Genomic DNA, 144179 nt, shown 5'->3' on the forward strand with positions numbered 1-144179 from the left:
TATATGTGAAATACTGCATATCTCTCTCTCTCTCTCTCTCTCTCTCTCTCTCTCTCTCTCTCTCTCTCTCTGTGTGTGCGTGCGCGCGCGCGTGTGTGTGTGTGTGTGTGCGTGTGTGTGTGCGCGTGTGTTGTATGTGTGTCTCTCTATATGTGAATGTGCGTCTATATGTGAAAGACTGCATCTCTCTCTCTCTCTCTCTCTCTCTCTCTCTCTCTCTCTCTCTCTCTCTCTCTCTCTCGCTCTCTCGCTCTGTGTGTATGTGTGTCTTTACAATGTATATGTAACAGGACAGCGTATTCATGGTTACATTCCCTGCGCATGCTGTAACCTCACCGTGGTGCAGTGGTGTAACGTTCTGTTTGAGAATGGCCAATATCTGTGATATTTGTATTGTTGCAGTTCTTTACACTGTTTTTAGTTAAATCTTGAATTTTTATATTCATGTTGATCATCACCTTATTTGTTTGCATTACCATAGTTTGACACCCAATAGCCAATGTATTTTTCGTGCTGCGATGTCGTTAAACAGCGATTCATTTATTCCTCAAGTGTCCACCTCTATCACCACTCAACCCCGGTTTATACAGCCATAACTGTTTTCAGGTTGAGGAAAGAATATGTTGTCTAGCTTATTTGTATCTATACTTTAATTAATTATATTAATTACATTGATACATGTGTGTGTGTAATTGAATGAATGTTTGTTTAACGGCACCCCAGCACAAAAATATATATCGGCTATTGGTATGTGTGTGTGTGTGTGTGTGTGTGTGTGTGTGTGTGTGTGTGTGAAAGAAAGAAATGCTTTATTTAACGACGCACTCAACACATTTTATTTACGGTTATATGGCGTCAGACATATGGTTACGGACCACACATATTTTGAGAGGAAACCCGCTGTCGCCACTTCATGGGCTACTCTTTCCGATTAGCAGCAAGGGATCTTTTATTTGCGCTTCCCACAGGCAGGATAGCACAAACCATGGCCTTTGTTGAACCAGTTATGGATCGCTGGTCAGTGCAAGTGGTTTACACCTACCCATTGAGCCTTGTGAGCACTCACTCAGGGTTTGGAGTCTGTATCTGGATTAAAAATACCATGCCTCGACTGGGATCCGAACCCAGTACCTACCAGCCTGTTGACTGATGGCCTAACCATGACGCCACCGAGGCCGGTTTGTGTGTGTGTGTGTGTGTGTGTGTGTGTGTGTGTGTGTGTGTGTGTGTGTCGTTCACATCCGATGTGCCTGATTGCGCTTCCGAGCCCAAACTGTCATTAGGTGTAACTCGGAGGTGTCTTTTGATAGTCCACATAAAAATATGACAACAGGGCGACACTCACTGGTTATTTCAAAATAATTGCTTTAACCACAGCTGATCCAAATATCTGAATATCATTATATCGATTCATCGATTGTTTAATGCATGCCAAGTACTCAACATTCTATTTTAATATTAAATCGTGTGTAATTATAAATCGACAAACAACTGAATGAATGTAAGATAAAAAAGGGACTATGTAGACAATACACTACGGGACGTACCTTTTATAGAAATACAAGGAATGTTAAATGTTGTAAGGGACTTTATAAATAAATATGTTTTCAATAAATATAATTGTAATATAATTGTAATATACAAAGACCACCGACACACATTATATTAAAAGACAAGAAACGTTGTCAGAGATTTTATAAAAAACAAAAAACAAACAACAAAAACAAACAAAAAACAAACAAACAAAAAACAACAACAAACAATTGCAAACCAATCACACAAAAGAAATGGGTTAATGAGTTTTCTTACAAGGATTTAAGTGATTACAATATAGACTACAACACCAAGTACTGTCTAAACACATTTCTATGTAAAATAAATATTGAACAAGAAAACAAATGTTAATTATGTAAATCGTTTCCAGAAACGCATATTCATTTATTTTGGTTCTGTCCATTAATAGAAACGTGTTGGCAAAACCTATAGGAATTGCTGAAAAGGACTGAACTCATATTAGGCATCTTAATTTTACGGTTACATATATATTTCAAATACATGATAACCATAGGGCACATGGTATAATAAATGTTATTATATGTACAATCGTTTAAAAATAATATTTAATTACAATACTGAAAAGGTGCTTGCATTTCCTAATTGTTACCTGACCAAATCTGATCAACGTTTGTCGATCTACATACATTTGATTAAATAGTTGTTGTTTTGTGTTAAAAGGACGAGACTGTGTTTATGTGTTTTAATATATCAAACAAGAATCAACTTGTATTAATACAGAGAAAAGATTTTCATTATTTACAAATGTATTTTTCTTACACCCCCGTCTCTTTCCCTTCGTCCCCTGCGTGTGCTGTAACCTCACCGTGGTGCAGGGGTATAACATTCTCTTTGAGAATGGCCAATACAGCACAAAATTGAAGTTTTGAGTAGAATTCAGTATCTGTAAAATTCTGTGATATTTGTGTTTTGGCACGGTTCTTTACACTGTTTTTGTTTGAGTCTTGAATTTTTGTGTTGATGTTGGTCATCACTTTATTTATTTGCATTACCATAGTTTGACACCCAATAGCTGATGTATTTTTCGTGCTGGGGTGTCGTTAAATATTCATTCATTCATTCATTCTTTCCCTTCGTATAATTCTTATGCAAGTATATATTTACTAAAATTAAGCTTAGCATCTAATGACGTAATCGTACAATAGTGTGAGTATTTTTACAGTAACAAATACTGTTCTCAAATTATTGTACAGAATATTGTGTTTTGGACATGCATCTCTTAGTTAAATGTACTATTGGTATAGCGTTTCAGCACTTATTTTGTAAGGTAATGAATTAGAAGTTTCCAATTCTAGTATTGTCAATGTATTTTGTGGCAATACATGATTTAAAAAAACAAAAACATAATAAATACATATCTAAGTGTGTGAAATAGAAAATGAGAGCTTGAGATGCAAGTTACTTACTTGACACGTCTGTATGTGTGGGTTCTTTTATAAAACTACATCGAATTTCTCATGAATATCTGGTGTTTTATTTTAAGTTTGTTGATGTCGAGGTTGTGATCACCGGAATCGTGGATGTGTTTCCGAGATTTCTTCGATACAAATCATTTATTACGGGGATTTATTGTGCATTCGGCTTCCTTGTGGGTCTCCCGTACTGCACTAATGTAAGTATGCAAGGCAATAAGGACAGACTCGCTTGTGTGAACTAACCCCAATCAAGATATACCCTATACGTTTGTTTGTTTGTTTGTATTGTTTATGGTTGTTTGGTTGTTGGTTTGTTGGGTTTTTGTTTTGTTTGGGGTTTTTTGGGGTCTTTTGTTTTGTTTTGTTTGTGTGCTTCACAGTGTCGGTGTTGAGGTACCCAGAGCTCACTGACTTACAATTATGCATACATACATACATATATACATACATACATGCTGGGGCGTCGTTAAATATTCATTCATTCATTCAAATAAAAACATTTCAATAGCAATTTTACACTGAAAGCTGTGCAGCGTTCAGAAACAAAAAAACGTTACACACTAGTTTATTTTGATGTAAGGATATCGCAAACGAGGTCAGTCGAGTTTGACGTCATTTTCATTCAAAAAGATACCGCACCACGTATTCTTACGTCATTTGAATATCAAGTAATGACGGACAAGAATTAAAGTTGCGTGTACAGTTTACAAAAAAAACAACAACAAACAAACAAACAAAAAAACCCCAAAAACAACAACAACAGCAAACAAACAAACAAACAAAAAACAACGCTGTATTTAGCTTGAGATTATATGATAACGAAATTATTACACTAGTGTGTTTTAGTATCGTCAATATCATACATTAATATACTCGCTAGAGGCTGGCATAATACAATTTATTTTCCTAATATATGATATTGACGATGGCGAAATACACTCTGGTAATCACCTCTGTATATACATACAGTAGCATGTACATCAATAGCAAAATGTTTTACATGCATATAATTATATATCATTTCATACGTGTAAACAACCAGTCGTACGCGCGCGCGCGCGTGCGCGCACACACACACACACACACACACACACACACACACACACACAGACATATACGATATGCTTATATGAATATATTTAGATGCATACATTTTAAAGAGTGTAATCAAGTATGCAATTAGGAATTATGTTTTCTGGTTGCAAGAAGTGGAAAGAGTTGAAACACTGCCACTTTATCCCATGATGGTAAGGATTCTGTGGGGTAAAAAACAAAACCCACCAACACTTGCTTAAAACAATATTAAAAGTTTAACTAGCAATCAAACTACAATCGACAACTGTCGTTACCACTGGACATTGGAGCTTGCACCTCAGAATTAAGATTAGTCTCAACAACCGACAGTAATAGCGTGGTATGTTCTAAGATTAAATACCTATTTTGTCATGTCATATCATAAATCTGAAGTAACAGAACATCTTGTCGTCTTATGCATTTATTATATCCAGGGTGGAATCTACATATTCCAACTGGCTGACTGGTACGTAGCGGCTCTCGTGCTCGCCATAGGAATCATGGAATGCATGATCGTGACCTGGATATATGGTGAGACATTAAAATTCACTTTCAATAGTTCAACGTCTTTCGCTGTCCACCTTCACATCACACTCCGTGTCTCTCCAACCGCAACAAACGTGTATTACAATATTTACGTGATACTGACTTTTATTCTAAATTTTAATTGTATCTATCTGAGATATTTGAAAATTTTGCACAGTTCTTTACACTGTGTTTTTTATTCAAACGTTAAATTTGTAACTTGATGTTCATCATCCCATTATTTTTGCATTTACCTTAGTTTGACACCCAATAGCCGATATCGCTGGGGTGTCGTTAAACATTCATTCATTCATTCATTCATTGACTCGTTCATTCATTTACCCTAACCGAAACAAGTATTTGTCTCCAGTGGTTAGTTTTGCATTGAGTGCATTGTCGTATTACTTCTGGTATTCTTAACAGGCAAGTGTAAAACTTTGTTGTCTGTCTGTCTCTCGCTCTCTCCCTCTCTCTCTTTCTCTCTCTCTCTCTCTCTCTCTCTCTCTCTCTCTCTCTCTCTCTCTCTCTCTCTCTCTCTCTCTCTCTCTCTCTCTCTCTCAAGTCTCAAATTTACAATATGTTGGACATGCACTAGTCCTTTTAAAATATACTGAGTTGCTGTTAAACAAATATAGATATTATTCCGTTCACAGTTGGTGGAAATATGAAGCATCCAGTGTAATTTTACTACATTCTAGAAATAAGTTCAGATGCGCCAGATATTCTGGTGATCTACTGTGTTTTTCTCTTTCAGGATTCAAGTGTCTAGATGAAGATCTGGAACTCATGATAGGAAGGAATGTTCCCGTCGTTTTCAAAATCTTTCTAACTTACGTCACTCCACTGGTATTGTTGGTACGTTGATTGCACATTACGTGACACATTTAGATTCACGAGTTAACACACCAAAGTATACTTAATATTGCAGTAACATTAGTCCGAAACATAAACTGCTTATATCTACAATAACTGGTCTTCCCATATTGTAGTGTCTTTATGTTTAAATGTTGCATTAGTTAAATATTAAAGACAGTTTCAGTCGACTTGTGTGTGTTAACTACGGCAACGGCAGTTTCAATTTTTCTGCATAATTTATTTTTCCGGGGACCTGTCATTGTTTATCTGTTTTGGGGGTTTTGTCTTAATTAACTGCGAAACTGCTGTCGAACATAGTGTTGATACAATTTTTATCCATGACATTTAAACAATTTATTTTTGCCGTGACATTTTCTGAATTCTTATGGTTGAGTTACCAGCAGAGTGATAGTTTTTGTTTTGGAGTGGATGGGAGAGTATATTTATCCAAGATGACAAAAGGTTATCTTCTTGCAGGTTACTGTGGTGTTTACGCTTGCGCAGTACACACTTCCAACATACGGGAAATACGAGTACCCGAACTACAGTGCGGTCATTGGTTGGATCTACGCTGCGATCCCGATCACGCCGATTCCCTTGTTCTTCATCTGGGAATTTGCTAAAGCCGAGGGGCCAATGAGGGCGGTAAGACGGTTGATCGCTTTTAGTTACGTTTTCATATGTTCCAGAGGATAATCCTGGAAATATTTTACGAGGGGACTTTCAGAAAAAATTGGCACTATACGAACTCGTATCCCTATAAAAAAACATATAGAAAAGAGGGGACAATGGCATTGTTTATTACTGTAAATAATTATGTAAAAGTATTGAGTAAGTAGACTTTCCCATGTAAAATTACAGAATTGACCAATTATGTAATCCCAAAGAAAAGACAAAAATGACATGGGTATTGTGCATAGTCGTTTTTGCTGTAACATAGGCTACAGGCCCGTATTTAGGAGGAGGTCGGGGGGTTCGTCCGAACTCTCCCCCAAAACCTGAGGTCCACTTTTTCCTCTTTTTTTTTTCTTTTTTTTAATATTTTCACAAATACTTGATTGAACTTTTGCAACTCTCCCATGAAACAATATTTGCTTGTCTTCGTCGTTTAGCACTCTCCTTGCCAACGCTGCAGTGTGCATGATTCAGAATGTCTAACTAATCTGACAAAAAAAAAAAAAAACACGATCCTACATGTAGCAAAACTGTTTAATTATACCTTCTGCTATATTGATGACATCGTAGTATTCGATAATTACATGGAAATGACAGCAGTTCACCTTCAATTGATTTATGAACAAAATAAATATGAGGTTTACAATGTCCAGAAAGTAATCCTGTTAGGTCAGGTCAGGTCAGATTATAGGTTTTAACGTGCACATTTAGAACAAACTGGCTGTTGTAGCACACGCCTATCATGGGCGCAGGTGTCGACTATCGCCGGCTCCACCGTCCAGAACAGGAAAAGGTTTGGGGTGGGTGGGAGGGGAGGTCGCCCGCGTTGGCGTGTGCAAAGGAGCACAAGCAGCCCGATCAGGGTCGGTAGCTGGCGAGGGTTGGTTTTGGTGCTCTTGAGTTTGCAAATGTCCCGTACGATTAAAGCCAATTAGAAAATAGAGTGTAATTTTGTAATGTAATCTTGACACATCAAAATTGAAAATGGTGCTAATTGGTTGATTTCACGTAGTTGATTGAAAGGTAGCTTCTGCCGAAAACCCCTTATCTTTATATAGAGATTCAAATCGACACTGGCTTCCATATGCATCAAGCAATATTCTTCTGTAAATTTTGCGTAGAAGTTGCTTTATCATGCCGGACTAATTCCACGTATTTCAAAATGTGTTATGGCCAACATGTATATTCCACTTTGATGATATGACACATCAGTGACACAAACAAAATGAGATGCAATACCTTTTGCTGAAAACGTTTGAGGACTACACCTGTACTGTTAACAAGGGCTGCATATGTTGGCGGTGATTCGTGATGATACATTTTTAAAAACGTAATGTGTTTCGTTTTTTACAGATATGTTCATTATTAAAGGAACTGATCATAGTTCTGGGGTGCACGTACCTTTTCTGTTACTAAGCTTATAATAAGCAATTGCCGAAAATATTTAAAATATACCTCGGGTCAATACCACGAACTCCTGTTGTGTCGTAGAATTTCATTATATTCAGACATAAAAGGAAAGCAAAAACAAAAAGCCTTAATAACAAAAATGCAATCTACAAAATAGTCAAAAATCGTGGTTTTAAAATATAATTTCTTAAGTTCTAGATGCCAGCAAAAAGAGTTTTAGGCTTTCAGATATTTCAAAATTTCCAGGGAACATTCTCCAGCAAATACCTTGTCGAACCTTCCCACTCGAAATTCTGGCTACGGGCCTGGGCTACCAGTAGGCCTAATAGTATGCATTTTTCTTTGGATTGTTTTAGAGAGTAAAATAGTGTATCCTCATTTCGTTCTGTTAATGCAAATTGAAATATATTTAGTTAAATAGTTTATTATATTACCAAGTCGTTTATGTTGTTTTTCTAGTTAGATTTATCAAAGCGTTTTGTAAATTACTGCGTTTCTTTACATTGTGTATGTATACATGCACATTAGTTGGTAGGAGCTGATGTCACTTCCTTCCAAGCTAGAGTATCGGTCGCTACGAAAAAGAAACAAAATTGTTACCCCCAGTTAGCAGGAATAATCACGTTCAAACATTATGCGTTTTTCATTTCTGAAAGTAGCAGTATGTGTTGGTGGTCCGGGTATGCATCTTTCGAACACATAAGGCTCATATTTGACTTGTCCTCCCCTTTACATTTGCATACGATTTTTAATATTACACGGGTAAATACACAGCATTATTACATGAATGTATGACTCGGATATCATGGGTAAGTTATAGAAGTAATGAAAGGTAACACACGCTTCTCCACTAAAGGTTTGGCTACGTAGATGTGTGCATGACTAGTAATACGTTTTGTTCTCGTTTCCTTTCAGCGATTAGCCAAGACGATTTCTCCATCAGACAACTGGGTTCCAAACACGTGTTCGTCTCGAACAAAGTACAGACAGAAACAACAGAACTCGTTCAGAGAAAACATATGTCACGTGTGCTCTCAATAAACAAGATGTTTTGAGCCTTGGTATTGCCACCTCGTTATTTAATGTGACAAACCTTAGTTTTAAAGCGACAGACCTAGCTTTTTAAACACTACATGCATATTGTTCACTATTAGAGCTGTTTATGATATCTGAAACCAAACATGACTTATGCTTTCTTGTTTAGATTATCCCTTTCCGTACAGCCGAAGTGTTTCTGGTTATCCTGGTGTTTCTAATACCACAAAATGCATTGTTTATATTTTTAAAAGCGTGCGTGTGTCTGAGAAGTAACTGTTATGTAGTCGCAGATATTACCTTGTTTCAACGTCACATAATCTTGTTTCACTCGGTTGTAACTTTATCCAAATGTGTTATAGATTTGTAGATTAACTAAACTTAGTGCCCATTTTTACAGGTTGATACTAGTATCTGCGACTTTAAGCACTACAATAAGCTTGTTTTTGTTTAACGACACCACTAGAGCACATTGATTTATTAATCATCGGCTATTAGATGTCAAATATATTGTCAGTTTGACACAATCATAGAGATGAAACCAGCTACATTTTTTTATTAGTAGCAAGGGATCTTTTAAATGCACTATCCCACAGAAATGATAGCACATACCACGGTCTTTGATATATCAGTCGTGGTGCACTGGCTAAAGCGAGAACTAGGGTACCGAGCCTAGACCGACCGCTCATCAAGAGAGAGTTTTTCCAGTGGGCTACGTCCCGCCCTCGTTAAAGACTACCACGTATTTTTCACTGTTCGAGACATTGTTGATGGTTGAAAGCAGACACTTATTAGACTGTATTGTTTCGATTATCCATTTTCGTACAATTGGAACATTTCTGGCCATCCTGGTGTTTCTAATACGACAATTGTTTTCTTCTGATTTTTTAAATCTGTACGTACCTCTGAGAAATAACGGTTATGGAGATGATTTTTTAATGGATATTTGTTCATTGAAACAAAAACAAAGTCTCATTTCGCTCTATTGCACAGCTTTATGCAACTGTGTTACAATTTTGGAGATTAAACAAATGTAGTGTCCAATTTCAAGGATTAAAACTAGGATTTGTGACTTTAAGATATATTAACAACACACAACACAAATAGAACTGTGGATGAATGCGTGTGTTTGCACTAAAGACTGATTTTGTCAACTGCTTTAAAGCAACAAGATCGCACCCTGCTTTTTCGTTTAAAAATATCCATTTTTTTGTTGATTATGTTAAATTGCAAAAATGTCTTATTATAGCTATTATCTATGCGTTATGGATAAGGCCTACTAAGTTGCAAAAACATGTGCCTGATCCAACGGTTTTGTTTTTGTAAGTAATAAAACACGTTTAAATCCAACAATACCGTTTACTAGTAAAACGTAAAAACACACTGACAGTTCTAATACATGTGTTATCGCAATCAACACATATTGCCATCATTTGCCTTCCTACAACCATAAAACGTACACGTCTGTCACTATATTTCGTTTTGTTTTTATTTTTGTTATGTTTTGATTAAAAACATATTTTATTACATAAACAACAAAAGCGTTCGGCCTAGTAAGTTTGCAAACTTACTAGGCCTTCTCCTATATGCATACAATATAATGGAGTCAATTACTTTATTACAATATAAGAGTAATATATACATATACAATGTTTATATAAATGTATTTTTATAACAATCAATTTGAGGGAAAGAATGCATTATATACAACAGTATTTTGAAAGAAAGTACAAAAGAAACAAAGAAGTGCATGTGCCTTCATACCGTTAGACACATGTAATCAAAACGATGTGTTCTTAATAAAGTTTTGAGCACAAGTAAATATATATTTTTATTATAGAGATCACTTAAAGTATTTCGACCATATTTGTTGTATCCTTGTTCCTCTTTTTTTTTTTCTTATTTATTTATTTATTTATTTATATATTTATTTCTATATCTTATTATAGTGTATGTTCGGTGCCAGCATTATATGTGCGTAGCCAGAGTACTCAGACTGTAAGAGAGCAAAACAATTACATAGGTTGGTCTATGACTGCAACGAGAGCGTATTTATGTCCAAATGTCTGTCTAGCTCTCTTACAGTCAGAGTACACGGGCTATATATGTGCGTTGCCTTGTCTTTTATTAATGAGTTCCCTTTACTACCTGTTATTACTACACATCTTTAAAGTTTAAGTTTGTTTTGATTAACGACACCACTAGAGTAAAATGGATCTATTAATCATCGGCTACTGGATGTAAAAAAACCCAACAACATTGACGTATAGAGAGAAAACTAGCTACTTTTTACATTAGTAGCAAAGGATCTTTTGTACGCAACATCCCACAAACAGGATAGCACATATCACGTCATTTGCTATACCAGTTGTGGTGCACTGGCTGGAAAGAGAAATAGCCCAATGGGGCCACTGACGGGGATCGATCCCAAACCGACCGCGCATCAAGCGAGCGCTTTACCACTGGGCTACGTCTCGCCCATAAACTGGATACACGTCATGAACTACAAGAAATTGCCGGATCCGTTTGTCTGTTAATAATTGATGTCGCCATAATACTGAGAGCTGTCAAAATCATTAACCACTGTGAAAGTAGCGTATAACTGACGTATGCATTTATAATAAAATAAAAACATTTCAATAGCAATTTTACACTGAAAGCTGCCCAGCGTTCAGAAAAAAACCCAACGTTATGTACTAGTTTATTTTGATGTAAGGACATCCAAAATGACGTCATTCGAGTGTGACGTCATTTCCATTCAAAAAGACACCCCACCACATATTCTTACGTCATTTGAATATCTAGTAATGTCGAACTGGAATTAAAGTTGCGTGTACAGTTTACTAAAATACGTTGTATTAAGCTTGAGATTATATGATAAAGAGATGATTACCTCGTCTGTTTTCGTATTGTCAATATCATATATACTAAAATGCAAAAGTTATTGTGACACACAAGAGAAAAAGATAATTGATGATATGTTTTTACTGCCGCGTATGAAACGTTATAACATGGAAAGTGAAATGTTCGAAGGTATGGAAACGAGCAAGTCTATGAAAAGGGCGCACCTGTCATATGCAAATGAGCCACATCACTAGAGGGGGTCCAGAGCGAAGTTCAGACAGTCGGTAGCGAGTGTGTCCAACTTGAGCATTGATACAGGCCTGGCACCATCGTCTCATTAAGGCTACTAAACGCTGGAGAAAGTGATGGTACGGGCTGTGAGGGTTGCTGGCTGGAACCTGTTTCGCTGATGCGTGGTTCGGATCCATGTATCTTGACGAGGGGTTGTCACGCGTGGTCGGCCGCTACGGGGACAGTCCCTGACCTGGTTGTTTTGTTGATATCGTTGCCATAAGTGTCATGTGGTGTTGCTGTGGACGTGCGAAGGCTGCACAGAGTGGCAATGATTTGCGACTGAATGTCTGGCCTTTTATGGTGAACGCTGGACAGCATTTCTCCCGAATATTCCATGTTTCTTGCAAAAAAACATGCAATCGCTGCAACAACTGTTTGGTTGCATTTGTTTGAGCTGTTTCATGCACATTTTCTTCATTAATTCATTGACACATTTATTACTCCAAACAATCCATGTCACAATAATTTGTGGGTATATTAGGGGAAAAAATAATGCATTATGCACGCCAGAGGCTCGCATAATACAATGTTTATTCCTAATATATGATATTGACGATGCCGAAAAACACTCTGGTAATAACCTCTGTGTATTATATATTTCACCCATGATATCCATGCCATAAACCCGAGTGATAATATGGTGTATTAATCCGTTTAACAATAGTATGCAAAATTGCAAGGTATCTAGGCAATAGCTCCGTCATTTGTTTACACGCCAACAAGACCTGTATAGCTTAGAGTAAAACTTTCGTCAGATTTAATCAAACCAATTTGTGTCAATCGTGATGACGTCAAGTTATCGATGGAGTCGACTTTTGTACTGTAATTTACTAAATATCAACAAAAATGTATTTTAGAAGTGTTATAGGATAAACAGAATTCGCTAATTTTTAATATGCAAAATATCAAACTCATCTAGTTAATCAGTATTTGTCTTGGCAGAACCTCGAGAACTACCGATTAACGTAGACTTGGTTGATATGTTCCATATTAAAAAACACTCGTCATGACACCTCTCTCTCTCTCTCTCTCTCTCTCTCTCTCTCTCTCTCTCTCTCTCTCTCTCTCTCTCTCTCTCTCTCTCTCTCTCTCTCTCTCTCTCTCTCTCTCTCTCTCAGCTTGGAAGTTTCCCCTACCAGGTCTAAAAACAGCCAACACCATATCAGAGCCAGGTCTGGCATGGCTTGTGTTTATTATAAGTTAGACGCTTTGCTATTCAAACTCGCTCTGGGTGCGAGCCGGTACCAGGTTGCGAACCATGTACCTACCAGCCTTAAGTCCGATGGCTTAACCACGACACCACCGATCATAGTCAGGTCCCTCTTAATGGACCCAACTAAAGACGACACTGTTCTGAGTCATGGTAATTTTGTGTTCAACCAATAAAACTATATATTTGTCAGCAGCTCAGCACATTCAGAATCGATGTTTATAGGTAGTACTAAACCAAATAACTTCCGGCTGGGTCAAAGTTCGAGGTGCACCGAAATTTTGATAGAGAAGTGAACACCACAAGTCCTGTGATTGGTTATAAATGTGAGTGTGTTGGTTGTAAAAAATAATAGTTTCATCTGGGTAAAACAAAATTGCAATTTTATTTCATCTAGTACCAATGTGTCAATTAGCCTTGTGCTTGAAACATGTATGGGGTACCTGTAAAAAAAAGTACTCGAATTTTGTGCGAAACTAGGGTAGTCATAGACGCTACCCGTTATCTCAGAAACGAGCAGCTTGACCCCCATTTTTTTCTGATTCACTTTACGTGTAAGGGGTGGTAGTATTTATATCCGTGGCGTTTATGTCGGCTGATACGTTGCAGGTAGGAGTTTTAGCCACATATGTTACTATTGTCGTCTATGGGATTTGATTTGGTAGTATACACCCTATAACCTGTGGTCATTTCCTACTGGAAGATCCGATTCGAAACATATTGACCACTATATAGTTCTGTATTTGTTCTATCTTCGACAGAAAGTTAGCATTGCTGAAATTTGTACTCAGAAAACTTCATTCAAAATCGGACATTAACTGTTGTTTAAGCTGTCGTTCGAACTATTGTTAAATATGAGTTAATTTTCAATATATCGAATATATTTTATTATTAAATCGCCAAATTCGAAAATAAAATAAAATTGTGGACTATTTGTAGGTGTGGGAGGAGGTGAGGGTAAGTTGAAACAAAATTAATGAGTTTTGATAATATTCGTTTTTAAAATAATGCAAATAGGGTCTAATAATTTAAAATATAACATATTTGCAGGTCACTGCCCAATAGAAGATGGGTACATACTACTTGAAAATGTATGCATCAATGTGATGAGTGTTAAGATACAAGTTGATGATGCTCGTGCGGAATGCAATAAGCCAGGTGACAGATTGGTGGTCTTAGACACGGGGGAGAAAAACGAAGTTGTCAGTGTCTATGTCAACAGAACTATCGGTAATGTATTCTAGTCCAATCTATAAAACGTCCTGAAATAAAATACCAATTTTACGATATAGTTCCTTCGTTATCGCACTGTAATGTATCTAGTTAAGTAACAAGCGTATAATTCTAACATAAATTATTATTTAGTCATGAACTAAACATTCCAAAATTACTAAATCAAAAATAGCATAGGACATAGCTCATTGGAATCAAGCCATCTATGATGATATGCACCCTTGACTAACTGTTAAAGGGACATTCCTGAATTTGTTGCAATTGTTAAGACGATTGTAATTATATATCAAATATATGTCTGTGCATAAAATATTAGTGGCTGTATATTAAAAGTGTTTCTGATCGTTGTAATATTAATACTAGGTAAGATTTCATTTTATTTCCGAAAATATGTTTTGTTCGTACGTACAAAATTATTTGAAGACAAAATCCAGTTTGGGCTTCTTACAAATATTAAGACGACCAGAAACAAATTAAAAATACAGACAATGGTATTCTAAACAAACACATATATATATTTAATATGTAAGTTTAATCGTAGAAATATTTTATTAGTCGGGAACATCTTACAACGTAGCAAACTCAGGAATGTCCCTTTAAAACAGTAATAATAGCAGCTATTTGTCAAAAATAAACATATGCTGTCTCACCGGTTGATCCCGTCACGAGTACTGCCACCACAGCTGCCAAATTCGTCACATCATCTAAACCGATAATAAATGTTTAAGAATTGCACCAAAGTGATGAAAAAGTATGCACAAGTTCAGAATATGTTATAGCCTCAGCTGTCGTTCTGGTCAGTGATGCATCGTATTTAGTAGATAGTTTCTGCACATCATAACTCTAATGGAATTATGTGTGTGTCAGAATGATATGGCGTTTAAAATATGCATACAGTTAACATGCCTTAGAAGTTGGGATATGTAGACACCCAAACCTGGAACCGAAGGTATACTGATAGACATTAAAGGGACATACCCTAGTTTCAACCAGTGAAAATTAACACTAAGTTTATTTAATCTACAAACCTGTAACACACTTAGATAACGTTACAACTGAGTAAAACATGAGTCTGTGACTTTGAAATGGTGAAATATCCACTAAAAATAGACTACAACTCGACTCCATAACTGTTACTTCTCAGACGCACGTGCATTTTTGAAAATATGAGAAATGCATTTTGTGGTATTAAAAACACCAGGATGACCAAAAAAACTTCGAATGTACGGAAATTGATAATCTAAACAATAAAATCTAAGTAAAGTATGACTTAAGTTATTAAAAATGGTTATAATAGTAAAAAATATCGGTTAGTGTTTAAAAACTAGGGTATGTCCCTTTAAGGAAAATTGAGTATTGAAAAGTTTGTAGGCCATTGTCACTTAGAGTGTGTGCATATATCGAGGTATGAAACTGGTTTAATACCGTCAGATGTTTCTTTTATTTCTAATTTTTGTGGGTAAATAAATGGAAGGTAATATGCTATCCTGTTATTAATCTATGGTATTATATCATCAGTGTAGTGCAAAGCAAAGTTAAACGTTTTAGCGAGATTCATTTTGTTTTGGTTTATCCTGATTAGCCCACGCCTCCGCACTGAGATTTTGGTTTGTTTGATGACACCATTAGATTATCGGCTATTGGATGTCAAACATTTGGTAATTTTAACATAGTCTAAGAGGGGAAACTCCATATATTTTCCTACTAATAGCAAACGATTTTTATAGGCAATTTCCCTCAGACAGCACATAACACGGCCTTTAACCAGTTGTGGCTGGAACGAGAAAATGCCAATCCGTTGAATGAATCTGCCGAGGTGGTTCGATCCTGCGACGCATGCACTTCAGGTAAGCACTCAATCAACTGATCTAAATCTCCCACCCGCACTGACAAACCTCCCAAACCCAGGCTTTAAACATACCTTTCTTCTTTTAGCCATGGTTTTTGCTATCCTGCCTGTGGGAAGCGCAAATAAAAGATCCCTTGCTGCCTGCCGTAAAAGAGTAGCCTGTGTGGCGACAGCGGGTTTCCTCTAAAAACAGTGTCAGAATGACCATATGTTTGACGTCCAATAGCCGATGGTAAGATAAAAAATCAATGTGCTCTAGTGGCGTCGTTAAATAAAACAAAATTTACTTTACTTTTTAGTTCATATGAGACAAAGGGAAACAAAGTGACGTGACAGTGTCAAAGTCACATCAGCCTGAGTTATCGTGCAAGGCTGTAAATAGCCCAATAGATTGAGAGAAAGAGTAAATCGTAGAATCTGAGAGCCGTCAACTATTGAGCGTCTACTCAATATTCATGAGCAAACGGTTGATCGACATACAGATTTTACGACATCGAGTAATGTTCTGGTGTATATATATAAATTATTCCAAATGTAGATATTGTAACAAGTATTTAGACTCTTTTGTGACATGGGGGCGTGGCTTACGAAAAAGGGCGTAGCTTAAAATCGCATTTCGCGAGATGTTACATCCTGCTGGCTACGATTAAGTATTTCCGCAATAGATTACAAAGGTCATGGTTAAAAAAGCACTGGGTAGCAAAAAATACAGGCGCAACAGAGCAGAGATACATGCCCCACCCACCCCCCCCCCCCCAGTAATTGTCAATCAAATATATTATTGTAGTAAATCTTATTATTGGTAGTACCCCCCCCCCCCCCCAGAAACCCGGGGGCACTGTGCCCTTAATCACAGTCATCCCCTGCCCCCAAATGGCTACTGCTTCCGCTGTGCCTGAAAGATGAATTTATTACCACCAGCGGGCACTTAATAACCGGGGAAGAGAGACTGGAACACGCACCACGGCCTTTGTTACATCACTTGTGGAGCACAGGCTGGAACAAGAAATAGCCCAATGGGGCCAACGACTAGGATAAATCCTAAACCGACCGCGCATCAAGAGAGAGAGAGAGAGAGAGAGAGAGAGAGAGAGAGAGAGAGAGAGAGAGAACTTGACCACTGGGCTACGTCCCGCCCCCCCCCCCCCCCCCCATTCAGGTGTTAAGTTCATTTATCATAGTTAAGGTTGCATTTGTTTTCTTTAACGACACCACTAGAGCGCATTGTCTAATTAATTATCGGCTTTTGGATGTCAAACATTTGGTAATTCTGACTCATAGTCATCAGAGGAAACCCGCTACATTGTTTCTAATTCAGCAAGGGATCCTTTATATGCACTTTCCCACAGACAGGAACGCACATACCATGACCTTTGACCCATTACAGTGCACCGGTTGGGATGAGAGAAAAAATTCCAATCAGTTGAATGAATCCACCGATGTTGTTCGATCCTGCTACGCATGCACCTCAAGCGAGCACTCAACCGATTGAGCTAAATCCCGCCCCCAGGGTTGTATTTAGTTTGTCATAGCTTACATGTCGTACATGATAATTTTAGGTTAAGCAGAAAGGGCCAAATACATTTATTACATGTTAAGATTGTAAATTAATTAACTCTTTTCTCTGATTATCATATTTACATACAAAGAAACCACCTTTCATGTGGTATACGTTTCGTGTAATAATTGTGGACTAGTGCCGTCAACGAATTTAAAAACACAAAAAAACGTGTAATTTGAATTTATTATACATGTAGTACTTTGTCTTCACGAATGTAAGAACCCAACAGAATGCGTATTTTAGCAAAACCACAAAAACCTAAATCCGCAAAAAAGAAAAAAAGACTTAACAATCAGCACATTTGTTAAATGTATAAATGAAACAGCAATACTCGCCCATAGGAACGAACGTATTATCATTGTAATGATGATATTAATTTATGTATATTTCCTCTTTTCTTTATTATTGTTATTATTTTATATTGTTTGTGGGTCAAATCCCTTATTTTACTAAATTACGGAATCTCCCTATTGTACGTAAATTTTGCCTATAGCATTGAGTACTGCTTTGTTATTCTTTAGGTCCAAAGTAGTACACTATTGGCCTGTCTGACGTGCAAACTGAAGGGACGTTTGTCTGGGAGGACGGAAATGTCGGAGAACCAAACGACGATGGAGGAAACGAAGACTGTGTCGTGTTAGAGTCTAAGATCAAGTCATGGGTTGAAATCCCATGCACATACTCAGAACTATACATTTGTGAAAAACTACTCTGAGCATGGTGACAATATGTCTGGATCACCCTTTTCTCGTTGTTTGTTGTTGTTGTTTATTGTTGTTATTGTTGTTGTTGTCTTCGATTGTTGTTGTTGTTGACTTCCCATGCACACACAGAATTACATTTGTGAAAACCTACTCTGGGCATGGTGGCCGTATGTCTGGCTCGCTCTTTTCCCGTGTGTTTGTTGGAGAAAACAAATCTGAGCATGGTAGCCATATCCCTGGCTCGCTCGTTTCTCGTGTGTTTCTTGGAGAAAACAAATCTGAGTATGGTAGCCATATCCCTGGCTCGCTCTTTTCTCGTGTGTTTGTTGGAGAAAACAAATCTAAGCATGGTAGCCATATCCCTGGCTCGCTCTTTTCTCGTGTGTTTGTTGTGGAAAACAAATCAGAGAAGGATGGCCATATCCCTGGCTCGCTCTTTGCTCGTGTGTGTGTTGGGTTAAATACATCAGAACATGGTGACCGTATGTCTGGCTCGCTCTTTTCTCGTGTCTTTGTTGGAGAAAACAAATCTGAGCATGGTAGCCATATCCCTGGCTCGCTCGTTTCTCGTGTGTTTGTTGGAGAAAACAAATCTGAGCATGGTATCCATATTCCTGGCTCGCTCGTTTCTCGTGTGTTTGTTGGAGAAAACAAATCTGAGCATGGTAGCCATGTCCCTGGCTCGCTCGTTTCTCGTGTGTTTGTTGGAGAAAACAAATCTGAGCATGGTATCTATATTCCTGGCTCGCTCTTTTTTCGTGTGTTTGTTGTGGAAAACAAATCAGAGAAGGATGGCCATATCCCTGGCTCGCTCTTTGCTCGTGTGTTTGTTGGGTTAAATACATCAGAACATGGTGGACATATGCCTGGCTGGCTGTTTTCTCGTGTGTTTGTTGGGGAAAACAAATATGAGCATGGTGTCCATATGCCGGGTTCAATCTTTTCTCGTCATTTGTTGTTATTGTTTTCTTTATTATTGTATTGCTTCATATTATTAGTATTTAACTGAGACGGCGATACCCAGTGAACTACATGTAAATATATATGTATGTATATATGTATGTATATGTGTATGTGTATGTATATATGTATGTATATGTGTATGTGTATGTGTGTGTGTGTGTGTGTGTGTGTGTGTGTGTGTGTGTGTGTGTGTGTGTGTATGTGTGTGTGTGTGTGTGCGTGTGTATCAAGGATGCATAATTACTACATTATTCACATTATTAATTGATTATTGTTTTAAAATGTGACAAATATATCACGAATAGCATAGACATACAATTTCAAAGAAAGTACTAGTATTCCATTTACTATTGAAATAAAAATGTTGGGAAAGCTTAAAAGATTAAGAGCGTGAAGTTAGCTTTATTGCGTACATGTTTTCAACAAACAGTTTTGTTACAGATGCGACCTATAATTTGTGTATATTATTAGCATTTATAGAGGAAACATTGGCTACTTTTTACACCCACTAATAGAAATATTACAATTGGCATAGTTTCGCGTTAATTAAGTAAGTATTGTTGTGCGATTTAAACAAAAACTATGTTACACGAATAAATGAAACGCATAGGGAAATATAGCACTTTGCATCTACGAGTTCATACTGATCAATTAACCATCGGCTGCTGTATCTCAAATACTTGGTAATTCTGGCACATAGTCTTCAGAGAAAACCCTGAACATTGTTCCATTACTACATTTTATATGCACTTGCCAAAGACAGGAAAGTGCACAGCACAGCTTTTGAAAGGGTAGAGAAATTGCATTGTGTTTCGCGAGTACGTTTCGATCCTACGACATAAACATCTCAGTTGAGCGTTTTTATTCTCAGCACCTTTACTGGTTATTTAGATTCGTGACCTATCATTACCTCTAAACGTCCTACGATGGGGCTGTACTGCATCGACTGGGAATTATATTAACGTGCCCCTATCCACAGAGGTTCAGGCACGCCCACTACGGATTTAGCCTCTGACTTCGCCAGTGACTAACTCCGGAGCAGGGGGGGGGGGGGGGGGGGGGGGGGGGGAGGTGAGTTTGAAGTGGGCAGAATTTGGAAAAAAGCCATTTAGTGAAGTCAACGCGAGCGCGGACCGAATAGCAGACACTTCGCAAACTTGAAGTAACACCGAGTGGGAGCCGTGCTCTGATTGGCTGAATTTCGATTCCTCGGTGAAGCCTGTAATTTACCTAAGTCTACAAAGAGTAACTGCATCCAAAAACATGTCTGGACTCTAAATTAAAACCAAAAGGTTTATGACTGCTCGGCCGAAAAGGTTTTAAGGTGATTTTGAGCAATTTAGACTGACTGCCGAAAATAAAAGTTTAACGACTGTTTACAAAAAAATAAACAAAGTTTTTGAGTGACGGCCTAAAAAATTAAAGTCAGTAAAGTCCATACTCACGGAGGTAAAGGAGGTTGGCAAAGGGGAGGAGTTCACGGCGAGCCGATGAAGTTAGTTACGTTGAAATGCGGGATGGCTGGCCGGTATGTGGATCCTGCTATCGACTTGGCTAGTGCTCGATACTCTTTCCCGGCTATGATTTTGATGGCTCGATGGAGGGTCGGGTTATCCATTTCTGGGAGTAGCAGTGCTTGGTTGTAGATCCCTTTCCGGCGTACGGTGAAACAGAGTCCACGGCATTGTGACGCTGTGGACACAGAAGTCTCCCTCTGACGGGCTTGCTGGTAACGGTCTAAAAGCCTCGTGCTTAGGTTGCGTGAATAGCTTCCGGACGTCCTCGATGTTGGTCTTGATTAACTGGGAGTAGCGCGTTGATAGTTTGCCGGCCTTGAGTGACCACTGCTCCTCAGTTTCCGTAGCAGGATTCGGCGGTTGTGTCGGCGGACCTGGCTTGGCTGGTTGGTCGCCTGGAGACGCAATTGCCTTACGCTTGGCAACGACCACAGATCGGGCCTGGGACTCGACTGCGGCACTCTTCCGAGGCGGAGGTGGCATCGCAGGAGTCCCGGGGGCTGAAGTCTCTGGAGTTGATGGGGGCGATTCCATCACCGCTTGGTTGAGGTCCGCCCCTGGCGAGTCGACGGCTGGGTCCGGCTGAGCTGGATCCGCTGGTCTCGTTGATGTTGATCGGTGCTGGGGGTGCACAACGGAAGAGGCCGCTGCCGGCAGTTGACCTGTCGGTTTTATCCTTCCCCGGTCCGCCCCTGGCGCGTCCGACTTCCTCCTTCTTCTCCTCCTGGTTGATTTCCTTACCGGGTCGCCGTACACCAAGGTCACGGTTGCCCGTGGCCCGGTGTACGTGACGCGGTATTCAAGAAGCACACCATAACTGGCAATGAGTCCCCCCAGGTGGGGGGGGGAGGGGGGTAACTCGAGAGAGCAGGCGCATACGTCTTGCTTCATCTTTGCAAAATTTACGAGTGCGCAAGAATCGACTGCAAGAATCGACTGTGTACTGCATCGAGCTTAAAGTTAACGTTTGTTTTGTTTAACGGCACTAATAGAGCACATTTATTTATTAGTAATTGATAATTGGATGTCAAACGTTTGCTAATTTTGATATGTATATCATTAGAGAGAAAAACCCGCTATATGTGTTTTCATAACTAGCAAGGGATCTTCTATATAGACCATACCACAGACAGGATAGATCGTACCATGGCATTTGACACACCAACATTTTGTGCACTGGTTGCAATGAGAAATATCTCAATGGTCCCACCGACGGGGATCGATCCCAGATTAGCCGCCCATGCGTGATGCTTAAATAGACTCTGCTGAGTGTGCTGTTTTTGGTAAAATGTTTCCGCCTGATACGAGTATATCACCTTTATCCACTATAATTACATAGTACATACACTTTCTTGTTTAAAAGAGCAGTATATCTATATATAATGTGTTTTTCGTATTCTGAATATTTGTAGTAGCTAAAGCTTAATCCTATTTCCGAAAATATAGTTTTTATTTCTTCCTACGTACGAAATTATTGCGAGTTAAAATCCAGTTCTAGCTGCTATTAATATATTACAAAGACGAAACAATAAAAAATATATACAGACACTGGTATTCTAAACACGAATAATGTATTTAATATGTCAGTTTAGTTGTTATGAACTTCTGTTAGTAGAGAACAATATTATTACAATGACAGAAACCAAAGAATCCCAGTAAGGTATGATCATGTGAAAAAGCCACTAAGATAGTAAATTCACTATACACAATAGGACTCCATATAAACGGCATTAATCCAATCACAAGTGCAAATATATTGAAAAGGGTTATACTTCCATCAGCATTTTACGGGTGTGAACTACTTTACGATCTATCTCCACACAATATTACTAAGATAGAAAGGTCTCAAAGACAGTTTGCTAGAAGAACGCAAGGACTTGACCAACGTTCTCCTACCGCGACAACAACAGCAACGCTTGGTCTCTGGTCCCTGGAATCCTATATTAATAAATGTAAATTGTTATTTCTTGGACGTCTATGTCGACAAGACAAAAAAACAACATGTGTTTCTAAACTAGGACAGTATCTAGTAGGTGTAAGAAATGGAACAAAAAACTTTATATCAGACATCTTTAATGTAGCATACAAATACAATATTACTGATGTTATATATTGCTATGTCCAAAAGGGTACATTTGTAGACAAGGAGCGATGGAGAGCCAGGGTATACGGAACCCTTCTTGAATGGGGAAATTAAAGCCACCGGTCTCACCTGAGGGATACAAATGAACTTCTTCGATTTTACAACATACACCCAGACATAACGATTCACACTTTTGGAAAATAGCTTACGTACATCCAAAGTTCGCGCTTTCAGTATCTTACGTAATTAAAATAGGCAGCATAAAATTATTTGATAGAAAATGCATTCTCTCTAACAAAGAAACCGTTGACTATACAAAACATATTCTACTAAATTGTGAAAAATTATTACAAATCAGAAATAAGACTTTTGTTAAAATAGCAAATATTTTTTTCTGTACACGAATATGTTATCTGCTGTGATCAAAATGACGACAAACCTTTAAACTGTATTCTTGGTGGAGGAAATAATGACATTAGTGATATTGACTTTCATGTGTGGGTCCAGTTTATATTGCAATTTTCATAGTTTGTACATGTGTGTCGCCAATATATAATCAAGTTTTAAGTGAAAGCTCAGTGTACATCTAGGGCAATATTACAGTTGTATATAATCCCATGAAATTAATTAATTTATTTATTTATTTATTTATGTTCCTACTTTTGTTTGTGTGTGTATAACAAATATTCATAATATGGAAGAAATAAAGAGTATCTATCACCTTAAGACGTTTTGAATAAGTGTTTGTTTGTATTTTGCCTTGGTGTTCGTAAAAAAAAAGTCTGTTTGACAGAATGAGTACCAGATATGGCTTCGTAGTGTATTACAAACACGCGTGTTACCAGGTATTAAATTGTGGTAGAGAAGGAACATAATTATGAAGAAAGAAGGAACGGGTGCTAGAGTGTAGATAACACCACATCATTTATCGCGTCGTTACTTGTTGTAGCTGCTCAATATAGTCCGGTTTAGGAAATAGTTCCTCGTAAAACAAACGCTGCACAATTGGGATATGCTTTTTGAAATCGTTCTTTGATAATTGCACGTAGATTGACATCTATAGTATATAAACTACTCATTGGTTTGAAGTTGCGTGTTATATGTAGTAATAACTGATAACAGATGAGCAAGTGGTATAGTGCCAATTGTAAAAAAGCAACACGAGGTGGTGTAGTGCTCTGAATTGTAATAAATTAACTGAATTGTAATACCTGCCTTGAATTTAAACAAAACATCTGCACTGAATTGCAATACTGACTTGAATTGTAATAAAAACTGCCCTGAATTGTAATAAACAAGCTGACTTGAATTGTAATAAAGAATTGCCCTGATTTGTACTAATCAGAGCTGCCTTGCGTTGTAATAAGCCACCGACTTGAATTGTAATAACACAAAAAAATGGAAAGGAACGTGCGCTTTAACGACACCGCACCGCATTTCTTGAATTTCAGGCTGTTGAGTTTATTGTATTTAAGACAATCATTACTGCCACATAGGCTTCAGCTTTCGACTACCAGCAAATAGGTTTGTTACTCGCACTCACAAATAGCGTATACCACAACGTTTGATGTACCAGCAGTGGAACACACAATAGCGGAATGGACCATTTGAGAATAATCTTAGGTGTTTTATGGGGTATATCTAGCATAGTCGTAGAACGACTCGAACCTATGACACCGAATCGCCTGCAAATTGTAGGCTAACCACGATGCGTTCTGAGCTATCCAGACACCAATAAAAAAGATGCTGTTTAACTCAACCACATGCATGGGGCTCACAATCCACGCGTTCGATCCCGCTTACGTGCATGGCACAGTGGGCAGACCTAGCACTGGCTAGTATGTATAGATGTACGGGTATCTATACATTGTATGTGTGTCGAGGTTGACGATTACATACATAGATATTAACGCACTGGCGCTGGGGATAATTAAATCCTTCCTGGCCTTATAAATTGTCCCATGCCGTTGCTGGGACTCGAACCTATGGTACCGAATCGCCTGCAAATTGCAGATTTGCCACGATACCTTGTGAGCTATTGAAGCATACATAAAATGATATTCTTTAACTCAGCTATATGCATGGGGCGCGCCCGCGCGCGCGCGCACACACACACACACACACACACACACACACACACACACACATACATACACGCACAAATTCCAACAAACTAATCCCGATAACATGCTAATATTTAAGGGAAGGTACCAAGTGTAATTCAAAATGGCCCATGTATACACTACACTAAATGGCACGCATATTTCATTTTATGTTACCTAATGGTGTAAAACATGATTTTTGTTATGCTAATATTAACTGAATAACTAATTTTAAAATATATATTTTAAGACAATGTTTAAGATTAAGGCAACATGGCTAATTAATGAGTAGTGGGTGATTGGTGCTATAGTCCTATCCCATCGATCTACCAATGGTATGCAGTTACAAAATTAGTTCCAGGGAAAATGTCCAAAGGTCCGAGTTGAATAGTTGGTAAGGGATTCCATGCCCAGCACAACCCAGAGATAACAGTCAAATCTCTGTTGAACAGCCATTATCTGCAAGAAAAAACAATATGAGAAAATTGTTCCACCAAGCGGATTTGATCCTGTGACCGACGCACCTCAGGCGAGTGCTCTATCAACTGAGGTAGATCCAGCCCCCGACATGGTTAAGGCAACAAAGATACTAAGATAGAAAACATGTTGCATCCACTCATTGTGCTACTCTCATCGATTAACAGCAAGGGGTCCTTTATATGCACCACCATATAGACAGGGAAATACATACCATGCCAGTTGTGGAGCACTGACTGGAATGACAAATAACCCAGTGGGTCCACAAACTTATTTGCTGATAGTCGAAAGGAGAAACCTATGTGGCCGTAATGATCGTCGTAAATGCAATAAACTCCACAGTCTCAAATTAAAGGATTTCCAGTCTGCAGCTCGACGCGGTAAGACGTTTGTTTCGCTTTTACACACTGCACGTGCTTTCGTGGCTCGGCTTGGGGATCTTTTTCTTCGTTGTTTTTGTCAGCGAAGTGAAGTTTTCTACTGGGATATATGCGGCCATTGGAACTGATTGAACGCTGGAACGCTCTCGCTTCGACAGTCTGCACCACCAGGTTGGATTCTTTTTTAGCGAGATTCCTTGCCTCCACGTCATTTCTCCGTCTGACTATGTTGACTTGTTTTTTTCGTGACTCGTATGACGACCATTCTGCAGAACGCGTTTAGTCTCTACATGTCCGAGCCTGTCCTAGCAGCACTGAAAGATTGACCGCCCCACTCTAAGAAGAAATAGGAAGCGGGGTCGGCCCCTACTACTCTTTTCTAGACTTTACTTTGTTTTATTGTGATACCATCTCGTATCCTCCGGAGTCGGGCCCGTCCGCACCACTATACCAACCCATAACGACTGGATTATACCCTAGTCTGATTCTCTCTCTCGTTCAAACGGATCCGGCTTCTCAAGATCTGTATTTCAGCACAGCTCTAAACCTTCAACGTCTATTGACTGTCAATCTAGGGCTTTTCTTGACGGGATGCAACCCATCTCGTCCCTACAAGCTGTGCACCCTACCGGCCTTAACGACGCCACTCAAATGGACATATAGATCGGACTTTCAACTTTTAGACCTTCGTTCAAAAGTTTATGTCGAAATTAATCTCTTTTTTTAATATTATTAAATAGTCCGATCCTCTCTTCTTTCTCTTATTTATTTTTGGATTGTCCTTCTAAAATGCTCCAAATTATATAAATATTCGACCGAGCAGTCAATTTTTTTTTTTTTTTTTTAATTCTATTAACTGTTTTACTAATTGCTATTTTCAAAATTCTGCCCCTTTTCAACTCTATCCCCCTCCCCCCACCCCCCTCCGTCCCGTGTCAGGCCACCGATCTTATTTAATTTCTTTTTGACCACCCGATCTAATCTAGCGACCAAATTTAATGAGTAGAATTTTCTTTATTAATTATATTAATTAGAGATGTGCATCAAATTTTTAAAGGCCCACTATTTAATTTTTGGATGTAAATTTCAAAATTGTCCGCTTATTTTTTGTATCCCGGGACAAGTCCCTGGCTATCCAGAGACAGGCCCCGGGATGGACATGCTCGAAACTCTAGTGGTATATGAGCATGTAATAATTATTCGCAGTCGCACTCAAATTGAAGAAATGCGGTGCGATGTCGTTAAGCGCACGTTCCTTTTCATGTGTGTGTTATTACAATTCAAGTCGGTATCTTATTACAATTCAAGTCAGCTCTGGTTATTACAATCCAGGTCAATTGTTTTACAATGCAATTCAGTATTACAATTCAGGGCAGTTTTTATTAAAATTCAAGGCAGATATTACAATTCAAGTAATGTCTTAAAATTCAGAACATTACAGGCGGTGTTCAGGAATGAGGGCTGTTAACTGAACAATTTCGTGGTCCATCTGTTGATTTGTTTTACTCGGTATTTGTCAGTCGAGAGCTATCCCTAAAATTAGCAGTCACATGACCATCTCGATAGTGTTGTATTTTTCACAGAATATATTCTGACATGGAAATTGTATTGAACTGCATGCAGAACTTAAGTGTGGCTTGTAACCTGCAGTCGCTTGCAAGGTTGTTGTGAAATACAAAACTAGTCTGACAGTTGATGGATTTCTAACATATACTGATGGAAACAATGTTCTTTCGGGTATATAAGTTATTATTGTATGGAAAGAAAAAATTGTTTTATTTAACGACGCACTCAACACATTTTATTTACGGTTATATGGCGTCAGACATATGGTTAAGGACCACACATATTTTTTTTAGAGGAAACCCGCTGTCGCCACATAGGCTACTCTTTTATGACAGGCAGCAAGGGATCTTTTATTTGCGCTTCCCACAGGCAGGATAGCACAAACCATGGCCTTTGTTGAACCAGTTATGGATCACTGGTCGGTGCAAGTGGTTTACACCTACCCATTGAGCCTTGCGGAGCACTCACTCAGGGTTTGGAGTCGGTATCTGGATTAAAAATTCCATGCCTCGACTAGGATCCGAACCCAGTACCTACCAGCCTGTAGACCGATGGCCTGCCACGACGCCACCGAGGCCGGTTTGTTGTATGGAGATTACAGGTTAGAAAGGGTTTTGAAATGGTACGACAATACATGACTTTAGCTCAAAAATGGACTGCTGTGGGTATGGTTAGGTCAGGAAAATCACTTAGACAGGTTGCAACTGCTCTTGGGAAGTCAATTAGCGTGATATCAAGGTTATGGAACCTGTACCGACAAACTGGCAACGTGAAAATGCGACCTGGTCGAGGAAGACGTAAAGTCACCACCCTTCGACAGGACCGTCAGATTCGCCTGATTGCTTTACGGGACAGATTTAAGCCATCGTCTAAAATAAATGTTGAATTCAGGGATATATGTCGGCTAAGAATCAGCGACCGAACAGTACGCAATCGACTGAAAGAAGCCAGGTTAAAAAGTCGACGACCAGTTATTGGAATCAAGATGACAGCCCAACACAAACGATTGAGGTTACAGTGGGTGCGTCAATATGGGGTACGACAACTACGTCATTGGCGTTGTACAATGTTTAGTGATGAGTCTCGCTTCAATCTTGACTATGCTGATGGAAGATTGCCTGTTTGGCGCCGTCTTAATGAGCGATACACTGCATGCACCATTAAAGAACATGACAGATACGGGGGTTGTTCTGTAATGGTGTGGGGCGGGATAATCTACGACAACAGGACAGATCTGATACGGCATGATGGAAGATTCACTGGTATTCGATACAGGGACCACATTTTGCAGCCGGTAGTGATACCGTTTTCACGCAGGGCTGGACGCAACTTTGAGTTCCAGCATGATAATGCACGCCCTCACACAGCCCGTGTTTCGGTGGACTGCTTAAGAAATGCCAATATCCAAACTTTACCCTGGCCAGCAAAAAGTCCAGACCTGAATCCAATAGAACATTTGTCGGATGTTTTGGGTCGCCGTGTTCGTGAACGCCCCATTGCGCCCCAAAACGTGGATCAACTGTTCTTGGCTCGCCGAGACGAGTGGCACAACATTCCAAGAGCTACCATCCGTACTCTCATTCAAAGTATGCCCCGACGTTGTGCTGAAGTTGCGCGGGTGTATGGGGGACACAACCGTTATTAATATTCAATAAAACAACTTAAAGTTCAGGTTTTCTTGTGTCATTTCTAACTGTATAGTGAATTCAAATTATATAACATAAACATCCGATCCCTTATTTCTTTCCATCAGTATATATACACCGTGAAGCAAACAATTAAAACACGGTTGAATGGTCGCGCAACAATAATGTTAGAACGAAACTGACAAAAAGCGTTAATGCTTTTTTTAAATTATTATTATTATATAGTATGCATCACTAGTATGACTAATATTTTATTAATGTATACTAAAAGGATACATAATATGTTAAATTATAACTGGGTTCAATGAACATCGTTATTAATTACAAACTTGTGTGTGTGTGTGTGAGATAGAGAGAGAGAGAGAGAGAGAGAGAGAGAGAGAGAGAGAGAGAGAGAGAGAGAGAGAGAGAGAGAGAGAGAGAGAGAGAGAGAGAGAGAGAAATACATATTAATTTAATTGACAGTTTCGAGAAAGGACCGTTTTTGACACCCAACCCATTGTTTACCTGTGGTCATTAGGTATTAAATAGAAAGGCATTTTTAACGTTAGAGTGCAACTCGAAATGATGGTAAAATGGTAGATATTTTGTAACCAAGTGGTCATATAAAAAAATATATATTTTGTAGGCATACATACATATTTACGTATAAAGTAATATAATGTGCACATTGCGGGGAATGGTATGTTGCATCGCAGGGTTGAAAATTAACATGAAAACCGAAGATACCAGCAGGGCCAGTTGAAGAAAAATCTTATTGGCCCTTCTCAAATTTAACTAGCCCTCCAATTATCACATTGAAATTTAACTGCACAAGTGAAATTAAAACTATAGTGTTTTTTTGTTGAATTATAACCGTTTATGTTAAAAAAAAGTACCATTAAATTAAATATATTAAATCTCATTTTCGTTACAGGGTAAAATATAATACAGTAGACACAGACTAAATGTAGAACTGCGCGTGCTTTGGTAAGCTGTTCTGGAAGTGGCAGCCCTCTTTGTGGCGGTGCAAGAGGGATTTAATAAACTGTATGGTGATACAAGATAGGTGAAATTCCCAGCACATGATTTCCTCGGGATTGGCTGTTCTAGATGGAGATCCATGGAATCATCCGCTGTTTCGCCAAATGCCCATTCGACACTGTTTTGTGCAGAGATACGACCCTGATCATGTATTATGATTTTGTCATTCAGATTACTTTGGATGTTCCACCAATTGCCTTAAAACTTGTATCACACACACGACAAAAGAATTAAACTATGCAGTTTGATGGTAATTTGTAAAGATTTTTTTTTAATTTACACTGCACTTTTACCCCCAATAAAATGTTATTTGAGACGGTACTGCTTTAAAACTTAATAAACTAATATATTTTTATATGCATTTGATCTTTATTCATTATGTTGGTGCTGTCAAAATGTAGAACATGTTCTAGGTATTCTGTTGCCAGATCTGTATTTCGCGCCAACATAGACGCGGTGTGTTTTGTCACATTCAGTATCAGTGTGTTTCTTTTTTAACTAGTACCATACTAGCCAGACACTAAAATCGATGGTCGCCCAACGGACTACCTTTGTAAACTTCTTAGTCGCCCTTAGCCAATAAGCCCTGGTACTACTCGCGAGGTCTTCCCCTGCAATGTGTGTGTTGTTGTTTTTTCAGACATATTTTATATATAAAAACACTATGAAAGAATTATGTTTATGATTTATGCTTCGGGCATTTTTAAAAAGAAAAATTACCCCTCATATCTTTTTAAACAAGTAGGCAATGCAATATTCCACTTGTATGGCTGGTTTTAAATTTCCTGTACGCTGTTTTTGTTTGTTTTTTCAAATCAACTACAAACAATTCTTAGGAAATCTCAAATATATATTGTGCATGTAAATTTGAAACTGAAATTAAATGTCAGTCGTATTCAAGGAGTGAGCCTGGATGCAAATATAGGTCCATGTAACATGGACCCATTTCTCACTGTTTTCTATGATAATGAAACATCAGAAACTGTTTTCTGTGATATTCAGCTATCAGACACTGACAAACGCCGAATGCGCAAATACGTGACCTGTCTTTATTTCAACAAATCTGCCGTGAGAAGTGGTGTTCTATAACTTGAGAAACTCCAATGTTTATATTTGCAAAACAATCAACAATCACTTTCGACAGTCATGGGACGCTGTCCTATATATAGCTTAAATGTGTATGGTTTTCCAATGTCCGTTCGTCCGCCCTGCCCGAAAAATCAGATCAATCCAATGCCTAACAACATCCATAGAAGCGCGTTAACACTATTATACTTAATGGGGACAAAATGGTCCTGGTTTTGTTTTCTTTGGTATGTACCTAGTTATTGGTAATGGTTGTCAGTGCTGAATGAGCATTGTCTGTTTTGTAATGAGTTTACAAACTTTAATGTGAGAAAAGACTGCGGTGGTCGACGAGATCCATGCCCTATAATTCCGGCAATTTTGTTAGCTTGTGAATTAGTTCTCAGTGCATTTTTGAAACGCATTTTTTAAGATGCTGTCGACTAAGAGACTTTTTAACGATTGTAATTACGTATCAAATATATATATATATATTTTCGGCATAAAATATTCGTGACTGTATATTTAACGTGTTTCTGATCGTTCTAATATTTGTACTAGGTTACATTTCATTTTATTTCTTAAAATATATTGTTTTCGTATGTACATAATTATTTGAAGACAAAATCCAGTATGGGTTTCTTACAAATATTAACACGACCAGAAACACATTGAATAAACAAGAAAATATATTTAATATGTAAGTTTAATCGTCGAAATATTGTATTAGTCTTACATCTTACAATGCACAAAAATCAGGAATGTTCCTTTAAGCTGTATATTGGAAAATGTCTCACGACTGCGGGTTAATGGTTGGTGAGAGGGAAGTTGATTTAGTAACAGTACATCTTCCCTTTCAGCCACTGCAGGTCACTTTGGATGGGTTTCGTTACCGAAATGCGAACTCAATACATACCGGATCTAAGTCCGATGACAACCACCACAACACCAAGGCCGACCCACAGGTCTTCAATCCGACGTATAAGGTTATATCATGGTCTCCAATTCAGCCGTTTACCGTGACAGCGTGAGCCATTTGTTTTTTCCTCCTCAAACTCTAGGCCAAGCCAATTATTGTTATCATTTTTTTTTTCTTCTCTCTATCTCTTCTTTGTTTTGTTTTGGGTGGATAGATAAGTTTCACTTAAGTCAACGCTTAAACTCTTAATAATACCAGGTGACGTTAATGCCTCAGTCTCTGTTAGAGTCGTGACTATAAAAAGTCAGGTAAGGAGAGTACGCTAAATGTCATGGACACATTCTAGTTTATTCAGCGATGAAGACGGACATCAGTCCTTGCTCTCTCGATCTGCCCCCCCCCCCCTCCCCACCTGGGGGGACTTATGAAGACATATGGAATGCTAATAGAGTACCGGGTATCGTACACCGGGTCACGGGCAACTGTGACCTTGGTGTACGGAGACCGTATTCAAAAGAAAGGAAGATGGAGGAAGAGGAGACGTGCGCCAGCGGCGGCGCAGGGGGGTCAAAACCGGTGGCTAAACCGCCGGCGGCGACTCCTTCTGTTCGAACGCCGAACACCGCTCACCCGAGCAAGAAGACAAGAACAGAAGAGGTTCCGGCCCCGGATGTTCCAGCTTCTCTGCCAACGGAAGAGCCGGAGACGGAGTTCGACACAGAAATCTGCGTCACACCGTACAACCGGCCACCTGCACCAAATCCTTCGCAAGCGCTTCCGGAGCTGTCACCGATTATACTGGCGACACCCGTTGAGGCGCAGGCCCGGAAGGTGGCTGTTGTCAAGAGGAAGGCGACCACTCCCCCGAGTGCCATACCAGCCAAGCCGAGCCGCTCCTCTCAACCGCCGGAGACACACGAACAACCAGTGGAGCAGTGGTCACTGCAGGCCAGCCGTCTCCCCCAGCGTTACCAACAACTGGTTAAGAATAACATCCGAGATGAACGCCAACTCATCAGCAGACCCAAGGCCCTAGCTTACCAACCATTGCCAGACAATCCAGACGAAGGGGAGTTCGCTGTACATCGACTCAAGATGCGGGAGGGACACAACGCAGTTTGCGTCACCATCTGCCGGAGCGGAATATTCAGCCAAGGACTGCTACTCTTGGAGATGGACAACCCGACATTACATCGCGTTCTGAAAACCGTCACGGGGACTCATTACCGTACCATCACCAAGGTGCTAGCAGATTCCGACTACCGGCAGTTCCTCCCGCAGCTTGAGATCACCGGGTACATCGGATCTCCATAGACGCCATCCTTTGCTAGGACAGGTATCAACCTCCTTCATTGGGCTAGTTAGACTTTAAACGTTTTAGAAGCAGTTCAAAATTCTTATGTTTATTTTTTTATAAATAGTCTAACGCATTTTATTTTGGCTCCCGATCAATTGCTCAAAATCACCTTAAAAACCTTTTGGCCGAGCAGTCTTAACTATTTTGGGTCCGGACATGTTTTTGGAGGCAGTTACTCTTTGTAGACTTAGGTAAAAAACAGGCTTCACCGAGGAATCGAAATTCAGCCAATCAGAACACGGCTCCCACTCGGTGTTACTTCAAGTTTGCGAAGTGTGTGCTATTTGGTCCGCGCTCGCGTTGACTTTACCAAATCGCTTTTTTCCAAATTCCGCCCACCTCAAACTTACACCCCACCCCCCTGCTCCGGAGTTAGTCACTGGCGAAGTCAGAGGCTAAATCCGTGGTGGGCGTGCCTGAACCTTCGTGGATAGGGGCACGTAAAATGAGTTGTCTGTCTGTCTGTCATGGACATTCCAGGATAATGGTCATTCCAGCTTGATTGATTTTATCAGTAGCGTGTTCAGGAGATCGACCACTGGCAAACAATATGATAGTCACGTTGGCAGCAAGTAGATATTGGGGAGCTGACTGAGATCGAGGTCGCAAAGCTCCCCAATAAAATATTGAAAACTAGATGTCCTGAAATGCAATTTGCTGCATTCTACAAGTAAGATTCATCATGACAAATACCGTTAAATACAAAGTGCATTTTTCACGATAATGTAATACCAATAATATTTGTTTTATTCAGAATGAAGGGGGGGGGGGGGGGGGGGACTAGAGCCGTGCCTGTGTAACGGTTACCATCGCCTGCTATCGTATCACATTAATCTCGGGTTATATCCAAGAACCAATCCTGCGAGTATTTGCCCTAATGAACATGTGTTCGATGTATTGTTGTCGGCTTTTGCCACAGTTTTCTACTACTTTAGTGGCAAATATATTCCCCCAAAAAAATGGAAGGGTGGGAAGTAGGTCGGCAGTAAAGTACTCGCCTAACGCGCGGTTGGTCTAGGGTCGACCCCGTCTGTGGGCCCATTGGGCTATATATTTCTCCAGCTATTGCCCCAAATCTGGTGTAACAAAGGCCGCAGCGTATACTATTCTGTCCCTTGGACAATCGGACAGAGAAATAATGGCAGCGCTCCTCATGTTTTCTTCATATACTACTCGAAATTGTCACTTTAAATTAAATACCTTCTGTTTCGACCCACAGCCACTAGTCATGCCAGAGACGGAACCTCTTTTGGATATAGACACGTTAATAAACTATATGTAACCTGTAATGGTAGTAGGTTTCCTTACTCATTAACCATAATTCCGAGTGCGTCATTAAATAATCATTAAATAACGTACTCTCTCTAATTAACTATAATTCCGAGTGCGTCATTAAATAACATATTCCTTCCTTCTTCAAAACACGTCGGGGTATTATTCACTATTCACTGTGATTCCTTGAGGCAGACAATTAATGTGTATAATGTATTTTTATCCCAGAAGATCGATGGGTCGGTAGTAGGAGATCGATCACCCTCGACGGCCTTGACATGGACATTTGTATATACACGTTAATAAACTATATCTCTAATGGTAGTAGGTTTCCTACTCATTAACCATAATTCCTCTCGTCATCTCATATTCCGTCCTTCTTCAAAACCTGTCGGGGTATTATTCACTATTCACTGTGATTTCTTGAGGCAGACAATTAATGTGTATAATGTATTTTGATCCCAGAAGATCGATGGGTCGGTAGTAGGAGATCGATCACCCTCGACGGCCTTGACATGGACATTTGTACTCTCTCTCTCTCTCTCTCTCTCTCTCTCTCTCTCTCTCTCTCTCTCTCTCTCTCTCTCTCTCTCTCTCTCTCTCTCTCTCTCACCGTGTTGGGACGTGCTGATTTATGTTATTTATGTTATTTATTATTATTGTTGTTTTTTTTTATCTAAAGTTTGAGCCGTACGTTTCCATTCCATAGATTGTTGTGTTGTATCAGGATCTTACTGGTCAATCCAGGTTCCACAACGAGTCTGTGCCGCTCCATTGGCTTATTCATGTGGTACGTTAATATTGGATTAATATTTAAATACACTGCCACATAGAACATTGATTGCTTTAAAAGTATTGACGTCTTTGTTTACAAGAATTAAGATGAATCATACTTACCAATCAAAACACGTTTGCCAGTACTGGTTATTTTAAACGAAGTGCTTTCTGGATGTATTTGTCACAAATGATTGACCGTTATAACAGGCAGTATGTTTCTTAGTATAGAATGGTTTTAATTCTGATCGTAAAGTTGTTGTTTCGTCATGAGCTTCAATGAACAACGACGTGGCTGGTGAACCCTGTAATATACAAGTAAACGTGCATGATACAATCTTTCTGCACTTTGTGTTATGTTAAAACAAATCACCTAAATCAGTTTTTGAAGCAAAATAAAAAAGAAAAACAGGACAAACAATTAAAAGATGAAATCCGTGGATCCTATCTTAATTCTTTTGATGAGTGTTTTCTTACACGCCAGTGGTTCGGTACGTAGCTGTACAAATCTAGACAACTTCAGCTTTCTACGAAGGAACAGAGAAATAAGGGCTGTCGGTATAGACGAGATAGACAACATTGGAATTGTACAATGTGCGGCAGAGTGTAAGCTTCGTGACAAGTGTAAATCAAGCAGCTTTCAGCATTCCAGTGGGAAATGTAAACTTTTTGGAATTACAATCCAACAAGCCTGGAACTTGGTTGTCAATCAAATTGGAACTGATTTAAGTGACAAACAGGACTGGCCTTCAGTGAGTATGATAGCTGCATAATAACTGTAATATAAGTAATATAGAAGATTGGGCCCAATTTTACAAAACATCGTAAGGCTAGGTTTGCACGTAAACTTAATCTACCACTAAAACAATTCTTATTGCTATCATAGTACAGCAAATATCATTTTAAGTACACACATTTCATTTTCTTTTATCATTAAATGGCTGTAGTGACGTCATTTTCCGTGTGAAATAATGCCAAACACGTGTAAACGTATGCCGAGTATAACTGCTAGTAGCAGACGTAAACTTACGACGTTTAGTGAAATTGATCCCTGACCTTCAGTAAGTATTAACATGTCATCTACAACAATAATTCTAAGAGTACTGTTGGAGCAATGCTTGTCCCCTACCGGAATCGACACGTTTGACTTTCCAAAAACAACTAGGTAAATCGTCTTGAAAGCAAGCATGATGCAATTGTATATGATAAAGTTAAACACATATTTTCTGGTCAATATTTTGAGGCATTGCGAAAATAAAGTCCGGGAGTTGGGGAGGGGAGGGGATATCTGATGTCCTAAGTTCAAGGGATATAACTTTGAAAATGGCTAAGTCGCCATGAATGTCAAACCTGAACTTGTTCAGTTCATGTTGAAGTTATATTCAAAATTTCACCTCAATATCTGTGTCATAAAGGAAATAAAATTAGGTCTGAAAAACTATGTGTGGGACAGACGGACAGACAGATAAACAAACATACAAAAGGCCTGGTACGAAACGTATAGTGTCTTCCGGTTGGACCAGATCGTGACTGATAATAATTTTGAAATAAGTAATATAATGAAATGGTCGTCAGTAAATATCAATATCTGCAACAATAACTGTAATATAAGGGATATAATGAAATGGTCGTCAGTAAATATCAATATCTGCAACAATAACTGTAATATAAGTAATATAATGGAATGGTCTTCAGTAAATATCAATATCTGCAACAATAACTGTAATATAAGTAATACAATGGAATGGTCTTCAGTAAATATCAATATCTGCAACAATAACTGTAATATAAGTAATATAATGGAATGGTCTTCAGTAAATATCAATATCTGCAATAATAACTGTAATATAAGTAATATAATGGAATGGTCTTCAGTAAATATCAATATATGTAATAATAACTGTGATATAAGTAATATAATGGAATGGTCTTCAGTAAATATCAATATATGTAATAATAACTGTGATATAAGTAATATAATGGAATGGTCTTCAGTAAATATCAATATATGTAATAATAACTGTGATATACGTAATATAATGGAATGGTCTTCAGTAAATATCAATATCTGCAATAATAACTGTAATATAAGTAATATAATGGAATGGTCTTCAGTAAATATCAATATCTGTAACAATAACTGTAATATAAGTAATATAATGGAATGGTCTTCAGTAAATATCAATATCTGCAATAATAACTGTGATATAAGTAATATAATGGAATGGTCTTCAGTAAATATCAATATATGTAATAATAACTGTGATATAAGTAATATAATGGAATGGTCTTCAGTAAATATCGCGCATATACAAGATCCCTTGCTGCTCATCGAAAAGAGTAGCCCATGACGTGGCGACAGCGGGTTTCCTAGCCCGAGTACTCTGACTGTAAGAGAGCTAGACGGACATTTGGACATAAATACGCTCTCATTGCAGTCAGAGTTCCTTGATCAAAAAAAAAAATCAGACATTAATCACTAATACACACACTACAGACACACATTACCCGAGAGCACCCACATTCAGCTAAGCTTCGGCAAACTCCGGACTGCAGAATTCTAAGTTCTCCGACCTATATCGTGACATGATCGCCCACTCAGCCATTCCGTCTTCCAGGGGCCGTCTCATACAATAATACAACTGCCCGACAATCAGCAAGAAAAAAAGTTTGTTTTGGGTAACGACACCACTAGAACACATTGATTCATTAATCATCGGCTATTGGATGGCAAATATTTGGTAATTTTATCATAGTGTTAAGACACGAAACCCGCTACATTTTATCATTAGTAGCAAGTGATCGTAAATACATACATATATACATACATACATACATACATACATACATATATACATACATATATAAACGCATTGAATTATCTGTGGAAAGTGTGTTGTCCATGAATCACATACTTTTTGCATCTTCGGTTTCTATTTGTTCCGTCTTACAGATAATAGCCGGCCCTTGTGAAGACCACACCTGTTCTTCCAACGAAGTTTGTGTACCGAAGAGCCGATATTCAAAGAATTGTGTCACAGCATGTAAGTTTAACAATGATTCTAGAATGTTTAACGGGAAGGGGAATAGGTGTGGATAATGTGTTGATTGGAATGTTGGTATTAGACATGAGTTAGGGAAGATAGGAATAGTGTTCGTGAGCTATAGAGTATCGTCAAAAGGACGTAAGTGGCAATCACGACCTCTACTTAAATCCGCTGCTGTACATGTACCCAAACCAATTGGATATATGCAGATGTGGGTTAAGGCAATATGATTTTAAGGATACTGAATTTATAGTTTTAAAAACTAACTAAAAGATTATTATCATCGTAAACCACATATTTGGACCTTTCAAATTCCATGCAAATCCAGGAACTGGCTTCGCGGTTGTATCACAACGTTTTAAATTCCCTCAAGATTTGGTTGTTATATAATAACGTAGCGATATGTAGGTCATTGTGGAGTTTCTTTTTGGGATTTGATTGGTTCGATGGGTCACTTAGCTACCCCTGGAATTAAAAAAATGGCCATGCTATTGAAAAAACCCTGAAATTAATCCAAGGCAAGAAAGTGCCGTGGAAAATTAAAACCACCACAGCAATCTCCACGGTACTGCCGATTGCCGTGGCAATTACAGGAGTTAAATGTTAGTTCCTCGACTTGACAAGTGTAGGTCCGCGATGAATAGAATATTACATTTGTGGCTGTTTGAATCCATTCATCTTACAACTCGTCTATAAAGAAGGGGGTGGGGTAGGATCTGGCTCAATTATTAGAGTGCTTACCTGAGGTGCATGCATCTTAGCATAGGATGAACTCAGTGGACGCAGTCTCTGATTAGGATTGATCCGGTACCAACCAGTGCACCACGACTGATGTATCATTTTGTAATTACGTACCAGTTTGGCAATTAAAAATAGGTATTAATTTGTCGTATTTTATTCAAAATGCATAAATATTACAAAATGGGTCGTTTATTACAAAATGGGCCTTAAGAATCGTCCTTGCGATTGTGAAGGTTGTAACACCAAGCAAGTGGTATGGGGAGAAGATATCGTTATTGCTATGATTATAATTATTGTGATTACGATTATGATTATTTTATTGCTGTTTAAGGGGGATGATGTTGTTTTCGTATTAATTTTGTTATGTTTTGGGGATGGGTGAAGATTTGGGGAATTAGTATTATTTTGTTTTAAAGAAAGTGTTTTTGTTTACTAGTAAGGGCGTTTTAGACTTGTTTTGTCGTGTTCAGTTAGTCCTGTGTGGTAAACGATAAACTGTGCATGCCAACCGATTGACGACTGCATTGTTAGCAACAGGTGTGTTGTGAATGTGTGGTAGGATAAGACACACTAGCACAAATATACACATCGACTATAGTGTCAAATACAGGTAAGTAGATTGATATGATTATATACACCAGAAATAGAAATGATGTAAGTGTGTAACACAACAGTGTAAAGATATGTGGGGGAAAAATACAGTGCAGCACAAAAAAAATCAAGGTAAGAATATTTGAAAATTGTGTATAAGTAGGTTAAGTATATATGGTGGTATCTACAGTCACGTTTTGTGTTAATTCACCAAACAAAAGCTGAAACGCTAGGGGTTTTATATTTGACAATAACCAGGCAATACGCATGACATCCTCGTGTCATTAATAATTGACTGTCATACCTATGAGACAAGAAACAACTTTTTTTCTCTCTTTTTGTCAATTGTTTCATTGTTTGTTATTTTTGTTAGTTTGCAGGGTGTTTTTATTTTTATTTATTTTTTATTTTTTGTTGTTGTTGTTGGGGGTTTCTTTTTTTCCTTTTTTATTTATTTTTTTTTTTTTTTGGGGGGGGGGGGGGGTTGTTGTGTTTTGGTTGTTGGTTGTTGGGGTTGTTTGTTTTTGTTGTTTTATTTTGTTTTTATGTTGTTGGTCTTTTTTGGGGGGTAGGGGAGTTGGGTTTTGCGTGTGTGTTTTTTTTTTTTTTTTTTTTTTTTGTTGTTGTTGTTCTTGACCCGTGCAATAAAACTCATATCCCAAGCAACAGACCGTAAATTGGATTCCTCTTAGTGAATCTAATGCTTTGTTCAGATACCGGTTTTCGTAAACACTAAACACAACAACCAGAACTCGATCTCACTGTCTGGAACGGGAACTGTTCCCAAGGGTACACTTCGTACACTGATCCTGGAATGCAACCGAAGCAGAAAAATCGATCGCCAATCTCTGTTATAGCTTAACTCCATGACAACGGGCGACAACTACCAACAAGTTCAAGTTTATTTTGTTTGACAACACCACTAGTGCACATTGATTTGTTAATCATCGGCTGTTGGATGTTAAACATTTGGTAATTCCGACATATAGTCTTAGAGAGGAAACCCATTACATTACAAACTTATTGTCCCCTTCAAATTTGAGTTATATCGAAGTTTTACTGTATATATATATATATATATATATATATATATATATATATATATATATATATATATATATATATATCTCACGTTTGTAATTAATAACAATGTACACTGAACCCAGTTATATATCCTTTTAGTATACATTAATAAAACATTAGTGATACTAGTGATGCATACCATATAATAACAATAAAACAAAATCATTAACGTTTTTGTTAGTTTCGTTCTACAATTAGTCTTACGCGGACATTCAACAGTGTTTTAATTGCTTGCTTCATGGTGTACATATTTTCGAAATCCATTAAAGTCATCAACATACTATTGTGTCATATTAATTGCATTTGTATACGCATAAAAAGTAGGGGAATGTAGGAAATAACAGCCAATTAAAGAAGTATTAAAAGGTATCACTGTTTAGAAATAGATGTATGATAATAATGAAGGAATTGGGAAGAAAAAACAATCAATTAATCAGTCAATGTTGGCAGCAGTTTGTATGGCTGCAAACAACCTTGAAATAAGATAGGGATAAAATGTTTTCATTCACTGAATTGTTTACAGTATGAAACATCATCTCATGGAGAGGCATTTATACAGGCTTATCACCTGTTTGCCAATACACTTCATTTATTTGAATAAATATTGTTTAAAAAAAACATGTGAAAACTGAACTTTCATGTATTTTTAACAATAATGAGTAATACTCCACGATTCATGAAACATTCGTTTTTTTCGACGCAACATGCTACGTGTCAATCTCCCAATGACGAGTTGAGGAAGACTATTCAACTCCTCTTGCAACCTGGCCAAGTTCAGTTAAAGGTTGCTCTATGGGAAAAAGGTCAGCTCTCATTGCTGTCCATGGCATTCTGGTAACGTTTTGCTGCTGAAGGTAGTCATTTATGATATGCGTGTAGCGTTCCTGGTTTTCTGTCGATCTATCATTTCATATTTCCTTGGTTATTATTTTTATTTGGTTCTTCTTCTTATTATTCTTCTTATTAATTATATTAATCTCTAATATTAACCTTACTAATAAGGGAATGTCAGGAACGTTACGTTGTGCATGTTATAAAGTATGGTATGAGACCAGTCTAATTTATATTCTGGTGGAAAATTACTCGGGGGTTGTCGGTAGGTTACGGGTTTCGTTATTATCTGGCCAATCGGGTTTAAGGGTATGAAAGTCCGTGCAGATCGGGTCGAGGCATTATCCTTTACTTGGGTTTTGGGTTTCAAACAAGTAAGTCTTGTTTTTGTTCTGTAGGATGTTGTTTTTTTTGGATTGAATTTGTGCTTGCTTCCAAATCATTAGAACGTATTTAAATATTATTATGGGTGGGGAAGAGATTAATTAATTAAATGGTTGTATTTGGCTAAAGGAAATTCCTTTCCCAACAATGACGCTATCACATGTTGAGTGGGTTGGGAGTTTATCCGTCTAGGGCAGCGTGTCAAGGAATCTGCTTTCCGAATTAGCAAAACGGAGCTAACGAAAAGGGTGCCGTTAGACTATAATAGGAAGTAGGATTCGGGGTTTGACTTGTTGAAGAAAACGCTTTCCGAATTAGCAAAACGGAGCTAACGAAAATGGTGCCGTTAGACTATAATAGGGAGTTCTTTTTTCCGTGTTTTGAGAAGAGCTGAACGTTGTTGTGATGGGGAGGTGTTAATTAAAAGGGAACTTAAGATTTATTTGTAAATAACTATTAAAATTTAAATGTCAACTGTCTTCGTATTGTGAAATGTTGAGGACTGTTTTCTGTGTTGACCCACTTGAATAAATATATAATCTGTTCCATTGTTATGTAGTCTGTCTGATACTAGTATTTAGACGTGGTATGTCAAGGCCGCCTATTTAGTGTTAATTACATTGAAGTCTACAACTGAAAGGGGTAGCTGGACCCGGGTAAAATTTCGAGTGGCATGATTTCGTTTCATACTTGAGTGCGAAATTCATTACTTGCGCACCGTGGGCCCGAGCATTCTCATCTTGAAACTCAGACCGTCGACCAGCACGGCGAGCAAACGGGACGACAATCGGTGCTAGCATGTTACCCCGGTAGTACTGACCAGTGATCCTCCCTTGAGCAATATGGAGTGGTGTTCTGTCAGTCAAAGTGATACCACCCCACATCATAACTGAACCGACACCAAATCCGCCGTGTGTCCTAAGGTTGGCGTTTGCTTGGCGTTCATTGCGCCGCCGTCAAACGCGACTATGCCTATCCAAGAAGTCCAGAGTGAATTTGGACTCGTCAGAAAACTTTACACGAGACCATCGACGATACCCACAATTTCTACGCCGTGTACACCATTGGCGCCTTTTTTCCATGCGACGATTCGTTAAAGGTGGCACAATACCTTGTCGCCGAGCATGCAGATGAGCTGCATGTAGCCGATTTCTAATCGTCTGACTCGTCGCTCGCACCCCAGTAGCCTGGTATAAATGTGCAGCGATTTGATTCGTAGAACCTGGGTTCCTGTCGTGTGGTTGACATGGGACGCACTCAGCGGGATCAATCATCACCATTTTGGTCTGTTTGTGTCTGTTCCATACTCTGAAAATCACAAACGGCGAAACATTGAACACACTGGCTACATCATGCTGAATTCTACGAGTTTGAAGCATGTCGTAGGCGCCGCATCACTAATTCAAAGACAAATAATGCATAACGCCCAAAGAACAAAGGCTAACTGAACACGAGATTCTCCAAAATTAATAGTAGCACTCACTCAAACAGATTTATCGACTTCTCTGGGAAGTATGAAAATCGTGAATGACTCCCTACCCACGTGTACGGGGCTACTGCCTAGTGCACATGCACATTTTTCAGTGTTTTTGTGCTATATTGTGCAGTCATGAACGTACTTTCCTAGGCAGTTATTGTTGAAAACTGATCTCTGTTCCAATTATTGGTGGTAATGGCATTTGCGTTTTAAATGTTCCTACATTTCTGAAGAGTAAATATGTACAAATAAGCACTCTTACGTTAGTAACAGTTTTTCCTAACATTTTCTCCTTTGTGCACTAAAGTATGTTTTCATCAACAAAGTCAGTTCAACATGAAACTGACAGAACAACCACATAACATAGTTTAATGTTCTATATGCAAAGACATCAGTTTGAGTTTGTAGTTATTTTAAAAGGTTTTCGGGAAATAAAATGTTTTGATATCATCAAAAGGACTTTTGTTTTTACTTTTTTTTTTCTTTTTTTTTGCTTTGAATATGAATAATACAGACATTTCTGGACATCGTACTGTTTTGTAGTATCTCAAAATCGATTTTTATCTAATTTCTAATGTATTATTTCTAAAAATGGCCAAAAGAGATTTGAAACATTTTGACCAAAAGTCATTATTAATGTATTTATCGGAATAATATGTTATACTTAAACAGGTTGTGTATTTTACTAGGGCTGAAAACTCAGGATATCCCTTTAATACAAGAACGAGACACTGGTTACGGAGAACTAGACTTGCATTCAAAAACATGTTCTATCCTATTTGTTTGTATGTTTTGTTTAAGGACACCACTAGAGCACATTGATTTATGAACTAACATATATAGAGCTGGGCGATAAACCGTGTATACCGTTCGGTATCGGTATCATATCAATACCGATTTACCGTACCGTACCAAGCAACTCTCAAAATACCGAAATTTCGGTATTAAAACATATTTTACGTTATTTATTAAAACACTAAGAATATACTAATTATCTGACGAACACAAAATAGCTGAAAAGAAGACAGAGAAATGAGGACATTGAGTATTGAATTTAATTATTTAGGTGAAATTAGCGGGTGATACTTAACTCGGGCATGCATTTAAATCCGAGTACACCGAAAATATCGCTAGATATCGGTATTGGTGTGGATATTGTATCAATACCAAATACCGTACCGATACCTAGATAAATCACCCCAAACATACCGGTACCAATACGAACCTGAAATTTCAATATCGTCCAGCTCGAATTAGATATGAGATGCCATACATTTTTTTTATTTTGAGATATAGCCTTCCAATGGAAATCCGCTTCATTTTTTGTTACAATTACTTGCAAGGGATCTTTTATATGCACCATCCCACAGGCAGATTGTCACATGTTGATGGGATTCCCGGTGGATATAGACCACGCTGACCTGTGTTGCTGTTTGATTTATGTTCCAGACTGTCCAAGCCCTCTACCTATTGACAACGCCCAGGCTGACTTCAACATATCCTACGAGACGACTAAAGTAGGAAGTCAACTGTCCTACACCTGTGATTTTACGTTCCACCCAGTAGGTAACAGAACTGGTCTACCAGACGGAACGTGGTCTGACTTCAGATGTGAACCCAGTAAGTTTGTATTCATTTACAGTTAAAACATTTCTCTGTGTATCAATATTTCATGTTTCAAATCTGGGATTTATCGATGATGTTTTAAATGTGCAGGCCCAAGTTTGAATCCGTACAAAATAGACCCTAAGTTTGGTTAATCTACACATCGCCAAATAAACATAATTCTACAAAAATAATTACTTGTATTATATTTTGGCTGACAGACAAATTCCGAATTGAGTTTTTTTTAATTATTATTTAATATTTTCCTTTATTATTAATATTGTTATTATTATTATTATTATTATTATTTTTTGTTCAGTTATTTTGTTGTGGGATTAATAGTTTGATGATTAAAATTAATCCAAATAATTATTAGAAATCTATTTGTAGATCGCTGCCCAACTGAAAACGGGTACGTGCTACTGAACAATCCGAAAATGTGCTTTAAGTCGTCGAGTGTACCCAACACAATCGACAACGCACGTGCCAGTTGCTACCAGTCAGGTGCCAGATTGATCGTCTTAGATACGGATGACAAAAATGAAGCTGTCGCCAATGCTTTAGGTAAGGTTTGTTGTCTTATCTATAAAACAAACGCTAAACTAAACACGGACATGTTGTTCTGGAAGGCCAATGGCATAGTTATAATGCTATATTGGGAAAGACCATATTGGCAACCCACACTATGTATGTATCATTTTATCAAATTGAATAGAGCCTAAAAAACATGGGAGCATGGTCACTGTGAACCGCCATAGATCAAGGTCATATCATTTGTGTTGTTAAATATTATATCACCCAAGGATTCCTGAAAGCCTTCAAAATATTTTATGTTAGATACTCAGAGGCATTAAAAATGAATGGATGAATGTTTAACGACACACCAGCACGAACAATACATCGGCTATTGGGTGTCAAACTATGATAAATGCAACAACAATGTGATGATCAACATCAATATAAAAATTCAACAGTTAAATGTAAACACAGTGTAAAGAACTGTGCACAAATACAAATATCATAGATATATAAAATTAAAATTTAGAGTAAAAAACAGTATCGCGTAAAAATTGTAATACAAATTCTGGATGGAATCGAAATGATTCCATCACATTTGTTTCTCCAAATATATCTTTTTGAGTACTCGGATGCCATTTCATGATATCACACATTATCGACTATAATGCTCTAGTACCCTATTTTGATCTTGCACAAACCTTTTCATCTTCATGGTGAAAAACCTGTACATCTCAACTATGGACTTGATGGCTATACGACAGACAGCCCAGATAGTTGAGGTGTGTGTTCCCAGGACAGCGTGTTTGAACCTAATTGAATATAAGCACGATAATAAGTATATATGGAATGTATGGCGTCAAGATGTATTGGAAATGTAATTAAACATGTTCTGGATAAACTAATAAATGAATGAATGAATGTTTAACGACACCCCAGCACGAAAAATGCATGGGCTATTGGGTGTCAAACTATGGTAATGCAAACAAATAAAGTATAAAAATATAAAAGTCAAGATTTAAATAAAAACACAGTGTAAAGAACTGTGCAAAAATACAAATATCACAGACAGATACTGACTTTTACTCAAAACTTTAATTGTATCCCGAAGAAAACAAGAAGAGTTGTGCTGTATTGGCCATTCTCAAAGCGAATCTTACACCCCTGCACCACAGCGAGGTTACAGCAGGCGCAGAGGATAAACTAATAGACAAATAAGAAAATGGTTTCATTTAGGGAAGATACATAAGGAGGCACTATTATATTCATTAATAACATCATGTTATACACTGAATAACACGATATTGCTTGATTTCTGCTACCAATTGATCTTGGTCAGCTATATATAAGGTGCTAGACATATTTAACTTTAAAACATCCATTAAAACTGAATAGGAATATTTTACAATAACTCGTTATCTAGTGTAATCATTAATGGAAACTGGATTTTTATCTGAATATTTCATATTAGAAACGGGTTGTAGACAAGGTGATATTTTATGTCCTAATATATTTATTGTATGTGCTAAATTATTTGCTATTATATATACTACTCAAAAGAATTTAAGGGTCAAAAATTTATAACCAAATAAGTTTCAGAGTGTATTAGATTGATGATGTAAACTACACCAAAAATTTAATTTATTGTTCCATATTTACAAAAAAACACAAATAAACGTCACTGTATATAAGAAAGTCACATGACATGCTGTCAAAGTTGAAGGTTGTCAAACATGGATTTTACACATTAGAACATTCGTTTAATAGTGTGTGAATCCACCCCTGGCGCGAATACACTCGACACATCGTTGCCTCACGCTGTTGATCAGACGTCTGAAGAACTCTTGGGGAATGGCCTGCCACTCTGCCATAAGAAGTTGACCCAGATCATGAAGGTTGGCCGGAGGGGCATGGTTATCCCGAACTCTCCTGCCTAATTCGTCCCAGGCGTTCTCTATTGGGGCCAAGTCAGGCGAATATGCTGGCCAATCCAACCTGGTGATACCTTGTTGTCTGAGAAAGTCCGTTACCACCCTGGCGCGGTGGGGTCTGGCATTGTCATCCTGCAGAACTGCCCCGCCGTCAATCTGCTGAAGGCCTGGGAGAACCAACGGCCGGATAATCTCATTCAGACAGCGAATTCCATTCAGATTGCCATCCACCACATAGAAGGGGGGTCCTGTGGTGGATAGAGATGCCGCCCCACACCATGACGCTGCCACCACCGAACCGGTGACGTTGTCTAACGTTAACGTCAGCGAAGCGCTCCCCAGGACGTCTGTAGACACGAACCCGACCGTCGTTGAACTGGAGACTAAACCTGGACTCATCAGTGAACATCACTCGACCCCACTGAACACGTTGCCACCGCAGATGAAGCGTGCACCAGTGACGTCTGACCGTTCTATGACGTGGTAGGAGTGGTGGTCGAACAGCCTGGCGACGGCAGCGTAGATTATTGGCTCTCAGACGATTGCGTATGGTTTGATCAGACACTCGAGTTCCAGTCGCAGTCCGCAGATTGTCACGTAATCGGCGTGCAGTAGTTGTGCGTTGACGTAGAGCCATATTGGTGATGTAGCGGTCCTCTCTATTTGTAGTGCTTCGGGGTCTTCCCGAACGTGGACGATTTCGAACAGAATTCGTTGCTTGGTACCGTTGCCACAGTCGGCCAACGACACTCTGACTGACACCAAATCTCAGAGCAACATTTCTTTGCGTATTGCCATCCTGAAGCCAAGCAATAGCCCTTCCTCGATCTTCGATAGTCAAATGAAGTCTTACCATTGTCGAATTTGGAGTGTGCACCGTACACGAACGCAAGCTCCAATTATACGGAAATTCAGCATTGGGAACATGGAATACACGTGCAAAGCGTGCAAATGAAGCGCTTTGTGAAAAAGCAAGTTATGGGCACTTAGCAGACCTTTCGCTTTCACCCTAATTTACGTGCAAATGTAAGCATGTTTTCGCCATTAGAACTAGTCGACAGTGTCAATGACAGTGGATTTTAATTCATTTATGGGTTGCTTAGACCCACTTTCGTCAAAATGGAACAATACCATGCGTGACATTATGGTCTAGCTAATATAATTGACATTCAGAAAATAATGTCGAAAATATCGTCTGACCCTTAAATTATAATAAGAAGAAACTAGAGAAATATCAATATATAATTCCAGAATATGCAGATGACAATAGCTTTACTATTGGCGGTTCTCTCGAATCTCTCTACAATGCATTATATCGGATTTAGACTATTCTGCATAATTATCAGACATGAATTTATTGTTTCAAAATCTAAAGTTATCTGGATCGGAAGGAAAACGTTTCTAAAGACGTGTTCCATGGGGCGCTACATGATTTACTGTGCTTGGTTTAATTTTTCAGTCAACATGGAAGAGATAATCAAACTGAATTACCATTCTAAAATAATAGAAATTGAAAAAGTAAATTAATGAAAGTATGGTCTGTCAGAACATTTACAGTTTTAGGAAGAATGACAGTACTGAAAACGTTCATAAAGTCAGTGTTATCTCATCAATTAATAGCGTTAGCGAATCCAAATGAAAAACTGATAAAACATGTAAATACCTTATTTTGTTTATATTAAACTAATAGAAAAACAATTGACACGAAATCTTATAAGGCAAGATTACAAAAGGTGTGGTATCAAAATGATAAACATAAATATGTTTTATAATGGCATTAAAATGTATTTTTTTAATAATCGAAGTGGATCACATTGTGTAAATCGTTTACAAACATATATTTATGTATATGTTTACAAATATTTTAATATACATATTTACACATATGTTAATTATATCTTTAAACATATCTTAACTATAGGCCTATATTTGAACATGTTTTAATATATTTATTGGGTACATGGGGATATGGATTGTTCGGTTAACAACGATATTTATGTAATTACATGCCAAGGTTGCAAAGAACAATACATTGGTCATACTATTCAGCTGAGAGCCAGAGTATGCGTACACAAACGGTAAATAAAACAACCAGAAACATAGTGCATACCCTTCAGTTCACATTTAAGTACATGTGCGGCACAAAAATATATTAAATTCACCATTTTCCCATTTTATCACATAGATGCCAATCATGAAAGGAAACGAAATACCAAATAAATAAATTTTATTAGAAAGTGTTGTCCACTGCTTAATGTTGTTCGTTAGATAAAAGCAATCATTAGTAATTAAGTAATTATCATTCCCATTATACTGTCGTAACGTCGTCATATGTATGAAGTCATATTTAGCAGTTATTTAGCAGTTCGTTTCTTATGATTAATAATTGAAACATGCGAAAGGATATTATTTCTTAAACATTTATTACTCACGTCCGTTAATATCCAGGGATAACGCATCTGTCCAATCAAATTGCCAGGACTGTAACGCCACACAGTCGTCTAGACTTACGCATGGCGGCGGTGAAGGAAGATAAAGCATTATTAAATTGAACATAAACTTATTAGGCTGACTTACATAAATATATTTATTCTCGTAATAAATGTCATATATACACTTGTTTTCTTTTATGATATCTCATAAGCCACGCACTTTTCTGTAACTAGCCGGATTATTCAGGCAACCATTTGTAGGTATTTTGAAGAACACACACCTGAAATATAAAACAAACAAACAAATACCATTGTGACAAAGATACCCCGTATACGATAAATTAATGGAAAGTGCTATAGCTGACTAGACATTCGTATTGGGTCATTGCTAATGTACTGATACTTGGTCGGTTGCCAAAGGAATGTAGGAAAGTTTACACCTGAAACTTACTTGTAGGCGTTGTTCTACAGCCGTTGACGAAAATAAAACGCTTTCCCCGACAGTGTAAACGTTTCACATGTCCCATTGACTCATATTCATGAAACATAAACTAAATACAAATCGGACAAATCTTTCCAACATAACTGATTAACTAATAATAATAGTTACATAGGTATTAATGGAGTTTACACAAAGAGTACTACATGAATATTTAAAACAAAACAAAATACATTGATATATTTACTGTTAAATTATGCATATATATTTAATTATAATAATATCAGTGTGCACGTCGGGTTTTGTTTTTTTCGGTTCAAACTTGCATGAACCAAACCATAATTCCGTACAAATTTATATATATACATAATGTATAAAATGTGTATAAATGTGTAAATATGTATAAAATTAGACATGTGATAATTTAGTGTATTAACTCGGTTAATAATGGTATATGCAAATTAGCAAGGTCACTAACTGCTGTCAATGCGTCACTTGTTTACAACCCAACGGCATTGGACAATTTTTGAGGCCAGAAAGGATTTAATTATCCCCTGCGCCAGTGCGTTAATATCTATGTATGTAATAGTCAACCTCGACATACATACACTATATAGATATTCATACATCAATACATACCAGCCAGTGCCAGGTCTGCCCACTGTTTCATGCACGTAAGCGGGATCGACCGCGTAGATTGTAGGCCCCATGCATATGGTTGAGTTAAAGAAACTTCCTTTTTCATGGAAGCTTCGATAGCTCAGAGCGTGTCGTTGTTAGTCTTGCAATTTGAGGGCGAGTCGGTGCCACGGGTTCGAGTCCCAGCAACGGCATTGGACAATTTTTGAGGCCAGACAGGATTTAATTATCCCCTGCGCCAGTGCGTTAATATCTGTGTATGTAATAGTTATTTGAGGGCGAATCGGTGCCACAGGTTCGAGTCCCAGCAACGGCATTGGGCAATTTGTGAGGCCAGAAAGGATTTAATTATCCCCTGCGCCAGTGCGTTAATATCTATGTATGTAATTATCAACCTCGACATACATACACTATATAGATATTCATACATCAATACATATCAGCCAGTGCCAGGTCTGCCCACTATTTCATGCACGTAAGCGGGATCGACCGCGTAGATTGTAGGCCCCATGCATATGGTTGAGTTAAAGAAACTTCCTTTTTATGGAAGCTTCGATAGCTCAGAGCGTGTCGTTGTTAGTCTTGCAATTTGCGGGCGAGTCGGTGCCACGGGTTCGAGTCCCAGCAACGGCATTGGACAATTTTTGAGGCCAGACAGGATTTAATTATCCCCTGCGCCAGTGCCTTAATATCTGTGTATGTAATAGTCAACCTCGACATACATACAATATATAGATATTCATACATCAATACATACATACATACATACATACATACATATATATATATATATATATATATATATATATATATATATATATATATATATATATATATATATATACACACACATACATACATATATATACACACATACACACATACATACATATATACATACATATATATATATATATATATATATATATATATATATATATATATATATATCATTAAATACTGTTTTTTATTCTCTAGTTCCAGGAAACTATTTCATTGGCCTGACTGACTCTCGGACAGAAGGTGTGTTTGTGTGGGATGACGAACGTGTTGCCTCGTTTACAAAGTGGAAACCTGGAGAACCAAACGACATGGGAGGAGATGAAGACTGTGTCCTGTTACAAACTATCTTCAAGAAATGGATTGACTTCCCATGCACAGTTGCAATGGAATACATTTGTGAAAAACCAGTCTGAGCATGATGGTCGTATGACTGGCTCGCTCATTTCTCACGTGTTTGTTGTGAACAACAAACCTGAGCATGATCGTCATATGCCTGGTTCGCTCTTTTCTCGTGTCTTTTTTTATGACAAAGAACTCCGAGCATTGTGGTTATATGCCTGGCTCGCTCTTTTCTCGTGTGTTTGTTGTGAAAAAAAAAAAAAAAATCTGGGCATAATGGTCCTTTTATCGTTTTGTTGTTGTTGTTGTTAACATTGCTTCATATTATTAGTATTTAACTGAGACCGTGACACCCACTGAACTACTGTCAAACATCGATGATTCCAAGTACTCAGAAAGGATTGTAGTTATCGAAATAATGTTCTTTGTTGTATCCCGCCATGTTTATTCCAATGACATTTTTAACTGATCGTAAATACGATTTCAAATATCGATATAACGATTATTTTAAAGGACATATACATACATACATATATACAAATATATATATATACGCAGAATGGCATACACATACAATTTCAAAGAAATTACAAGTATTCCATTTAGTATTGAAAACAAAATGTTGAGAAAGCTTCAAAGATTAAGTGCGACGTTAGCGTTATTGTGTACATGTTTTCAAGAGATAGTTTTTTTAGAGATGCTACCTATATTGTTTTCTGTTTTACTAAGACTTATAGAGAAAGCCATGGATACTTTTTACACCCACTAACAGAAAGATTACAAATGTGATATTTTCGAGATAATTAAGCATGTATTAATTATGTGATTTAAATAAAAAAATATGTGTCACGAATAAATGAAACACATAGGGAAATATAGCACTTTCCATCTACGAGTTGTGTTTGTGTTTTTTACTTCACCATACCATACTGATCAATTAACCATTGGTAATTCTGGCACATAGTCTTCAGATGAAACCCTCAACAAATTTTCCATTACGATATTTTAGTTTAAACAATATTTATTTTCGTTCAAAAATAGAACCGTACATAGCATGGCTTTTGAAAGGGTAGGGAAATTGCATCGGGTTTTGCAAGGGCGTTTCGATCCTACGACATAAACACCTCAGTTGAGCGTTTTTATCCCCAGCACCTTTACTGGTTATCTAGATTCGTGACCTCTCACTTCCTTTAACCGTCCTCCGACGGGACTGTACTGTGCGCTATTCTGCATAGAGCTTAAAGTTAAAGTTTGTTTTGTTTAACGACACTAATAGAGCACATTTTAAAAATTAGTAATCGATAATTGGATGTCAAACGTTTGGTAATTTTGATAGCGAGAAAACCACGCTACGTTTTGTTTTTTCATAACTAGCAAGGGATCTTCTATATAGACCATACGACAGACAGGATAGATCGTACCACGGCATATGACATACCAACATTTTGTGCACTGGTTGCAATGAGACATATCCCAATGGTCCCAGATAATCCGCGCATGCGTAACGCTTAAATAGACGTATCGCCTTTCTCCACTATAATTACATATTAAATATTCTTTCTCGTTCCAATTTCCAATTCCAAAAAGGTTAGCGTGCACATTCAGAGCAAGCTGTTGTAGCGCACGGCTGTCCTGAGCACAGGTACCTGCCTCGTTTAAAATAGCGGTATATATCTATCTATCTATCTATCTATATACATACATACATACATACATACATACATATACATATACATATACATATACATATACATATACATATACATATATATACATATTTATTTATTTATATAATGTGGTTTTGGTATTCTGAATATTTCTAGTAGTTAAAGCTTTATTTTATTTACTCTATATCTCTGAGACCAATCAAACAGACCCATGTTAAGAGAATGCTCATCATATCAGTCAGTTAAAGTGTATTTTGTTTAACGACAACATTGATATATTTATTATCAGATATTGGATGTCAAACATTTGATCATTTCGAACAACACACGTTTTGATATTTTGTCGTGTCGTTACTTGCTGTAGCAGCTTAATATAGTCCGGTTTAGTAAATAGTTCCTCGTAAAAAAATACTACACTATTCTGATATGCTTTTTGAAATATTTTTTGGATAATTACACGTAGGTTGATATCTGTAGTATATAAACAACCCTTTGCTTTGAAGTTGTTTGTTATATGTAGTAATAACTGATAGCAACTGTGCAAGCAATTACAGTTTTGTAAATTATAGCTAGTATTAAAATAAATAGGTATTGTCCTCAGAACATAAAATGGCGAAGAAGGTGTTTTAGAAATAAATATATCTGAATATCTGATACATTGAATAGGCTTTTATGATGTTTGAAATAAATTATACCACTGCTCCCATTCTGTTTTGAAATCTTCATAATTACAATTTTTATATAAGATACATTTTTCAGTTTCCAACTTTTCTTTAATTATAGTTTTTAAGGCAGAGAAGTTTAATTTTTGTTTTTTGTATTTTCATGGAATAAATATAATATTTTATGTTAATAATTAACCAACATTAAAGTTATTTAGTTTAGCAGCAATTCTGTTTTATTTAATATTTGGATTATACATGTAGTTATATCTAAGATGCATATATGTGTAATAATTAACTGGTGGTAGCTTAATCTTTAGTCATTAACAGCATTCATTTAGCGTGTCGGTAAGAACTATAAACAGCCTGTATTTGTATATCCCCTGCGAGTGTTGTCACCTCACCGTGGTGCAGGGGTGTAAGATTCTCTTTGAGAATGGCCAATACAGCACAAATTGAAATTTTGTATAAAAGTCAGTATCTATCTGTGATATTTGTGTTTTTGCACGGTTCTTTAAACTGTGTTTTTGTTTAAATCTTGAATTTTTATATTGATGTTGATCATCACCTTATTTGTTTGCATTACCATAGTTTGACACCCAATAGCCGATGTATGTTTCGTGTTGGTGTGTCGTTAAACATTCATTCATTCATTCATTCGTATTTGTATATATTAATTACGCTATGTAACAGTTGTGATCCATGTTTTAGTATTGCTTTATTTGTTTTATAATTAATACCGGTCAAGACCTTCGATCTCTCTGTGTAGCCCGAACAACTGTAATATCAAAGACTGTGGTATGTGCTACCTGGTATGTGGGATGGTGCTTATAAAAGGTCCCTTGCTATTAATGGATACATGCAGCGGGTTTCCTCTCTAAGATTATATGTCAAAATTACCAAATGTTTGACACCTAACAGCCGATGATTAATAAATCAATGTACTCTAGTAGTGTCGTTAAACAAAACTTCTTTTTTTCGATCGAGTCATAACCATATATACATATGAGACATCAAATAGCTATAGTTTAGATTATGTTGAGGTAACGTTAAATCAACGTTCCATTCTTCTCTCAGAAAAACTGCTACCATTACCCTGTTGCTGGAGCGAGAGGATATCAATGTGTTGGTCTTTGAGCCTGATGTTTCCATTCCACATATTCTTGTGTTGTTTCAGGTTTAGTCACACGTCTTATCTTGCCGCACTGACCTCACCCTGTGGAAAATCAATGACGTCGGATTAATATTTAATACACTACCATATTGACTACTGATTGTTTTAAACTATAGACTGTGGTGTACAGAAGAAGATCGATAGTTCTTAGGAATCAAGACACGTTTATCAGTATAACATGTTTTAAATTCATTAAATAATAGCTTGGCGGATTTTAAAAATATTAAAAACAATATACGATGTAGTCTATCTACATTTAGTTTCATGTTTAAAGAACCACTTAAATTAGTTTTTGAAGCATTTAAAAAAAGAGAGAAACCGGACAAACAATTATAAGATGAAAACAGTGGTTCTTGTGTTATGTTTTTTGGTGAATGTTTTGTTACACTTCAGTGGTTCAGCACGTACCTGTGCAAATCTAGACAACTTCAACTTTTTACGAAGGAACAGAGACCTAACGGGCTTTCTAATAGACGTTATAGAAAACATTGGAATTGTAGAATGTGCGGCAGAATGCAAGCTCCGCAACAAGTGCAAATCAAGCAGCTTTCAGCATTCCAGTGGGAAATGTAAACTTTTTGGAATTACAATCCAACAAGCAGGAAACTCGGTTGTCACAAAAACTGGAACTGATATGAGTGATGAATTAAACTGGCCTTCAGTAAGTATTACCAGCTACTAGTGTTCGTCCGAATATTCGAATATTTGTCATTAATGTTGTATTCAAAATATGCGAATAGTGTTTTAAAGTATTCGAATATCTGGAGGTTTTGGATGGTAATAGAAAATGTATCTAAATGATGTGGATAATGTGGTATTTTTTTAATTTTATTTAATCAGTTCTGCATAGTACTTTCCACGTACATTCAGTCGAGAACATAAAACATGTATCTAGTGTCATGATAATATATTAGTAGTGACGTCACGCTGGTGGCTAACATTCATTAAAACCAAATGTATTTTCGATAACAAGTAAATGGGGTACATCTACACTATCATTATATCGATTTCTAATACACTTTTTTTCTTTGATATTACAAACTCTTATAGGGGTCAATTTAATACATTATTTAAAACGGAATATTACTAACAAATCTATTTGACAAGATTATCGTATTAAAATAGACGCTGGATAACTAAATTGCGTACGTCAAATTACCACTCGAAACAGGCAGATAGTTTAACGTCCTTAAGGAATATTTGCTCTAAACTTTATACTAGAAATAGGTCGGGACGTAGCACAGTGGTAAAACACTCGCTTGATGCGCGGTCAGTTTGGGATCGATGTCCATCGGTGGACCTTTTGGGCTATTTCTCGTTTCAGCCAGTGCACCACCTCTGGTATATCAATGACCGTGGTATGTGATATTCTGTCTGTGGGATGGTGCATATAAAAGATACCTTGCTACTAATTAAAAAATTATAGTGGCTATCCTCGCTATGACTGCATCAAAACGACCATACCCTTTACATTCAATAGCCGATTATTAATAAATCAGTGTACTCTAGTGGTGTCATTAAAAAAAACAAATTATAACTTATAATATAAATAAGTCTCTGTATAAAACCACAAGGTAAAAGTCTCAACGTTTTGACAACTAAATGTTGACATCATCACGGGGAAACCAAACATTAAAACAGGACAACAGAATTTAAAACGAGGAGTATGAAACTGTGTACTACTGATATTGGAGATGAATATCATTATGTATTCAACTGTAAAAGTCAAAATATTAAACACATTAGAAGAAAAGGAATTTTTTTTATTATTATATAACTAAAGTTAAAGTTAAAATTTAGTTTATTTAACGACACCACTAGACCATCGAATTACTTATTATCGGTGATTGGACAGACATACATTGCCACTTTATTAACGTCTCACTTTTGGGTAAAACGACGTTAACATTACAAACGTGTTGAATATTCTGTTGCAAACAAATCTGGTCTGTTTTTAAAATATCCTGACCAGATAAAAATACGTTCATTAACTCTTCCATTGTTCATATTTACAAGTCTGTTCCATCGTCGAAGTACAACCTTCCAGAAAGACACTTTCATTGGAATCCGTCCCATATCACCATTTACAGCTGCACCGGAGCTATTTTTTCCCGTCACTAAGAAAAATTCTACAAGCACTGTTTTGTAATTTGTACCCCATAAACCAGCTCAATAAGTAATAATAGGTAAAACCAGTGAGTAGTACAATTTACTGAAAACGTTATATGACATACCATCCATAGCTTACTTTTGGCCAATACAAGCCTCAACACACTACCTCCAGATTGCGTAAACACTTTAACAATTACATTAATATCTACAGTCACGTCTAGCAGAATTCTCTGATAAGTATATTTATCTACAATATTTAAAACCACATCACCACATTTAAAACAATAACTTGATCTAGATATATATGTGGTTCGAAAATGTACAACTTTGGGTTTCTCTCCATTTAATCGCGTGTTATTTTTAACACATATTGGATGTCAAACAATTGGTAATTTTGACATATAGTCGTAGAGAGGAAACCTCCGAAATTTTGCCATTAGTAGCAAAATATATTTTATATGAGCCATTCCACAGACAGGATACCACATATCATGGCCTGCATGGCAGGAACAAGAAATGACCCAATCCTTGGCCACTGAAAATCGAGACAAGGTTTTACCACTGGGCTAGATCCCGCTCTTGTTTATTATAAACGATATATAGTCTTGTGACATTAGAAGAAAAGGATTTTTTTTTTATTATTATATACCTAAAGTTAAAATTGAGTTTATTTAACGACACCACTAGACCATCGAAATACTTATCATCGGTGATTGGACAGACATACATTGCCGCTTTATTATCGTCTCACTTTTGGGTAAAACGACGTTAACATTACAAAAGTGCTGAATATTCTGTTGCAACCAAATCTGGTCTCTTTTTAAAATACCCTGACCAGATGAAAATACGTTCATTAACTCTTCCATTGTTCATATTTACAAGTCTGTTCCATCGTCCACGTACAACCTTCCAGAAAGACACTTTCATTGGAATCCGTCCCATATCACCATTTACAGCTGCATCGGGGCTATTTTTTCCCGTTACTAAAAAAAATTCTACAAGCACTGTTTTGTAATTTGTACCCCATATACCAGCTCAGTAAGTAATAATAGGTAAAACGAGTGAGTAGTACAATTTACTGAAAACGTTATATGACATACCATCCATAGCTTACTTTTGGCCAATAGAAGTCTCAACACACTACCTCCAGATTGCGTATACACTTTAACAGTTACATTAATATCTACAGTCCCGTCTAGCAGAATTCTCAGATAAGTATATTTATTTACAATATTTAAAACCACATCACCACATTTAAAACAATAACTTGATCTAGATAAATGTGTGGTTCGAAAATGTACAACTTTGGGTTTCTCTCCATTTAATCACGTGTTATTTTTAACACATATTTGATGTCAAACAATTGGTAATTTTGACATATAGTCGTAAAGAGGAAACCTCCGAAATTTTGCCATTAGTAGCAAAATATATTTTATATGAGCCATTCCACAGACAGGATACCACATATCATGGCAGGAACAAGAAATGACCCAATCCTTGGCCACTGAAAATCAAGACAAGGTTTTTCCCGCTCTTGTTTATTAAAAACGATATATAGTCTTGTGAACTTGTGAATTTATGTTTCTCCTTCGCTCTTTCTATATATTTTGATTATTTATTTAAATTATCAATATATGCAATGATAAATGTAATATAAATAGCATAGTAATTAACATTTAGAACGACTTTTATTCTTCATTTTGTAGTTATTCTTTCTCACAGAGAATAGCCGGTCCTTGCGAAGACCATACCTGTTCTATCAACGAAGTTTGTGAACCGACGAGCAGATACTCAAAGAAATGTGTCGAAGCAGGTATGTACAATGACTATTCCAGACTGCTGTAGCTAGATCAGGATGCCTATGTACTGTTTGGAATATTGGTCGTGGGCACGAGTTAGGGAAGATAGCCGTAGGCCTGGCTGCTGTACATGTTCCCAAAACATGGTATATATGCAAACATGGGTTAAGACAATGTGATGTGGAGGGTATAGTAGAGTCAATATGTGAGAAAAAACACATTAACCTCCCAAAAAATTGCTACAAAAGGTTTTGTTTAATTGTTTCTGGTACTCTTGGACATTGGGAATAACATATAAAAAATCTATCAAAATCTGACTAGCAAAAAGCTGTTAAAACTGGGTCAAATCCAAGATGGCCGTTTCTGATTTCGTACTCGGTAAAATTAAATCAAATGACTATTTAGACCAGCCAAATGTTTAACAAATAAGTAAAACTCATTTAGTTTTCAAGTAATGATTCTATATCATAAGTGCATAATCTTTGTTGTTGTTGTTGATGATGATCTTGTGTTTTGTAGGGGTTGTTTGTGTGTGTTTTTTGTTTTGTTTTTATTTATTTTATTATTATTAGTAGTTTTATTTTATTTTTATTTTATTTTATTTTTTTTTTTTTTTTTTTTGGGGGGGGGGGGTTGGTGGGAGGGGGTGATTTCTATGTTTTGTTTTTGTATGTTGTGACAATGACACAATCTTGCAACAGTAAAAACATTGGGATCCACTACTCATTTGCCACCAATAAAGCAGGGTATCCTAAAAAAACACAAAGTTGACATCATGCCATAATTGGTATCCTAAATAGAGTGTGCACCAAAATATCCACATATACGTCAGTGACATGTATAATATATTACGTCCACGAAACATACTTGATTTTTTTCATGGGTAGGACGTAATTCAATGGTAAATCCTTCGCATGTTGCGCGGTCGATCTGGGATCGATCCCCGTAAGTGGTATACTTGGACTATTTCTCGTACCAGCCAGTGGACCATGACTGGTATATCAAAGCCGTGGTATGTGTTATGATGTTTGTGGAATGGTGCATATAGAAGATGTCTTGCTACTAATTGAAAAATGGTGCGGGTTTCCTCTCTAAGACTGCATTTCAAAATTGCATGACGGGCTTTGATTGACAGCCATTAGCTGAGGATTAATAAATCAATGTCCTGCAGTAGTGTCGTTAAAGGAAACAAACGTTTGGTTTTGATAAATTGTTGTAATATAGTATACGATAAATTGTGGGTATTTTAGGTGCATCATGGGCTTCTTAGCAACTCGTGCTGTGATAGGTTCAGTAAGTGATCGTAGCTATAGTCCAGTGTAGTGTTGATACACGATAAATTGTGGGTATTTTAGGTGCATCATGGGCTTCTTAGCAACTCGTGCTGTGATGGGTTCAGTAAGTGATCGTAGCTATAGTCCAGTGTAGTGTTCATACACGATAAATTGTAGGTATTTTAGGTGCATCATGGGCTTCTTAGCAACTCGTGCTGTGATAGGTTAAGTAAGTGATCGTAGCTATAGTCCAGTGTAGTGTTGATACACGATAAATTGTGGGTATTTTAGGTGCATCATGGGCTTCTTAGCAACTCATGTTGTGATAGGTTAAGTAAGTGATCGTAGCTATAGTACAGTGTAGTGTTGATATACGATAAATTGTGGGTATTTTAGGTGCATCATGGGCTTCTTAGGAACTCGTGCTGTGATAGGTTAAATAAGTGATCGTAGCTATAGTCCAGTGTAGTGTTGATACACGATAAATTGTGGGTATTTTAGGTGCATCATGGGCTTCTTAGCAACTCGTGCTGTGATAGGTTAAGTAAGTGATCGTAGCTATAGTCCAGTGTAGTGTTGATACACGATAAATTGTGGGTATTTTAGGTGCATCATGGGCTTCTTAGCAACTCGTGCTGTGATAGGTTCAGTAAGTGATCGTAGCTATAGTCCAGTGTAGTGTTGATACACGATAAATTGTGGGTATTTTAGGTGCATCATGGGCTTCTTAGCAACTCGTGCTGTAATAGGTTAAGTAAGTGATCGTAGCTATAGTCCAGTGTAGTGTTGATACACTATAAATTGTGGGTATTTTAGGTGCATCATGGGCTTCTTAGCAACTCGTGCTGTAATAGGTTAAGTAAGTGATCGTAGCTATAGTCCAGTGTAGTGTTGATACACTATAAATTGTGGGTATTTTAGGTGCATCATGGGCTTCTTAGCAACTCGTGCTGTGATAGGTTCAGTAAGTGATCGTAGCTATAGTCCAGTGTAGTGTTGATACACGATAAATTGTGGGTATTTTAGGTGCATCACGGGCTTCTTAGCAACTCGTGCTGTGATAGGTTAAGTAAGTGAGCGTAGCTATAGTCCAGTGTAGTGTTGATACACGATAAATTGTGGGTATTTTAGGTGCATCATGGGCTTCTTAGCAACTCATGTTGTGATAGGTTAAGTAAGTGATCGTAGCTATAGTACAGTGTAGTGTTGATATACGATAAATTGTGGGTATTTTAGGTGCATCATGGGCTTCTTAGGAACTCGTGCTGTGATAGGTTAAATAAGTGATCGTAGCTATAGTCCAGTGTAGTGTTGATACACGATAAATTGTGGGTATTTTAGGTGCATCATGGGCTTCTTAGCAACTCGTGCTGTGATAGGTTAAGTAAGTGATCGTAGCTATAGTCCAGTGTAGTGTTGATACACGATAAATTGTGGGTATTTTAGGTGCATCATGGGCTTCTTAGCAACTCGTGCTGTGATAGGTTCAGTAAGTGATCGTAGCTATAGTCCAGTGTAGTGTTGATACACGATAAATTGTGGGTATTTTAGGTGCATCATGGGCTTCTTAGCAACTCGTGCTGTAATAGGTTAAGTAAGTGATCGTAGCTATAGTCCAGTGTAGTGTTGATACACTATAAATTGTGGGTATTTTAGGTGCATCATGGGCTTCTTAGCAACTCGTGCTGTAATAGGTTAAGTAAGTGATCGTAGCTATAGTCCAGTGTAGTGTTGATACACTATAAATTGTGGGTATTTTAGGTGCATCATGGGCTTCTTAGCAACTCGTGCTGTGATAGGTTCAGTAAGTGATCGTAGCTATAGTCCAGTGTAGTGTTGATACACGATAAATTGTGGGTATTTTAGGTGCATCACGGGCTTCTTAGCAACTCGTGCTGTGATAGGTTAAGTAAGTGAGCGTAGCTATAGTCCAGTGTAGTGTTGATACACGAAATCAGAAAGCTAAACTCTAGAAGTGGGCTTCTTAGCAACACGTGTTGTGATAGGTTCAGTAGATGGTCGTAGCTATAGTCAAGAGTAGTGTTGATTCACGGAATACGAAATCTAAACTGTAGAATGTTTGTCTTTGTCAATAACCAGGCAATTTGCATGACAGGTTTTGATTGAACTGTGATTATAATAAGCACGAGAAAAGACAATATTTACACGAGGCATTTAACATACTCCTGTGTTACGCGTTTTGTTCTCTGTTCGTTGTTGTTTTTATTGTTGTTGCTTATTTTGTTTTTTGTTAATAGATATTTTTTTATTTTTTTTATTTTTTAGGGGGATCGCACAACAATGTGCATACACAAACACTACATATGTTCATAATATATGTGTTTAGTATAGCAACTGTAGCTATATTATTGTGTCCTTTCAATAACTTAACGATTTAACCATATTTTGCATTAAAGATGTGTCAGTGACAAAACCACTCCACACGTACAAGACCTAATACCACAAGCAAGGAACCGTGAATAGTATTTCTCTAAAGATGTGCATGGCTTTGTTGAGATATCGACTGGTTGGCACAAACACTGAAGAACAGCAAGAGTGGAACAAATTGAACTGACTACCTGAAACTGGAACAAGTCTCAAGGGTATACCAAGGAAAGTCACCAGTTTCGTTGGTGTTGTGGTTAAGCCATCGGACACAAGACTGTTAGGTACTGGGTTCGCAGCCCAGTACTGCCTCCCATCCATAGCGAGTTTTAACGACTCTTGGATAGGTTTAAAACCACTACACCCTTTTCTTTCTCAAGAACCACTAACAACTAACCCACTGTCCTGGACAGACAACCGAGATAGCTGAGGTTTGTGTTCCCAGGACAGCGTGTTTGAGCCTTTATTGGATGTAAGTACGAAAATAAGGAGTGAGTCAGTAACTTTTTAAAGAGACATTCCTGAGTTTGCTGCATTGTAAGATGTTTCCGACTTATAAAATATTTCTACGAATAAATTTACATATGAAATATATTTTCTTGTTTAGAATATCAGTCTCTGTATATTCAGTGTGTTTTTTTGTCGTCTAAATATGTGTAAGAAGCCCAAACTGGATTTCGTCTTCAAATAATTTCGTACGTACGAAAAAAACACTATTTTAGGAAATAAGATGGCATTTAACCCAGTACAAATATTAGAACGATCAGAAACATGTTTAACATACAGCCACTAACATTTTATGCAGAAAAATATATTTGATATTTAATTACAATCGTTAAAGAGTCTCTGTTAGTCGATAACATCTTAAACATTGCAGCAAACTCAGGAATGTCCCTTTAACGAAGGTTTTGAACTAGCCTGTCACGGCTTTACTTCTGACATCGCCCGTGATTAAGTCAGGGCCAGGAGGGGTGAGGGGAGTAAGTTTGAAGTGGGCGAAATTTGGAATAAGAATTTAGTAGTTAGGTCAAATACCTAAGGCCGAAATGAGATAGCTGATCCATCTTAACATGTCTGGCAAAAATTTAAAGTCCAAAAATAAAATCAGAGAGCTCGGCCGAAAAAGTTTTAAGGTGATTTGATAAATTTAGATGGGCATCCAAAAATAAAGTGCGTCAGACTGTTTACAAACAAAATAAACCTAAAATTAAATTCTGACTAAGCCCTTACCTGAAGGCGAAAGTTCTCGGACAGGTTAGCGCCTACGGGGACGAGATGATGTGCTTGCCGATGAACTGTGGCACAAGTTTCCTCTACCTGTGACCTAGCAGGGCTTTTGCTAGTTCAACGTAATGGTCGCCGGCGATGATCTTGAGTAATTTGTCGACAGTGTTGTTGTCCATCTCCCTGAAGAGGATTCCCTGTCTGTACGGACCATCTCGGCAAATCGTCACCACTAGGCAAAGCGATCCGTCCCGTACGCCCGTGTCTTGGATGGCCACCTCAGTGCCGTCGGGGAAGCACTTGAAAGCAACCTCCTGGATGCCTCCCGGCAGCGAGCTCACGTTTGGTGTGTCACAAACCAAGTACTTAAAGTACTGTGGAGTACTGGCTCTTGATCTTGCTGACTGCGAGACCCCATGGCACGAAATCCCTACCTCGGCCAGAAACTTCCTTGTTCGTCTCAACGGAATCCCCCTGGGCTGGGGGTCTCGACGGAGACCAATATGAAGGTGGAGGAACGGGAGATGTTCAGCTCCTCTCCTTGAGTCGACTTGTCAGGCTTGTCTGGCTGGGTCTCCTCAGCTGGCTTAGCTGGCTTTTCCCGTCGGGCTGGGGGTGACGACGCAGAAGGGACCGACGATGGTGGTTAAGCCCACAGTTATGGTACCCTCTATCCCGCCACTGGCGGGCGTTTCCTCCTCCTCGGTCCGCTTCCCTTCTTCTGTGGAGGGCCGCCGTAAACCAATTCACGGTTGTCCGTGACCCGGTATTCGCAAAGCCATACTCAAGCAATGTCCAGGTATGTATACTAAAACGCAAAAGAAACGCAGGTTCTCATTAAATTGGATATAAAATATTAAAAAAACAAAACGAAATGAAGATTTCAACATTTATTTTGGAGCTACACCAATTCGGCACACATTGGTGTTGGAAATTTTTGATTGAATTCCTTTTTGGCTATTGTTTCATGTCATAAAGTAGGGTGGGGGTCCATGTTAAAAATGTGAAAGAGACGACCTGTAGCATTGTCAAAGTCAGTATCGCGTGTGACCACCCTGGGCATTCAAACAGGCAGTGCAACGTCTCCTCATTGAGTTGACAAGCCGTTGAAAGAATGCCTGAGGGAGTGAGTTCCATTCATGGACCAATGCTGCCTCCAGCGCCTGCATATTCTGAGGTTGTCCGCGAGCCTGAAGGCGACGTCCGATTTCATCCCAGACGTGTTCGATAGGCGCCATGTCCGGTGATAAGGCTGGCCACGGCAACGTTGGGATGTTGTGCTGAGCCAGCAACGCCTGTGTTGCCCTGGCAGTGTGCGGCCTGGCATTGTCTTGCTGCAGCAAGCGCACACGTGGGTGAGCGGCAAAGAAGGGAACGACGTGATTGTTGATGACGTCATTTTGGTACACGGCGGCATTAACGCGTTGTCTGAACACATGAAGTTGTGTTCTGTGGTTGAATGAGAAGATACCATCACACTACCCCCGCCCCATCGGTCGGCCTGCAGAACGCAGCAGTCGGAGTAACGTTCATGTCGACGTCGCCATACTCGGATTCGGCCATCAGCGTTGGAAACATTGTAACGGCTCTCATCAGTAAACAGAACTTGTTGCCACTGGCCACGTCGCCATCTTTGATGTTGTTGCGCCCACTGTTGACGTTGTTGGCGGTGCCGAGGGGTCAATATTGGTCCCACATAAGGATGGCGGTTACGGAGTCCTGCTGCCCTCAGACGGCGTCGGACGGTATCGGCGGACACTGGACCACGTGGACCACGCACCTGGTGAGCGGTGTTAGCTGCTGGCAGCATCCGATTCCTAAGGTGGGTCAACCGGATGTACCGGTCTAGGGCTGCGGTTGTCACCCTCGGGCGGCCGGTGCGTGGTCGATCGTTCACAGATCCAGTGATTTGGTGACGTTGAGAAAGGCGTGCGATTGTCGAAACATGACATCCCAATTGTCTGGCTACAGCAGTACGGGTCTGTCCGGCTTGCAACATCCCGATGGCCATCCCTCGCTGGAGTTGCGTCAGTCGCGGCATTTTTAAAATGTGATTCTGTTGTCTGTCACTACTCAAATTGAATTTATGCGATTAAATCCAGGTGTGTAGGCTTTATAAGCATTTCAATGAGTGTGTTTGCACTGGATTCATGATACGGATGATCCAGCACGTGCAAACAACGTGTTTTGAGAATTCGTGACGTCACACAGGTAATGAAATTGACACGCAGGTGGGACTGCGGTGTGGGTGTGTGCCATGTCCTTTAACACAGTTGAGGTTCAATTCCACCAAAGATACTGCTTTACAAAGTGCAATTCTTTCGCATTTTCAGGACCTGCGTTTCTTTTGCGTTTTAGTATATGTGGTTAACACGAAAGAGCTTGGAACAGCGTCGATCTCCATCGTAAGCCTGATTCGGAATGAACGTGAAATTAATAAGGAGAGTCGACCCCGGGCCTCGTTCCACGAAGCATGATCACTATGATCACGTTAAGTGATAGCACTTACGGTGTTCTTAGCGCTAGGATCGCATCGGGTATCGAGGCACTGAATGAAATTCCTTTTCACGTGTGTGTGTGTGTGTGTGTGTGTGTGTGTGTGTGTGTGTCTGTGTGTGTGTGTGTGTGTGTGTGTGTGTGTGTGTGTGTGCTTTCCCCAAGTTAATTTAAATATGGAGTTATGTACTACTGTCGTCACATACATGTCTATACAAAGCCGAGTAAGTTAGCAGAGTTTTGTCCTACTCCTTTGTTCGTTGTGCAATACAAAACGTGATCCGAACATAAAACATATTTTAATGATATTCGATATTTAATACAAGAAATAGGTTTCTCACTAGTGGACTTGCGCCACCCTTCTGATGCTTGATTTATCTTCCAGACTGTCCAAGCCCACCAACTGTTGCCGACGCCCAACCTGCCTTCACCACAACCTACGAGACGACCAAAATCGGAAGTCAACTAACTTACACTTGTGATTTTAACTTCCACCCAGTTGGTAACAGAACCTGTCTCCCAGACGGCACATGGTCTGACTTCAAATGTGAACTTGGTAAGTTTGCATTCAATCTTAGTTCGCTTCCTTAGGTACAGGGTCCACAGCCCGGTACTGATTCCAACCCAGGGCGAGTTCTCAAGGGCTCATTGGGTAGGTGTAAGGCCACTACACTCTCTTATCTTTCACTAACCACTAAGCAACTAACATCTAACCCACTGTCCTGGACAGACAGCCCAGATAGCTGAGATGTGTGCCCAGGACAGCGTACCTGAAACTTATTGGATATAAGCAGGAAAATAGTTGAACTAAAATGAAAAATGGGTCCGAGTCTTGGTGATTTTTTGTTCAACCAATCAAACCATTGTTAACATGTATCTGTCAGCAGCTTAAAACATTCAGAATCGATATTAGCAAGTGGTCATGTTCTAATGGAAGATCTGATTCGAAACAGATTGACCACTACAGGTATAGAGCTCTGCATTTTTTTTTTACACAGAAAGGCTTCATTCTTAATCGAACATTAACTGTGGTTTAAGCTGTCGTTCAAAAAATTTTCAATATAGCAAATATATTTTATTATTAAATCACCAAATTCGAAATTCAAATAAAATATAATTATCTAAATGAATGCAAATTTGGTTTATTATTTTTTACATTAAATGAAACTTGATTATAGTTTTTTTCTTCTTCAATTTGCGAATTTAGTTCTTGTGTTTCGTTTGGATGTTTTGATGGCTGTTTTAGTTCTATTGTTCTTCAGTTTCGTAGTTGATTGTTGTGGGGGTTTGTGGGTGGGTCTTTTTAGGTGGAGTGGATTAGGTTCAGCTTAAACAAAATTAATGAGTTTTGATAATGTTCGTTTTAAACATAATGCAAATCATAATAAAAACAAAATATATATATTTGCAGGTCACTGCCCAATCGAAGACGGGTACATACTACTTGAAAATGTGTGCATCAAGGTGACAAGTTATAAGAAACAATTTCCTGGAGCACGTGCGAAATGCAGCGAAGCAGGTGACAGATTGGTGGTCTTGGACACGGAGAGGAAAAATGCAGTCGTCAGTGTCTACGTCAACACAAATATCGGTAATTTGTCCTTGTCTTCTCTATACAAAGTGCTAAAATAAAAGACCAATTTTACGATATAGTGCCTTCGTTACCACATTGTAATGTATCTGGTTAAGTACCAGTAACAAACGCATAACCCTGACACAAATTAATATTTAGTAATGAACTAAACACATCAAAATTACTAAATCAAAAATAGCATAGGACATAGTTCATTAGAATCAAAGCATTCTGTGATGAGATGCAGCCTTGAGTAACTGTTAAAACAGTAATAATAGCAGGTGTTTCTCAAAGATAGACATATGGTGTCTCACTGGTTGATCCATTCATGAGTACTGCCACCACAGGTGTCAAGTTTGTCACATCATCTAAACCAATAACAAATGTGTAAGAATTTCACCAAAGTGATGAAAAATTATGTTCAGAATATGGTACAGCATCAGCTGTCATTTTGGTCAGTGATGCATAGTATTTAGTAGATAGTTTATGCACATCGTAACTCTGATGGAACAATTTGTGTCTCAGAATGATAACAGATAAGGCGTTGTTTAAAATCTGCATACACTTAACATGTCTTGACGTATCTTACGGGTTGGGATATGTAGACACCAAAATCTGGAGCCGAAGTTATATTGCTAGACATTAAGGGGAATTGACTATCGAAAAGTTGATGTCATTACTTTTGTCATACAGCTTTGTTTGGAGGCCAGTATCTCTTTGAGTTTCTGCACAGATCGAGGTATGAAACCGATTTAATACCAGCAGATGTTTCTTTCATTTCTAACTCTTGTGGGTAAATCAATGGAAGGTAGGATTATGTCCTGTTATTATTGTATGGTATTATATCATTAGTATAGTGCAAAGAAAAGTTAACACTTTTTAGCGCGATTCCTTTTGTTTTGGTTTAACCTGATTAGTCCCTCAAATATCCCACATGTGCCCAAGCCTCCGCACTGACAGTTTGTTTTGTTTGATGACACCGTTCGAGCATTGCGATTAACTGATCATTGGCTATTGGGCGTCAAACATTTGGTAGTTCTAACATAATAGCAAATAATTTTTTATATGCACCTTTCCTCAGACAGATAAGCACATACCACGGCTTTTGACCAGTTGTGGTGCAGAGGTTGGAACGAGAAAATGTCAATCAGTGGAATAAATCCACCTATGTGGTTCGATCCTGCAAGGCAAGCACCTCAGGCTGGCACTCAACCAACTGATCTAAATCTCCTACCCGCACTGTCAGAGTTCCCAGACGCTCGGCAAATACACCACCAAGACTTGGAACATACTTTTCTTCTTTTAGTTTATATGACAGCCACCACTAAGGGAGACAAAGCGACGTGACAGTGTCAAAGTCTCATCAGGCTGAGTTATCGTTCAAGGCTGTAAATGGCCCAATAGATTACAAATCTCATGCTTAGAAAAACCATTGGGTGGCAAAAAACACAGGCACAACGCAGCAGGGGGAAATGCCCCCTCCCCCTTCTCATAAATTGCCAATCAAATATACTATTGGTAGTAAATATTATTATTGGTAGTACCCCCCCCCCCCCCCCCCCCCGCCTCCCCGAAACTCGGGCGCTTTGTGTCCTCAATCATATTCAGCCCCCATTGTCTACTGCCTCCGCTGTGCCTGAAAGATGAATTTATTACCACCAGCGGGCACTTATAACCAGGGAAGAGAGACTAGAACACGCATTAACGGTTGTACAGGAAAAGAAAAGATCTGGCTCCGTATTCATAAAGATACTTAAGTCAATGTATGATACCTAAATACATACTTAAAAGTACATAGATAAGTATCATACATACAGTTAAGTATGTTTATGAATGTGGAGCCAGGACTTTAGCAATGAAGGAAATGTTTTATTTAATGACACTCAGTGCATTGTGTTTACAGTTATATGGAGTCAGACATATGATTAATGACAACACAGATATAGAGTGTGGAAATCCGCTGTCGCCACTTCATGAGCTACTCTTTTCGATTAGCTGCAAGGGATCTTTTATATTCCTCATCCCATAGACGGTCTCTTTTTTTGCTCAGTTGTGGAGCACTGACTGGAACGAAAAATGTCCAAATGGGGACACTAACGGGGATCGATCTTAAACTGACCACGCATTTAGCGAGCGCTTTGCCACTGGGTTACGTCCCGCCCCCCCCCCCCCCCCCCAATCCGGGCTTTAAGTTCCTAGTTAGGGTTGCATTTAAATGTTTGTTTTGTTTAACGACACCACTAGAGCACATTGATTAATAAATGACTTAACAGTCAGCACATTTGATCAGTGTATAAATGAAACGAACGTATTGTTATTGTTAACGTATCTCTACTATGTCTGTTTTCTTTAACCACACCATTAGAGCGCATGGATTAATTAATTATCGGCTATTGGATGTCAAACATTTGGTAATTCTGACTCGTAGTAATCAAAGGATAACCGCTACATTTTTCCTAATTCAGTAAGGGATCCTTTATATGCACTCTCCCACAGACAGAAAAGCACATACAGCAGCCTTTGACCAGTTACGGTGCACTGGTTGGAATGAGAAAAAAATCCAATCAGTTGAATGCATCCACCGAGGTAGTTCGATCCTGCTACGCATGCACGTCAAGCGAGCACTCAACCGATTGAGCTAAGTCCCGCCCTCAGACTTGCATTTAGTTAGTCGTACATAATAATTGTAGGTTAAGCAGAAAAGTTCAAATACCTTTTTTTTGTTTTTTTTAAGATTGTAAATTAATTCATTATTTTCTCTGATAATTCTGTTTATATACAAAAAAAAAAACACGTTTCATGTAATAATCGAATTTAAAAACACAAAAAAAGCGTATAATATAAATTTATTATACGTGTACTACTTTTTTCACGAATTAAGAACCCAACGGAATGCGTATTTCAGCAAAACCACAAAAAAAAAAAATGACTTAACAGTCAGCACATTTGGTCAGTATATAAATGAAACGGCAATATTATTATTGTTCACGTATCTCTGCTATAAAATATATCAAACAATGATGATATTAATTTCTATTTAATTTTTTATTTTTTATTTTTTATTTTTTTTTGGGGGGTGGGGGGATTTTTGCGGGTCAAATCCTTCACTTTAGTAAATTACGGAATCGCCATATTTTATGTAAATTTTGCCTAAAACATTGAATACTGCTTTCTTATTCTCTAGGTCCAGCGTGGTACATTATTGGCCTGTCTGACGTGCAAACAGAGGGCGCGTTTCTCTGGGAGGACGGACATGTCGTCACATTTACAAAATGGAGACTCGGAGAACCAAACGACGATGGAGGAAAAGAAGACTGTGTCGTGTTAGAGTCTAAGATCAAGTCATGGGTTGACATCCCATGCACGTACTCAGAACTATACATTTGTGAAAAACTACTCTGAGCATGGTGACCATATGTCTGGCTCACCCGTTTCTTGTTGTTTGTTGTTGTTGTTTATTGTTGTTAGTGTTGTTGTTGTTGTCGTCAATGGTTGTTGTTGTTGACATCCCATGCACAGTCACAGAGAAGTACATTTGTGAAAACCTACTCCGAGCATGGTGGCCATATGCCTGGCTCGCTCTTTTCTCGTGTGTTTGTTGGGTTAAATAAATCTGAGCATGGTGGCCATATGACGGGTTCAATTTTTTCTCGTCATTTTTTTATTTTTTTATTGTATTGCTTCATATTATTATTATTATTTAACTGAGACGGCGACACTACTGTCAAAACATCGATGTGCTCAGTACATAGCACATAGTACATAGCACGGCTCTTGAAAGGGTAGGGACATTGCATTGGGTTTTGCGAGTGCGTTTCGATCCTACGACATAAACACCTCAGTTGAGCGTTTTTATTCTTAGCACCTTTACTGGTTATTTAGATTCGTGACCTATCATTACCTTTAAACGTCTTACGATGGGACTGTACTGCATCGAGCTTAAAGTTGTTGTTTTTTTGTTTTTTATAACGGCACTAATAGAGCACATTTATTTATTAATAATCGATAACTGGATGTCAAAGGTTTGGTCATTTTGATGTATATCATTAGAGAGAAAACCACACTACATCTGTAGCAAGGGATCTTCTATATAGACCATGCCACAGACTGCATACATCGTACCACGGCATTTGACACACCAGCACTTTGTGCACTGGTTGCAATGAGAAATATCTCAATGGTCCCACCGACGGGGATCGATCCTAGATAAGCCGCGCATGCGTGATGCTCAAATAGACTCTGCTGAGTGTGCTGCTTTTAGTAAAATGTTTCCGCCTGATATATATGTAGTACACGTGTATTTTAAGCATATAGGTTTTATGTAATTAATGTTTAATTTCAGGTTCTTAGAGGAGTATGTACCTTTAAGTATGGTATTTAGTATGTATTTCATTAATGTTATTTTCAGGCTGTAACAACTACAGGTTGAACAACATATCACTATAATTAACATTTTATCACCTTTTTTCTAGTATTGCCCTGTATCTGTGATATGTTCGTGTATGCTGGTCAACCACGCGTGACCACATCAGTGCAGTCAGTGTGAGCTCTTTTGGTAGCCATAGCTACAATACAAACACCCAAGCTATCTTTAAACTTTGACCCTTGTCTCTTTCTCTCCCATTGGATAATTAACACTCACATGTATCTGCATGCTTTCTTTGGACTGACAAGACAGGACAGAATTATTTAGTATTTGAAGAAACAAGTTCAGATCAGAGAGAAATAGTAGAAGTTTAATTTAAAGGTTAGTATTAATTTGTTATAGAAGATAAACTTAAATAATAATAGTAAATGCCTAATTTTCTATTCCTGGTAATGATTAATGAATAATTCAACATATAATATTTAATGATAAATCTGCCTTTTAATTATTATGGATTACAGGGCGTGACATAATGAATGTCAGCCATCTTTGTATTGCTGTCAAAACTATATATTTTATGATTTAAGTGAAGTTTCTGTTTTAGTTGTTAGCTTATCTGAGTTAATAATTTAGCTACGTTTAATCAATTGTTTTTATGACGAACTACACCAAAGCATTCGTTTTGGAATGAATTAGTTTAAATGTTTTAGTTCTGAATGTATAATAGATATATGAAAACCATATACTAAACAATTGATATTATGAATTTATTTTTATGCAGGTTTCCCCAGTTGTTATGGAATATATCAACACAATGCCTACGTGTAATTCATATGGTATGTTAAGCTACAGGTTAAGTCTAATATTTATATATTTGTAATTTTAAATATACTCTTGTAATTTATATCCTTTCTTTCATAAACTCATTAATGATAAAGCTTTATTACGTCAAATAATAATTATAATTACAATCATTTAAATAACCCTATTTACTATAAATTATCTCCCCTTTGCTATAATCAATGATTATAATTGGTGGTCACGAAATGATTATTATATATATATATACATGTATGTTAACATGATTAATAATCGTGATGACAGTATTTAGGATAAAGAGGATGATGATTCATAATCATCAGAATGATAATTAATGATTAATGACGGTTTTCTATGATTTCCAATGTGTTTCATTAATATATGTTGTATGTTTGTTTTACCTCGATAGGGATATATTTGTATTGTTTTTACCATATTGTTAACGTTTGTGTTTTTAATCCTTGCAGGGTGTGTCTTGTGTATTATGTTTACATGAATAAAAGATGATGCCCTAACCCGTAGCTGGTGTTGTGAACTTTGTTGAACCTAGCTTCACGCACAAAATACTGACTGCTACATATACATATATATATATATATATATATATATATATATATATATATATATATATATATATATATATATATATATATATATATATATATATATATATATTACATACACTTTCTTGTTTAAAATAGCAGTGTCTCTATATATAATGTGCTTTTTTGGCTTGTAACATTTTTTTTTTTTTTTTTTTTTTTATTATATTAACTTTCTAATAGCTATTTTCAAAATTATGCCCATGTTTTTTCAACATTATCCTGCCACCATCCTGAACCAGGCCACCGATCTTATCGGAGGTCGGACTCTGGATGGGGTGTTCGAAACCCTAGTAGTATATGGACACGTTAAATTGTTATCTATATACCTATCTTTTAAATAAAGCATTTCTTTTTCTTCTTAAAGTATTAACTGGTTGAATTTTAGTCATATGAGTGTATGTTGTATATGTGTATATGTGTGATTATGTATATATAGAGAGGATTCGTCACGAGTATTTTTTAATATGGAAAATATCAACCGAGTCTATGTTGATCAGTATTTGTCGAGGCTCTGCCAATTAACTAGACGAGGTTAATATTTTACATATTAAAAAACGCGAGTAGCGAATTCTATTTATCCTATAACACTTCTAAAATAACATTTTAATTAAGTTTTTTTAGTAAATCACAGTACTGAAGTTGCCACCATCGAAATATGACGTCATCACTATCGAAATATGACGTCATCACGATTAGCACAGATTAGTTTGACGTCACGCATTTTAAACACATGATTTTAACATGAACACATTTTAAGCAAATTACCCATCCACAACAACACCTTACCTAGAGACCTTGTAAATTTGCATACCATTATTAACCGGGTTAATAAAGTAAATTATCACATGGGTTTATGACATGGATATCATGGGTAAGTTATAGGATAAATGTATGTATTGATGTATGAATATCTATATATTGTATGTATGTCGAGGTTGACTGTTACATACACAGATATTGACGGACTGGCGCAGAAGATAATTAAATTTTTCCTGGCCTCACAAATTCTCCCATGACGTTGCTGGGACTCGAACCTATAGCACCGAATCGCCCGCAATGTGTAGGCTAACCACGATTCGTACTGAGCTATCTAGACATCCATAAAAAGGATACTGTTTAACTCATCCACATACATGGGGCTCACAATTCACGCGTTCGATAACGCTTACGTGCCTGACACAGTGGGCAGACCTGGCACTGGCTAGTATGTATAGATGTATGGATATCTATATATTGTATGTATGTCGAGGTTGACAATTACATACATAGATATTAACGCACTGGCGCTGGGGATAATTAAATCCTTACCGGCCTCATAAATTGTCCCATGCCGTTGCTGGGACTCGAACCTATGACACCGAATCGCCCGCAAATTGCAGACTTGTCACAATACCTTCTGAGCTATTGAAGCATACATAAAATGATGTTCTTTAACTCAGCTATATGCGTGGAACACACACACACACACGCACACACATGCATACATAAATACATACATACATACATACATACATACACAAATTCCAAAAACTAATCCCAATAACAGGCTAATATTTAAGGGAAGGTACCAAGTGCAATTCTAAATGGCCCATGTATATACTACAATAAATGGCACACATATTTTATTTTATGTTATCTAATGGCGTCAAACAATAATTTCTGTTGTGCTATGAACTGAATAAACAATTTTAAAATATATATTTTAAGAAATTTTTTAAGATTAAGACAACATGGCTAATTAATGTGCTGTGGGTGATTGGTGCTATAGTCCTATCCCATCGATCTACCAATGGTATGCAGTTACAAAATTAGTTCCGGGGAAAATGCCCAAAGGTGCCGAGTTGTAACGGTTGAATAATCGGTAAGGGATTTCCTCCCCAACACAACCCAGAGAGATAACAGTCAAACCTCTGTTGAGCAACCATTATCCTAAATGGCCACATTCCTGTACACCCAAATCGTCTAATATAGAACAGACTGACCTGTATGAAGCAGCCACTTGTCTTAAAAGGCCACAATTTTACTCCCTTGGGTGGCCGAATAATACAGGTTTGACTACACATAATTAAACACACGCACGCGCACGCACACACACAAACACACACACGCGCGCGCACACAGACATACCCATACATATACATAATAACAAACCATATACTTTGTATAGTACTTTGCGTATATAGGCCTAAATTATGGCTGTGATACTTGGTATAGGCGAGTGTGGGGAAGGACAGTTTGTTTGATTTAACGACACCACTAGAGCACATTCATTTATTAATTATCGGCTATTGAATGTCAAACATTTGGTCATTGTGACACGTAGTCAAACGAAACCCGCTATATTTGTTCACTAGTAGCAAGTGATATCCACAGACATGACAGTACATACCACGGCCTGTGGTATACCAGGGCGGCAAAAAAACCAATATGAGAGAATTGTTCCACCAAGCGGATTTGATCCTGTGACCGACGCACCTCAGGCGAGTGCTCTATCAACTGAGGTAGATCCAGCCCCCGACATGGTTAAAGCAACAAAGATACTAAGATAGAACACATGTTGCATCCACTCATTGTGCTACTCACAGCGATTAACAGCAAGGGATCTTTTATATTCACCACCATATAGACAGGAAAATACATACCATGCCAGTTGTGGAGCACTGACTGGAATGACAAATAGCCCAGTGGGTCCACAAACTTATTTGCTGATAGTCGAAAGGAGAAACCTATGCGGCATTAATGATCATCTTAAATGCAATAAACTCAGTTCGACAGCTGGTGGATTTCTAAAACTTGTACACTGTGAAGCAGACAGTCAAAACACGATTGAATGGTCGCGCAAGAATGATGTTAGAACGAAACTGACAAAAGCCTTAATGATTTTTTAAATTATTATTATTATATAGTATGCATCACTAGTATGACTAATATTTTATTAATGTATACTAAAAGGATATATACTATGTTAAATTATAACTGAGTTCAATGAACATCGTTATTAATTACAAACGTGTGTGTGTGTAAGAGAGAGAGAGAGAGAGAGAGAGAGAGAGAGAGAGAGAGAGAGAGAGAGAGAGAGAGAGAGAGAGAGAAATATTAATTTAATTGACAGTTTCTCGACCCATTGTTTATCTGTGTTTATTAGGTATTACATAGAAAGGCATTTTTAACGTTAGAATGCAACTCGAAATGATATTAAAAGAAAGAAAGAAAAGAAAACGGAATACGACACTATGGACCGAATTTACGAAAGGTGATCATCGCTCGTTTATCTTAGATGCGTGTAAGTCTTAAACGCGGATAAAATCACACTTGTACGCGTGTGACTAAACACCTGCGTTTATCGTATATTATGTACCTGACGACAAATAGGATGATATTTCTGTTCTTCAGTTATATTACCATTTACAAATTATAATACCATGTCATGGTTATCACGTGCATTATCACATGAAAACATTTCAGAAATGGGATGGGGTGATTTTCCTGTATATCACAAATAACTAAAAAATATATTTCATTTTCTTAATGACAAATAATGCTAATTACTGTTAACATTAAAACAAAGTTCCATTAGCTCACGTAATATTTTCATAAAGTAATTTAAAATATAATAATAGGAAATAAAGAGGGTGCCCTATTTCCAGATAGGCTAAAATGTACCATGAAAGATTCGAAGGAGTTGTTGCGTCGCATGAAAACCAAAACCAAGGGAGTAGCCAGGGCAAAGAAGGTTGACATCCTGGAGACAGGAGGTGGAAAATCAGTTGTTGGTGATCTTGGAGATGAGATACTAGCCATTTTAAACATCATCGTCGGTGAACTAGAGCAGTACCACAAAAAGTGGGACGACGATCAGGCAAATTCCGCAGAACCGGATGTTGCTAATATTCCTACCTATGTTAACGATCTCGGAACGAGTCATTCTACCTGTCCATCTAATGATACTAACAGGTAAGGATTTCCAACACCCAGATAATTGTAAAATATTACTCTCCTATTCTACGATAGGTAAACAACATACCTCAGTGCGATCGGTCTTCGGGGGAACCCTTCTGGTTTATTTACATCCCGACTAGTACCCAGACTGATCTTTGAAAGGTCGTGATGTGTGCTATTTATATTTATTAAATTAAATATAAAATAAAACCATATGTGATGACACTATTCAGTCGAAGTGTAGAAACCAATGGTTTTAAACAACTATTCCATTTCTTTCATGTTTTGGTGTATGTTATTTGGGTTTAACGATGTCAGAAAGAAAGAAAGAAATTTTGTTTGTTTAAAAACGCTACTAGAGCACATTGATTTATTAATTATCGGCTATTGGATGTCAAACATGTGTTCATTGTTACACGTAGTAAGAAGAAACCCGCTAATTGTTTCAATTAGTAGCAAGGGATCTTTAAAATGCACTTTCCAATAGACAGGACAGTACATACCACGACCTTTGGTATACCAGTCATGGATCATTGGTTATAATGGGAAAAAGCGAACGATATCAAAGGAAATATTTTTAAAACAGTTATTAACAACAAGTTCAAGTGGATTAGGTTGTGACTACCATGTCTGAAAGTTCAGTACCTAAGCAGAATGTCATAATGTACTTGTAATTACATGTACATAAGTATGACATCCTGTAATTTTAAATATTTTACAAATTATATATTGCAATTCAATGAAATCTTCAATACTTTATTTCAGTACTGATATAACAATTTATGAAGATCAAGTTGTGGATGAAGATGATGTTGATATTTCGCCCATGATACAAACAAGAATCAAAAGGGTTAGTATTACTTTTATTCAAACTGTTTTTGATGAATTCATTTACTCTTATTTACTTCTTCTGTCACTCCAGTAAATGAAATAAATCATCACCAGTTGTCAGAAACACGTCAATGGTACTGAAGAAGACAGACGAAGCTTTGGGTTATCTGAAATTTGAACATGAAGCAAAGATGAAACTGATTTCATTACAGCAAGATGCTGCTCGGAGTAAGAAAATGGCATATGACGCAAAAACTGATTATTACCCTGAAAAACGGAAGACACTTTGTATTGATTTTTAATAAAATTGTTATTAAAACCTTAATATTATATTTGCGTATGTATGTTACGTATGTGATGTATGTATGTATGTATGTTACAAATGTTATGTATGTTGTGTATGTATGTATGTATGTATGTATGTATGTATGTATGTATGCATGTATGTATGTATGTTTGTGTATTTATCTATTTGTGTGCGCGCGTGTGTGTACGAGTGTGTGTACGTATGTATGTACTATCCTACTGAAACTGCTGCTCGATGAATCGTTGTCGAAATATATTGCCGCGTAAGTCTGCTTCCACTCTGTTCATTTCTTGTGGTTGTTCTATTTCTTCCCCAGGTCCGTCGTCCTCTTCATCTGGGAGAGGATCATTCCTTCGCTTCGCCAAATTGTGCAAACACACTGCTGCAACAATGATAGCCATGCTGTGGTTCAACTGTAGTGGATGCACATAGACCAGTGAATTTAAAACAACAATATTTTATTTTAAATGATATTAATTTAGTAAACATATTCATTATTGCATTTGAAACGGATAGCTCGCTCGAGGTGATTCCGTCGAAGGATCGAACCCTCTCGGTGGACCCACTTCTCTGATTGGGCTTTTTGCCGTTCCAACCAGTGCACCGCGACTGGTATATCAAAGGCCGTGGTATGTACTGTTGTGTCTATAGGAAAGTGCATATAAAAAATCCCTTGCTATATAAGAAACATATAGCGGACTTCCTGTGACTACATGTCACAATTAACATATGTTTGACGTCCAATAGCCGATGATTAATAAATCAATGTGCCCTAGTGGCATCGTTAAAGAAAACAAACTTTACTTTGAAACAGATATCACTGGTTTAGAAATAATATTTTAATTAAATTGTGAATTGCCATAATTTAATATTTTCTTTTACAAGATGTATTGGCGTATACAATTTTACTTACTGAACATCGGAGACTATTTCCTTTACCAACGCAAGGGAATCTACTCTTCCAGATCCCAAATGCTCTTTCAATGACTGATCTTGTCCTCCTTTGTGCACGGTTGTATCTTGCTTCGGATTCATTTCTAGGGTGACGGACAGGTGTTAGCATGTATGTAATGCATGTATATGCCGGATCTCCTAGCAAAATTGACGTAAACTCCCTTCTTCGAAATTGTCTACACAAACGAGACTCCTCAAATATTCTGGAATCGTGAGCTGACCCGTACCATCTACATACCACATTGGTGAAGAGCAGAAGGTGGTTACAGATCAACTGACAGTTAAGGCTGTAATATCCTTTTCTATTCATAAAGCGTTGTGCAGTCACTCCGCCAGGGTTCACAATTGGGACATGGGAGCCATCAATTGCGCCAATAATACCAGGAAGTTGTGAAATATCATAGAATCCCCGCATCACATCGTGTCTTTCCGTTGGGATTTTTGGAAAATGTATGAAATTGTCTTTCTTTTCGCATATAGCTGCTGTATCTCGATGGACTACTTGACAGCATGTCGCCTGTGACACACCGCAAGTATCACTTACAACAATTTGAAAAGATCCACAGGCGTAAAAACGAAAAGCAATGGAAAGTTGATGCAAAGCAGAAGTGCACGACTCCTTTTTGTAGTGTGTTCACGGTCAAATTTAACATCATCTAACAGAGATCGAAAAGACTCCTTGGAAATTCTAAATCGTCTCACGAACTTGACGTCATTAAATTCTGTTAATGGATTACACCGGTCTTTAAAAACTCGCAATGCTCGTCTTTGGACATTATTCCTATGCTCTTCGACCTCTTCCTGAGCTATTTCGAGCATACGTAAGGCGTCCATCGCCACTGTTAAGTGCGGCTTACTGATGAAAAGTGTCGATTACTTTGATTTAACAATCCCTTGCGTGCGTTTATCTATTTCAATGTATTTTAAACGCAGGCGTCTAACTTAGTCAACTTAGTTATACGCGTGTAACATAAATGTGCTTCGAAATTCGGTTACTAAAATGTACACGGCCGTTTTGGATAGTTACACGCGGTTAAGGGATAAACACCTTTCATAAATTCGGCCCTATATGTTTATACTGTACCTAGTAAGACCATTGACATCAACGTCAGCCAAACAACATGGCTGGATTAGGCGCCGCTTTCCAAGAGGAATGGGACAACATTCCCCACAATGTTATTGGACGTTTAATCAGGAGCATGCAGCGTCGGATTCGTACATGCTTGGCGAATCGCGGGGGTTTTACCCGTTACTTGTGCAAATATTGAAAATGTCAAATTGACAAGCACCACCCCTGTTGCCTATATGTGTTTCCTTCGGACCTACATCTCTATCCTGGCTATAATGTTTAATTTCAATTTCTTGTCACATACCAGCTTGTGTTTTACCATTAATTAATATTGCATTAACAATTAATACATCTCTATTATATTGTATTATATTGGAATATCACCAATTGATTTTGAACCTTATATACACATACACAACCATTGATTAATCCAGCACGTCCCAGATTTACAATATTGTCATGATCGCATTATTTAGTTATACACAGACAAGAAATTGAACTGAGAATGTATGGAAACTTACCAGGTTCACATCTGACATCAGACCACGTTCCGTTTGGGAGACAGGTTCTATTACCTACTGGGTAATACGCCCCTACGCCCTGGTAACTGAATAACTCATGTTACAAGCAAAACTGTTTCCTAGCTATATTACAATTATTATTGTTATTAATATTATTATTATTATTACTGAACCAGATGCTACTATTACCACTACTATTATTATTATTATTATTATACTACGACTACTATTACTGCTTGCACAATTATAATTTTTATTACTAGTATTATTGTTATTATTATTATTATTATTATTATTAACTATTATTAATTATTATTATCAATAGTACTAATACTGTTACAGTTTCTGTCAATTAATATCATGTACAGGTAAATACATGTGCATTATGTAATAGTATATGCTATTATTTCATCCTCCTGTAAACCATCTTGTCATGTTTATTATATTGATTATGTATGTTCCTCTAATGCCGTTGTGAAATAAAGTTATGTTCTGTGGTGGAAGTTAACATCACACGTGTAGGACAGATGACTTCCTAATTTGGTCGTCCCGTAGGCTATGTTGAAATGGGCTTGCCGTGGGCAACAGGTGGAGGTAATGGCCAGTCTGAAATATAAACCGAACATCTAATCCGAGTTAGTGGCGCTAGTCTAGTTTTACAATATCCGGTTCTGGATCTCGCATTAAATGCAGAACATTAACAAATATTTTACGTTGTTGGCTTTCTCGTTTTACATTTAACTCATATGTTTATCACTGAAAACATATTTACATGTTAAAAGGAAAATCATGTGAATCTCTCCTACAGACGTCCATTGCATTTTGCGAAAATACTGCATTGAGTTATATTTACAACTTTATTCAATTAAACAAAATTAACTTGAGGCGGTGTGACCAATGGACTATTTCTCATTCCAAAACTGTTCTGAAATAGGCAACAGTATGTGCTATCCTGTCTGTGGGATGGTGCATAACAAACGCCCTTTTCCGATGTGGTGGCGTCAGGTTTCATTTCGAATTATTTGTGTGATCCGTAACCATATGCCCAACGCAATATAACTTTAATTAATTTATACCTAGTTCGTCATTGAATAAAACATGTTCCTTTTAAAGAATTTTAACTAAATATATAAAAACATTACGCCCAGGTATACAGGTATTGTTGGCTTGTAAGCTGATGATACATCCACAACTACACATTACCTAGAGACCTTGCAAATTATTAACCCTCTATTAACTGGGTTAATGCACTGAATTATCACATGGGTTTATGACATGGGTATCAGGGGTAAGATATAGTATGTATACACACACAAACACACACACACACACACACACACACACACACTTTTGGCTGTTTATATTAAGCATTGTATGTTGTTTCTATGAACAGAAAAATAAATCATCTGCAAATTGTGCCAATCTCACATAAGTTTGCGGATTATTTTTACTTTTCATACCCAGATGAACATAAAAGAAATAACAGACAATACTTATAATTAAATTTGAAACATACTTATTAATAACATGAAAAGTTCATATTTAATTTTGAATTATTTTTTTGGTTCAACCAGTAACGCCCGGTAAGACAAATTACCAATATAAAATGAAGTCACCACTATGACGTTCCCTGACGACGTAATTGTTTACATTCATCGGGAAATGAACAAACTCCCGTTCCTAGGGTTGGAACAATGGGATGAGGTTATATTGTAATGAATGTAACGGGGATTTATTTATTTAAAAATGTTATAAATGCACGGTAAGGCTCTGATATTAAAACACAAAGTGTTTCTAAATGATGTAACTATATAACAGATTTACAACATAACTGAGCATGTTGGAACAAATTAAATCGAATATCCTTATATAGCGGACAGTTTATACAAATCATGAATCCACCGGCAGATTCGTAACCCGGTCTCTAACGGAATACGAGGAACACCGCAACACAATTTAGCAATTACACTCCTATATCGGCCTGACATTAAAATAGACACATATCACTCAACACAATTATACTATTCTTTAAGAAACACGATGTTCTTAATTGTTCTGTATTCTTTAAAATAGCTTCTGTCCACGACATTGCAAGCCGGGCTCCGTTCCACGAAGCGATCTTAGCGCTAAGATCACCTTAAGTGCATATCTACCCTTTTGGCGACAGATTGGAGCCCACCAACACTATTCGTATTGCCCAAGTCCATGTCTACTACCAATATTTTAGTTAATACAAGATGCCCTTCCTCCCGTTAAAATATTTATCTTTGATATACTTAAATGTCATTACACATTGCTTTGAGAATCAGCTCGTCGGTTTACAAACTTCAATGATGGAACAGACGTGGTTTTCACATGGACTAGCTATTTTCTGAAGAACAAAAAATAAACATTTGACTAAAGGAATACACACTTTGTAGACGTTAACACAACATGGTATTTATAAAAATTAGAGTTAACATTACATATCACTCTATTTTAAATGCATGACAATTATTATTAATGGTATTGATACTTATTAAAGGACAGTATTATGTATTACTTATAAGGGGTTACTGTAGAAACTGTTAATGAAGGTCATAATTCAGTGATGTTATATATATTATTACAGTTGTTGATATTTGTCCAAAGCCAAATTACAGTTATTATTATAAATGTTGATATACAATAAACACCAGTTTTCTATATTATTTATTTTACATTGATTATTGTAAACGTTGACTCTTACTTAAGGCCAGTCTTCTAGATAAGATAAATTGAAGTTATTAATGTAGGTGGTGACACTTACCGATGGCCAGTCCAGTGTATTACTTATATCAGTTCCAATTTGAGTTGCAATCAAGTCTTCGGCTTCCAAACAGTTTACATTTCCCACTGGAATGCTCAAAGCTGTTTCATTTGCATTTGGTACGAAGCTTGCATTCTACCGCACATTTTACAATTCCAGTATCTTCTATGACGTCTACAGCTATGCCCGTTATGTCTCTGTCCCTCTGTAATAAACTGACGTTGTCTAGATGTGTACATGTACGTACCGAGCCACTGACGTGCAAAACAACATTTGTCAAGAGAATCAACACTGAAAACACCGTTTTCATCTTGCAATTGTATGTCCCGTTTCTCTTTTTAAATTGCCTCTAAAACTAATTTAGATGATTCGTACACACGACAGAAAATGCAGACAGACTGTGTCATATATTTTGGAATTATTTTCTTTAGCTGGAAACGTGTTAAATGAAGTTCATCAAACGACGTTAGAAATTTAAAACATTCTATACTGATAGAATATGTATTGATAGCCAGGAACAGTCGATCTCATATCACACACACACACACACACACACACACACACACACACACACACACACACACAAACACAACCCCATTCGTTTTGAATCAATCACTTATCTGAATGGCACTGCTTAATGCCATGAAAGCCAGATCTACTACTGAGATACTGCGACAAAACCAAAAATATATGAAATGGAAATTTCAGGCAGTTCAAGAAAGCAAACGTCGTGTACCCAGTCAACTAGGTAATGATTGCAAATATTCTGGGGAAAGAGTTGAAGGGATATATCATATACATTCTGGGGGTAAATCCTAAAAGAAAAAATCCCACTCATTGTTTTCCACAAGAAACCACTACAGTGAATAAGAATCTTACCTTTTTTTTTTTTTTTTTTTTTTTTTTTTTTTCTTTATTATTATTCCTGCATCAATCTACCAAACTTCGTCATCAAGGCAATACATTAGCTGCGTGTTCAGGAGGGCGAACGATTGTAGTAGTTCGGTAGACTGACGTTTGGGTGTTACTTGAGATCAAGGTGATATGATAGAAGATGGTGGTACCAGTCGAAGTGTTCGTGGGAAGTCTGCGTCCGGAACGCACATCTGATAATATCAGACAAATTATAATGTCTGTTATCCCAGAATGATAATGATGGTGACAATAATCATGAAGATGGTGATGGCCATGGTGATGAAACGAAGGAGATGGTGCTGATGATGATGGTGTTAATAATAATAATAATAATAATAATAATTAATAAAATAATAATAACAACAACGATAAGAAGAGGAAGAAGAAGAAGACGAAGACGAAGAAGAAGAAGAAGAAGAAGAAGAAGAAGAAGAAAAACAATAGAATTCTGCCGCTCACGCAACTCTGAAGTTCATCTTTAAAAAAGAAATAACGTTTAAAAATGCAACATTTTCCCCATAGTACCAAGGGGTCTTTTATATGCACCATCCCACAGACAGGAAAACACATACCTTTGATATGCCAGTCTTGGTGCATTGGCTGTAGGAAGGCAACTCATGATAATATATTTTGTAATGTTGATAGCGATAACACGTGTATCAGAACTAGTAAACAGTGTTGGTGGATTTGGATAATATTATAGCAGATTGAAACGAGACTGTGACGTTGAAACAGGGAAATATAGCTAACATAGAGAAGAACTCGCCTATATAACAGTTACTTCTCATACGCACGTGCGGTTGTTTGGTTTTTTTAGGTTTTTCCCCCCAATATAAACAATGCATTCTGTGGTATTAGACACACTAGGATAATCAGAAACACTTCGGCTGTACGAACATGGAGAATCTAAACAAGACAGTATAAGTCGTGTTCGATTTCAGATATCATAAACAACTCTAATAGTGAAAAATATGCCACAGTGTTTATAAACTAGAGTTTGTCACTTTAAAATTAAAGTTTGTCACTTTGAATAACGAGGAGGTAACACCAAGACTCAAAACATCTTGCTTATCGAGTGCACAAGTGACATATATTTTCTCTAAACGAGTTCTTTTGTTTCTGTCTGTACTTCGCTCGAGATAAACACGTGTTCGGAACCCTGTTTTTTGATGGAGAAATCGTCTTGGCTATTCGCTGAAAGGAAACCAGAAAAATGTATTACTAGCCAGGGACACATCTACGTAGCCAAGCCGACATTCCTCCCACATTCAGTGTCGAAGCGTGTGTTACCTTTCATTAATCCTATAACTTACCCATGATATCCGTGTCATAAATCCATGTGACAATTTTGTGTATTAGCCCGTGCAATATTAAACATGGTATGCAGATTTAATGGGGAGGACAAGTCGAATATGAGCCTTATGTGTTCGAAAGATGCATACCCGGACCACCAACACATACTGACACTTTCAGAAAAGAAAAAAGCTTAGTTTTAGAATTAATAAAATGCCGTGATTATTCCATATAACTGAGGCAGCAATTTGTTACGTTTTCGTCGCGTCCGGTACTCTAGCTTGGAAGAAAGTGACGTCATCTCCTACCAAGTCATGCATGCACAGTGTAAACAAACGCATTAATTAACGACAAGGCGCATCGCTTTGATCAATCTGACTACCAAAAAGCATAAACGACTTGGTAATATAATAAACTATTTAACTAAATGTATTTCAATTTGTATTAACAGAACAAAATGGGGTTAATATTATTTTTCTCTCTAAAAAAAATCCACAAGAATAATACATACTATTAGGCCTATTAATAGCCTACGTTGGAGCACGATACCCAAATGATATTTTCTCTTTGTTTAGGACTACGTAATTGATAAGTTCCACGCTTTCAGATGGGAAAGTCTACCTAATCAAGAGTTTTACAGAATTATTTACATAATAAACCATGTCGGGTGATAATGTACATTACCATTTTCCCCTCTTTTATATATTTGTTTGCATTTGGGATACCCTTTTGACGAGTTGGTATTGTGCCATTTTTTTCTGTTAGTCCTCTCACAAAATATGTCCCAGATTGGCCCTTAGAACATATAAACACGTAACTAAGAGCGATCAACCGTCTTACCGCTCGCATTGGCCCATCGGCTTTAGCGAGTTCCTAAATGAAGAACAAGGGTATAGGTGCGATCGGGATCGCAGCGTAGATCCACCCAATGACCGCACTGTAGTGTGTACTGCACAAGCGTAAACACTGCAGTGACCTGCAAGAAGGCAACTTTATCTCAACTTGGATAAATGTACACATTTACAGTGCACTCTCCAACCCCCTCCAAAAGAAAAGTTATCACCCTGCTGGTAATTAAACCACAGGAATTAAGAAAATGTCTACAGTATTTTCGACAGCAGTTTCGCAGTTAATTAAGAAAACAAAAGCCAAATCAGTTATGCAGAAAAACGAAATTGCTGTTGCCGTAGTTAACACATACACACACGTCGACTGAAACTGTTTTCATGTTTGAATTTTGCACTAGTTAAATATTAAAGACATCACAATATGGAGAGACGAGTTATTGTAGATTTAAGCATAATTTCGGAATAATTTTACTATACTATCAAGTATACCGCTCTGTGTTATCTTTTGACTCTAAATGTGTTATGTCATCTTCAGTTAACGTACCAACAATACCAGTGGAGTGACGAATGTTAGAACGACTTTGAAGAAGACGGGAACCTTTCTTCCTATCATGAGTTCCAGATCTTCATATAGTCGATTGAATCCTGAAAGAGAATAGCACATCAGATCATCAGAATGTATGGCGTATCTGAACATATTCCTAGAATGAAGCAAGGTTAACTGAATGCTTTCTATTTCCACCGACTATGAAGAGAATAAAAATATATTAGTTTAACAGCAACTCAGTATATTTTTAAAGGACTATTTGATATCCAACACATTGTTATTTTGAGAGTTTATCGATATATATCACGAGACAGAGAGAGAGAGAGAGAGAGAGAGAGAGATAGAGAGAGAGAGAGACGACAGATGAGTACGCTCGCCTGTTAAGAATACCAGAAGTGATACTACAATGCACTCAATGCAAGAAATTACTAGAGGAGACGGACACTTGTTTCGGTTTGCGTAAATGAATGAATGAATGATTGAATGCGTGAATGTTTAACGACACCCGAGCACGAAACATGCATCGGCTATTGGGTGTCAAACTATGGTAAATGCAAAACTAATGGGATGATAAACATCAATATACACACATAAGATTTAAATGAAAGCACAGTGTAAATAACTGTGCAAAAATACAAATATCACAGTTAGACACTGACTTTTATTCTAAACTTTAATAATACCACGTAAAGATTGTAATACAAGTTTCGGTTGGAGAGATAAGGGGTGGGATATGAAGCTGGACAGCGAAAGACGTTGAAATATTGTAGATGCCCAATCGAAAGGAAATTTAAATGGCTTACCATATATCCAGGTCACGATGATGCATTCTATGATTCCTACGGCGAGCACAAGAGCCGCTACGTACCAGTCAGCCAGTTGGAATATGTAGATTCCACCCTGGATATAATAAATGTATAAGACGACAAGATGTTCTGTTACTTCAGATTTATGATATGTCATGCTAAAATAGGTAGCTAATGTTAGAAAGCTACTGCGCTGTTACTGCCGGTTGTTGAGACTAATCTTGATTCTCAAGTGCAAGCTCTAGTGTCGTGCGGCAACGACAGTTGTCAGTTGTTGATTGTAGTTTGATTGCTAGTCATCAATATCATACGATAAAGTGGCAATGCTCATTGATATCGTACTTACTATCCAAAGACAAGCACACTTTTTTCAAACTACTTGGCCAGTATGTGTATATATTATCTCAATTCACCAGAGAGGGAAGCCATATGTTGTAGTATTTCGGAAGAGGACTAAGTACTGTCCAATGTTTCCAATTGCACTGAACATAACCCGAAAAAAGCATTTCAAGCTAAAAATAACTGTCACCTAAATAACCAAATAACTAAATTAAAACAGAACAAATAGTTCCTAATTGCATACTTGATTACAATCTTTAAAATGTATGCACCTACATGTAGTCATATATGTTCATCATATGAGTGCGTGCGTGCACGCACATGTGTGCATGCGTGCGTGCGTACGTGTGGGTGTGTACACATGAAATGATAAAATTAAATGCCACGTAACACATGTATGTATGTATGCATGCATGCATGCATGCATGTATATATGTATGTATGTATGTATGTATGTATGTATGTATGCATGTATGTACGTATAATTGTAAGTCAGTCGGCTCTGGGTACCTCAACAACAATACTGTCATGCACATTTGGGGACAATAAAAAACAAACAAATCAATAAAATAAAATAAAATAGAAAACACAAACAAAACACACACACAGGAATGGTATATATTGACTGAGGTAAGTTCACACATTCGCGTGTCTGTTCCCGTTGTCTTCCATACATTAGTGCAGTACGGGAGACCCACAAGGAAGACGAATGCACAAAAAAATCCCCGTAATAACGTTCACCACGACGCCTATACACGCGCCATCTTCCATCATGACGTCGGAGCAGAAATCGGGACTCGTCACTGAACCACACCTGTCTCCATCGCAGTTGAGGCCATTGTCGATGAATCTGGCACCACTGCAGTCGGAGTCGACGGTGTTGTGGTGTTAAGATGACACCTCGAACTGGACGTCTGGCACGAATTCCTACCTCACGTAGGCGGTTCCGTACGGTCTGGTCGGATATCCTGCGCAAACCTGGTATTGCTGCGGCTGTGGAGGTGGCAGTAGTCAATCGTTCCCGAAGGTGGCGTACCCGGATGTAGCGGTCCTGCCCGGGGGTAGTGACCCGTGGTCGACCGGATCTAGGGAGGTCACGTGTTGATCCATGTTGCTGGTAACGGTCCCACAGTCTGGAGATGGTGCTTGGGGACACATGGAATGCCCTGGCAACGGCCGTTCTGGATTCGCCTGCGTCTAGTCGGCCGATGGCATTGTTTCTCTGCGGTTCACTGAGACGTGGCATGTCCTGGATTGTCAACTGTCGGCCAGATACAGAGGCCAGGCAAGCGAACACCCTGCACTTTTATACTGTCGGTGCTCATGTTGCACGTGCAGACAACGCACGTGCAGTGGTGACATGGTTTGCACGTGGCTGCGTTTTGGAACTTTATTGTACAGTAGCTGCGTTTTATCGAATGTAACCGTGGGAATGTGTTTGGGACATGCAATGACCTTATATTCACAAAGCATGAACCGGTAGGAAACATAAAATCGGAGTTAAACCCATTGTACTGTTTTGCGTTTCTTTTTTGAAGAGTATATATATATATATATATATATATATATATATATATATATATATATATATATATATGCATACCTGCATACACACACACACACACACACACACACACACACACACACAGAGACACACACAGAGAGAGAGAGAGAGAGAGAGAGAGAGAGAGAGAGAGAGAGAGAGCGAGAGAGAGAGGAGAGAGAGGAGAGAGAGGAGGAGGGGAGGAGGGAGAGAGAGGAGCGCGAGGGGAGGGACAGACGGACAGACACACACAGAGAGAGAGAGAGAGAGAGAGAGAGAGAGAGAGAGAGAGAGAGAGAGAGAGAGAGAGAGAGAGAGAGAGAGAGAGAGAGAGAAATGATATTGACTATTGACGATACCGAAATCCACGAGGGTAATAATCTCTTTATCATATAATCTCAAGCTTAATGCAACGTGTTTTTGTAAACTGTACACGTAACTTTAATTCCATTCCGCCATTACTTGATATTCAAATGACATAAGACTGTGTGACGCGGTGTAATTTTGAATGGGAATGACGTCAAACTCGAATGACGTCATTTTGGATGTCGTTACATCAAAATAAACTAGGGCTTAACGTTGTTTGTTTTCTGAACGCTGGACATTTCAGTGTAAAATTGCCATTGGAATGTTTTTTATTTGATGGTTATGAATGCATACGTCAATTATGGCATATATATATATATATGCCATATGCCATATATATATATATATATATATATATATATATATATATATATATATATATATATATACGTACTTCTTCTACTTTAAGCAAACCTTCCAGGGTATTATTTTGTTATTCAGTACGTTTTGGTATATGTAATAAGTTCAATATTTCTTTTAACTTAGTATCATTAATAGGTCTGAATTTATAGCGATTTTCATCAAATAGTCTTATTTCCTTCATATTTTCAGTTTCAGTTTCAGTTAATAACCCATTTGATTTGAATTCATTTGGCAAAGTTTTGCTTATATAGGTACGAGTTTCCATATTAATTTTTTTTTATTTAGTAGTCTTTACTCCTGCATCTGTCCATTTACTACGAGATCTTACTTAAATATTGTAATGGTATAAAACCATCATCTATGAAACAACTGGTTTGTAACTATGAATACACTCTCCTGTTACTTGTGTATTGCAAAGTACATAATCATGGACATATTGTCCATTCGGATATAACTGATCAAACTGTTTTATTGCTACTAATGCATTGTCCTACAAGTGATAAAACTAAGTGCATAATCATGGATGTATTGTACATTTACGTACAACTAATGGAATTAGTATTTAACCTCAATATAAGGCAGTGCTATCTAAAACTAACAAGAACTGGTGCACACGTATCAATATGATATTCTGTTAGTTACAACTGTTATAAAATCAAGTGCATAATAATGGATAAATTGTTAATTTTGATACAACTGATACAAACCTGCATATGATCATCAATGTATTGTCAAATTACCAATATACTATGGTTGCTGGTATATAAACATGAAACAATAATTATAATATCAAATTACACATAAAGAATGATTGATTATCAACCTACTTCTCAGTAGCACACGGCTGATAATGCATGACCGATTATCAATAACTAGTGTTAATAACATGGTTAATCATACCACATAGATGATTACCAATGTACTGTTCACTTACATATAACTTAAAACACATGGATGGTTATTAATATGTGTCCAGTTACATACAAACGAAAATACATAGGTGGTTATTAATTATCCAAATACATCCAAATGAATACACATGGCTGATTATTATCATACTGTTAGTTATATACAACATATACAAAATGGGTGATTGTCAATAAAATGTGCGGTGCATACAACATATAACACCTCGTTGATAACCAACATAATGTCTGTTACCTGACTGTCGAGTCCCACTGTGAGTAACATGACGAAGAACAAGAACGACCACATCTGCGGGATGGGCAGACCAAACAAAGCCTAGGGGTAGGTAACAAAGCCCAACCCAGGTCCTAGGCAAAACGTCAGAAATAGCAATACAGAAAACATTTCAACAAAAAGTGGCGAAATTTGCAATCATAACAGGAACCGTTTTCCAATATAACAAATATATTAAGGGGATACATTCGAGAATGCCAGTTGGTGATAGAAAAGCAAATGCCGTAATTTGTGTTTGTTTGTTTGTTTGTTGTTGTTGTTTGTTTTTTTGGAAGGTTTTTTTTTTTTTTTTTTTTTTTACTTTTCTGTTCTCCATTCAGTGACACCAGAGAAACATAAATACAAAACAAAAAAAATAGGACAAACGTTCAGGACAATTAAATATAAACAAAATTAATCCATAGTTGACATAACTTTTATGAAAAACATTATTGTTTTTAAAAACTGGTACAACTTTACAATTGTTTCAAGAATGCTTATACGTTCACAGTTAAGCTATTTGTGACATGTCTGTGCATTTTGGTCTTCTGTTTACTTGGTATTTATTCACATATTTTTGAAATTATAACATATTAATAAGCATGTGTCATACGGTGATACGAGTCGATAAACAAAATCAATCTGTGTTTGAGACTAAACACGGTAGGCCAATACGAAAACAGATCCCTTATGAACACTCACCAGATGAGACTACCTCCGACACGTGCACCCACTGGCGGTGGGCTATCGCTCCGAGGATTGTGAATGTGACGAAGCCGGAAAATATACTGGTACCTTCACCAATAAACGTAACTAAAATAGCATCTCTGCAATGAAAGTGTTTACACAGTCAGTTCACATACAAAGGACACAGTGTCATGACACACTGAAGTCGCAAGCTACCCTTACTCATTTACTAATACTGTAAACTACAAACACAACTATAGTTTTAATAAATCCATGTGCTGTTGTTACCAACGACTATTGGCGATGACCTTTCGACAATATGTACGTCTATCGTTATACATGTCTGGTTTGTTTGTTTATTCTTACTTTTTGTTTGTTTTATTTTGGGTGGTGTTGCGGGGTTTTTTTTGTGGTTTTTTTGGTAATATAAACCAGTACAATAACAAACACACTAACAAACTAACACTAAGGATAAGAATACTAGGGTTTTTTTACTGTTAACAGCGAGTATAGCAAAATGGCTATGGCTTTGGGTGGTTAGAAAATTAATGTTGTTGGTGTATACTAAATGGTTAAATAATAACGAAATAAACCAGATACTGTATTTATGAGTCCGCCTGGACAAAATATGTTCCATAATACATGTTGTATATCCAATAATAACAGGTACCGCAGGATTGTTATTTTAAATCTAAAAATAACCCTAATGTTTGTATTTAACAGACATCAAATAATACAACGTGCACCAGAATGTTTATTTCAAATCTACATCTAGCCCTAAAAAGTGTATTGAACAGATATACATGAATACAGGATAGTGCATAATGTTTATTTCAAATCTAAATCTAGCCCTAATATTTGTATTGAACAAATATTCAATAATGCAAAGTACTACAAAATGTTTATTTGAAATTTAAATGTAGCCTTAATCCATCAGACAGTTGTTATTGAACGTGTTGTAACAGGTCATGGTGATAAGAACATACCTTACTTCAGATAGTTTTTTGTTGAATGTGTTCTAACTGGACATGGTGATAAGAATCTTATGATGTGTATATTTCCACAGCGACCAAGACGGTATATTTTCTTACAAACCTAGACTGATCGTCGCCAGTTCGCTAAAGATACCATGGTCGCGCGGAGGTATTACGTAACCACTCTCCACATGGCCTCCACACCGGTCTGGGTGTGTATTAGGAGGCACGGTCTCGCGGAGGTATTACGTAACCAAGCTGACCTAGCCCCCAACACAATGGACATAGCCACAGGCGAAAAGATAAGAGCATGTTCCGTCACAGTAATAAATCAATGTTCTCTAGTGGTGTCGTTTAACAAAACATACTTTTTTCCTTTGTATTCGTTGTTTTCAACAGACATACTGGATGCAAAAAAAAATAAAAAACGTGAACAAGAAGACAACTGAAGATAAAAGGCTGACGTAGTTAGATTTTAAACATTAAAACTACATTGACGCAGTGATGAAACCGTATACCCATGCATGTTGAGACTAACAAACACAAACAAACCAAAACGATAAAACCGAACAAAAAAAAAATACATATACGTTATTTATTCATAACGTTTGCTTTTAATGCTTTTAATGCATTGCAGTATTCCGCTGGTAACAGAAAGGGGTGGGTCAATACATTTGACGGTAATGTGAATTAATCTACTCGAAAGTGATGTACCAAGCCAATATAATCCGCAAACTACAGTGTCAGGTATGACGATTATAAATACGTTGTAAACATATACCATACCATACCTCTACACAAGAATAAGTCCAAAAGAAATGATGATAAGAGAGGTAAAGGTATATAGCTATGGCTCATTGCTAGCTGTTTTGTCTACAGAGGAGAGCTGGCGTTGACCACGGTATTTGATTCCAACTCTGTATATAGGAGGACTCCCACAAAGGTTTATTTTGGGTGCATAGGGGTATGGATTTTTCGGTTAACAACATTAGTTATGTAGTTACATACCAAGGCTGCAAAGAACAATACATTGATCATTCTACCCAGCTGAGAGCCAGAGTACGCGTACACAAACAGCAAATAAAAACAACCAGAAACAAGATGCATACCCTTGAGTTCACATTTAAATACATGAGCGGCACAAAAAGACATTAAATTCACCATTTTCCCATTTTATCACACAGATACCAATGATGAAATGAAAAGAAAGACAAAAGAAATGTATTTTATTAGAAAGTGTGTGTGTGTGTGTGTATTGTGTGTGTGTGTGTAGTGTGTGTTTGTGTGTATTGTGTGTGTGTTTGTATTTTGTGTGTATTGTGTGTGTGTGTGTGTGTGTGTGAGAGAGAGAGAGAGAGAGAGAGAGAGAGAGAGAGAGAGAGAGAGAGAGAGAGAGAGAGAGAGAGAGAGAGAGAGAGAGTATATACATTGTGTGTGGGGCGGGACGCAGCCTAGTGGTAAAACGCTCACTTGATGCGCAGTCGGTCTAGGATCGGTATCCGTGGGCTTATTGGGCTATTTTTCTCTCTAGCCAATGCACCACTACTGGCATATCAGTGACCGTGGTATGTGCTATCATGTCTGTGGGATGGTGCATATAAATGATCGGTAGCTACTAGTGACAAAATGTAGCGGGTTTCATCTCTATGACAGTGTTTGACATCCAATAGCCGCTGATTAATAAATCAATGTGCTCTAGCGGTGTTGTTAAACAAAACACATTTCTTTATACAATGTGTGTGTGCGTGCGTGCGTGCGTGCGTGTGTGTGTGTGTGTGCGTGCGTGCGTTAAAAGATAACGATTACCGGTATAGGTACTGGAATATTTCTAAAGTTTTCATAAATAAACAAAGAACTGTAAATAATGTACATAACTGTTACTCAAACAATGCTTTCAGTGAAATAGATTCAATGCATACAATTATTATTTATCGGTCTGTCAGAATTTTCGTTGACATCCGGCCAGGTTGTAGCTCGAGTCACCTCTAGCCCTCCCCTTAGTGATATTGATATGTGGGTAAGCCTAGAGGAAACGCTATATAATGTGTTGGCAATCGTCGACAACGAAAAGGTCGCAAGCTACTGTGTCTAAAATGCATATGGTTTCCGAAATCTGACGACACAGAGCTTTAGTTTGATTATACTAGAGTTCACTCATTATATTAAACTTGCATGCTGTTGACCAGTACCAAGGCTACACAAAGAAACCCGAAGCCACTATGCAAAAGCACAGGTTCGTTTCTGCGCTGTACTTCACATAGGGGCGTCGGGTTTCTTCAATTTATTAATCATCGGCTATTAAATATGAAACATTTTATTTTGACAAATAGTTTTAGAGAAAATTCCGGCTACATGTTTTTTCATTAGTAGCAAGGGATCATTTATAGGAATCATCCAACAGACATGATTGCACATACCACGACCTTTGATATACCAGTTATGCCGCATTGACTGGAACGAGAAATAGCCAAATGGACCCACCGACAGTGATCGATCCTAGATAAACCGCGTGACAAGCGAGCGCTTTACCACTAGGCTACATCACGACCCAAGCCGAGTGGTTAAGGTTGTCAAATGCAATGCGAATCGGTGCAGTGAGTTCGAATTCTGCCAATTGACAATTTGGGTTTTTACAAATCATTTCGGGAAGCTTATATTGACAACTGAAATCACTCTATTTTAAAATAGTATTCTCATTGGTTATTTATGAACTATATTTTTCATTGATATCTGCGCCATCATTTTACTTTGAGAGATTCGCGCCGTTTGACGTGAAACACCTGGCAAGCGTTTTACCACTGCACTGAAACAAGAGATAGCCCACCGATAGGGGTCAATCCTAGACAGACAGCGCATCAGGCAAACGTTTTACCACTGCACTGAAACAAGAGATAGCCCACCGATAGGGATCAATCCTAGACAGACAGCGCATCAGGCAAGCGTTTTACCACTGCACTGAAACAAGAGATAGCCCACCGATAGGGGTCAATCCTAGACAGACAGCGCATCAGGCAAGCGTTTTACCACTGCACTGAAACAAGAGATAGCCCACCGATAGGGGTCAATCCTAGACAGACAGCGCATCAGGCAAGCGTTTTACCACTGCACTGAAACAAGAGATAGCCCACCGATAGGGGTCAATCCTAGACAGACAGCGCATCGGGCAAGCGTTTTACCACTGCACTGAAACAAGAGATAGGTCACCGATAGGGGTCAATCCTAGACAGACAGCGCCTCGGGCAAGCGTTTTACCACTGCACTGAAATAAGACACAGCCCACCGGTAGGGGTCAATCCTAGACAGACAGCGCATCAGGCAAGCGTTTTACCATTGCACTGAAACGAGACATAACCCACCGATAGGGGTCGATCCTAGACAGACAGCGCCTCGGGCAAGCGTTATACCATTGGGCTACGTCCACCACCTACCACCCGAAAGTAATGTGTTCATATTTGGTACGAACAGCACTTCTCTTGCGATATGATTGGCTGATTCACCTAATGAAGCCGTCCTGAACTGGAGTTGTGGTCCTTAGCCGTCCTGAACGGGGACGATCATCCACATTTCTAGTTTGTCGACATCGGCCCACACTGGGCTAGTGACTGACTGTGGCACAATAGGTCTATGGGACACAATTCGCTGGGTGGTGTTAACTTGGAGCATGCCTTCAGCCCTGAGACGTTTGTACAGTGTCGTTTTGTAATAAAGTGTCGAATTGTAATAAAAAATATAAAAAATAAAAAATGTTTTATTTAATTCTAATCTACTCTAACTTAATCTAGGGGCCGAAATATATACCACCAGACGAAATTTGGCATATTTTTTCATTAGTTTGTCGATCCACAGACTTGGGGAATTACCCATATTGTTGTAAGCGTTAAGTGTGTTTTTGGAGCAATAGCGCTAAAGTGTCGTTTTGTAATAAACTATATTTTCCATATGTTATGTTGCTTATTAACATCTCAAAATCGCTGTCAATGCTCAACAGGACATGGAAAACAAATTCCCATTCCAATTTTTATCAGTTTTAAAAACAAACGGAATTATTTCAGTTTATTACAAAACGACACATGGGTACATCTTTTCAAAGTGTCGTTTTGTAACAAAGTGTCGAATTGTAATAAAATTGAAACGCTGCACAATGTTGTAAAGAATTTGACAGCAAGGTTATGATTTAGTGTTGCAGTCACAAACGATCAAGACAATCCGCGTGCTTGTTCATGCTCTTTGAGCGGGAACGAGCACTTGTGTTGAGTTTTATATCGCATTTCATTCTATAATTATTGATATTTGAAATGGAAGATATTTTTAACAGTATATTTAAAGAGATCTTCTTTTTTTTCGTTGGTAACTGAAGCATTGTGGATATATTAAATAGCAACCGATGCATTGTTTGCATTGTTTGCATGTTAAATGACAACTTATGCTTTGTGAATATAATATTGTTTAGCAAAATCATAATGCATTGTGATGAGTAAATGTTGATTTAGAAAACGTCATGGCTGAAACTTGATAGATTTTGTTTTGATAATAAACAATAATTTCATGATAAATTGCAAGTTCTGAAACTATCAAAAATTGATTATTATGCCAACACACACTAATAAATGTTGATTGAGAAAATACCAGGGCTGAAACTCGATACATTTTATCTGTGATAATAATCAAGCATTTCGCATGACAAGATGTACGTTCTGAGTCCATCAAACATTGATCAGTATTCCCACTACAATTACATCCCATTTTATCAAGCATTTCGCATGACAAGATGCACGTTCTGAGGCCATCAAACATAGATCAGTATTCCCACTACGTTTACATCCAATTTTTCTTCAATATTAATATGAGCATTATTCATGTGTGTTACAAGAAACCAGACACATACACATTTATATTTGCGGCTCCGATTACCTAAAGCAATACGGCTTTTTATCAACCAACAGGGAACCCCAACATCCCCTCTCGTCTGCACCTGTGCCTGAATCCCTTTGTCGAGGGGTAGGGCGTAACCCCGTGGTAAAGCGCTCGCTCGATGCGCGGTCGGTCTAGGATCGATTCACGTTGATGGACCCATTGGTCCATTTCTCGTTCCAGCCAGTGTTCCACAACTGGTGTAACAAAGGCCGTGGCGTGTACTATCCTGTCTGTGGGATAGTGCATATAAAAGATCCACTGCTGCTAATCGAAAAGAGTAGCCCATGGAGTGACATAAGCGGGTTTCCTCTCTCAATATCTGTGTGGTCCTTAACCATATGCCTGACGCCATATAACCGCAAACAAAAATGTGTTGAGTGCGTCGTTAAATAAAACATTTCCTTCTTTAGTTTTGCGTATGTCTAATGTCGGTGACATACTATCTCATAAGCGGTGCAAAACGCCAGATTACTAAGACGTAGCTCGGCTGCGCATTACGCAGACCTGTGACAAACTTTCAGCTATAGGCACTGCATAACTTAAGCGTAGCGCTTAGTCGCAAACCCTAGTTTGTGTCTGTGAAAATGGACACTAGATGTTGTTAACCTGTAACGCATTTGGATATGTTTCTGTAGATAGAAACAAGAATCTGTGTTTTTGAAACGGAGAAATGCCCTTGAATGGTGAACATAACCGTTACTTCTCATGGGTAATCGTGTTTTTAAAAATATGACAAAAATTTGTGTTTCGTGGTGTTAGAAATATCAGGATAACTAGAAACTCTTCGAATGTACGGGGATGGATAATCTAAAAAAGAAAATGTAACTGATGTCTGATTTGGGGCGGAACGTAGCCCAATAGTAAATTGCTCGCTTGATGCGCGGTCGGTTGGAGATCGATCGATCTCAGTCAGTGGGCCCATTGGGCTATTTCGCTTCACAGCCAGTGCACCACGACTTTTATATCAAAGGCCGTGGTATATGTTATCCTGTCTGTGGGATGGTGCATATAAAATATTCCTTGCTGCTAATTGAAAAGAGTAGCCCATGAAGTGGCGACAGCGGGTTTCCTCTCTCTCAGTATCTGTGTGGTCCTTAACCATATGTCCGGCGCCATATAACCGTAAATAAAATGTGTTGAGTGCGTCGTTAAATAAAACATTTCCTTCATGATATTTGATTTTAATTATCAAAGACAACTCTAATAGACCGTAGTGTTTAAAAACTTGGGTCTGTCCGAAGAAACAAAAATATTGATATCCGTATATAGTGATGGCAAACGTTTCACCTATCAAAGGCTTCAAAAGTTTGGATGATACAGTCGACGGTATAGTACTATATGTTGGTATTGGCGTAGGTCATGGGACAACAAAAAAGTTAACAAGAATATTTTACTTGATGAAGTAATCGTACTTGAAATTTTGAATATTCACAAATAAAATATAATATGTTGATAACTTGAGTTTAACATGAGCTCTTCTATTTATGAGCCAAAATAAATTGTATAAATGCATGGTAGCCATATTTGAAACATAAAAATTAAACTAACAACGTTGCTTTTGCCTCTTCTTTATTTTAATGGAATACACACTTTAAAACAAAGAGCCTTGTTCACAGATACGATTTTGATCGCGATAATAATATCTCGGAACATAAATAATAACAACAATAATAATGAGAATAATATCAATAGAAGAAAAAAACACCTGTTATAATATTAAGATGAAGACGAAAAACAAGAATAATAATAATAACAATAACAATACCCATTATAGCAACAATAAGAAAAACAACAATAATAATAATACATTTAGACAATCTCTCTCTCTCTCTCTCTCTCTCTCTCTCTCTCTCTCTCTCTCTCTCTCTCTCTCTCTCTCTCTCTCTTACACACACACACACACACACACATCTCCAACTAGACATCGTCTGTTGGTCAACCACCAACGTAAACACAAATATCAATAAATAGTGTTTAAATGTTTATATATATATACCCGGTATATATATAACCGCAAGCAGTAATGACTGATTCCCAATCTGTAATAGCTGTATACTACTCAGACATACGTGAACGTTAATTAATATTGTAATAACACCTAAACCCCCACCCCACCCCAAACCCACATACACGCACACACGGTCTCCTTACCAGCTACTAAACTTCAGGTAAATCGGCCCACAGTTTTTTTTAGAAACAACAATAATACTGGGGGTTTTTAAAGTTGATATAGTTGCTTTAACATCTGGACAACACGGCCAACTGTCTAACTGATATCGATGGCTGACTACTCACACACATAACCAGCGACGATAGTATGTATTGCCAGATAGCATGGCCTGTACAGATTCTATTTAGGTAATGCGGTTTCATTTTGTCTTGCCATATCAACAAATAACATTTCACTTGTTTCATATGTTCTACGTTAATAAAGCAGTACATTCTCAATTCTAGCATGTACATTTTATTTATGTCACCTTCATAGATTTAAAGATACAAACCGCATAAATATGTACATTTTTCATTTCAAAGATTTATCTCAAAAATTAAAAAATGTAAATCGAGAGTTTATTACGATCTAAATAATAGATTACAACAGTGAAAAACAATATATGTGCAAATTGAACACTTCTCGACTTACACTGATTTTCGCGTTTTAAAAATGAAAAATAAAACAACCTGAAATGAGAAGGACTTAATTAAATATTTTGACACTTTTATGTAGATAGGCAGAGACATTAAATCTAGAATTTCAAGCGATTTTACCTGTACGTTTTATAAAAACTGATATACAATAATAAAAAATAAAAAAAAATCGCGATAGTGGCCAAGACACATAACCTATATACATAATTTTATAGTACGAGGGCCTAACTACCTACCAAATGTCATCTATATAGGACGAGAACGTATCTTGCAAAATGATAAAACAGACAGCACAAACATGTTTATTACAAACGATTGAGGCCAATACACATAACCTACTGTCCCGGGACGACAAACCCGGGGCTATCCAGAGACAGGTCCGAGGATGGACATGCCTGAAAGCCTTAGTGGTATTGGGGCATGATGAAAAAGTTCAAAGTCAAAGACATAGCCTATACATATAATTTTGAAATGTTATCAATCCACCCGAAGTACCCAACTACCTACCAAATTTCAAATTTCAGCTACATCGGTCCAGAACTGTTCTTACAAGATGACACAACAGAGGCGACAAAATTAATAATATATTACACCACAGTCAATCCCCCCCCCCCCCCCCCCCACACACACACACACCTCCGAAATATCCTGCTACCTACCAACTTTCAACCAAATCGGCCAAGATACCGTTCTTACAAGATCCCACCACTTACATATCATTATTTAAATGCAATAATTACACACACACACACACAAAAACACACACACACACACACACACACACACACACACACACATATATATATATATATATATATATATATATATATAGCAACAACAACCCACATACACGCACACACCCTATCCTAACCAATTACCAATTGGAGCCAAATCTGGCCAGAACTTAATTTACAAGCAACAATAATACTTTTTTTTTAAACTCACACATATAACCCGATACAGGTCCTTTAAAAACAAGTAGCTGTCGATCTGGTCAGACTGCTTGTGCTCTCTTGTACTTGCAAATCACGGGCGGTCCCTCTCCTCCCCACCAACCCTTTCCTGTCCAGGACGGAGGAGCCTGCCCAAGTCGACACCTGCGCCCATGACAGGCGTGTGCTACAACAGCTTTATCTGAATGTAAACGTTAAAAACTATGACCTGGCCTGACCTGTATGACCTCTCTCACAGATAATTAAATTTGAACATATACCCACATTACGAACACTAAGTAGCCACGTGTGCAGATTGCATTTTGTGGTAGTGCTGTTTCATTTTTTTCTTGCCTTATTAACAACTAACATCGCACGTCCTTCAGATTTAAAGACACAAACAGTGCAAAAGTGTGTATCTTTTGTTAGAATAATATAGCCGGAAATGTTAAAAAAAAATTAAAATATAAATTGACAGTTTATTGCGCACTAACGGGTAGATTATATCACTGAAAACATATTTTGTGTAAGTTGGAAACTTCCCCAGTTACACTGATTTTCGAATTTTAGAAAAAAACAATTTGCCTAAAACAGGCCTGAGTTAATATTAGAATTCCCTATTCCGCCGAAAATAGGCATCGGATTAATTCAGTATTTTGAAGGGTTTTTGTTGATTGTCAGTAGAACTTAAATCTACAATTTAAAGATATTTTACCTGTAAGTTGCACACAAACTGTCATACAAACATAAATTATACATAATTAGGAAAATACGCATAACCTACACCTACAATCACCCCCCCCCCCCCCGATATTCCTAATTACCCATCAAATTTCAACTAAATCTGTCCACAACCTTTAAAAAAAAAAATGACACAACAACGACGACAACAACAACAACAACAACAACAACAATAATAATAATAATAATAAATGTAAATATAACCGCAAGCGGTAATGACGAATTCCCAAACCATAACATTACTCAGACATATTTATATGTTATTTAATTACAGCAAAAATACCCCTTCCACCATAAACACACACACACACACACACACACACACACACACACACACACACACACACATACTCGCACACATACTCGCACACACCCTCAGCTAACTAAATATAAAACGTTAGCCAAATCGGTCCAGGCCCCGTGTTTATAAACCTTAAAGTGTAGACTTTAATAAGTCCAGACTTTAACGTCACGGCAACGCCATTCAAATAACATTACGTTAAAGTCTGGACTTTATTAAAGTCTAGACTTTAAGTTTTATAAGCACGTGTCGAGAACTTTATTTACAAACAACAATAATACCAACACAAATAAAACATGATATGGTACCTTTAAGAATATGGCTGATCTCTCACACACCAAAACCAGACAAAGAGTGTTGTGTATTGACCACTCGCGTCATCATTCTACAATCAGATGACTGCAGTAGCCACGCATGCAGACTGTATTTTTGTAGCGCTGTTTCATTTTGTCTTTCCGTAATAACAAATAACATTGCACTTGTTTCATATTTTAACCATTAATAAAGCAGTAAATAATTAATCGTAACATATAAAGTCAACTTCATAGATTTAAAGATACGAAAATGTGTATCTTTCATTTGAAAATCTACCGGCCACGGTGGCGTAGTGGTTAAGCCATCAGTCTCCAGACTGGTAGGTACTGGGTTCGGATCCCAGTCGAAGCATGGGATTTTTAATTCAGATACCGACACAAAACCCTGAGTGAGTGTTCGCAAGGCTCAATGGGTAGGTAACTGGTTCAACAAAGGCCATGGTTTGTGCTATCCTGCCTGTGGGAAGCGCAAATAAAAGACTGCTTGCTGCCTATCATAAAAAAGTAGCCTATGTGGCGACAGCGGTTTTCCTTTTAAAAAAAGTGTGACGTCCCATAGCAGACGATAAGATCAAAATTCGATGTGTTCTAGTGGCGTCGTTAAATAAAACAAACTTTACTTTTGAAGAATATGAAAAAGCCCAAAAATTAAAAGACGTAAATCGACAGTTTATTGCTCTCTAACGGGTACATTATAACAGTGAACACAATATTTGTGTAAGGTGAAAACTCTAGTTACACTGATTTTCGGGTTTCAGAAATAAACAAAAATTCATTAGAAATCCCTATTCCTCCGAAAGTAAGCATCGGATTAATTCAATAGTTTGGTACCGTTTTGTCCGAAGGCAGTAGAAATCACCGCTTCAATGTCAAGATATTTCACCTGTCAGATTCACAGAAACTACCGTACAATCTGAAATTATACATAAGTCGCGATAGAGGCCAATACACATCACCTATACATTCACGTTTTTTAATACAATCAACCACCCCGCAGTACCCAACTACCTATCAAATTTCAACTAAATCGGCCCGGAAATTTTCTTACAAGATGACACAACAAAGACGACAATAATAATAATAATAATAATCCCAGCAAAAACAATAGCCGAAAAGGCTTGGGTAAATAATAATAATAATAATAATCGTAGCAAAAAGAGTAGATTGCCGCCAAAAGCTTGGGAACCTAATAACAATACATATCCGGAATTGATCAAAGAATTTCAATATGAGGAGTTACTTAGATAATAACATTTTATTGTTACTAACGTGCTATGGGGAATTATGAATTATCTGTCCCGAGTGAATGAATGTTGTAAACCCGAGCCTTTGGCGAGGGTTTTACAACATTCATTCAAGAGTGACAGATTATTGGTAACTCCCCGTAGCGAGTTGGTTCTTGTCTTTATTACCCATTGTCAACTTTAACTGATTTTTAACGTAACAATTCCACTGCAGTCTACAACAAAGCTATCAGCCATTTAAGGATTGCCTGTTATTTCTTTTACGTTCATCGGGGTATGAACACAAAAAAAATCGTCCGCAATCTGTCTGAATCGGCGAAGCCGTTCTAACATAAGTTTGCGGATGATGTTTTTGTTTTTGTTTTTGTTCATACCCAGATGAACGAAAAAGAAATAATAGACAATACTAATAACTAAATTTGAAACATACTTACTAACAATAACAATTAAAGTTCATATTCAATTCTGAATTTTTGTTATGTTTTATTTTTTTGGTTAAATCAATAACGCTCAGTAAGACAAATTACCAATATAAAATAAAAGGTATGACGTTCTCTGATGACGTCATTTTTACATTGATCGCGAAATGAACAAACTCCCGTTGCTACGGCTGGACCAATGGGATGACGTTATATTGTGATGAATATAAAGGAATTTTAATTATTACATGATATAATCTTACGAGCATTACATGACGTAATGTTAATGACGTCGTGGCACAACGGCTTTCTTTTTACAGCCAAATGTTTCCAGAACAAAATAATACCACTGTATTTTCATTAGGAAATAATAGTTTTTCTATCCTTCTAAAGCCGCTGCTTGTGAAAATATAACATTTCATGTTTGGGAAACAAATGAGTCCTTTTATAGACCGTGATGAATGGAGATGTTATATGAATGAAAGTGAGGTTCCGGCCATGGCAAGCGACCAACCAAACGTCGTGATGTTTAAGCCAGCCAATCAGTGGCTGCAGAAGCAGTCTGCAAAGTGTGTAGAGATAAAAAAAAAAAAAAAAAAAAAAAAAAAAAAATATATATATATATATATATATATATATATATATATATATATATATATATATATATATATATATATATATTACCCCGTATATTTATGCCAATGTGGATAATACATTAATTTCTTGCCCACTGGACTGAATTAGCCAGCGTTTGCACGAAGCTAGATAAACCTGTCTAGCACTATGGTGCTAGATAAATCTTTCTTGCCCACTGGATAGGGTGGGTTATGCAGCTTTTGCACAGTGCTAGAAAAATCTGTCTGACCCTAGAGCTAGATAAATCTGTCCGACCCGAGGGCTAGACGACTTCGACATACGTGTGACGTCATAACTCATATATTACGACGATTGACGTCATAACTCATGTTTTCAAAATTATGTTTGCCATTTCATGTTGTATCATTATTTAAAAAATATTTAAGCAAATTAATATTTTCAACATTATATTTATTGATAATTTGTGCCGTAGCATAAGGTGGACTATATTTTTCTGCGTATGACTAAATGAGTTTGCAGGTGAAATGTATACGAATCGATCTACAACAAAGAAACTGTAGCTGGAAATTAATGTCTTGTTACCAGGAGCGGATTTAATGGGGGGCCCAAGGGGCCCGCCCCCCCCCCCCCTATTTTTGGGGTCGTTTTTTTGTTTTTTTAACTATAGCATACACTAGAGTGCAATTACACAAAAATGCACTTATTTCCCAATTTTGAAGATAACAAAAACAGTATGACAATACCAAAAACATACGTTAATATAGCTATTTTGTTACTCAGATGCGAGGAAATCGCGTTTCAGGCCACTTAAATTTCAAAATTTCGCGGGAGAGCATGCCCCCGGACCCCCCTAGGAATCTCGGCCGCTTCGCGCCCTCGCCCCCCCCCCCTTATTTAAAAATCCTGGATCCGCGCTTGGTTACTGTAATTAAATGAACAAGAAACAGAATCAATCACCGTTGTGATAAGGCAATTCCAACCCTCGGGACAAATTGTTTTTTTAAGAGCTTCGGTAAATCCGGCCCTCATATAAAAAACAACTTTTTGTCCCCTCGGGTTGGAATAGTCCTATTTATACCTCACAATGGCGATAGATTCTATTACGATAGATTCTATTATTCTAGTTCAATCAAACACTAGAAAGATGTCAGAAAGTGTGCTAGAAAAACCGTCTAGCACACCTCCCCAAGACGGTAATGCGCCCTTTTCATTGGTCAATTAGTCTCGTTTTTTTAGGATGTTGCTACCTATGCATTACGTCATTTTATAATCAATGGTAGTACTTGATGTAACGTACTATGTAACGCTGCATGCATTCATTTTAGTGAAGTAACATATATCAGATGAGAGAAGGAGTGATGTGTCATGGTACAAAAATTAAATGCAGTGAAAGTTATCATAGTTAAACTAAAATTATAAGAATCATTGAACTAGACAATATTTCTGGCACTCGCCCTTTTGTAGATGTGTCGAGGGTTTTCTCTTAGACTCGTGTCAGAAAAACCTTCTAAAAAAGGACTCGTACCAGAAACTATTAGTCTAGCACCCTGGTGCTGGACGATTTCTACATATGCGTGACGTCATAACTCGTGTTTTACGACGATTCACGTCATAACTCATGGTTTTCAAAATTGTTTTTGCCATTTCACGTTGTATAATTTTTTTAGAAGTGTTTAAACAAACTGACATTTGAACTTTATATTTATTGTTAAGTTGTTACATTTTTATGTGGTTCCATAAGGTGGACTATATACTTAACTTGATTTTATATATTGTACTATACTTCCTCCCCACAGCTCCTTACACTGTGGTTTTACATGAGTCTATATAAATATGTTCATGTACTTACCATTTGTGACACCCAATAGCCGATATGTATTTTTGTGCTGGGGTGTCGTTAAACAAACATTCAAACATCAAACATATGTTTCCACCTGTGATGAAATGAGTTTGTAAGTGAACTGTTTACGAATCGTTCTACAATAACCACACCGTAAGTAGCTTACATATAAATGTTGTGTTAGTGTAACTAAATGGGCAAGAAAAAGAATCAGTCGTCGTTGTGAGGTATAGATTCAATTATTCTTAGGCATAGGTTCTCTTAATCTAAATTCTGAACCAAATTGTTAACAACTACAATAAATTACTCTCCTACCTTTAATTACCATTACATTTCCCCAAAAGTTCGTCCAGACACAAGTTGTGAAAAAAAACAAAAAAAACATTACAGTGACACTGATTGCACATACGACACTGTAACGATGTCGCCAGTATCAACTTCTCTGAGATAGCATAGGGAAAAATACATGCAGTGTTCTGCCGTCTGCCATTTTGCTTTTTTATGGAATACTCTTCAAGAGGGGTGAAAGCCTCCAAAGTATGTGACATGATTAATATAAAATCAATGATTTCTAGTGGTATCTTTAAACAAACATAAAATAATAATAATAATTTTTTTTAATAATATGACGTCATGACTTTTATATCATAAAATGTTATGACGTTGTTAGATTAAGTCATATCCTTTCATCCCTATTGGAAAATATTCCATAAAAAGTCACAATGGCAGCCGGCACAAAATGGCATGCTTTTTGCACTATGCGATCTCCGCGAAGTCGATATAGGTGACATCTCTGGCATTGTAATGCGTTTTTCAAGATTTCTCTCTGGACAAAATGTTGGTAAAATCTAACGAAAAATAAAGGTAGGAGAGCAATTTATTGTAGTTGTTATCATTTTGGTTCGGACAATAGCACCGGGATGCTAGATAGATTTTTCTCCCATCCCTAGCTATGCAAGACGGACCCATTCCATGAATTTAGCCCATATGGAAGTAATAGAATCTATTAACGTTGTGAGGTATAGACAATGCAATTCGAACCCGCAGGACAAAATGTTTTTTTGTCCCTCGGGTTGGAATTGCCTTATCTGTACCTAACAACGGTGATAGATTCTATTAATCCAGATTTATCCAGTAACCACCGTTTCTATGATGACGGATAAAGCAAATATATATCCTACTACTGGCAGGATATCACTTTTGACGTCACTCATGTGACGTTATACGCATAGCCTACGTTACAAAATCGCTCATTTTACCTCCAGGTCATCGTACAATGTGGCTGAAATAACAGAAATAATAGCTTTTTTCCTCAATTATTATGGTTTGCAGGACAAAGATAATAACTAGTTAATGACGTCGCATATCAGCTTTATCCTGTTCAGGCCGAATGAGAAATTCCGCTCGGCTCTTGCCATTCTTACCTTCACAGGATAAAGCAGATAGCCGACGTCATTAACTAATTATTCTCTATGTTTCTTGCCCACTGGACTGAATTAGTCAGCTTTTGCATGGTGCTAGATAAATCTGTTTATTACCCTCCTGGTGAAGATATAGCGGTGTCGTACAAATTTCGTACGCACCACCAGGTGCGTATTACAAACTGTATTTTGATTTGTCAACAGGGAACAGAGTCAATTTCGATTGGTTGGACAGCGACCTTATTAGCATAACGGGACTATTTTTTTCATTCATAATTAATGTCAAGGTCAGTAACATCCACAACTTTTACTACAAATGTCATTCATTAAAAGTTGATGTAAATTGGACCGCGCGAGAAATCTTTTTAAATAAAAAATAAAAATAAAAGAATGAACAGAACAATAATTAAACATATTCATTTTATTTATTATGTGGATTTTTGGTCTACAAATTGTTATTGTCAGTTGTGATTTGTGAATTCATCATTATTAAGGTCTACGACAGTCACTTTTTGGACCCTTGTTTTGGCTTCGTACACAATAAATGAAACATATTCAACGTTAATTTTTTCATATGATATATTTGACAAAAGGTAGTTTTTTTTATTTTTTAAAACTTAAACTTAATATTTCTTGTAGAATTATGAAAAAGTAAAATATACCGACCTGTAAACGGTGTTGTTTGCTTGTTGTAGAAATTTAACAGGGGTCAAGGTTAGTATACCAGTTTTTATTTTAATGTGGCGATGCATTGTAATAATATAGCTAATTTTGAATTTGAATGACGTCAGAATTCCAATGACGTCAATTTGATCCTCCTTACAATAACCACAAACTGGGTACATGACGTTTCCGTTTTAAGAATGCTGGAAAAAATCGAGTGCAAAACTCCTATTGATTTTTTTTTTCGAACATTACTGAAGCACCTGAATGTTTTTGAAGAAAATTCTGTGATTGAAAAATTGTACCTTGTATAAAATATGGATTTCAAGTGAAATTACGGTAAGATATGCTATATTTATTGTGTACAAAGAAAGCCAAAACAAGGGCGCGAAAAGTGACTGTCGTCAACCTTAAAGTTATAACTATAGTTTTCCCGTGAACTCAGCTGCTTTTGCAAGCTACACGTTTTTAACTGCAAAAACACTTGTTATTCTCTTATTGGTTGGATTTTTGGTCAACAAATTGTTATTGTCAGTTGTGATTTGTGAATTCATCATTATTAGCATAACCAGTGGGGTAACGGGAACATTTGTTCCTTGGGGGCGTTTTGTTAAAATATGGAATTATGCATTAGTTTTACCCATTTTTCACCCAATATGAAAATAAACATATATTGACGCATGTACCTTACAGCTTTCTTTAAATTAAAAAATGAAACCCGATGGAAATTTATGGGGAAGTACGTCTACACCACTCCCCTGAAAACGTCACTGAGAAGTAGCGGAAGTACAACGAACTATTTCTCAATGCGGCGGTACGTAGTCGTGCACTGGCTAGTTATGCAAATCAATATCCGGTCTTGAAATAGGCTACAAAATTGATTGATTGATTTTTCATAATTTGCGTGATTTAAAGGAGGGTAATAAATAAAATACCACACTCGTTTTCGCTAGATATTATTTTTACGAAACTCGTGAACGTCCCAAACGTATCTGACCTCACTTTCGTTCGGTCAGATACGTTTGGGAAGTTCACTCGTTTCGTAAAAATGATATCTAGCGAAAACTCGTATAGTATTCTATATCTAGCACCCCGATGCTGGACGATATCTACAGACGCGTGACGTCACAATTAATGATTTACGACGATTAGCGTCATAACTCATAGTTTTAAAAAATGTGTTCACTATTTCACGTTGTATTATTGTTTTAAAAATACTTAAACAAATTAATAGTTTCAACTTTATATTTATTGTTAAGTTGTTACATTGTTATGTCGTTACATAAGGTGGACTATATTTTTCCGCATATAATTAAATGAGTGTGTAAGGTGAACAGTTTAGAACGTGTTCTACACCAGAGAAACCGTACGTAGCTTACAAAATTAATGTTGTGTTACTGAAATTAAATGGGCAAGAAAAAGATTCAATCACCGGTGTGAGGTATAGATAAAGCAATTCCAACCCTCGGGACAAAATGTTTTGTAAGGGCCGAGGTTTACCTCACAAAAAAAAAACAAATTGTCCCTCGGGTTGCAATTTCCTTATCTATACCTCACAACGGTGATACATTCTGTTACTCTGCAATTCAGTCCAGCGGGCAAGAAAGATATTTATTACCCATATGGGCTAAAATATACGGGGTAATATTTTTTCGATCTCTGCACAGTGTGCAGATTGCTTCTACAGCCACTGATTGGCTGGCTTAAAAATCACGACGTTTGGTTGGTTGCTTGCTATGGCCGGAACTTCACTTTCATTCATATAATGTTTCCATTCATGAGTCAGATTACACATACGTTATACGATCTACACAGATTTACAACAAAAAAAAAGGACTTATTTGTTTCGTAAACATGAAATGGTATATGTTCATAAGCAGCGGCTTTAGTAATATTTAGAGAATAACTAACGAGCTACGAGGAATTACGAACTATCTGTCCCGAGTGAATGAATGTTGTAAACCCGAGCCTTTGTCTAGGGTTTTACAACATTCATTTACGAGGGACAGATAATTAATAATTCCTCGTAGCGAGTTGGTTATTCTGTTTATTACCCATTGTCAATTTTAACTGATTTTTAATGTAAAAATTCCTCTGCAGTCTACAACAAAGCCATCAGCCATTACGTCATATAATCTTACGCGCATTACATGACGTAATGTAGGTGACGTCATAGCATTAACGACGTTCTTTTTACAGCCAAATGTTTACAGTACAAAATAATACAACTGTTTTTGCATTTGAAAATAATTATTTTTATATATTACTAAAGCCGCTGCTTATCAAAATATACCATTTCATGTTTACGAAACAAATGAGTCCATTTTTTTTTTGGCAAATCTGTGTAGATCGTATAACGTATGTGTAATCTGACTAATGAATGGAAACATTATATGAATGAAAGTGAAGTAATCTAAGTCTTGTATAGGCTATGACGTCATTGCATTTAACATGGGGAGTATTACTTCGTTGGTAATATATGACGTCATATTAAAGCGAGCTGGTTAGTTTTAGATCGATGTTTTGTTATTAAAACCTTCATTACACAGTAAACGCAGCAAATATGACAGTGTAGTTTAGTTTTGATAAAATGGTCAAATAAAGAAGTTTTTTTGTTTGTTTGTTTTATTTTTGTTTGTATGTTTTATTTTTTTATTTTTTTTTTTTTTTTTTTGGGGGGGGGGGGGGGTTTAGTCATCTTTGTTCGAATAAAAATAGAGTTTTATTTATCGAATGGATGGGAGAAAATTTCGACCCTGGGACTCTGCAAGCCTCGTCCTGGGTAGAAATGTCCACCACCTCGGGCGTGCATGATGAAGTTAATTAATCTAGCACCGTGCAAACGCTGGCTAATTCAGTCCAGTGGGAAAGAAATATATTTCTAGTTCAATCAACTGGGAGAAAGGTGCCAGAAAGCCACGCTTGAACAATACCTCATGCACACGTCCTCTAGACGGCAATTCCGCCCTTTTCATTGGTTAATCGGTCTGGTCGTTTAGGAGGTAGAGGTTCGTTGCTACCTGTTGATGACGTCATGCTGTAAGCAAAGGTATTACGTGATGACATGTTATATGTAACGCTGTATGCATTCATTTTAGTAAGGTAATATATGCCAGTTGAAAGGAGTGACGTCACGGTAAACAAATCAATGCACAGTGTATTCTATAATAATTATACTGAAATTATTAGACTGATTGAACTAGAAAATGTTTCTGTAACTCGTCCATTTGTAGATGTTTTTTCTGACACTCGTCTTAAGAAAATCAATACTTGGAACTCGCTGAAGCTTGCTCCAAGGATTGATTTTCTTGAGATTCGTGTCAGAAAAACCATCTACAAAAGGTCTTGTGCCAGAAACTATCCCATAGACAGGCTAGCACATACGACTGCCTTTGATATACCAGTCGTGGTGCACTGGCTGGAAAGAGATATAGCCCAATGAGCCCAAAGACGGGGATAGATACCAGACTGTCCGCGCACCAGACGAGCTCTTTACCACTGGGCTACGTCCAGCCCGCCGTGATCAGAGTTGTTTTTCACAAATGTAGTTCTCTCTCTGTCCACAACGATGGTTAGTCCATGCCCCGGTCGATGAATATAACGCCACGCAATCTCCGTCTCCAAAGATGTTAAGCCTATCTGGCACATTACCAAAGTTTGTGAAGTTGGCGACGCGTCCATTCTCCCAAACAAACACACCCTCTGTAACTTCGTCGGTCAGGCCAATGCGGTACTCGTCGGGATCTGGAACATATGCAAACAATTCATTTCATTTCAACTTGTTTTCATGTTTATATCCAATTAAGGTTCAAGCACCTATGTCCTGGGCACACACCTCAGCTATCTGGGCTGTCTGTCCAGCACATTGGGTTAGATGCTGGTTAGTGGTTAGTGAGAGAGAAGAGGGTGTAGTGGCCTTACAACTACCTATTGAGCCCTTAAGAACTCGCTCTGTGTTGGAGCCGGTACCCGGCTGGGAAACCTGTACCTACCAGCCTGTAGCCCGATGGCTTAACCACTGCGCCACTGAGGCCGCTATATTCAAAGAACATCAGTGTGAATCTCACATCTGTTTACGCTTTTAAAAAAACATGTCTAGTGTTATCATAGTTGACTTCTGTGATTTTGAAACTTTGAAACAGTAATTAGTATTCATTTAATGGATCATATATTTTCTGATATATAATGATAATGTTATTGGTATTGGTATTGCTTAGAGGCTGAATGTTTTATTTTACTCGTATATACAAGTTAAAGACTGTTTTGTTTAATGACACCACTAGAACACATTGATTCATTAATCTTCGGCTATTGGATGTCAAACATTCGGTAACTGACATATAGTCTTAGCGAGAACACCCGTTACATTCTTCTATTACCAGCAAGGGACCTTTCATATGTACTTTTCCACAAACAGGAAAACAAATACCACGTCGTGTGACCAGGTGTGGTGCACTGGTTGAAACGAACAAAAATCAGTTGAATAGATCCATCAAGGTGGTTCGATCCTGCTACGCAAGCACCTTGGGCGAGCACTCAAGCGATGGCACAATTAATGTTCTCTTTTATACTTACCTGTAAACGTTGCATTGATGTAGTTACTCACAGCTGTATTTTTCTCCTCCGAGTCTAAGACAATCAATCTGTCACCTGAATAGTTGCAGTCATCGCGTGCTTTATTATATGTTTTTTTCTTAGTAAAAACCTTAAAGCATAATTTCGGATTGTCAAGCAGCACGTACCCGTCATTGACTGGACAGACACCTGAAATTTTGTTTTTATTTATATATATTATCTGGGTTATTTTTATCACGGAGACAAGAACATATTAAAAGTGCTTACGCTTGCAACACTTTAAGAACATGTTTGCAAATGTCGCGCAAATAGACGAATGATTTTTGTATTGACACAGCCTTGCTACAAAGTCAGTATCTACCACTTAATAACAAATCAGAACTAATCCTGGGTTGATCTACCAATCTCTGTCGTATACCAAACACTAATCATGGGTTGAATCACTGGTGGGATATAAATTTAATATCTACCAATCTCTGTCGTATACCAGACACTAATCCTGGGTTGAATCACTGGTGGGATATAAATTTAATATCTACCAATCTCTGTCGTATACTAAACACTAATCCTGGGTTGAGTCACTGGTGGGCTATAAATTTAATATCTACCAATCTCTGTCGTATACCAGACACTAATCCTGGGTTGAATCGCTGGTGGGATATAAATTTAATATCCAATCTCTCTCGTATACCAGACACTAATCCTGGGTTGAATCACTGGTGGGATATAAATTTAACACCTGCCAATCTCCATCGTATATATTCATATGCATACGGGCTCCGATTTGTGTAGGGGTAGGGTGGGTGGGCTGGGGTAGGCTGGTTTTTGCCAGAATTAAACAAAAATGCCCGAATGATGGATAAAAACTGGTTGTTTTCCTGCTATCAATACCAGCAAACAGCTGTATAGGTTGAAAACGAATTACTACGCATTTTTTATATGAATTACAACTATATAATTCTGCCGGTAGAATGATGGAAATACATGGTTAAAAAGCTTCAGTTTAGCACATTGTTCCAGAATATCTCTATCGTTTTTGCCCGAATTTGAGGATCTGATCCACCACCACGACTGAGGGGTTACACACCACACACCACCCCCACCCCCGTACCGTCCCGTCAGACACTAACCCTGATTTGATTCGGTGGTGGGATACAAGCTCAATATCTGCCAGTCTTCATCGTAAATCACAATCTAACTATGACATAAATGCAATGTTATTTTTAATTCCAAATGCATGTTATTAATTTACCTGAGCATGTGAAATTCGACCAAATTCCTCCAGCCAAACATCGCATCTCGCCCACTGGTTCATAGTGGTCGTTACACGTGTAGGACAGAACGCTACCAACATCGGTGTTGGGCTGGCCTGTGTATGCAGGAGCGCCATTCGCCACAGAAGGAGGGGCGGGGCAATCTGTAAAACAAACCCAAGTGGTTATTTCTGTGTTGTAGAAATGAGGGAAATGTGAGATCGGAAACAGACGAATATTCAGCTCACTGACATTGCAGGTGTATTTATAGGCACTTCGCCCTCAGTATAATTCGAGCAGTATTTCTGTAGTTACTTCGTTAAATACTATTAAAAGAGGGGACAGTTAAGGCATTTGGCCTGGTATGCATATTCAACGATATATAATGCACAGTATTGCTTAATATCAACAGGTATAATCGTATAGTTAATTAATAAAACGGCTAAATGTGACGGCTATTATATATAACGGGCGCAGCCATTTTGTACCATCCAAGTGAATACGCCCTCTGGCAAGCTGGTGGTTACGTAACACCTAACGTGTAACGTCAGGAATTAGTCTTCGAACTGAAGAAACAAACATACCTGATTTTTGCAGATGCATCGCAATGTTCTGTAATAATATCCATCCTAGTACCCCTGCGCGTGCTGTAACCTCACCGTGGTGCAGGGGTGTAACATTCTCTTTGAGAATGGCCAATACAGCTCACATTGAAGTTTAGAGTAAAAGTCGGTATTTCTCTGTGATATTTGTATTTTGCACAGTTCTTTACACTGTTTTTATTTATATCTTGAATTTTTCTGTTGATGTTGATAATCACCTTATTTGTTTCCATTACCATAGTTTGACACCCAATAGCCGATGCATTTTTCGTGCTGGGATGTCTTTAAACATTCATTCATTCATTCATTCATTCATTCATTCATTCATTCCATCCTAGTAAGCCAGCACCAGTTATATAGTATTTTTCAATACAAAATAAACCGTCATCGTCAAAGTGTTCAAATACTAGTAACTGTATTATGTGTCGTACATAAATTAACCCACGTACTGAAACAATAATCAGGGTGTTTTCTTGGTTAATTGGGTTTTTTTTTCCGTGGCCTTTCTGTTGTTCCTGATTGGCAGGTTTATATTCAGACGGTCTCCAGACACTGTGTCTAGACACACTAAAAAGACGTGCCTCTTTTATGAAGATCACAGGGTATTGTGTGATAATAGCACAAGTTCAAGTTCTTTATTTGCTTTGAGTTTTACAACTCATCACGGATACACCTCCATTCGTAATGGACATTACCAACCGCCCTGCTTTATTGCTGTAAGTAATTCTGTAAAACCCTTGATTAAGTAGACTTTCTCATCTAAAATCACAACACTGACCAATTACGTCGTCCCAAAGAAAAGAAAAGTATCACTTGGGTATGGTGAGGGGTCGTTTATGCTCGTACGTGCCCTACCAATAGGCCTAATAGTATGTATGTTTTCTTTGGATTTTTAAAAAAAGAAAAATACTATCAATCCATTTCGTTCTATTGATGTAACCTGAAATATATTTAGTTAAATAGTTTATTATACTATCAAGTCATTTATGTTGTTTTACGAGTAAGGTTGACGGAAGCGAAGCACCTTGTCTTAAATTAGAGCGTTTGTTTACACTGTGCATAAAGAAGATGGACGGAGCTGGCGCCACTTCATCCCAAGCTATACCACCGTTTTTCATTTGTTAAAGTGTCAGTATGTGTTGGTGGTCCGGATATGCATCTTTCCAACACATAATGCTCTTGTTTGAGTTGGCCCTACCTTTAAAGCACACCCGCGTGTGTCTCCTGACGACACATTGTTTAGAAAATGTGTTTAAATTACTGAGTCACGTGTATTAGCGCCAACAGACAGAATTAGAACCATATTATCGTGGTCAAAATCAGTCCACTGTAGACACAGCAACTTGATAGCTATTCATGACTACATACCCCCCCCCTCCCCCTCCTCTCTCTCTCTCTCTCTCTCTCTCTCTCTCTCTCTCTCTCTCTCTCTCTCTCTCTCTCTCTCTCTCTCTCTCTCTCTCTCTCTCTCTCTCTCTCTCTCTCTCTCTCTCTCTCTCTCTCTCTCTCTCTCTCTCTATATATATATATATATATATATATATATTCTTTTGGAATGGGTACTTGTTCAAAGATACAGTATTGAATATGCCAATTTAAAAATTCGTTTTGTTTAACAACAGCAAAGTAAATGCAAGTATAATATGTCTTTTGCAATGGCATATATCGTTAGTTGAAAACCGAAAACGTTAAAAAAGTTAGTTTGTTTTGTTTAACCACATCACAAATGCACATTTATGTATTCATCATCGTTTATTGGATGTCAACCATTTGGTAATTCTGACATAGAGTAATTTTTTCCATTAGTAGCACGGGGTCTTTTATATGCACCCTTCCACAGACAGAATAACATGTACCACGTCATTTGATATACCAGTCGTGGTGCACTGCCTAGATCGAATGCCAATGAAAGACTTATAATCACCGAACTGAAGGTGTTTTACTTCAACGGTTCAGCATTCAAACTATACCCAACATCACCATCGATGACGAAAGAAAAACAGAAGATACAAGTAAACTACAACCAAACAGTACTTCCATAAATATCTTAAATACTAATATTATTATTAGCTGTGATTAAACATAACATGTTGCTTGTTATATGTAAGTTAATCCTAAAGAAAACATGACACTGAATATGATCCTAAACCATATTTAGACTACATGTAATTAGTGTGCGCCAATTTTACATTCATCCGACTTTGAAACCAAAATAAAGTTCCTATCAAAGAAAACTAGACCTGATGAACACACCCCTGACCAATAAATTCGTTGAAATCACGGTATAAACGCAATAAACTATGAGCGTAACGAACAAACCCACCTCCAATAAGGGTATTCGAACCAAGGACCCTCAGTGCGAAAGTACAGCGCTCTACCAATTGAGCTAACAGGAAAAGTCATTGTAGCTACTGCTAGTAGGAGCGTTTTATATCAACACTACTACATACTCCTCAAGTGAAGCTACGTCCAGGAGCTGTGGGCCACGGACAGTTGAACTGCTATTGATCCTGACTGGGTTATAATTATACTATTGTTCGTTTACACACCCAGTCCCTACGTCGGCTGCACATGCAGCAGAACAATCAACCTCTACTGATGGGATTCGAACCACAGACCCTCAGTTAGAAAGACCACCGCTGAACAAACTGAACTAATAGGGAAACTCCTACTAGCTACTTCCAGTAGGAGCACATTATACCAACATTACTACATGAGTATCTTAGTCAGCAGCAGTCTCCATGACAAAAAATAAATAAAAATAAAGATTGTTTTATTTAACGACGCCACTAGAGCACATTGATTTTTTATCTTATCATCGGCTATTAGACGTCAAACATATAGTCATTCTGACACTGTTATTATTAAACAAAACATAGGCTACTCCTTTACGATAGGCAACAAGTGATTTTGCGCTTCCCACAGGCAGGATAGCACAAACCATGTCCATTGTTGAACCAGTTATAGATCACTGGTCGGTGCAAGTGGTTTACACCTACCCACTGAGCCGTGCGGAGCACTCACTCTGGGTTTGGAGGCGGTATCTGGATTAAAAATCCCATGCCTCGACTGGGATCCGAACCCAGTACCTACCAGCATGTAGACCGATTTCCTAACCACGACGCCACAGAGGCCGGCCAATTTTCGTGTATGCATACCTTCAGCATAGACTTTACCAGCAAAACCTTTGATGACAGTGACCCAAACAATCCACTCTCTGTGTGCTGCTTATGTTTGCGTTCCTAATTTTTGGTAAATTTACAAACATTAGAAACATTATAGAAATGTCATCTATGTATTACGCCATATGCAATAAGGATAAAGACTAATATCATGAATACATCTCAATTAGAAGCCGATGTATTGCATTTCGTTTTTCAATATGTTCATGGTGTCCATGCTGCTTATACTGTGTTCTGTTATATACAATTAGAGTAGAAGTTATATTCATCCCATAAAATGTAGGAGTAGGCCTACGTGTTCACATAAGAAAGCTTAGATTGAAACTGCTTATTATTATTATTATCACCATCATCATCAGCATCAGCATCAGCATCAGCATCAGCATCATCATTAATATTATTATTATTATTATTATTATTATTATTATTATTATTATAGGATTCCACAATTGTTTATGAATGCAGCTCAATTAAAAATCTAGACATTACATTTAATATTTTAATAATTAATATGGTGGCCATCTTGACTTTTCAAGGATAAGTAATGGAATATCAGCTGTCAACATATATTTTATTTTCAATTGAATACCCTCGGACTATATAATATCAATTATGCTTACATTTTTGGCACGTACTGTATAAAGTGATCTAATAATGCTGCTGGATCAGTTTGTTTTATGTTTTTCGTCCACTGTTACCTTCAGATGATAAAGCCGATAACCTACATCGTTTAACGGGCTAGTTTCCAAATAAATAATCTAAGGCAACAAAATAAAGTAGGAATGAAGTTTGTTGGTTTGTTTGTTTTGTTTCACGACACCACTAGAGCACAGTGATTAATTAATCATCGACTATTGAATGTCAAAAACATGGTAATTAAGACTCGTGGTCATCATTGTTCTTAATGCAGCAAGGAATCTTTTATATGCACCTTCCCACAAACAGGAAAACACATACCACGGCCTTTGACCAGTTGTGATGCACTGGTTGGAACACAAAAAAAAAAACCCAATCAGTTGAATGGATTTCCTGAGGTGATTCGATCCTGCGACGAAAGCACCTCATGTGAACACTCAACCGACTGAACTAAATCCCGCCCCTAAATTAGGAATGAATGCAGACTTACGAGGTTCACATCTGAAGTCAGACCACGTTCCGTTAGGGAGACAGGTTCTGTTACCTACTGGGTGGAAGTTAAAATCACATTTGTAGAACAGTTGACTTCCTACTTTAGTCGTCTCGTAGGTTGTGGTGAAGTTAGCCTGGGCGTGGTCAACAGGTAGAGGGCTTGGACAGTCTGAAATATAAATCAAGCACCAAATGAGGCAGCAAATCAAGCAACAAAAATCAAGCATTAGCGCGGTTGGTATTTGGTGGATTCCCAATCGGTGGGTCCATTGGCATGTGATAATCTGCCTGTGGGATGGTGAAGTTAGCCGGGACATGTGTAACATTTGATGGGGATGGACAGTTTGAAAGGTAAATTATTACGGTTTATAAAGAAACTAAATGTTTCTTTGTTTTCGGATATTTGTTTGCAGCAATTATTATTTTAAAACTCCACATATACTTGATATGTACCCCACTAGAGTAAAAGTACTATCCCAACAATACGGCAACTTGTTCACATTTTGACCGCATAACAATTCCCCGCGTACCATCTCGCCTTATAACACTGTTCATGTGAAATACATTTTCTACAACTATATATACCTGCATATAAGAAGGCTTTTAAAATGCAGTTTGCGATAAAGTGTGTTCATAGGTAATTTATAAAAGAAAACAAATATATTTAGGTGTGTGTGTGTGTGTGTGTGTGTGTGTGTGTGTGTGTGTTCGTTTCGATTCGAAATCGTTGCAAAGCTTCGATTCGATTTGATTCGATTTTTGTGTATTCGGAATTTCGAATATTGCAGTGTACGGACAATTGGTAAAAGAGGGACAAACTATATGGCCAACCATTAACATTAATAAACAATAAACAATATGGAAGACAAAATAGGAAAAAAACTCATATTTTAAAATGAAATTCGTATAAGTAACCTATTAACCAAATAATACTCTTATCATACGTATTTTGTAGTTTGCTGATTAGACTCGTAGCCTACAGTACTACACTGCTACAATGCTAATTGAATGACGTAGACTCGTAGCCTACAGTACTACACTGCTACAAGGCTAATTGAATGATGTAGACTCGTAGCCTACAGTACTACACTGCTACAAGGCTAATTGAATGATGTTTTCTTTTTCTTTTTTTTAAGTACGAGATGAATATTACTTTATTAACAGACTATTTATATATATATATATATATATATATATATATATATATATATATATATATATATATATATATATATATATGTGTGTATGTGTATATATGTGTATATATGTATATATGTATATATATATATGTGTGTGTGTGTGTGTGTGTGTGTGTGTGTGTGTGTGTGTGTGTGTGTATGTGTGTGAAGACAGTACGGATGAGTAGTAGATTCATTGCAGTGTAGTTGTTGGGATGTTACAGATGAATTTTGACGTATTGTGACTTGTGATTATTATTTTTGTGATTTTAATTTGTTTTGGAAAATTAAAGTTTTAAGTGGGGGGATATGTCACAAGTCATGGGTAATCAGAGCAGAATGTGATTTGATAGTAATTATTTGTAGATTTACTATACTATGTTTATTAGAACATGTAGTATTTTTATTTGTACATATGAAGTTTATAGTATAATACTTATTATCAATTATACGGTAATGCAGGTTGTACAGTTGAGAGTATACTAGATTAGTCATAGCTTGGATCATGAAACTAAAAGTTTCTTGGTATGAGATTAATTAGGCATGGTAGGAATCTGTATTGTTATAGCTTGTAGCAGGAGTGAGTGGTTGATAACTGAAAAGCTGAAAGGGTGAATAAAAGAGGTGACTTGGTTATTGTTTGGGGCAGTGCGATTTATTTTTGAGAGAGAAGAGTGAACAAGATGTGTGCAAGTTGGACAGACGTTTCTGAAATACTTTGGTGTTTATAGTTCGGGTTATTGCTTAACCGTAAGTAATTAAATACTTTATATTTAGTGTGTATTGCTATTTTGTGATGGTTATAAAACATTGTATTATGTTAAAGTGTAGTAGTATGGTAATGACATATTAATTTTTTAAAGATGTGGATAATGAATGTTTACTATAACTTGTATAATGTGGACATTGAGTAAAGAGATGAAGTTGGTTGGTATATAAAGTGTATGGAATAACAAGGTGTTACATCATAGTAATTAAGTGTGTCTTGGTTACAGCACTGTAAGAGGTATCTGGTATAGCTGGTACAGCAGTAGCGTCTACTGAGAGATATAGAGGTGGCTTGCCTGTGTGAAGATGTATCCAGAGATGTAGAGATGGCTTGCTGTATGAAGATGTGGCTGAGAGTTGAACTTGTGGAGGTTTGGTGAATTCATGGAGGAGTGGTACACGAGAGAGTACAGTGCGGTGGTAATGTGGAAATGAATTCCCATGTGCGGGCTATTTATTAGCCATGTTCAGGTTATATAGAAAACAACGGGTTGTTGTTTTGTAATATTATTATTATACTGTGCAAGTATAATAATGTAGGTGTAGTGAATTCGGAAGGAGAAGAGAAGGATGAGTTGTGCAATTAGTTCATAATTATATTAGTTAACAACATGCTCATGTATGTGTTGAAACATTAGCAGTGATAGTTGTTAATGGACAAAAGTGGTATGTGCAATACTGCTTAATTAGTTAATATAAATAAGTGACTTTGGGTGTTATAAAAGAACTGTTTTAATGAAGATATATGATATAAGATATACTTAAGACATTGAGCAGTATTTGTGTGTAGTTAATATTGATTAATGTGGTGATCATCTGTACTAAGATGGTGACTAGTGAAAGTAGTTAACTGTGTGATGGAGAGAAATGTTTGGGTGTGAGGGTTGTGTCAGTGTGCATTGATGTATGATGAATGGGCCTATGGTTTGATTATGATTGAAATGTGTGAGTGTATATGATTATTATTTGCTGATGTAAATAAATGTAGCAAACGTATATTGGTTTTATGCGTTTCTTTTAGTTATCTAATCACTTGTGACACATATATATATATATATATATATATATATATATATATATATATATATATATATATATATATATATATATATATATATATACCACTTACACCTATTATTAAACTATTTTACGTGCATTTATTTTGTATAAGGATGCCAGTGTTTAAGAATTAATGTGTTAATGTAACAGAGCCGATTTATTCTAGTAGCACATGTAGCACGTTTTACGCACCCCGCACTTCAGGGGGCCCCGCGATGATGTGTACATTTATTTTCTCCAGGTCATTTCCCACGTGTTAGGTTCCCCGCGCTTCGGGGTACCCCGCCGTAATGTGTACATTTATTTTCCCCAGGACATTTTTCCCCTCTAAACGAGGAGGTTGCGAAATATATATCCTGGGAAGGAGACCCCGCTGCTATTTGTGCTACAGGCCCCGCGATCCTTAAACCTGATCTGATTGGTATAACATCAAACTATAGTTAGAAAGTGTTGGCTAATCAGTTATTGGTAATAACATGAGAATATAGATAGAAACTGTTGGCTAAGAACATACTGGTAATAACAAGAGAGTATAGTTCACGCTGTACTGAGTACTCGTTCTGTTCGAGTTCCTAGACGCGCCTCTGAAGAGTTATAATACCTCCGTGCTGCCAGAATGATTAAATTAATGTTTAATCTTTAATGACATCCCAGTACACACAAAAGTCGGCTGTTGGGTACCAAACAAAGATAGATCTACGTGATGATCAACATCAATTTCAAAATCTAAAATCATTAATGAAGATAGAGTAGCATTGTGACAGAAACAATGACATATATTAATATTGAATATGAAAGATCAAATAACGCTAAGTTCGGATAATGAAAACGGTGTATGGAGCTGTGTCAAAGAAGAAAAATATTGCACCGAATTATGAACATAAAACGAAAAACATATTTGAAAACCCCCACAAAGAAATGTTTTATTTAACGACGCACTCAACACATTCTGTTTAAGGTTATATGGCGTCAGACATATGGTTAAGGACCACGCAGATATTGAGAGAGAAAACCCGCTGTCGCCACTTCATGGGCTACTCTTTTCGATTAGCAGCAAGGGATCCTTTTATATGAACCATCCCATAGACAGGATAGTACATACCACGGTCTTTGATGTACCAGCCGTGATGCACTCGCTGGAGCGAGAAAAACATAGCTGATAACATGATATGGAGGTGGGACGTAGACCAATGGTAAAGCATTTGCTTAATGCGCAGTCGCTCTGCGATCGATCCCTGTCGGTGGTCCCACGATTGGAATATCAAAGGTCGTGGTAGTTGCTATTCTATCTGTGGGATGGTGCTACTAATGGACAAATGTAGCGGGTTTCCTCTCTAAGACTATATGTTAAAATTGTCAAATGTTTGACATCCAATAGCCGATTACTAGTGGTGGTGTTTAAAAAAAATACCAAATAAATCCAGTGATCACAGATTGTTATGGAACTAATTAAAAACTATCCACGAGATGAGATACTGAACATGCGCTGTGTTCGCCACCTTCAACAGAAACGTAAACACCGGATTTTTGTTTACCACCGAGTAGGCAAAGAATCCCGCGCTAATACTCTGACGCCCATTCGGCCATTTCTCGTTCCAGCCAGTGCACCACGACTGGTATATCAAAGCCCGTGGTACGTGCTATCGTGTCTGTGGGACGATGCAGATAAAAGATCCCTTGCTGCATTAGGAAAAATGTAGCGGGTTTCCTCTGATGACTACGTGTCAGAATTACCAAATGTTTGACACCTAATAGCCGATCATTAATTATTCAATGTGCTCCAGTGGTGTCGTTAAAGAAAACAAACGTCTAATACTCTGGAGGTAAGAGAGCTAGACGGCCATTTGGACAGTTAGCACGCTCTCTTACCGCCATGGACCAATCGATATCAATAGTGCGTATTCTCTACTTTCCAAAGATTGTGAATTATTCCCGCTCTAATACTACAACAATTCTATGTTTGACGGTAAATATCTTCGCATCGATCTTTTTCGAGCTTCCCGATAAAATAACGACGCCAAATTTGTTTAGTGTGTCGTTAAATAAAACATTTCCTTCCTTCCCTGATTAAAAACAAAATCACATATTAATCACTAATGCATACACTACAGGAAAATTCACCGAATATCACTCTTATGATGTCTGTGTATCTATATACAGGCACGGCAAAGCTGCGGAGGGCTATAGCCCCTCCCTCCTCCTCCCCAAAAAAAAAATAAAAAATAAAAAAAAATAATAATAACAAAAAATAATAATAATTCTGAATAAAAAATATTATTGGTAGTCAGTTTTAAGGCAGAGATGACTTTTACTTGTAGAATGCAGGAAATTACATTTCTGATACTTTGTTTTATTGAGCGTTATTGTTACGAAACACCCCTCCCCCCCCCCACACCCCATCCACCCCCCAAAAAATAATAAATAAATAAATAATAAAACAAAATAAAATAAAATAAAATAAAATAATAATAATAATAATAATAAATAAATAAATAAATAAATAAATAAATATAATAATAAGCACGCATAACGGTTTTGTCTTTCAGATATATCATATCATATATCATATCATATATATATATATATATATATATATATATATATGTATATGTACTCTGTCAAAAAAGAAACGCATAGGTGATAGGGAAAGAAAAAAAGTGTTTGATTTTACAAAATATCGGGGTTTTGCTTGTACAATGTTGCTGAATGACCATGTTTGTTAATGTTCCTGTAATGGGACAGCATGCCCAAATGCACCCTAAAACAAATTTAACGCACGTTGTGGCGCGTTGTAGCACGTTGTGCGACAATTGCAGGAAATCGGCGTGAAATGGTAAGATTTTGGCGAATGCACATGAAAATCGGGGAAAAGATTGGGGTAGTGATGGGTATTTAAGGCTGCAATGATGCCTCATTTTCATTTCGACGTAGACGAGTTACAAGATGCCAAGACTAAACCTGCCGAATCGAAACATTGCAATAGGCCTCCAGTTAGGTGAATCGCAGTCAGCAGTCGCACGCCACATTAACGTCTATCAGAGTACCATTTCACGTCTCTGGGACAGGTACTAGCAGTTTCATTCAGCTGAAAACCGGCCCTGAAGTGGAAGACCTCGCATAACAACTGCAACACAAGATCGCTACATCCGGGTTCTGCACTTGCGTCACCGAACTGCCACAGCAACGAACACTGCTGGACGCATACCTGGTTTGAGAAGGAAGTCTGCACAAACCATTCGAAACAGACTTTGATAAGCTGGTTTATGGGCTAGGAGACATTATGTTGGCCCCGTCCTGCGATGTCAATATCAACATTTACGTGTTCGCTGATGCACGAATGTACAGGGGTGGAACTTGTGGAAACTGGCGACGAATATGGTTCAGTGACGAGTCACGTTTCATTCTACAGCGGCGTGATGGACGACAACGTGTTTACAGACGGCGCAATGAACGTTTTGCCCAAGTTGACAGATTCGGTGGAGGTAGTGTCAGGATGTGGGGAGCCATCTCAAAAACCGGTAGAAGTGAACTTGTATTCGTACAAGGCAACCTGACAGCTGTACGCTACCGGAATGAAACCGGCCTCGGTGGCGTCGTGGTTAGGCCATCGGTCTACAGGCTCGTATGTACTGGGTTCGGATCCCAGTTGAGGCATGGGATTTTTAATCCAGATACCGACTCCATACCCTGAGTGAGTGCTCCGCAAGGCTCAATGGGTAGGTGTAAACCACTTGCACCGACCAGTGATCCATAACTGGTTCAACAAAGGCCATGGTTTGTGCTATCCTGCCTGTGGGAAGCGCAAATAAAAGATCCCTTGCTGCTAATCGGAAAGAGTAGCCCATGTAGTGGCGACAGCTGGTTTCCTCTCAAAACTCTGTGTGGTCCTTAACCATATGTCTGACGCCATATAATCGTAAATAAAATGCGTTGAGTGCGTTGTTAAATAAAACATTTCTTTCTTTCTTTCTACCGGGATGAAATTCTTCGCCGTCACATGCTTCCCATTTTGGATCGACAGAGAGAACTCTTTCAGCAGGACAATGCCAGGCCGCATATGGCACGTGTAACAATGGATTTCCTACAGAATGAGAACATTGATGTGCTGTCATGGCCATCAATATCGCCAGATCTCAACCCCATTGAACATCTATGGGACGAACTGGACAGACGTGTACGCCAGCGTGACCCGGAGCCTCAGACACTTCCGCAACTGTGCACTGCAGGAAGAATGGGCTAGGATTCCACGTGCCCGGATTCAGAAACTCATTTAGTCTATGCCAAGGAGATGTCGCACAGTGATTGCTGCTGCTGGCCACACAAGGTACTGATTTCAGCGCCCTTGTGCGACGCTGTTTGGTGACGAAAACGCCTCCACTGCCGTCAGTCCATAGCAAGAACATTGCCACATACTCATGTCACATGTGTCTGTGATACGATCATAAATAACGAAATTATGCCAATTGGTATTAAAGAGATAATTCCATGAATATTTCGTCTATGCGTTTCTTTGTTGACAGAGTATATATAAATATATATATATATATGTATGTATGTATATATATATATATATATATATATATATATATATATATATATATATGTATGTATGTATGTATGTATGTATGTATGTATGTATGTATGTATATCTTTGTCTGACACATAAGAACAAGATATTTTTCGTGCTGGAATATCAACAATCCGTTCGTTCTTCATTCGTCCATCCATTCATTCGATCATTCATTGATTGTTTCATTAATTCAAGTTTCTAGGCCGTAAATACGTTTTAGCTGAAAACAAAACACTAAATCACTAATCTGGTTTTTGAGAATAGATCTTTATAAATACCAGCCGTCTTACAGGTCGCTGTTTAAAAACGTATTCAACAGAAAATTCGTTTTAAAATAACTCCATGTAGGATCAATGCCATGTAGCTTTCATGTGACATTCTTTATGTTTTGCTTGTTGAAATTATAGTTCTTAGATCAGGTTTAGTACCAGCGATCTACGCACACACGTACAACGCCACCCCCTTCCTTTCACAAACATTTGGAAGCGCCATTGTACTTACATGCAGTGACACATTTCTTTGAATATCGGCTCGTCGGTTCACAAACTTCGTTGATGGAACAGTCGTGGTTTTCACAAGGGCCGGCTATTCTCTGTTAAACATCCGAAATTAAAAACAAATAATTGAATGTTGATAATGATAGTAGTAGTAGTAGCAGTAGTAGTAGTAGTAGTAGTAGTAGTAGTAGTAGTAGTAGTAGTAGTAGTAGTAGTAGTAGTAGTAGTAATAATTATTCGCACTAATGTTTTGCTAATTATTCGGTAAAAGTTTAGATATTTTTAGCAGTTCAGTTCAGGATTTATTTATTTCTATCTGTTTTATATGTTACCAGTGAAGACTGTAGTGGGAACTTAGACAATAGTACTTCCAATTAATTGTGTATTCAACTGTTATATTGTCTGGGACTCAAACAGGTACCATGTTCAAAGAAGGACACAGTTGTTGATACCTAAGGAAGGATAGTTCTATATATTGCATTACAGTTGTTGTTGTTGTTGTTGTAGTACTTTTATTACAGTTATTATTGATTGATACTTACTGAAGGCCAGTCCTCTATATTACTTATATCAGTTCCAGTTTGAATAACAACCGAATTACCGGCTTGTTCGGTTGTAATTCCAAAAAGTTTACATTTTCCACTGGAATGCTGAAAGCTGAATGATTTGCACTTATTACGGAGCTTGCATTCTGCCGCACACTTTACAAGTGTAGTGTCTTCGATGACGTCAATGTCCACGTCCAGTATGTCTCTATTCCTTCCTAGAACTTTAAAGTTGTTCAAATTTGTACAAGTACGTTCAGAATCACTAGCGTGTAACAAAATATTCATCAAGAAAACTGAAACAAGAAACACAATGCCCATCTTCTAATTGTTTGTCGGTTTAAAAACAACTTTTCCAAAGTCCTATTTGACCCATTCCTTTACAATGACGCACAACATGAGCAAACTACATCACACACTGATAAATATTGTTTTATTCCTCACACGTTTTTCAACACAATTTCGTTAAAACCCCACGACAACAGATAGTAACGACATTTTGAAATTAGAAACGCATTAACCTTTTAAGAACTGTTCTCAATGGCTTGCATGTATTCTAATTGTAGCTAAGTGAAAGAAGATGTCAGCAAATATCATATTATATATGCGGCTTTGAACTTAATTAAATATTAAACATCCTCTTAATCTACTAATAGGTCTCTGGATGATGAATCCAATTTACTGTATAACCATTAAATATGGCTACGCTTGGTAGTTCTTACATGTGTCCCTTTTTAGTGATCTTTATTACAGATATGATCACGTAGCTGGGTAACAAAAAACAACAATTAATTGACTTTCAGTATCATCATAATATTAAACAATTTGTTAGGACCAACAGAAGATGTTTAAACCCTCTAGATAACCTTTAAAGATACTGTCTTGAGTTTGCTTTCATTGTAAGACATCCCGACTTAAAACGTTTGTTTGTTTTGTTTAACGACACAACTAGATCATATTGATTTATTAATCATCAGCTATTGGATGTCAAACATTTGGTAATTTTGACATATGGTCTTAGAGAGGAACCCGCTACATTTTTACATTAGTAGCAAGATATCTTTTATATGCACGATCCCACAGACAGGATAGCACATACCACGACATTTCATATACCAGTCGTGGTGTACTGGTTGGACTGAGAAATAGCCCAATGGGCCTACTGATGGGGATCGATCCCAAACCAATCGAGCATGAAGCGAGCGCTTTACCACTGGGCTACGTCCCGTCCTTCCCAGTGACCATGTCCGATGACATCAGTTCCATGTTGGTTATTCGTTTTGAAAACAAGTGATTCAAGATTGGCCAAGCAGCCTTCCTCGGTATAAGTTCTTCAAATGCCATGCAGGACATTCTGTGTACAAACTGTTTTCTTCAGATATTTGTTTCTTATTGTTGTCTGTTGTCCAAAGACTAAGGAGCGATATTTGATATCTTGCGTAATCAGAAAAAACCCGTATATGTTCCAACATGGGTCAAAGATATTGTCTTGAAAGGATCCTTTCTATGTCTAGTCTTGGCAGCTTTATTGCTTTCTGAATCAAACTCATATGACTGTAATTTTGTATTATGATCATGTTCGGTCATTCATGTTTTGAATCTGATAGATAGCCAAACAGTTAGCATTATCTACCAAGTCGAAAACTACTAGATGATTGTCAGCCGATCACGCGAATGATGTTTTAGGAGAAGAAAAATGTACAATTACTGGAAAGTATAAAGGGATTTCTCATTAACTTTGCAAGAAACGTCAGTCATTTTAATTAAATTAATTTGCATTACAACTGCTAAAATATCACACGGTAGCCTTCATAGGTACATGCATATGTTATTCGTAAATAATTGGTTAGGGTGAAGTTCATCAAAAATATGTTTCACAACAGTTAAGAAAACAAATTAACAAATATTTTTTCCTGTGATGATATTTCGACCATCTCAAGCTGTCTTATTTCAGAGTCTTCCTGGCATAAAATATGTTTCTTTCAATCGCTTATCACACAATGTATACCCTATTATCCAGATCGTATAGGTTTATAACCTTTAATTTGCATTCATATGATATATTCTTAGTCACCTCTTAGAGGCGGAACATCATATAACCAGCATGTATACGTCGAACGACTACAGGCCAATCAAATGTTTTCAGTCACTATTCGAACAATACAATAGCTTAGTTTAGTTTAATCGCAGCATGCACATTGTTACTTTTTTAAACAGACTACAAATGAAAGCAAATTATATCCACCCTTATTCCACTCAGTATTTGGGATATTGCGAAGCAGCTACGTGTTATATACAGAATGGACTGGTTATTGTATTCACCCGATATTTTTCCCATAGAACACACATTGATTGAATTTGGAACAACATTGCATCTTCTTGGTCAGTCTCGTAGATATTGAACAATTTCAAACGAAGTGTGGCAAGCCATTCCGAAAGATAGTTGCCATGCCTAATCACCAGTATGTGATGATAATGCGTTGATAATTAATTATTTGTTATAGATTATATTTCGAACATTAAGTTATTTGTTCGCGGACTAGTCAAACAAAAAACAAAATTGAAAATCGAATACCATAACATGGTTGATTAAACACAGAGCTCGAAGCAGACAATCATGGAACTCAAGGCAATATTTCAATATTTATATTGTATTCGAACTTTAAATGGGGTGTGGTGACCTTACACTGGTGTTTCCCTCAAAATATTACCACCGTGTAGATAGCCAGTCACCATTTGTGGAGGTTATATACACGGCCGTGTATGGCTATATAACCACTTCTGTGGTACGAAATATGGCCACCTTCATGACGATTTTATTTATCTGTGTAAACAATATTTAACACGAGGTGCAATATGGGGTAAGATATCAATACGTTATAGACATAGCATCTGTTAAAACAGTTAAGGAATGTAAACATGTAGTTGATGTTGAGGTTTTTGTAGGTTTTTGTCTTATGTTTCTTGATTGTCTCAGAACACATCTGTGATGTAAGGGTTGGGACAAAGTATGCAACAGATGTATTATTTTAACAAAATGCATGTATTCCCACCAATGCACACACTGGCACCTTTAGTTTAAAGTTAATCAAGTAAACCTAGTTGGTAAAAAAGAGAAGGGCCTGAAAGACAAGAGGAAGAAGAAGAGAAAAGAATAACAGACAGGCTTCAATAATTTGGCATTTTGAATTTTCCTTCTATATATATATATATATATATATATATATATATAATATTTTACATTAATAATTAGCCAATTTAAAAAATATCTTTGTCATCTGCAATTCCAAACGAAACTGTATTTTTGTCAGATATAATATGTGTACCTTTGACCTGTGTCCACAGTTCAACGGTTTTCCAAACTTCGTTAATTTGCACATTCGTAACAATTGCAAATATTTTTGTCTATATATTTAATTTTATATAAAATAAATAATTGTTTCCACTTCTGTAAAGAAAACACGTATCCTAATTCACACTATTTAATTTGTGAAGTAGGAACTGCATTGTTCTTGTTCAACAGTGTATATACTCCTTTACTTCGTTTTTCATCTTTCAAGAATATTCTTCAATTAAAAGAGAACATTGGATTATTCATGGGTACAAATAGTTGGCTGTCTATAACAAAAATTTAATACCTTTATTAAAGTTGCATATTGTAAGGACTTTGATGTAATGTTATACTTTACTTTACATGTGTCGAAGTTCACAAACTGTCCATTCGTATTACGTAAATTGTGTATGTATGTATGTATGTATGTATGTATGTATGTATATAATAATATATATATATATATATATATATATATTAAAACTTCAACATAATGTTGGTACAATATAGGTTTCTAATCTTTAATTGTAAAATATAGGTTTCTAATCTTTAATTATATAACTATTTAATCAAATATTTGTACTCGTTATTTCCTCGTTATTTTTCCAAGTTTCTCTTTCCAGAATATATATTTTTATTTGTTTTTGTTTTCTTTGAATACAATTGTCTCCAAATTTAAACATATCTTCTGTCTTTAATTTCGTTACTGTCTGGAATAAAGTTACCCATTATAAATCTGAAGTGAAGTCTTTTTATCCAAGAAGCTGTTAGTGCCATCATAAAGTTTGAACGTAACCACGTTTATGTAAAGTAGGCCTCTGAAAGTTGTTCACCATCATTTCCATTTCAGAAAGTAATTGCATTACTTTACGGTGTCTCAAAATAACTATAAAATTAATACACAGATACAAATTCTAGCCCACAATAGAGAAAGCTAACATTTTTATATTGATGTACATTAAATTGTACACGATGGCTGACATACATATAGGTAATCGTAGTCGTTTTGTTTAAAATCATATTTCATAATATATACTCTTCAAAAAAAGAAACGCAAAAGGGTACAAATGGGTTATAACTCCGATTTTATGTTTCCTACCGGTTCATGCTTTGTGAATATAAGGTCATTGCATGTCCCAAACACATTCCCACGGTTACATTCGATAAAACGCAGCTACTGTACATTAAAGTTCCAAAATGTGAATATTCGCAAAAACGCAGCCACGTGCAAACCATGTCACCACTGCACGTGCGTTGTCTGCACGTGCAACATGAACACCGACAGTATAAAAGTGCAGGGTGTTCGCTTGCCTGGCCTCTGTATCTGGCCGACAGTTGACAATCCAGGACATGCCACGTCTCAGTGAACCGCAGAGAAACAATGCCATCGGCCGACTAGACGCAGGCGAATCCAGAACGGCCGTTGCCAGGGCATTCCATGTGTCCCCAAGCACCATCTCCAGACTGTGGGACCGTTACCAGCAACATGGATCAACACGTGACCTCCCTAGATCCGGTCGACCACGGGTCACTACCCCCGGGCAGGACCGCTACATCCGGGTACGCCACCTTCGGGAACGATTGACTACTGCCACCTCCACAGCCGCAGCAATACCAGGTTTGCGCAGGATATCCGACCAGACCGTACGGAACCGCCTACGTGAGGTAGGAATTCGTGCCAGACGTCCAGTTCGAGGTGTCATCTTAACACCACAACACCGTCGACTCCGACTGCAGTGGTGCCAGATTCATCGACAATGGCCTCAACTGCGATGGAGACAGGTGTGGTTCAGTGACGAGTCCCGATTTCTGCTCCGACGTCATGATGGAAGATGTCGCGTGTATAGGCGTCGTGGTGAACGTTATGCGGCAAACTGCGTGCAGGAAGTGGACAGATTCGGCGGGGGTAGTGTCATGGTGTGGGCAGCCATCTCACACACTGGCAGAACTGACCTGGTCCACGTGCAGGGCAACCTGAATGCACAGGGCTACATTGACCAGATCCTCCGGCCACACATCGTTCCAGTTATGGCCAACGCCAACGCAGTGTTCCAACATGACAACGCCAGGCCTCACACAGCACGTCTCACAACGGCTTTCCTACAGAACAACAACATTAATGTCCTTCCTTGGCCATCGATATCACCGGATTTGAACCCAATTGAGCATCTATGGGATGAGTTGGACCGACGCCTCCGACAGCGACAACCACAGCCCCAGACCCTGCCCGAGCTGGCAGCAGCCTTGCAGGCCGAGTGGGCCACCATCCCCCGGGACGTCATCCGTACTCTGGTTGCTTCAATGGGCAGGCGGTGCCAGGCAGTTGTCAACACACGCGGAGGCCACACCCGGTATTGACTCCAGATGACCTTGACCTTGGTGGTGTGTCCTATCACTTACTCACAATGGACTAGAGTGAATTGTGAACAATCCTGCAACATTTGGTAATTATCGGACTCACCATTCAATAATTAAATCAATTCTCCAAATGTTACGACAATGTGGTTTTGCGTTTCTTCTTTTGAAGAGTATATATACGGAAGAAAGAAAACCTCATATATGTAAATAAACTTGGCATTTATCCTGTTGTTGTTTGTGGGTGTGTGCAATGTAATACGGTTCTGCTGTGTTGATATACAAGTATCCTCATGTTTGTCCTCATATAATGGGTGGACCCATAAGATCCCCGCTTGGATCCGCTCATGATATTACAAATGTGCAATATACGACTGTATTATATTTCAAAGCAAGTTATCAATCTCACTGTGGAGCCTATACTTCATCCCAGATAAGCTAGGGGGGAAATGGTTTCAATTTATTTCTGTGCTTATATTTAAATAAGATTTATGCACGTTGTCCTGGGTACAAATCTCAGCTATCTGGGATGTCTGTCCAGGATAGCATGTTAGTGTTTAATTATTATATTAGTGGTTATTGAGAGGAAGGATGGAAATGTTTTATTTAACTACGCACTTAACACATGTTATTTACGGGTATATGGCGTCGGACATAATTATGGTTAAGTGGTTATTAAGAGATAATTCGATGGTGCGGCGGCTTTAAACGTCCCCTACTGAGTTGTCAAAATTCGCGCAGGATGGGGGACCGTTCACTGGAACGAATCCAATGTCTACCAGCATTAAATCTGATTGCTTAACCACCACTCCACCGAGGCCGGTAAAGTTTAAAAGTTGTGTTGTACAACGTCACCACTGGAGCACATTGATTAATTAATCACCGGCTATTAGATGTCAAACACATTTTAGTAGCTAGATTTTGTTGTCTATTTTAGGAGAAAAATGTAATAACTGACCCTATTTATAAAGTATCCACCTTTTTTTTATTTTAAATCAATTCTATTTTCATCCTATCAGCATTTATCATCCATTAAAGGTTTTTGTCGCTGGCACTATAATTTGCGATATCTGCTACGATAGGAGGTATCGCTTCTTATAATCTCGACTGGTCAAATTTTGTTACATCACTGTGTACATTTCATCGCTAAACCTACCATTAGTGATTTTACGCCACTGTAGTTCTATTAGTCTAAAGCTGCGAAATATAGTGACATTCAAACCACATTACTGACAAATGAAACTAATGATAATGGACAGACAGACAGATAGTTTATTAAAGTCTCACCTCATTACAACAAAATAAAAATACAACATATACATACAATCAATAAAAGTAATAAAATTGTAATGAGCCACTCTATACTGAGTTACGAGAGACTATTGAATAAAAACATCTAAAGAAGACAAAAAAAAGAAACAAATATACAGCTAAAACAATTTCAGCACAGATAAAACCATAAGATATATACACGAATCATTTCATAGTGTATAAAAGGGATTTTCTATGTTTAAGAATAAAATAGCAGGTTTTGGCAGATAAAATACATATATCGGGACAGGACAGGATAAAACACACTTTTTGGATGTCGGTGCAGTGATCAAAATTTAAAAGTAATGTCCTACAGTAAGCGAATACTTCTAATCTAATATTTACATATAACGGACATTCAAGTAAACCGTGGCACTCGTCTTCAATGTGGTTGGGACAATTAAAACACGTTCTTTCTTCCAGTGGTGTATTATTGTATCGACTGGTTTCAACTATCAGGGGGGGTGGGGGGGGGGGACAATTCCGCATCTAAACTTAGCGAGAGCACTTCTGTGCTATCAAGGCTAGTAACTGGTTACATAGGGCTCTACTTTAAAAACTATCTTTAAAACAAGAATAAATTCTTATTTTATCCCCCCCCCCCCCCCCCCCGACACCTGTTCTGCAGTATGGTTGTATTAACGCCCGTTTCCATTCTGTTAAGACTTCTTCGTTGACTCTGTCCTTCACCTTGTTGACTACATACGTTTTACAATATTTGCATTGTAAGTTAAGGAAGTGATTTAACCCAAGTTTAATGAATTTATTGTTGGCTTTAAAGGACCAGTTATTTTTCCTGCGTGTTGACCACCGGTGAGACCACAACCAGATGCGAGACGTGATTCGGTGTTGATTCAAATTTCTCAATCTCATATAATGCCTTGATACAGTCCCCCACTGCCGAACTATTGGAGAAATCCAGCCCATGTCTCCGCCTGCAGCGTTATTTGGGGCGTATTTTCGTAATCCGAGAAAGAAACGTATGGCTCTGTTATGTATAGCATCAATACAAGAAAATTGTGAGGTTCCCTAGATAGCTGATCCATAGTCAATAATGGACCATACCATAGTATCGTAGACCTTGGTGTATGTACGATATTGCATTCCATCGAGACATTTGTATTTAGAGATTAGCAGACCGAGTGCCATACTGGCGGAACAGGCTACGGATTTCGCCATGCGGCCGTAGTTTAAATGCTCAGTTAAGAGAAGTCCCAAATAATTATAGCATTCAACAATCTCCAGTACATGATCACCACACATAAAGTTACAGTTTGACTTTACAACTGATGGATTTCGGAAGTGTATCACTTTAGACTTTTCAACGTTGATGGTCATCTTATTTGTACGACACCACGTATTCAAACAGTCAATCATGATATTGAGGTCATCCTCTGATTCTGCTAAAAGAATAATGTCGTCAGCGTAAGTCAATATACCAACAGCAGAATCATCAATAATTATTCCTACTTCGAGCTCAGTTATTGCAACGATCAGGTCAGTAACGAAAAGGTTAATATTAAGGGAGACAGCAAACATCCTTGTTTAAGGCCACAACTAACATCGAACCAGGATGTACAGCATCCATTTAAGCGTACACAACTTTTTACATTTTTATATAGTGAGACAATAGCATTAAACATTCGACCCTTGATGTTAGATTCGAGTAACTTCGTCCAAAGAATATTTCTGTCTATACAGTCATACGCTTTTCTAAAGTCGATAAACGCCACATATGTAGATTTCTTCATACTTTTTCTGGTTTCTATTATAGATGTTACACTTGAGACGTGTTCTGTTGTGAATCTTCCCCTTCTAAATCCATTTTGACAATCACTAATAATTAGATTGTCTTCGGTATATTTCATAAGCCTGGAGTTCAAAACACTGTAGTATAATTTACTGGTAGCACTGGCTAGTGTAATACCTCTATAAGACATAGGGTCTCTTTGATCATTAACAGTAGATTTGGGGATGGGGTTGGTGATTCCTTTTCCCCACGCAGTGGGGCAAACACCTTTATCAAAACACAAATTAAAACGTTTATGAAGGAAGTACACTGAATTATGATTCCGGAGTTCCTCGACTGGGATACCGTCGAAACCAGGGGACTTTCCATTCTTAGCTTGTACCATGGCTTCTCGTATGTCATTTACTGTTATGTCTACATTCATTTCTGTCATTCTATCACCATTTTCTTGATATATTACAGTCTCCTCAGAGCCTTTATTACAATTCAACAGGTCTGAATATGCTTTCTTCTACGTTTGTAGCACAACATCCTTTTCTGCACTAACCGACCCATCTGCTAATGTAACCTCCATAGGTATTGCCCTTCTCCTTTCCCATCCTACTTCTACTTTCCCTATTTGTTTCCAAAACTCATACTTATCAGTCTCACACAAACGTTCTAGATATTCTAAAGTTCTACCAATGTGTGTCCGTTTGGCTCGCTGTGTTGCCCTATGAATGAATGAATGAATGAATGTTTATCTGGGACGTATCACATTTTATTATGGTGGTGGAGAGATAATTAGACTCATTACATAATGCAGGGGTAGCATCAAAATCAACTCTCATATCCCAGGTTAGAAATGAATGATCTAATTTCAAAATTGTACTAGGGTCAAATTTCCCAACACAGCCTGCTATATCTACAAAAATGTTCGGTCTTAACACTTCAAAATTACTAAAGTGATGTAGGGTTTCATAAGGACAGATACAATAATCTACAACAGAGATACATCTCGACGCTAGAAAAGTAAAGTCATTCAATTTGTTATGTCTTCTATTCAACATACACAAATTTGCATTAATAAGGAAATCGATAAACATGCGACCGTTAGCGTTATCTGTAATATCTATACTGTCTCTAGCAGGTATAACGTCAACACCCTCAATATAATCAATGAGGTCTCCACATCTACTGTTAAAATCACCACACACATATGTAAGTCTTCGACGGTAGTAATTATGTATATGCATTAAAAGAGTATCAAAGAAATCCGTTGCATCAACCGGTCTTGACGAATTGTCCGGTGGAAGATAACACACATGTAATAAAACTATCATTTTGGTTCAGCCTAGTAACAAACTTCAGCCATAAAATACCCTCATAACTATTATCTAAAACTGTAACATTAAAACACTTAATCAATGCACTTGTTACTAAAAACCCAATACCACCGGACCCACGTTTAGCCTTAATATGACGCTGTACTCTCTTTTGGCCAAACCACACATAGTCATTAACATTTAATGATTTATCACCAATAAGATGCGTTTCACAAATACCTATAATGTCTAAATTAGAGGAAAGAATACACGATTCACGTAACTGGTAGTTCTCTGAAGGTGGATCACTTGACCAACCCCCAACATTCCAAAACCCACATGATACCTATTGCGGTCACGTGGGATGTGTTGATGAACAGAAGCACGTGCATCGCTGTTCCGACGCTCTCGGTGGTTGAAATGCACTCCGTTGTCATGTGGGCTATGCTGATCAACAGAAGCACGTGTACCTCTGTCGCGGTTTTTATCCGGGGTGCGTTGTTCACGTCTGTTGGTTCTGTAACTCCTGCGGTCACTGTCTCTGCCACATTTTTTCGCGCCTGTAGTTACCTTCAGCTCTGTATAACCGCCCTCCTGTCAATCTCAGCTGATCCTTGCCTATGGTATCTGCCAACACTTTCATATTTGACTCGTAAATGCGTTGATGAACCTGCTTGTCACTTGTAATGTATATATCCTTGAAATTCCTACTGTCTCTCAGTTTCTGTTTAGCAAGCAAGATAGCCTTTTCATCATCGATCGATTTACATTTGGCGACAAACACTCCTGGATATCTATTGTTTCGAGTCTCTTTTCTTTCTGCACTTTCAACTTGTATATCGCGAATTTTCAAGCCATCTTTTATTAACCCATTCACTTTGTTTACTATATTTTCCGCACTTGATTCGGGCAGGTTCTTTATAACAATGTTTAAAACGGTAGTATCGGTTCTTACAGCATCAGAATAAGACAGACTACGTCTTAATTCTGCAATATCTCGGCCAAAATCATCCTTCACCTTTGAATGATTGCCTTTAAGTGACGTCATCTCTCTGTTTACACTTTGCAACTTATCATGCATTTCGCCTCTAATTGCCATTATCTCATTGTCTATTGCACTTTTCATTTTTGTAAGAAGTCTTTCTTCCATATTATCTAACTTAGTGTCGAAATAAACAGTGAGGTCCTTGATGGCTTTCAACACATCACTGACATTTTTTACACATTGTGGGGAGCAGTCTACCGTCATATTGGATTTTACTGAAGTATTTGAAATGTTCAGAATTTTAGATTCTTCGGATTCATCACATTGCTCATCTTTCTTTTTCTTGTTGAGATTGTCCGTAACATCGTCGGCAACTGTGAAATGTCGTGTTCGGCGCTCAGACGGACGATTTTCTTTCACTATGCTCTGGGTCACCTTTCTCGTGCTTTCTTCTGCCATTACTGAGTTCAGGAAATCTTGTGAGGAGGCAATATCCATCGTCATCACATGAATCACAGCATCCAAAGTCCTTTTTTTTTCTTGTGTCTACACTAACACTAGGCAAGCTTTGGAATACTATGAGCACAGAGATATCTCTCAAACAAACTAAAAATTAACTTAAACTAATAAAAAAACGCAAAAACATATAGAGCAACAAAAATGTCAGCCTTTACCTCTCACGCATGCGCATTCATCATGGATGATAAAAAAAGAATACCTCCCACCACCCACCCTCCCACCCGAGTGTCTTGTGATATCATAATTCATCAGCACTCGTTGATAAAATATGATATCACAAGACACTCGGGGAGTATCTATATAACGCAACATTTGTTTGGTTAATCACATCCACTGGCAATACTAAGACCAGCATTAACATGTCGCAAATGTGGGGATTCCACAACAGCTTAAATGCAAATGAAGTAACCTTCGAACCTTTCAATTACACCAGTACAAAAATCAGATGTGGATTGCATCCATTGATGGACGAGGAAGGAAGGAAAGTACATACCAGGGCCTTTTTTTTACACCAGTTGTGGAGCACTGGTTGGCATAAGAAATAACCCTATGCGTTCACTGACGGGGATCGATCCTAGACCGGCCACGCATCAAGCGAACGCTTTACCACTGGGCTACGTCCCGCTCCCCAATGATGGACAAAATAGTATATTGCAGTTTCGAGTGGTAGTAATTGATTCGACTCAGATTGAAACTTTCTTTGCATATTTGAGTAGATCATGTGCACGTTATGTGTACACATCACACATTGTGTCGATCCTCTTGCTCTGGCAGTTATCCCTTAAGGCTACTATATGAATAGATAAAACTATCTGACGTTGTGTTGACTGGATGTCACCTTTGATCTCATAACATCTATTTTCGTAGCTGATAGTTGAGGTGTCTCATTTGTAAAAGGTACATATCGCTACACATGCATATTGTAGAAATGTGCCTTTCAACTGCATATTGCGTAAAAATATGTTCTTAATAACAGTAACTGTTATATACATACACACATGTATGCATACAAAATGTATTATGCGAGCCTCTAATACATTATTTTTATTCCTAATAATTATATGATATTGACGATACCGAAAAACACGAAGGTAATAATCTCTTTATCGAATGATGTCATTTTGGATGTCCTTACATCAAAATAAACTAGGGCCCAACGTTTTTGTTTTCTGAACGCTGGACAGCTTTCAGGCTAAAATTACTATTGTAATGTCTTTATCTGATGACTATGAATGCATGCGTCAATTATTAAGGAGTGTCATCCATGTGCGTTTGTTTAAATGTCAATAAACCTAGTGCCGTGACCTCCATTAATTTACATATAATTTAAAAGTTATCAAATTGATAAAGTATGTTATCTGAAAAATATCATATATATATAATATATATATATATATATATATATATATATATATATATATATATATATATATAGGTTATTACCAGAGTGTTTTTCGGTATCGTCAATATCATATATTAGGAATAAAAATTGTATTATGCGAGCCTCTGGAGAGCATAATACATTATTTTTATTCTTGTTATATGATATTGACGATACCGAAATACACGACAGTAATAATCTCTTTATCATATAAGGTTAAGCTTAATACAACGTGTTTTTGTAAACTGTACACGCAACTTTAATTCCAGTCCGCCCGTACTAGATATTCAAATGACGTAAGAATATTTGGCGCGGTGTATTTTTGAATGGAAATGACGTCAAACTCGAATGACGTCATTTTGGATGTCCTTATATCAACATAAATTTATGCCTAACGTTTTTTTGTTTTCTGAACGCTGGGCAGCTTCAAGTGTCAAACTGCCATTGAAACGTTTTTTATTTGACGACTATGAATGCATACGTCAATCATTGAGTGTCACCCAAGTACGTTTGCTTAAATGTCAATAAACCTAGTGCCGAGACCTCGACTAATTTACATCTAATTTGCAAAGTTATCAAATTCTTAAAGTATGTGATCTGAAAAAATATCACATACTTTGATTGCACTGAAAATGTAAGATATTATATGATAAAAATATGTGGCAATAACCTTTTTTTATCTGTATATAATAGTATTTTATAATATTTGTAATGTTTCCTGTAACTAATTAAATTGTTATTTACAGGTAGTTATTGTATGTTATGTTTTTAATGTTTACTATACCTAATTAATCCAATGTCTCTTTCAGGCAATTCTGAAAAGGATAGTGCTCCTTTAATTTAATCATTTACTTTTAATACAGCTTCTTTATTCCAGGTGCTCTTATTTCAGTCAGCTTGTTAACTGGTGATATGTTGATTAAAAACACAAGCATGAATATTGCACAAGCACCTAACAATAGCACTTGCATTCTTGCGCTGCGTCTGTCCTTTGTTCTAAACTTTCAAGCTTGGGTCTGTTGTAAGCTGGTATTCTGTCTTGGTGTTTCTGTCCAGCTTCTAGTTATATAATCTTCAGCATAAATACTGAGAGCTCTTGTTCTCAGTGTGGAAATGATATTGTCACTATTGCTGTGATGTCGTATTTTTAGAGGATTTCTAAGGTTAGTTATTTGTATTGGTTATTTG

General features: G+C 37.6%; 4 protein-coding genes across 6 annotated transcripts in view; 3 read left to right on the forward strand and 1 right to left on the reverse strand.

The window, feature by feature from the left end:
- Positions 1-8585, forward strand: part of LOC121389423 (sodium- and chloride-dependent taurine transporter-like) — a 15912-nt gene extending 7327 nt beyond the window's left edge. The window contains exons 4-8 of the mRNA XM_041521085.1: positions 3059-3187; positions 4499-4595; positions 5344-5444; positions 5922-6089; positions 8445-8585. Coding sequence (XP_041377019.1) covers positions 3059-3187; positions 4499-4595; positions 5344-5444; positions 5922-6089; positions 8445-8570 — 621 coding nt within the window. The 3' untranslated portion in view covers positions 8571-8585. The remainder of the gene's footprint in view (positions 1-3058; positions 3188-4498; positions 4596-5343; positions 5445-5921; positions 6090-8444) is intronic.
- Positions 8586-35809: 27224 nt separating this feature from the next.
- LOC121389509 (macrophage mannose receptor 1-like) lies at positions 35810-53133 on the forward strand. Its single transcript, XM_041521200.1, has 5 exons — positions 35810-36155; positions 38357-38447; positions 45007-45177; positions 45553-45726; positions 52098-53133. The coding sequence occupies exons 1-5, from the start codon at positions 35832-35834 to the stop codon at positions 52313-52315; spliced, it is 978 nt and encodes a 325-aa protein (XP_041377134.1). The 5' UTR covers positions 35810-35831; the 3' UTR covers positions 52316-53133.
- Positions 53134-55922: 2789 nt separating this feature from the next.
- On the forward strand, positions 55923-74313 carry LOC121370880 (macrophage mannose receptor 1-like). Of its 2 annotated transcripts, XR_005957743.1 has the most exons (6): positions 55923-56405; positions 59579-59669; positions 67420-67590; positions 68446-68625; positions 71792-73354; positions 73755-74313. XR_005957743.1 is itself a non-coding variant. In XM_041496409.1 (5 exons), the coding sequence occupies exons 1-5, from the start codon at positions 56082-56084 to the stop codon at positions 72007-72009; spliced, it is 984 nt and encodes a 327-aa protein (XP_041352343.1). In that variant the 5' UTR covers positions 55923-56081; the 3' UTR covers positions 72010-74313. The 2 variants fall into 2 exon arrangements, 1 of the variants encoding a protein (XP_041352343.1); XM_041496409.1 differs by having other exon boundaries at positions 71792-74313.
- An 11923-nt stretch (positions 74314-86236) lies between these two features.
- Positions 86237-93832, reverse strand: LOC121389611 (sodium- and chloride-dependent glycine transporter 2-like). Of its 2 annotated transcripts, XR_005960102.1 has the most exons (4): positions 93708-93832; positions 89213-89309; positions 88407-88507; positions 86237-86915 (listed from the first exon to the last, which is right to left on the reverse strand). XR_005960102.1 is itself a non-coding variant. In XM_041521287.1 (3 exons), exons 1-3 carry the CDS (start codon positions 89370-89372, stop codon positions 86790-86792), a joined length of 387 nt encoding a protein of 128 aa, XP_041377221.1. In that variant the 5' UTR covers positions 89373-89639; the 3' UTR covers positions 86237-86789. The 2 variants fall into 2 exon arrangements, 1 of the variants encoding a protein (XP_041377221.1); XM_041521287.1 differs by lacking the exon at positions 93708-93832 and having other exon boundaries at positions 89213-89639.
- Between the last annotated feature and the right edge of the window lie 50347 nt (positions 93833-144179).

The sequence above is a fragment of the Gigantopelta aegis genome, chromosome 1, assembly GCF_016097555.1.
Source record: "Gigantopelta aegis isolate Gae_Host chromosome 1, Gae_host_genome, whole genome shotgun sequence".
NCBI classification, from domain to species: Eukaryota; Metazoa; Mollusca; class Gastropoda; order Neomphalida; family Peltospiridae; genus Gigantopelta; species Gigantopelta aegis.

Bases quoted from the DNA above. Each gene is read 5' to 3' on its own strand.
- LOC121370880 (XM_041496409.1), top strand. From the start codon at position 56,082: ATGAAAACAGTGGTTCTTGTGTTATGTTTTTTGGTGAATGTTTTGTTA. The intron at 59,670-67,419 runs GTATGTACAATG...TTTATCTTCCAG, and splicing joins AAAGAAATGTGTCGAAGCAG to ACTGTCCAAGCCCACCAACT. The intron at 67,591-68,445 runs GTAAGTTTGCAT...ATATATTTGCAG, and splicing joins TGACTTCAAATGTGAACTTG to GTCACTGCCCAATCGAAGAC.
- LOC121389509 (XM_041521200.1), top strand. From the start codon at position 35,832: ATGAAATCCGTGGATCCTATCTTAATTCTTTTGATGAGTGTTTTCTTA. The intron at 36,156-38,356 runs GTGAGTATGATA...TCCGTCTTACAG, and splicing joins ACAAACAGGACTGGCCTTCA to ATAATAGCCGGCCCTTGTGA. The intron at 38,448-45,006 runs GTAAGTTTAACA...TTTATGTTCCAG, and splicing joins AAAGAATTGTGTCACAGCAT to ACTGTCCAAGCCCTCTACCT.
- LOC121389611 (XM_041521287.1), bottom strand. From the start codon at position 89,372: ATGACATATCATAAATCTGAAGTAACAGAACATCTTGTCGTCTTATAC. The intron at 88,508-89,212 runs GTAAGCCATTTA...ATTCTCTTTCAG, and splicing joins CATCGTGACCTGGATATATG to GATTCAATCGACTATATGAA. The intron at 86,916-88,406 runs GTACGTTAACTG...GTTTCCTTTCAG, and splicing joins TCACTCCACTGGTATTGTTG to CGAATAGCCAAGACGATTTC.